This window comes from Gnatocerus cornutus, chromosome 1, assembly GCF_029298725.1.
Source record: "Gnatocerus cornutus isolate USDA-ARS CGAHR chromosome 1, icGnaCorn1.1, whole genome shotgun sequence".
NCBI classification, from domain to species: Eukaryota; Metazoa; Arthropoda; class Insecta; order Coleoptera; family Tenebrionidae; genus Gnatocerus; species Gnatocerus cornutus.
Genome location: NC_142233.1, coordinates 23590238 through 23723796, shown reverse-complemented (window position 1 = coordinate 23723796; position 133559 = coordinate 23590238). Strand labels below are relative to the sequence as shown.

The 133559-nt window shown below is 33.4% G+C and overlaps 4 protein-coding genes across 9 annotated transcripts; 1 reads left to right on the top strand and 3 right to left on the bottom strand.

The window, feature by feature from the left end:
* Positions 1–18424: 18424 nt before the first annotated feature.
* On the bottom strand, positions 18425–32437 carry conv (insulin like growth factor binding protein acid labile subunit convoluted). The gene is made up of 12 exons (XM_088042306.1): positions 32261–32437; positions 31906–32172; positions 31689–31858; positions 26637–26992; positions 26245–26491; positions 25329–26195; positions 23210–23393; positions 22931–23031; positions 22678–22873; positions 22359–22625; positions 19126–19372; positions 18425–18943 (listed from the first exon to the last, which is right to left on the bottom strand). Exons 2-12 carry the CDS (start codon positions 32165–32167, stop codon positions 18592–18594), a joined length of 3249 nt encoding a protein of 1082 aa, XP_087898432.1. The 5' UTR covers positions 32168–32172; positions 32261–32437; the 3' UTR covers positions 18425–18591.
* Positions 32438–57288: 24851 nt separating this feature from the next.
* Positions 57289–58634, bottom strand: LOC148180869 (cell division control protein 42 homolog). Of its 2 annotated transcripts, XM_088046593.1 has the most exons (5): positions 58552–58634; positions 58307–58452; positions 58133–58247; positions 57969–58086; positions 57289–57922 (listed from the first exon to the last, which is right to left on the bottom strand). In XM_088046593.1, the coding sequence occupies exons 2-5, from the start codon at positions 58414–58416 to the stop codon at positions 57729–57731; spliced, it is 537 nt and encodes a 178-aa protein (XP_087902719.1). In that variant the 5' UTR covers positions 58417–58452; positions 58552–58634; the 3' UTR covers positions 57289–57728. The 2 variants fall into 2 exon arrangements, with proteins under 2 accessions (XP_087902719.1, XP_087902728.1); XM_088046602.1 differs by lacking the exon at positions 58552–58634 and having other exon boundaries at positions 58307–58456.
* A 10681-nt stretch (positions 58635–69315) lies between these two features.
* On the top strand, positions 69316–103122 carry rhea (Talin_middle and talin-RS domain-containing protein rhea). Of its 5 annotated transcripts, none has more exons than XM_088049989.1 (24): positions 69316–69453; positions 79266–79313; positions 83440–83572; positions 87029–87181; positions 88239–88752; positions 88967–89393; positions 89441–89517; positions 89570–89661; positions 89730–89818; positions 90152–91702; positions 91759–92377; positions 92428–93149; positions 93197–93557; positions 93608–93863; positions 93915–94161; positions 94210–94368; positions 94419–95229; positions 95278–95468; positions 96442–96558; positions 96608–97123; positions 97346–97860; positions 97911–98063; positions 98251–98298; positions 101736–101825. In XM_088049989.1, the coding sequence occupies exons 3-23, from the start codon at positions 83440–83442 to the stop codon at positions 98270–98272; spliced, it is 7725 nt and encodes a 2574-aa protein (XP_087906115.1). In that variant the 5' UTR covers positions 69316–69453; positions 79266–79313; the 3' UTR covers positions 98273–98298; positions 101736–101825. The 5 variants fall into 5 exon arrangements, with proteins under 5 accessions (XP_087906115.1, XP_087906116.1, XP_087906117.1 ...); XM_088049987.1 differs by lacking the exon at positions 98251–98298 and adding an exon at positions 98625–98696 and having other exon boundaries at positions 69317–69453; positions 101736–103122; XM_088049990.1 differs by lacking the exon at positions 98251–98298 and having other exon boundaries at positions 97911–98074; positions 101736–101826.
* A 218-nt stretch (positions 103123–103340) lies between these two features.
* On the bottom strand, positions 103341–118592 carry LOC148180867 (angiotensin-converting enzyme-like). The gene is made up of 8 exons (XM_088037605.1): positions 118462–118592; positions 106329–106599; positions 105992–106272; positions 105750–105941; positions 105453–105705; positions 104115–104223; positions 103549–104066; positions 103341–103503 (listed from the first exon to the last, which is right to left on the bottom strand). The coding sequence occupies exons 1-8, from the start codon at positions 118538–118540 to the stop codon at positions 103341–103343; spliced, it is 1866 nt and encodes a 621-aa protein (XP_087893731.1). The 5' UTR covers positions 118541–118592.
* Between the last annotated feature and the right edge of the window lie 14967 nt (positions 118593–133559).

The following is a 133559-nucleotide window of genomic DNA, read 5'->3' as shown; positions in this document are numbered from 1 at the left end:
CGGTATTAATAAATGAAAATAACTGATTGTGCAAAAATAAACTTTAAACAGCAGAGTAACTTTTCAAAGTGTCGAAAGTTGCAGTGGAATTGTAAATAACTGTTAACTGTTGCTTTAGTTCTACCTATAGGATTCCCACGTATGTTATAGAAAGAGCGGATAAACTCAGTGGTTTGTTAAATTTTGCACTTAAAGAAACATGAAATGGCAATTTTCATTCTTTGAAGTCGTTTAGTTCTTATAGACGTGAAAGCAGGTAGAAATACAATGATATCAAAATCATATCTTCCAGAGTCCTCAAAATTTGAGCATTTATGGTTTGCATAGGAGCAATTAACATCTTGTCACAAAACTACATTTACGATTACATACTTTTTTAAAGCCGACTGTATAAACAAATTTTTGAAAATAATGAGCGCAGGCTCTCAAGATTTTACTACATTTTTAAAAGGTGGTATAAAATTTGTTCGATAAATGACCATAACTACGGTTTGCACTATTTGAATCATTATTTTGGGATTCTGTAAAATAATACGTACCTACCTAGACAATTTATAATACTGTGAATCACTAAATAAAAACTTTCAAAATGTCTTCAATTGAACATGGAGTTGTTAAGACGTGTTCAATGCAACCGCTACTGAAAATTCTCTATCAAGTTTCGATGTTGAGTGTCACCAGTTGGGTGTCGATTGTAACACTTGACATGATCTTCTAAAAAGTGTCCTGGTTTTATAACTAAAAAGTTATTAGCAGTTTAGACTTCAGAATTATGTCTATTACGTTTTTGAGCTTTCGACTGTAATGAATTCAAAATTTTAAGTAGTTAAATAAGCTCATTATAAGCAAATATTTAAATTTTGTTACAATTGACACCGGTCTCCCCTACTTATAAACACTTAAGCCGCGATTCCACTTGCTTGGTCTAGTTCAGACCAGACCAGACATCCAAGATTTTGAGAGACGTTTTTATAATTCTTCAGTCCCTTTCTGCGTAGTCAAAGGTGCAATTGCATTTTAATGTTTTATCTTATGTTTTAAACACAGAAAAGGGCTGAAGAATTATAAAAAAGTCACTCAAATATTGGATGTCTGGTCTGGTCTGGGCTAGAACAAGCAAGTGGAATCGCAGCTTTACTGCTAATAGAAAATCATTCAACAATTGAATCTTCTTATTAATTAAAATGGACTTTAAAACATCTTTTTTGCTTTCTTGTAAAAAGGTACTGATATAAACCTTTTCGGTTGTGATTAGGCAAATTAGACTTTTTCTTTGTCAAATTCCATAATTTTTTTTGCAGTTTCCATATTTTCCTCAACAAATAAATTATTTATTTTGGGGTGGAAAAGCACACCAATAACTGGCAAAATTGCACGTACTGTCACATTGAATAAAGATGTAACTGTCAGTGATAGTTGTTTTTAAATCTTAACAAAACTTTATTTCAAAAGAAAAATCAAAATCGGACACTTATTTCCAAACAGAGGGAATAGAAAATTAAATTATTGTTAAAGTTACCGTTGTTGAGTATTTAACTTTTCACCTACATATAAGCTGTAAAGATAGGCTGGCTCTAGTGTAAAACTAAGTTGTACAGATTTTCAAAACTAAAATAAAATTTTTGACACACCGTGTTTAGATTTTCATCTAGTCGCCTCTGCTTTTCCGTACAAATTAAAAAATGCCACTTTAGGATGATAATGATTGGAACGTTGATTGCATGACTTCAAGATACTTTTCAAAAATTATTAGCTAGACACTGATTTAGGACAACTGGTTCGCTGAAGAGATAAAACTCACTCAACTTCTACTTAATTTTTCTGTTGTTTCAATTCTTTCCCCATTGGCAATTTTAACGTTTTAGAAGTGACACTATTGACAGGTCTATAGTGGCAAGACTAGTTCAAAGACAGTACAATGCGAGCGGCACAAAAAGAATTAGCTTCCAAAGGCAACTAGATGAAAATCATTTTGAAACACGGTGTAGATTAAAAATGTAAATGTTGATGAGTTCCGGTCATTTCTAAATTTCGAAAATCTTTGAACAATTCTATGTATAAACAAAAATTAAACTAAATTAAAATTGAATCCTTCGTAACCACAAATACTAAAAAATACTGCAAAAAGTTCTAGAGTCTAGAAGAGTTTTTTAAGAAGAATTCAAAACTGAAAACAGAAAAAAATTATCACGTTTGGTATTAGTTCAGGGTGTCTCTCTTAATTGACTATAAGCTCATATTTCCGTTAATTTTTGGAGTAAAATTTTGAATTTTGGCACAATTATAGAAGGCCATATGGTGTATCTTTTGAGACTACTACGCTTACTGTAAGTTGCAAACTCAGCCTACTGCGATTTTTTGAATTAGTGTGAACTGAGTTAAAAACCTATTGAACACTAGTACCACAGCTATCAGGTTACATTCTGTGTTTGAAAGAAATCGTTAAGCGCTCTCAAAAAATGTATAGGTACTACCCAGTTTTACATGTCAAGCAAAGCTAGTTAAATAATTAGTTAGACTGCCACTTTTTAGTTAAATTCAGTGCAACCTGATTTTTCTCAAAAAAAGGTTCAAAAATCCTCAATAGATAGATACAGGGTGTCTCAAAACAAGCGTGCCAAATTATTATTATGTTGGTGGTGAAGGTTCTAAAAACCGGAGAAAAGTGTTAAAAGAATTCAATCTGTTGTAGTTTTTAAGATACAGGGTTCCAAAGAGACACATTTGAACACTTTTATTTTTATGTTTGAAATTATTATGAGTATTAGAGCTCCAGCATTGGGTTCTGTTATCACCTTTCAATGATATAAGATGCTTTTGAGCGTAATTTATTACATTGTTTCTTGTATTTTCAGAAGATTTAGGTGTCGATTTCACCTGAAAAATCATTTGACAACATTGCTTTTCCACCCCACGTCATAACCATAACAATCAAAATTTTCATTGTTAGTGGAAGTCAATGTTGTGTATGTCAAAAAGAGCTGTCAATGTTGTGTATTTCAAAAAGAGCTGTCAATGTTTTTCTTCTCTAAAATTTGCGCTATTTGCTGTTCTAAAATGGAAAAGGAAAGTCCATTGGCATGAGCGATTTGTGTCTGAATTTGGCAGAGGTAAAAGCGATAACATAAAGCCCTGACTGGTCTTATGTAGCCCTTCAAAATCTGGTTTTGTTCTGAGTGGTGGCAATCCTTGAGTTCATGGTGAAATGGCATCTAAATGAACATTTTACGGACATTTTGCTCTCATGAAAAAATAATCGCATGAAACTATTTCATCTTGGATCGGAACCTTTGGTGTTTTCCAGCGTTTTCTACTAAAATTTCAATATTTATTTATTCATCTTCTTTGGCATTATTATTATATCATTCCCGTCACTATTACTGTGCATTGTCTATTCGTCAGTGAATGTATTTCTTGTTTTACATTGATAATAAAAGTTTTCATTGCTGAAAATTGTTAAGCTTTCGAAACGAAGCGTAATAAAACCAGAAATACTTGTTGTTAGTCTTTGAGAATTACCTCTACCATTTTAAAAATAGTTTCTTTTGAGATTTATTAGGTAAAAATGCATTAAAACAAACATTCAATTTTAGAAGGTTTAAAGCAAATGTTCAAAATTCCGACCATTGGCTTGAAGACATCTATTCACCCTTCTAATTTTTTAAAACTGAACATCTTCTAACATCTCGGGCGTTACTGCATTAGCAACCATTGTGATTCTTTCTTCTCTCCTTTCTGGCACAGTGGCATAAACCATTTGTTTCGCATGTCCCCAAAAGAAAAATCCAATGGCCGGCCAATAAACCATTTTTGAGAAAAATTTGTATTTAGTCATTCACGCACTGGACCAGCATGGTGAGTTGGCGAATTTGGCGCAAAATATCTAGAGGCAAATCATCGAAAAAAAGTTATAATCGTCAGGTTCCATGTGTATAAGGGTGCAATCTCTCCGTCCTCAAGATTCTTCCTACTAAGCTAGAATTGACTTCTAGTTCTCGAGCAATTTGCCGAATGCTTTTATTTGAAAATTCTTTAACCTGATTAAGAACAACTTCTTCAAGTTGAGGGGTGCTTGTGGTTCTTGGTCTCCCACTATCATAATTTTCTCCCAAATCGATCTTTCCAGTCCCTCTTTCGCGTTGATCCAATCTTTGGAACGTAAGTAGACAGGGTTGTCGTCGATTAGGATAACGTTGCTGGTACATCCTTTGGGCTAACCTGAAATTGCCGTTAGCAGCACCAAGTATTTGGTACATGTCACAGTAATCCTAATACTACAATTCATTTTGAAATGCTTCAAAATTTGGCTTTTGACTTTTTAAATGACGAATTTTGCTCCTTCATTGTTCGTTCTAATTTCTATGGTTACAAAAGAAATGTGTAGGTAGGTACAATATTCCTATGTATCATGTTGCCAAATTTACTCATAAAAATTTACTCTTAGAAAACTCTGAATATGAAAATGATTTTTTTTTAAATATTTTTCTCGAGCCGCTGGGACCCTAATTGACAACGTACCGACACTTTGGCACGCCTGTTTTGGGACACCCTGTATGTAGGAGAGACCGGTGTCAATTGTAACAAAATTTAAATATTTGTTTATAATAAGCTTATTTAACTATTTGAAATTTTAAATTTATTACAGTCGAAAACTGACAAACTTAACAGACATAATTCTGAAGTCTAAACTTCCAATAACTTTTCAGTTATAAAACCAGGACACTATAAGACCACGTCAAGTGTTACAATCGACACCCAACTGGTGTCAATTGTGACAAGATTTGCATTGCATTGATTAGGATTTTACTACATCGTGACTAGTCTTACGTTATTATTTCATTGCTTTTGAGGGGTGTTTTTAAAGAAAACGCGGACCGAAGTCCTTCAGTTGACAATAACAACACACGTATATAATTTAATTTAAAAAAATATGTATATCTAGGTTCTTTAATCAATTCATATCACAATGAGGTTTGATTTGCATTCCAGTTTGGTTAGGCCACCATCTTATGTTTATAACTATTATTATTCTACTTTCTACAAATTTTAACTTGTTACTGTCAAACCAGACCATGTGATACAATTGACACCGAATAACTTATACAAACATTATTGGTTTTATTTAATGTGTTTGGCCATAGCCCAAACACAAATCAACAAGAAATCAAAGAAGAGACAATACAAAAAATGATCCTTATCTTGCAATATCTCCCTCTTGGTTATTTTCCCCAGTTAAGTGAAATAAATGTAACACTGTTTATTTACATTTTACTCGTTTTTTAGACATTTGGCTCTAACACACATGGTATGTACAGAGCATGCGTGCACACTGCATAGTAATAAGCTAGATAATGTATCTAAACTTTATTTCTGAACAATGTTTAAAATTTCAAAAAGATGCCGTTGTAATAGGCTTTATTACAATTGACACCGGTTTCCTCTACTTACAAAATTAATGTTAACTTCATGATTGTGAAAGGCAATATGAATTTTTGCTGAAAGGTGTGTTAGCCTCGCACAATACAGACACCTGAAGCCTATTGTGATGTTATAATAGTAGATTAGTGAAAGTGGTTTTAGCCGAATACACCGAAAATACCACCACGTAATGGCCCCGATTCGTGCTTGAACCAGCGCCATTAGCCAGCATTGTTTCACTCAACACACCGTTCCTCTAATTACTTAATTGTAAATTCTGCAGGCACCCAATCACAAAAAAACTTCCGCGTTTGATCTGTAATTAAGCTTGATGTATCCAACGCAACGCACCATTCATCTCTGGCAAAGAACTGACAGGTCAGACAAAAAAGCCGATTCAAAACTTGCCCTAACAATTATTTACGAGTGTAATTGATAAATTCTCCGATACCTAATACGTTTCTTTTGCAATTAAATGTTAACTGTAATGTAAATTATTTTGCAAACATCACGATTACACGACCTGCAAAATCAATGTATTAATCAATTAGCACCCATTGGGATGTTGACCTACACGTTACGCAGTCTAATTGGTCAACGTAACGGTACACTGACTAATTATTATTATTTGTAAGATGTCGATTTTTAAAATAAAATCGAATTCATGAATATTGAACCATTCGGTTTACGATAACGATGCAAATGAGAGCTTTTGTTCGAAACCCAGAGAAGATTAGCACGGTTACATTTTTACGAGACATTGATTATTTATTCGATTCACTGTGTTTACATAAACGGGTGGATTTGACCGTTTCCGCCGTAAATCTGAATATTATTCCACTTTGGAAGATGTACAACAATGGCTGAATTAAATAAAGCTCAATCGCTCCAGGCTTGAAAATCTGATACGAGGTTTGCACAATAATTTTAATTTTGTTAACTGTTCGATGCGGCGACGAGCTTCAAACGAGAAAGCTGAAATTTATTTAATATTTGCGTTTCACGATATTCGGAGCTACGATTGCCTCTCAGCTTAAAGCTTTATCAAGGAAAGGAAGGAAAATCAACAATAATTTTATTCTCTTCAGCGAAATTGTATTTAGGTATTTCCGCTTGCGATCGAGCTTTTGGAATGTTATAATTTATAGTGTACACGATTTAAAAATTAGAAATAATATTTATTCAAGGCACGAGGTAAAAGCTATTTAAGCTATTCAAAAGCTATTTATTTTTTCAAACGTCATAAAAGTGACACATTACGTAGCTCGATTGTCAGGGTATAAGTTTCAATTATACAGGTGTACCCGAATTAAGTGCAAGGATTTTAACCCCAATATCAGACAGCCCTGTAGATTATGATTTTGCCAAAAAAATCCGAAATTCGAATGGGGCAAAATCCCCTTGGATTACCTGTTATTCGACGCTTATTGGCACTGAATTTAACAACTGTTTCCCAAAGACTATAAAAACCGTTCGAACAAAAAACGCTTCTTATCATACTTGTTTAACTATCACTTAATTATTGGTTTTAAAAACATCATTTTCAAAATTTTTTAAAGCTATTAAAAAAAATTATCAAACGCTGTCCATTGGACAATCCCATTTAGTTTCATCCGTAAAGAAAACACTTTTTAAAACTTTAGCCTCAGCACAACACTTCTGAAGAAACTACTGGCAAAGAATAAAAAAAATCTAACTCAAAATAATCCAAATTTGAACAATTTGGCACTGTAAAATCTACATTTCTTTACCACGATCATTGTTCAACTGACGGGAACTCCAATAAAAACATTTTTTGTCACTGTTTATTAGCGTTTTTATTCCCAACTTGTCGATGGTCTGAACTGAACTTGTCATTGGATCCATATGCAATGGCGTCCTGCGTTTTCTGCATAAAACTTTAACCCTTTAACTGTTGTAAACGCATATGTACGTTTTGACATTTTTCTCAGAAAATGCAAATGATAAGAATTTGAAATTTTGGGGACAAAAGTAAGCGGATAAAACAAATCGAATAAATAAATTTATATTTACGTCACACTTCCGGTTATGCCGGAAGTGACAGTCAACTTGCTTATTTTAAATAAAACATCCTATATTTTATAGCATTTTTGAATTCTATATGCAAATTAAAGATCACTTTCTATACACCGTGCTAATACCTAAATTGCATCATTTCTGAAATATCTCGGTTTTTCAAAAAAAATAATTAAATTTACATTACAAAAAAAAATATTTCCACAAACATTTTTGAGATTTTTTTATTTATATTAAACTAGCAAATTTGTTTCTAAAAGATCCACATAAAATTGAATTGTCACCATTCCAAGGCATGCTTAAAAAAATTGGAAACAAAAGAGCAAAAACACTTTTTTCCGTATTTTTAGTGGGAAATAGGTGTCCAATACATATAGTTAATGCAAAATTTCATTGTACGTTTGTATTGTGCTTATTTTCTAATTAACGTGGCAATTTTGAAATAGATTATAGGGTACTTAACTCGGGAAAAGGAATCACTTCTGTTGTGCGATTTTTTTTACAAAAATCAAGATATCTCTGAAATGGTTCAATTTAAGTATGGCACATTATACATAAAGTCACCCTTAATTTGGATGTATAATCTGAAAATGCAATAATATATGGGATGTTCTATTTTAAATAAGCAAGTTGACTACTACTTCCGGCATAACCGGAAGTGTCACGATTATGTGAATATTGTCATTCGATTTGTTTTATTCGCTTATTTTTGCTCCCAAAACTTTAAATTCTCATATTTTGTAGTTTATGAGAAAAATGTTAAAACGTATACACAGTATGTCCCCGGATTGAGTTCACAAGAGGAAAAAAAACGTTATTTTTCATTTTACAAAAAATGACAAACAAATAATATTTGTTGCTTAATTTAAATTAAATAAATCTTTAATTAAAACTTTAATATTATCAATCAAGCTGTGTTCTTAAAATCGAAAAAAACAAAAAATAACGAAGAACTTTTTTATTTTTAATTTTGCAAAAACCAATTTCCACTATTTGATTGACCCATTACCTGTTTTAGCACATAGTTCAATTTTAACTCGTAATTCTTTAAGACTGTTTCGAGTTTTCTCAATTATTGTTAAGAATGCAATTGCATTTATTTTCCAATTTTTTAATGCTTACACATTATTGGGTAAATTTTTCTTTAATCTTTAACGTACTTTTTGATATTGTGAATCCACAGCCTGCTATTATTTAAATGTGATTACAAAATTTAATAAATAAAATAATGAATAAAATAATAAATAAATAAATGTAATGAATAAATATATATAAAAATAATAATAATATATATAAATAAAAATAATGAAAAAAATTATTTTAAGAGTACAAACTAATAATTTTGAAATTTTAATTGCAGATTTATCTATTTTGAAATAAGCAAAAAATGTTGTTCCTTTGTCATTTTTTTGTAAAATGGAAAATAAACTTTTTTTCCCTCTTGTGAACTCAATCCGGAGACATACTGTGCTCGTTGATAACAGTTACAGTTAATCATTTAATCAGCGTGAAATTTTGTCATCATATCAAACTGCGTGGTCTGATATTGGGGTTTAAAATCTTTGCACTTTATTCGGGTCTACCCTGTATGCTTAAGCAGAACACAGCACTTTATATGCTTGGGCTCTACCGTAACTATAGAAATGTTTTCATTGCACTATGATTCTGCATGAATTTAATGTTTTTAAAGTAAAATAGACTATAGTCAGAATTTTATAACTTTGGTTTAACTCCGTCTACCTTTTGGGCTAATTGAATTTTAGCTGGAAGTCTGATTTACTCTGCAACATTTTGATAGTTCGTTGATATTTCCCAGAAGCCGGGGTAGAAATGTCTATACATTAGAAGAAGAAACAATATCAAAATCGACGACGATTTCACAATTAATTAAATTCCCGTAAAACTACAAATCTTCTTGACATGTGTGACACTTAAGCCGTCAAATTTTTGATTATGTTGTGTAAAGGAGGCTAGCCATTCCTTGATTCGACAAATTCAAATTGTCATTTGTCCATGTTGGGCGGGGTTAAACCAAAGTTACAAAATTCCGACTATAATTTTCTATCGTTTGCAAAAAAAATCGTTATGTTATTCGGAGCAAAAATGGCTTTGAGTGCTTCGCCTACAAACTACATTTGGCAGACACACGAACAGGCTCAGGACACAAAGTTCCATTTTTACTCTTAATGACATAATGTACTATAATGTTCTATTTAGAAACAATATAAAGTTCAACGAATATTAAAACACGCTCAAAAAATTAGTTACGGTATTTAAACCATTTCTTTGTATTTAACACATTTCGATAATACATCATAATAATGACCCACAAGTAATAATGAGCATTATCAAATTTAAACTATCAATTTGCGGAGCGAATAAAATCGAAGTTGTTAATTGCTGTAAAATTTAAATATGCGTAGAGTAGGGTCATTTCAAAACTAGAAGATACAATATCTAGATTATAATCACCAGTACTATCAATAGATTTCGAATATCTACCAAGTTTGGTGTTTTTATTTTATTTTCTATTTATTGTTTAATTTTCCTGCTGTTCACCCAAAACGTTATTTTCGGACCAGTCGCAGTCCTCGCAAACTAATGATGCTACGCCTATCCGATGACGCAATAATTAATGATGTTATGCGTTATGATACAAAAACAAGCATTTATAGCGGATTTTGTCTTTTTTGCCATGATGTTTTTCATCAGGAATGTTTGTTGTGTCATTTGTTTGACCATAAATAACACAATACACTTTTATAGACCGTTAGATCCTGTCGTAGGTGGACGATATTGGTCATCAAATTTCCTCTCTGCACCAAAATCCACAATATCCAAGGACATGTACGTACGTAATTGTAATTTTAGAAGTTATTACAGATATGCAGAGCACGTGATAATCATAAAACCACTCATGTAGCTTTATTGAATTACAGAGTATAGTTACTAAGGTATTTGATACTCAAAGTCACACTTTATTAACTTTGAAATTGAAGCTCTGTAAGCCTTGGAGGATACCCATGTAAATCGTCAACATGCACATTTGAGGCTACTGCCATTGGGTAGTTAAACTACATTCTGTTATGAAACAATTTGATGTGTAGAAATATGGTTTCAGGAAAGATCCCAAGCAATTACGAATAAAAGTAATACGTATTCAGTAACAAGAGAATAGAAAAAGAGTTCATTGGTAATTATGACTAAAAGATCCCTTATCTGTAGCAGTACATAACCAGAAGCTCTAGGTGAATATTTATAATAATTACCGAACTGTGTCAACTGTTCTTCGAAGATTTGTTCACAAAATAATCCAGACATGTCAAGTTATCGACATTGTTAAGACCATCAGTGCAGGAAACTTTCAAGTGTTGTAGGAACAATGCCAAGAAGATTAATTGTCAGGCAAACATGCGAATGAACGAATCAATTACGCCAATTTGGAAACCGAGCAGACGCAACAAGAAACCTTTTGTACAATTATTTTATTGTTAAACTCATTCTAAATGGAAGTCGTAATGTGTCTATTACGATTTTAATTAAACCCTCGCATCCCCCATATCATCCAAGAATTCCTTCCAAGTAACACAAGACGTTATCTTACCCAAATTAAGATAATTATAAACACCAATCGCATTTCATTGTCTTTTCTTAAATAATGTCAAGTCATTAGAGGATTAATTATACCTTTCTTTTTAATACTAGGCGGTATCTTAGTAAAAATCTCAATAATTATGTGAGTGTATCGTGCGAGACACAAATTACACTTACAACTCATATCTCACTTATCTCGAAAAAAACAATAAAATTTTCGTTGCAAAGGGGCCGGAAACGATTTTAATGAACGATGGCGTGCTACCGTTGATCTAATTAAAGTAACTGAACTGTATTGTTATTAACTTATTATTCATAGTAAAATCGTTATACAATCCACATAAATAAAATTGTCTTCTACAGCTATGCTTCCATTCGAACCAAATACCTACTTTGTTGTAATTATGATAGATTGCTTGCAAACGAATAACGGTGTTGGGGCCTTTAACTGAATTTAATAAGTCGCGAATGCCCTGAGATAACGCTAACTGTGAACGGGTTAAATGTCAAAAAAATTTAATTTTTACGAAAAATTAACTCGTAATGAGTCCTCACTACTAGTCATAAAATTCTAGCACGCTCGTAAAGGATGACGGTGAAATAAAGTGCCTACTGGTACATCATTACGTTTGCTATAAATTATTATTATTATTCGACTTCGATAAAATAGTAACGGTGATTCTGTCCAAACTTGTTTTGGACAAATTCAGTGACGATTGATTTTTGTAGAAGCATAATTAAAATAACGTGTTTATCGATATTTTATTTTTATTTTATTGCCATAGATAAACTGGGAACATCGTCATTAGTCATGGTGGTTTATCTCACACTAATAAAAAGTAATTTTGGCTTTTATTTATGTAATAGTTAGTACGTAAAATTTTTGGGATTAAGCTCGCAAAATTATAAGCTCGTAACTTTTTAAATAAGTCTAATTTAGTACCATGACAAATATTCAGTCATAATATCACGAGAGCATATTAATGATTCACGTTCGGTAGAAGTAACTAAATTTAGTAACTTTTATTTTTGAGCTGTGTAAATAACTAAGGTTATAACTTTTCTAGTGTAATGTCTTGTAAAACAAATGTCATCCAAATGACAGTTTTTGGTTTGTCATTAAAGGTAAATATTTATTTTCCAAACGAAAAAGAAGAAAATCATCAGAGCTCCGAATCAGATTCAACTAGTTCATCGATTTCATCTTCTGAATCTGACTTTATTAGTGTTACAATGACTGGTGGAATATTGTCTACAGCTGCGTCTCCCGCAGTGTGAAACAAAGTTTTTCCAGTTGTTTGGGGTGCTTTGCGAAATAGATTTAAACCATAAATTTCTGACTTTCTTCCTTCCAATCCTGTTTTCTTCCTTTTGAAACTGCTTGTCTTGTAATAGTTTGTTGATTCCATCTCGTTGTATTGTCAAATTTATTTGATAGACAATGGTGTCAATATTTAATTTCAAGTTATTTCAGAAATTCAACGTAGCGACACAAAAGTATCTATTAGTTACTTCTACCTTCAACTTCTGTCTAGACAAAACACCCAACCAAAACGATTATATACCGTCGTCAAGTGTATGACCGATCAATAATACGTTGGTATCTAAAGAAATTAAAGAACCTGATTGGTTCTTGAATGATGTCTTATATCGTGTGATCATTATTGTTTGTAATCGAGTCACCCATGAAAATTAATCAGCATGTCTATCGACAATTTATACTGCCGAACTGACATTAAACTTTGACAACGGAACTGTGAAAATAGGTAAATCTAGCGGCAAAAGAGGATTAAAAGAAATTCTGGAAGGTGTTAGACACAGAATGGAAGAACATCTTCAATGATGATTCGCTATTTGCCCTTTTTTGGCATTGCAGTTGACAACCATTTGACACCTGTCAGTACGAATCTATCAAACAATATTGATCACAGGATATAATCACTTGATTATTAGGTAGGTTGTTTAAATTGCAAAATTAATTTCAATCCTCCAAAAATATCAAAAAAAAACGTATAAAAACGAATAAATAAATGTCTTGTAATTCTGTAAAAATATACCCATGGATCAAACAATTCAGTCGTTATAAATTGTGATGTGTGGAGAACAAGTTATTGATCTTACTATAAAAACAAAATTTATCAAAATAAAAGTTCCAACAATAGTACACTGACGTTTAAAAGTCTTGCACCCTCTATAACACTATTGAATTTTGTTAACCGCGGTGAAGAAATCTTATTTTTTACATACAGGGTGTCCCAGAACTCATGCCTAGCCGAAAAAGAGCGGATGCCGACAGCAATCAGGATGCCAAAAATGCAATTTGTTTTGTCCTGATGTTCATCAAAATTGAGAAATGGCTTAACGAAAATGACCAATCCCAGAAGCGAAAGCACAAATAATATTAATGTTGCTAGGTTTCATAATTTAATCTTAAACGGGATAAATTGATTTGGTCCACTACATTTTTTTAACTGACGTCTAATGTCAATTTGACAAATGAAAACCACACAATGGCAGTTCTAAAAAAAACCTTTTATTACAACAAGAAACAGAACAAGGCACATGGTGTAACAGTTACATCAAATACTTGAACAAACCACCATTATTTTGGACACACAGATGACCTCTTCTGACCAAACTTTAACAAGAATTTTCAATCATTTCATGCGTGATGCCATCCACAGCTCCCTAAATGCGTTGTCTGAGCTCCGCTTCAGTATTTAGCGGCACTACATAAATAACATATTTGAAGTGACCCCAGAAGAAGAAATCAGCGGCTTTCGTTGATAAGCCATACGCAAAAATCTCTTCTGACCGGATAATCCTAAAGGAGTAATGTTGAACTCTGGTACGGGCGCCTGCGATCAGTCGCGAGGATTCTTTGTACAGAAGATCTTCCGATGTCTAACTAGCGTTCCAGAGTTAGGATTCTTTGCGTGGGGTCTTCATCAACTGCTTCCAAAGCGGTTTCTTCATTTTCAGCAGTTCTGGCTTGACTTGGCGTTTCACCAACGGCGCGCCAATCTGGTAATATCTGACCAGTCTGTCTAGCCCAAAAAATAACACAAAGAATCGTTTTGTTGTCCGGACCTGGAAAACGTTTTCGATGCGTTCTTGCTACTGAAGCCGAATTTCTATCGCACTCTCTAAAAATAAGACACATTTCAAGGCATTCTGTCGCCGAGTACATCTTGAGCCTTGTTAAGATATTTGTTAATACCAAACACCAACTAGGAAACCAGCAAGTGAGGGAAACCGAAAGAAAAGCCCTTGACCCACTCCACTTGGCTTTCCACTGTGTCAATTCTCCTGCCGCCGTGTCACTTGTCATTCATCGCTCGTCAACCAGTGGTCTTCAACCCTCTAGTCAATGCCTAAAGTACGCTGAGCCGTTTCTGCACACTAAGTTCAAAGAGTTAACTGATTTATTGAAGTCCGTCATTTTAACGTCAATAAAGTTTACAGTAGACCTGATTATTTATACAAAATTCAAAGGAGAAAATTTAAACTGGTCTCTTAGCAACACGCGAGTGTATCCTCCAGACCATTCCCACCCGGCCTTGTGATTGGTCAACTTTGTCATGTCTTTTCTCAGTTTCGGTTGGAGTTGGAACTTTTTTTTCAGCAATTTACACATTCACAGCTTTTCCCAATATGCCCGGTTTTCGGCTAGGCATGAGTTCTAGGACACCCTGTATTTGTCTTCAAATCTGGGATTTGAAAATTTAGGGAATTAAAATAGAATGTTTGTTATTTCTGAAATAATAACACATCCAACGCTTTACCATTCTGTTATCATTTTTATAAAAATGAAAACCCATTTTGTTGAAAAATGAACTTAGCAACTTAACAACTTAAGGCGACGATATTAGCAAAACTCAACCAAATTACTAACATGACAAAAACGATTTTGTTTTTTAATAAAAAAAAATAACTCCATAGTCTACTGCTACCTGTTAATAAGCATTGGCTGATCTTTGCGTTCACAAAAAGTAAAGATTAACTACATCTTAGGCTAAGTTTTCCAACTCTCCGCGTTATTTGAGGGTTTGTAGCTACGTGTTATTGCCCTTCCTAAGTGATCCTATATGTGCTCTCATGGATTCCTGCTCGGAAAGTTTAAAGGCCACTCCGTTTTCTAAACACTATACCCCCTCTTCAAGTGCCGCCTACACCTTACATTGACGTCTTAGATTGTCTTCCATAAAAATTGTGTAATCAACATTTCCAACAACATCGTCTTCATAAATTTGTCTTGCACTGTTCTTTGACTGAACAATATTCCACCTAAAAATATTTCTGTATCTCCTTTATATACCTTTTGACTTAGAACACTGTTCTTTTTAGACGGTTTTGTCTTCCTGTTTCTTGACAATCACGCTGCCAAAATCATTAGAGGCATTCTTAAATGCTAAACTTTTGAACGTCAGTGTATATTTAAAACGTTTATTATTAAACAAAAAATTATGTTCATCCTAAAAGACCTCTAATAAGTAAGTACTTACCTAAAAGCCCAAACAAATTATAAGAAATAACCTTAAAACTCAAGCTTTGTTTTTTTCAAATTTGATATCAATACCGCAAGTTGAACGTGCGTTTTAAAGTGAACATTATAAATACACATTTACCCCTATAAGGAAATTCTTCGGCAGTAAGCTTATTGCGAACTAATTTAATAGAAGAGAACCTACTTATCTATGTTGGCCCTAAATGGCTTCCTTATTGAAGGAAATCAACCGTAGAGGTGTTCATTTTCACAGCATGAATGTTTACTAACGGTCATTATGGAAAATCAGAATTTTAAATACATAGACAGTGCGTATTAGTTGAGAGGATCGTGGGTTGAACTACGACCTGTATTACCTCTCATGGACTGTGTTTAACTGATAAATAACTAAATCGGAAACGAAACGATAAATGACCACATAAATTACAGCGGTTATGACGAAGTTCTGTTCTTGAAAGCTAAAAATGTGTACATAAATCGAGGTGTGTCCAAAGAATCCAAAGAATTAAAAGGGTAAGGAAAAGACCTGACCAGAATTGATCCCCAATAAATTACAGCTTTTTTGATGATTTAAACTAACTGGAATTAGGGAAAAAAAAATTGGAAATAAAATTGCAGGACATACAGACAAATATAGTAATGTTGATAATAATAAAGTTGACGAATGATATAAATTTAGATTATCTTAAAAGTGCCGTATGAAATTTTTCAAATTTCGCTTAAATTAAATAAAAATATTATTGTCAATTTTAACATGTCAATTCACTTGCTCTCATTGTTTTGTAACTTTTTTACTTACTAAATAGTAGAAACATAAGTTAATTACTAGTGAAAAAAATTAAGAAAATTTGAGTTTCTTAGGTCTCAAACAATGATAGAAAATGTATTTTTATGTCAAAGTTCGAAAAACAACATTTTATAGCTAGAGAAAAATAATTAAAAAGATTATACACCCGGTTTACAAAAACAAAATTAAATCCTTAATTTAGATCAAAAATTTTTACGAAACCAAATTACGTTATTGGGGTTTTTACATCTGGAAAACTATGTTTGAAAAACTAAAACTCGAAAAAATGTATAAATTATGGTTTAAAAAATATAAATGCTAGTTGGCCATAACTAAGTAGTATCCATGATGTGAATAGCTTATCAAAATCAAGAAATTGCGAACAGACGCATTTAACAACACTAGTATTGTTGCCAAATTGCACTTGGGTTGTTAAATGTGCCTTTATACAATCTACTGCTAAAGTGATACTGTTACTCTAACAATTTAGAATGAAATGAAATATATAACAGTATCTTAAAGTGACATGAGTAAGTTGCAAGTTTAATTTAATTTCAATTAAATTATTGCGTAAACCGGCCTATACTTAGTTATTTACTATTGATCAGAATTAAAAATCGATTGTTCTAAAATTTACTTTTTTAACAACAAAAGTTAATTGTACGAAGAAAAATGAACGTTAGAATAATCAATAATTTTAAGAAATAAATTAGAAATTAAATTAGATCTTTAATTAAAATTAATATTTAATTCCATCAAATGTCAGCAATCAAACTTAAATGCGAGATTAATTTAATTGCAATCAACTTATAGTGATTCAAAATTTGAAGTGAAAATTCAAACCATGTTGTTTAGTCGAATTTTTACGGTAACTATGCAAATAATATACTAAAGATTTTATGTTTATACAAACAACAAATCTAAACATCCATGAAAATTTAAAAAAATCCTAATAAATATTTAAAATTACATATTTTTAGACATGTACTTAGACAACCATAAAAAATCTAAGAGGAGCTAAAAATTAAAAAGAATCAGGAGCTATAAAAAGAATTAAATAATAATAAAAAAAACAAAGAATATAAACTACCCAAAAACAAAAAATCTAGATTTTGCAAGAATTCTGAATTATAAAAATATTCATTTAAACTTGTATTCGCTTTAGACTATTCCTCCAGTTATAATATCTTTTAACTGCAACTGCAAAATACTCTGAGACATCAATTTTCATCCACAACTCTAAAATAAAAACGTCTACATTAAAGCGTAGATATTAATTTTTGATAATACCGTTCAAAATGCTTAATAGAAATGTAGGAACATAAATACTTACTCCTTCTACATAATTTCCAACGCTTTCACACAAAAAAATAAGCAAAACAAATTTTAGAAAATGTAAAGCGAAACATTTCCGTATTGCTTGGATTCCTTATAATATAATTATTGTGAGCAGTAAATTGAGTAACTTTAAAAAAATCAAGTTATTAATTTGAACACACCAAAATTCAACTGTTTTTTTATGATCATTAAATGACAAAATTATCATCACCTACTGTATATAATAAATTATGAATAAACCAACTAAAAATAAAAAGTTTAAGATAAGTAATGCCCACCTGAAATGTTTAACTAGTAAACTTTTTCTCAATCTCCATTCTTTTAGTTTGTGAAACTTAAACCTGCAATGCACACTGCACCATTCGCTTTTTATTGCTGTTTAACGAACGAATGCTGCACAAGATAAGTTTTTATCAGTCGTGCGCAATCCTGCTAATAAAATAGCATTTTCTAAAGATTTTGATAAGTTAGCAATTTCTCCAAAGTTAACATGCTAAAACGATCCAAACTTTTACGATTCTTCTTATCCAACCGTCGTTGCCATCAAAATTAATGGCAAAATATTACGGAAGCCGTTCCTTACAAAGTAATTTATTACATGTAATGAACTACATTTAGTAATATACTGAACATTCCAAAAATTTTATTGTTCATTTTATCATTGCTTTACAGTCTGGTTTATGAAATTATTATTGCTCCTAAAGACCAATAATGGGTTTTTCGTCTAAAGAGAAATATGGAAGGTACGTGAATAGTTTTATTTCAATTTCTCCTACATTTTTAGACAGTCAAGAGTTACAACTTTTACAGTCGTGCTTCGTTGGTAACAGCCACATCAAACTCACTTCTTGTCAATTTATATGACCATGACTGTACGTAGAAACAACGGCGTTCTCCTCCTTCAACAACTTTATGACCAGTTTACTAAACTTATAAACAAAATAAATGTCGCAAGTATCACATGATTCGGAGTCCCAAGTGTTCCGGAACTTGTCGGGATGGTTCTGCATTGTTCTTTGTGAAAACCACGTATAAAAGTTTTACTGTCCCTCGCCAACAAACAAATTTGGTATTCAGTATCGTTTCCCTTTTGGCGTGTTAGGTTAGCACCGATGTCGATCTCCAAACTTCTTTTAAAATAAGGCAAAGTTACTTCATACGCGATGTTCCGGGGATTCTTTATATTCCTGACGACAACGTAAGGATCTGCTATATCGTCATTTCGCAACACTCTCCATTTTACTTTTAGCTTATTCTTCTTTCTGGAAGCATACAAAAGAAACGTTTTGTAAAAATGGCAAAGATGTGAAAATGGGGGAAAATATCAATTTTAGTAAGACCATAATTACGAAAATTAATGACAATTTTATTGCCAATAATCCTGTAAGTTCAGGAAAAAATAAAAACTCGGCATATGTTCCCCCACATCGTAAATTATCCTTACAAGCTGAGTTCCCTGAACCGCAAATCTGGCGTTATATCATATTCTCCCGGCTGCATCTCCATTATCCTTGAAGTATTAACATTAGTTGGGCAATTTAGTCTGTCATCGGGAAGTTCAAACAATGTTTGTCCTGACAGGTAAGGGGGTCCCGCACACTTTATAGACTTGTAAAACGGCGCCAAAAGTAACTGGACGTCAAAGTAACGTTTCAAAGGTCGCAGGAAGCAGTCGCAGTTCAACGGATTTCCTGAAACAGAATTAGCAGTGTCTGAATTATGAAATTGTTGTTGTGTTATTGTTTAGTGATGTAGAAACCCCAGGGTTGTTCCTTTTGTAACACCGTAAATATTTAAACCATGTCTCTCGAGACTATGAACATAGGGAGAGACAGGTTTAGGGTAGAGAAATTATCTTCCGGGATTAATTAATAAATAGCGAGAAAACCGCACTAGAAACCTTTGTTTCGGTGTGAATTTTGTTTGACTGGGATGTGTGTAACCTACAGGTTAGATTTTCAGAGTGGATCCGATTTTAGAGTTATAATATGGAAGATAAAAGAGGAGCTTTAAATTAAATTTATTCCAGTTCATTAGATTTGTTGATTTATAAAGCGATATGCATCAAAAATTAAAAAGCTGTCTAAAATGCATTAAGCTGATAGAAATTTAATTACTTTGATGACATCAGGTCATCAAGCTGTCAAAAGACTAAACCGAAATTTCATTTTAGGATTAATTTTAAAATTAGATTAGAGTGTAATTTATTAAGTTAATAAATATCAAATATTGACTCGCTGGAGCTTGTGTATTTACATTAGCAACGAGAAATTTTCGAAAGAGTATATTTTCGAATGATACCAAAAAACATTTTATTTGCGAAAGCTTGTTTATTTGGTAATTTCCTTTGGAGGTTATTACTTAAACCAATTTACACAAATTTGTGTGAAAACTGTGTTTCTAATCCGTCTTCAGCCCGCTTTTGAAACCTGCTTTATCGGCATCTACAGTCTGTCCCAGAAAACTCGCACTTCTCTTTAATGTGAAATTTTTCATCCAAATCGGACGGTTTTTGTATCGGACAAAGTTCAGACAGCTTGTAACTTGAATACTATAAATCCCTGGACATTGTGTAATACAAAAATCATTTCAGATTTTAATCGAGAATTAAAAAAACTGCCAAACGTTTTGAGGCGTCTCTACGTATACATTTTTTCATTAGTTCATTACATTACGATTTTAGGCTTAATGACGATTGATCGGATTGACAATCCTTTTCTGAGAATTGATTAATTTATCAATCAGAATGGCAATTCGATTGAACCCATTTTTATTTTGGAATCTACAAAACTATAATTTAAATGGGCAATATTTAATAAAGCAATACGCAGTAATTTAGTAAATTATTAACACACAGGTGTCCGAAAACTCGCGCACTACCGTGTCAGTATTATCGGGCAATGCCACAGGCATCAGGAAAAATGTTAAAAAAAACTGTCTTTTATTTGATAATAGATAAATTAAAGGGTAAAAATGTAATGGCAAAATTAAGAATTTTTGTGCAATAATTTCAAGTTTCGATTCATTTATAATGTTAAATACATTGCGTCAAAAGGTGGAGGGCGACTTTCCTGACCACCTGTAAAACATACAATCTGACATTCCAAGAAAGAATTTGAACAACTTGTGACTTAGAAAAATATATTATTTTGAACTCTAAACCATCAAATATTTAAATTAATAATTATTATTTGAGTATCGTGTGACAATCTGGAAATTGAAAATTCCACTGCATTGTGTCGCGACGCCAACTATCGGTGATAAGAAACAAATTTTTGCGTTCGATTTTAGAGCTTTATCAACTATACAGGGTCCGGCAACACTTGTGTCCACCCCCAAAATCGTCTTTAATTTTAAAGTTACAATTTTGAAAATTTGCATACACTCATAGTTGACAAAGCTCTAGAAGCTGACGCAAAAATTTGTTTTTTTATCACGGTTTGGTTGGCGTCGCGACGCCTAAGAAGTATAATTTTTAGCGATTTTTGAGTTTTTGCGAAAATATTCGCGAATTCAATTTTTTTTCAACATAACTGTGATACAAATATCTGAGTTTTTATTTTAAATCTAATGCAAATTGTGTTTAAAATTTGCGAAAAAAACGCTGTTTTATCAAGTTAGTTTTCAAAATTATGACAGCGCAGCGGCAAACTAAGTTTACACCAAAATTTCATAAGTCACTTTATTTACTCTTATAAAGGTTAATTTTGATTAACACGGGCATGTTGCACTTTATGGACCCCAGAAAACGTTAATTAACATCGACAAAGCGACAATTTCACCAAGTAAGACTTTTGTTACAATCTAAAGCGAACCAATGAATAGATGTCATTTGTGACACAAGATGTTGACAGATGGGTGTAAACGTAGTTCCCAATTTTGAAGTAATGAAATTGGAAACTAACTTGATAAAACTGCATTTTTTTCTCAAATTTTGAAGACAATTTGCATTGAATCTAAAATAACAACTAAGATATTTTTAACACATTTATATTGAAAAAAAATAAATTAGGGGTTGATATTACAAACCCTCACAATTAACTAAAAATTACATTTTTAAGGCGTCGCGACGCCAAAGCTATCAGTGATAAAAAACAAATTTTTCCGTCAGTTTCTAGAGCTTTGTCAGCTGTGAGCGTATGCAAATTTTCAAAATTTTATTTTTAAAATTAAAGACGGTTTTGGGGGTGGACACAAGTGTTGCCGGACCCTGTACAAGTGCGCAAAATTTTTAGTTTCTTATTATTATAACAAGGATTACACAAGTTAATGCTTTATCTAATAGAAGTAATGTGTAATATCTAGACTTCCAAATTATGACAAGCTAACAATTTACTATCTTTGAATCTACATAAAGTATAATATTCAATTGCAAAAGCAGTTAAAATACCAAAATTTAATGTTTGATACGTCAAGAAGTTATTTTTCATCTAAATAATTAATTAACTCTTAATACATAACTAAATTAAAGCGTACCTAATTTAGTAAACTGTTGATGCAGAGCCAATATTGATTTAATGAAGCTAATGTTATAATTAGCAAGATTTTGGTAGGTACTCGTCACTTTCAAATTAGGTTTAAAATTTTATCACCTATTACCTGATTATTGTTGTATTCAACGCATTTTACATAATGTAAATAATAAAATAATAATAAAAGTAATGATTAAATTATTACCTTCAAAATAAACCTTAATTCCTTTGGTAACAAACGCTGTAAGATTTGTCCCAAATCCTTCAAATAAATTATTGGTAATGTCCAAAACATTTAAATTAGTGACATTCTTAAGATGTTTCCAAGGTAACTCGTGCAAAACGTTATTACTTAATCTCACTTCAGTAACAGTTTTCGGAAGCCTGAAAAACTCAGAATCGCTGGAAAGGTCTTCAATTCTATTATACGACAAATCCAGAGAGACCAAACTCGTTAAATTCCCAATAACCCCTAAAATTCCCTCCCGATTAATTTGAAATAACACAATTAGTCTTTCGTTCACCTTTCCTCAAATCCGAAATTGAGTTGTGTGATAAGTTGAGTTTCTCTACTTTGGAAGTGCCGTAAACGAGGTCAAAAGTGACGACCGGCATCGAATTATACGACAGATCGATGTCCTTTAATTTGTACGGCACATAAGGATTGCTCGGAAAGGTTTTCCTCGTTATAAAGGTGATCTTATTGTGGCTCAGATTCAGCTGAAAAAGCAAAATCGCTTAGAGATGAAAAGTGGAACCAAATTAAATTTCACCTACTCGTTCAAGAGATAAGCAGTCATCGAATAAACCGTGTGTTTTGTTATCCAACTTCTCGATTTTATTGTGTGAGAGATCCAACGTTTGCAAGGCCACCAGTCCTGAAACAACAAATGATTCATCCTGTCGGAAAAACAAAAGGGGAGATAACATAATTCCAGGTTTCTCAAAGTGCAAAGGCCTCTTCCTGCTTATATTTTAATTAAAAGCATGAATAAGACAAAACCAGACTTTTTGTTGGAGAAGAAGGAAGTGAATTAATTTAGTTGGGAAACTCACCTTGTAATCCTCCGTTTGCAATGTGACTTATGTTGTTGTGAGTCATGTTCAACACAATCATTTGCAACAGTCCTTCGAAAGCTCGCTGGCTTACGTTCGATATCTGGTTATAAGCTAAATTCAGTTCGAAAACGACAGGCAATTTGCCGAAAGCGGCCCTGCTCAACTTAGTCAGATTATTTCCCTGAAACACAAAGTCAAACCAAATGTACACTTTCCTGTTACAAGCATGTGGTAGACACCACATTGTTTTGCAAGAGCTATCATTACAAATTAGTGGCAATGAAAATTTCTTAGCATAAACACCCAATTTAGTTTTAAGAAATTAATTACTCTATTTAGATATTTTTTTTTCTATTTTAAGACAAACTTTATTAAATGTCTATAGATTTTAGAGGCGGATCAAGAGATGATTTACAACTATACAAAATGAGGATAAAGAATAAAATGCAAACAGAAGTAAAAAGTAATAGCGAATCTAAAGATATTGTAGATAAAATTTTAAAAAAATCTAAATAAAATCTAACAAAAACTTAAGGATTCTAAGAACAATTAGAAATAATTTCATAAATAAAAAAAAATTTAGAGAATATACAGAAAATCTACAAAATAATAGAAAACCTAGATAATTTAATAAGATTAAATAAGATCTATGACAGAACTAAAGAATGACTTTAGGCAATCCAAGATAATATATAAAGTGAAATTAAAACAAATTAAACAAAAGGAATTCAGGAAATTATATAGAGAATCTAGAGAAATTAAGACTAAGAATAGTCTAAAGAGAATTTGAAAAGTATATATAGGATGTTTTTGAAATGCACTACCAAAAATTAAACACGGTCTTCGGCAGCCTTAAGGAATCGAATGGACGATTTTTTATTTTTTTAACGATAAAACAAACGTCTTTTACCAAACACCACTGATAAAAATATCCACCTAAAACAGCAAACCTTTGATTGTTGCTAAGCAATCAAGATTATATTCTTTAATCCAGTGGCTAATTCAAAATGTTGACTAAATATTAGATTAATTTTATCTTGAAAACGAGAAGAACTGAACCTACAAAATTTTTTGTCAGTTGATTCTACATGTCATCACCAATTACCATGTTTTGTTTAGTAGTGTATTTCAAAAACACCCTGTATAGAAAAAACAAAAAGAATCCATAAAGTTCTAACAAAATATAGAAACTATAAAGAAAAGCGCAGAGACAAACAAAATCGAGAGTACATATTTATAAAATTTGAGGACAATTTTAAACAAACTCATAAACATCTAAGAAAAAGAATTGTGCATTATTGGAAGAAAACCTAGAGAATTTAACCAAATCTGAAGGAAATCTAAATTAAAAGGAATTGAAAAAGAAGTATAGAGAAATAATCTGAAATAAGTATAACAAGCATGATTGGAAGATTGTGAAAAACGAATTAGAACCGAGGTAGTATTTGACGACAATTTGAAGAAATCAAGAAATCTAAATAGAATTCAAAAATAATTTTTCACGCAGACTAGAAATTTCAGTGAGAATCAAGAAATTAAATCCAAACTGGATAAGAAAAATGTAAAGAATATCTAAAGACTTTTAAGAAAAATTGAAAAATCTAAGAAGAATTTAAACTGAATGTAACGAATTCAAGAGATATTAAAAAATCCGAAAAAATATAAATTCTAAAAATTTAAAAAAATCATGAAGTAAGGAAGCATCTAGAGACTCAAAATCGGGTTACGAAGAATCTTAAAAGTATCAATTCTTATTTAAGGGCTTAATATTTTTTCCATTTTCTCATGCGTCCAGTGCCTCAACCGACCTTAATCCGCCTCTGATAAAGTCTCAGTAGTTGAGTAGAATAAAATTTGAAGACGCTACTGTGTTAAATTACAAATTACAATAAATGATATCAACCAACATACGCAAATACAAATCTTGGAGTTAAATTATTAGATTAATGATCTTCATTGCAAACACTGTGCTAAAGTAAAGCGGAAAAGCATAATTGAATTTTGGATTATAACCCTCCAAGAAATCTAAGTGACATTACGGAATTTTAATCCAAAAGCAACTAAAAACACCAGCATATTGATATGACATTTGACCCACAATCCCTCATCTACTTACCTCCATATACAGATATTGCAAAGAACTAAGATCGTTAATAGCAGTCCATGGTGGTTTCGAAATGCCATTATAATTAAGATTTAGCCTCTGCAATGTGAGTAAGTTGGTAAAACTACCCTCCACTAAACGATCCCCCAATCGGTTATAACTCAAATCAAGACTCAACAAGGAGTTCATACTGGGCCACAGCTTCGGTGGAATTTCTTCGAATTCATTATGTGACAAATCAAGGTGAGATACAGAAATCGGTAGTATAAATAACTTGCTGAGTTTATTGTGACGGAGAGTCAGTTTTCTAGTACTTGCAAGGCGAGTTAAACCACTTCTTGCAACATCTCTCATTTCGTTGTAACTCAAATCTAAATCGAGAAGCGTAGGGAGCGCTCCAAAAGTACTCGGTTTGATCGTTTCCAGCGAGTTATGACTTAAATCCAGAGTTCTCAAGGAGAACAGAGTCTGGAAGACTGAGTTAAAAATGTCGTTCACGATATTATAAGACAGATCGATCGTATGAAGCTCGTAAAGTTTGGGGAAACTTCTTTTTGGGATTTTTGTAATTGAGTTGTGCGAAACATTGAGAATCTTCAGTCCACTCATGTTTTGTATAGGCACTTGGTCGAAAACCTCTAGTAAATTGTGTGATAATTGCAGCTCAGTGGCGTATGTTGTCTCGTCGAATGCTTTTTTAGGAATAGACGCGATCGCATTAAACGATAAATCCAATTTCGTGATGTTGGCGCAGTTCTTGAAAGCTCCACTTTCAATTTTACTAATGTTGTTCTTGGATAAGTTAATATTGGTTAAGTAAATATCCTTGAAGGCGAGTTTTTGGATTTCCGTCACGTTGTTTTCGGAGACATCTATTGTCTAAAATGGGGCATTTTAATGAACGCAGAAAAGAAGGGTCGCTGCTTACGTCTATGAATTTCAATTCGAAGAACATTTGATAGTCGAGTTTTTTGAGGAGGTTTCGAGCCAAATCGATGGTTCCAATTTGAGCCAAAGAACCGAAAGTGCCTCTGCCAATGTCCGTGATTGCGTTGTCTGAGAGGTACAGCCGACGCAGGAAACGCATTCCTCGAAACGTATTTGAATCCAAACGTTTGATTTTATTTCCAGACATGTTAAGGACTCTTAGAATTGTGTTTCGTGCAAACGCACCCCTGGAATTTGATACAGGTAAATATTCACAAACTTTTGCTTTAATTATGTGTTGAGAAGAGTGGAAAATTAGAAAGTCAGCTTTTGTAAAAAATTCGAGAAAAAATTTCCACAGCTTATTCATCATCCTCAAATCCTCATTCCTACCTCGTCAACTCCGAGATATTATTATGTGACACGTTGAAAAACGACAATTTCGTCAAATCCGCGAGATGGCTCGAATCCACCTTTCTAATACCATTATAGCTCAAATCTACAATTTCCACATCGCGCAATCCCTTGAACTGGTTTCTTTTCAACTCGGCGATACGATTCCCGTGCAAATCCAGCATTTTCAGCTTTCGCAACGGTTGTAAACTTTCAATAGGTGGAGTTGTTAAATATCCATTAGATAAGAATAGACGCAAAAGTCGACCACTTATATGGCTTTCGGCAAAGGCATCCTTCGGAAGGGTGGTCAGGTTATGGCCATCTATTTTCAGAACTGTCAGATTACCCAATATCTGAAAAAGTTTATGAAAGTTTTTAATTAAAAAGCTTTGAAAGCACCAGTGGCGTGCGCTTGTAGTAGCAAGTTGATATATGTCAGAAACAAAAATAAAGTTTCAAAGCCAAAGTTACGCAGGAATTTGCTAGAAAAAATTCTGGCGGTGATTTAAGGTATTTGAAGATAGGACGTTTCAATGTAAAAGTTCGTACAAAATTGTACGAAAACAAAAAGAGCTATTTAGATGAAAGTGCACAAAAAATTGTAGTGACGCTACCCTATGAGATTTAGATCTTGGTTTTATAAACATTTTTTTTCGATTTTAGAAAATTATATTTTTCTTTATTAAAAATTGCCTTAGTAACAACGCTACACATTTTCAAAACAAACCGATTGGCGCAAGAAAAAAGTCAATTTATTAATTAGGACGGCTGTAGTTTTGGTTAAACTTTAGAAATTTTAGCGATTTCGGAATGGTGTCTGTCTTTTTCTTTCGCCTCAGGCAAAGACGACCCTCAGTGTAAAACCCTCAATAAAGGTTATTGCTACGTAATTATTTTCTTTTGTGTGGCGATTTGTTGATTTACAACATAATTATGGTCAACTAACTTTTAACTAACTTTATTAATGAATGCAGTTCGATTTCCGGGCGAAGGCGGGTGCATTATCAAATTGTTTTTGTTTTAGTAGTTTTTTTTGTTTTGTAGTTTTTTATTTTTTTGTGTTCTTTTTTGTTTTTTTTTTCATTATATTATTTGTTTTTATAAGTTTTATTAATATTTATTTATTATTATTATAAGAGACACATTTTTAAAACAAATGTTGTAGGTTTTGCTTACATAATAAGCAAAATTAGTTTCAAGTGTATGATCAAAGGAGAATTTGAAATAGTAATAAAACTTATAAAAACAAATAATATAATGAAAAAAAAATAAAAATATACAGAAAAAAACATGAAAAGTTTACAAAACCAAAAACCCAAAAATATGTGAAAAGCCGACTAAAGGCATGTCTTCACCATTACGGGTAACATACATGAACAAAAAGTCTTTTAGTTTGATTAACATTGCATTAAATTCTTCATCCTTGAAAATAATATCATATAAACATCCCTTTGGAGTCCAAACTATAAAAAAACTGTATTTTTTCCTCGTAACTAGCAATCGTCATTGGACTTGATACAAATACTGATGGTTTTTGTCTAGTGAAATCGGGTTTGCTCTAGTGATCAAACAAAATTTGATTTTTTTGCAACAATTGCCTTCTGCGGTGTCAAATTTTCAAGCTCATCGTCGTCTATCAGCCCATCTGGTGAGGCTGCCAAAAATGGATTGTTCTGACATATAAAGAGTCCATCAATACCCAAAGTGAATGTCCAGGTTCATATTTTTTAGTTGTTCTGGACAACATTCTTTCTCCTTTTCTTCTAATAACTTATACGCGCAAGCCACAGCTTTGGGTTCGTTTTCAATGCCATAAAACGTGTGTATTTGTTACCAGAAAATTTGATTTCTATTATTCATGCTGCCACCTCCGCTCTACTTGTACTGTCGCAGTTTACAAATTCTACCAAAATTACTAGCCGTCAGTCTTATTTCTTGTTCACAGTGCCACAAAACACTGTTTCTTTGATCCGTTGTGGCCAATGAAATATTTAAAACTTTTTCCAGTGTTTTCATGTTTTTTCATCAATTTCATCTTCTTTTTCTCAAAATTAAATCCTTTTAATACTCAAAAAGGTAGAATTAAAGTTTTCTATCCACGCCGACGCACAGTGGTCTGAAACTGTAGAATAGCGGTCAAAATTCACTAACTTTGGACAACAGTGCGCAACTCTTTCAAGTATTCAAAAATTTGTTATTTTCTGAATGGAAATCAGATGTAATTTTTATTATGCGTCAATCTAAAATTCATAGCTAACTCATTTCGTTAGTGATAGTAAGTTCTATTAAGACACACTTTAAGTAAATAAATCTACGATGAATTTTTTGAATAATATTTGTAAAGAAACTAACAAATACACATACTAAAAATTCAAAGTAAAAACACAAAAAGACAAAAAATATAAATAAGAAAAATAAATAATGTGCTAATTACAGAAAAATACATAAACTATGCCTACCTACTCTAATTTATTTCTATATCGAAATATTTAATTTCATAATCGACATTTCCGACAATGGCTGGAATTAAGTTCCTTTGCTTCCTTTGTCAATTCCAGAGGAACATTTGACCATTGAGGACATAGGCCGGAAATTAAGGGATCTGAAGATGTTAACAGGTTATTTATTATAACTTCATTAGTAGATGTTCGAGAACATTTTAGCCCAAATCTTTTGAAGTCCTTATAGGCTACCGGACACCAGAAAAATCGATGCATTTTATTATGTTTATGAGTTACGTATACGCATGAATCAATTACCAAACAGATTTTTTGTTCTCCAAAGGTCGGAATTATTAGCTAAATATTCGTTTGAAATCCAGCTTCGCGCTGTTAGTTTAAATAAGTCTTCAGTGACTACGTCATAACTCCTCTATGCATATGAATTGAGAAAACGCATACGTCAACAGAATGTTGCATTGGTGAGAGTGAGATAGAGTCACCGTTATAATTCCTAACTGGTTTCCGATTTATAGCACACTTGCGTCAACCAATCAGAAGTTTTGTTTTCATAAGTCAGCTCAGGAATCATCTGCACCGAATGTCATCTGTCTATTTTCGCTTTTCGATTACTGCAGCACTAAAGTAAGAAAGATACAAAAACTACAGCAAGTCACGTTCTGCACACACCTTTTATGCATTCATAACCTCAATTCAAACTCAACTTCATCGTTTTCACCAATGACCTCGGCATTACCTGTACAGCCAATAGGCGTCGACTAAGAAGTTGTTAGGTCACCAAGGCGCGTGTTTGAAACTATCCATTTTTTAAATAATTTTTTTTGGTATAAATAAAGTGCGCAAAAAAAATGGATACAGATTTTTAATGTTTTCAGACTGGACAGATTTAATTTTTGAAATAAAAAAAAAACAGTCCGGTAGCCTATTGCTAGCTTATTTTATTTATTTATTTTATTTATTTGGCTTTCTTCGTAAACATACATATCAAAACTTTGGCTTGAATAAATAAGGTATATTTGGATTTAGCATTAAAATATATATAAAAGAAACGTCAGTTATTGTGTGTAATTACATCCAGTAATACTGCACTCTAATGGGTACCTCGAGAGATGATGAATCAAAGATCAAAGACTGCAACTTACTATCAAGATCACATTCTTTTTGATACTTTATTGGACACATAGAATCCAAATTTGCCCAGTAGGAAAGAGGCGATAAAATTATACAGCAGTTTATATTCTCAAGGTCATGAGATAAATCAAATGGATTCAGGAAAGCATAAATTTCAAATAATCTCATTCATTTGTCTGTCAAAGAAGAAAAATTAATCGTGAAAGTATTCTATTTTATTATTTCGGGGCGCAATATTTGAAAGTTTCGATTATTAACGCACCACTTAAGATTTTTCACGGAGGTATTACGCAGAAAAGAACAATCGTAACATCTTGGTCCTTTGAATCTTAGTATAGTAGGTGTATTTTAATTTAAATATCGATATATTTATAATTTATGTAAACATTTTTTAAATGTATTTTTCACCGCTTTTCTATAGCTTCAGACCACTGTGCGACGGGTCGAAAACTGACCACTTTTGTTATCAAATTCGGAATCAAGAATAGATCAAAAGTGGCAATGATTTTCTTGATTTTTAATTTGATAATGCACCCGCCTTCGCCCGGAAATCGAACTGCATTCATTAATAAAGTTAGTTAAAAGTTAATTGACCATAATTATGCTGTAAATCAACAAATCGCCACACAAAAGAAAATAATTACGTAGCAATAACCTTTATTGAGGGTCGTCTTTGCCTGAGGCGAAAGAAAAAGACAGACACCATTCCGAAATCGCTAAAATTTCAAAAGTTTAACCAAAACTACAGCCGCCCTAATTAATAAATTGACTTTTTTCTTGCGCCAATGGGTTTGTTTTGAAAATGTGTAGCGTTGTTACTAAGTCAATTTTTAATAAAGAAAAATATAACTTTCTAAAATCGAAAAAAAATATTTATAAAACCAAGATCTAAATCTCATAGAGTAACGTCACTACAATTTTTTGTGCTCTTTCAAACACAAAAAACCGCATCTAAATAGCTCTTTTCGTTTTGGTACAATTTTGTACGAACTTTTACATTGAAACGTCCTATCTTCAAATACGGATAGTTCAACCCTTTCATTCCTTACAGAAAATATTACGTAAAATGCAAGATTTAGATTGTTTCTAACCGCGAATTCTACAGAAAACCTTTAAAATACAAGGTGAGCTACCTAAATTTTTTCAGTTCAATGTATTTGTTATTTATAAACGGATTTTAATAAAACCAAGATGACTGAAGCGGTGAGATTTTTTTAAATGGAAACAAAAATGCAGCCAATTTTTGGGAGATAAATGTAATTTTGTATACTCAACGTGATAGATAAATGTACCCATTATGTGGTAGCAAAAATTGCATTTTTAACGTTGAACTAGTTTAATTGATGTCAATTAAATGTGACGAATTCAATAATCTTTGTTTTAAATTTAATTAAAATCCGTTGACAAATACATAACAAAGACGAAATTTTTAGATGAACCACCTCGTATAAAATCGTACCTTGAAAGCCAAAGTAGGAAATTCCTTCAGACTTGAATTAATCAAGTGTAGTTCATTCAAAGTCTCATTTACACCCAGAAAAGTGTGTTCTTCTATTATCTCAATCGGTGTGTCCTGAATCAGTAATGTTCTCAAATTTAACTTGTAGAGGAGGCTCCCAAAGAGTCTACCTACAACATCTTGCTAATAAAAAGTGTTGATTGTCACCAAAATTTACCAATGTGGCTTTTGTATATTATCAATCTCTCGATGGGCAGTCTAAACGTGGCTAAATTATTAAGAGCCACGCTCATGCTGGCCAAATTTGTGTTATTGCAGCTCACGTAAATCCCTTGGTCAGATTCAATGTCACACGTGCAAGGATGTAAAAGCAAGTATTCCTTCGGGCACCTGTAGAGAGGTCCTGGTGGAATGTAACCGCCAATTGAGAATTCCCATAGTGTTAAACTTAGTAGGAAAGACAATATTATATTTGCCATGTTCGCTGCAATAAATTTCTAATGAGGTCCAACACAAACTTTCTTCAGATGTGTTCCACTTAAAGTATAACTTTAATAGGTAAATGTACTTACGATATTTATATCAACTCGCAATAAAACACATTTTAAACAATTTATTTATTAACGAACATATTTACAATATTTACAAACACTGCTGAAGAACTGTTAAACTACATTGCACTTCTTACTCATATCTTCAGATTTAACTTTTACTTTACCAAGGTAAGCAAGTGGAATGTAGTTTAGAGGTGACTCCACCAACTTCCTGCTAATGACAGAACTTTCTATTTATCAAAACTACGTTTTCTTAAGCGGATGCACACAGTAGGTGGGTTGAGATGACATCAATTATCTGAGACATCTACAAAAAAAATGCCTCATTATTGTAAAAAAAACCCAACCAACGAAAGAATGTTTTGCAGGAATTCGAAAAATTCAATAACCGCAAGAATTCCTGGCGCGGTCAACACTGCGCCATCTCTTACACGGTGGGACAACACACAGTTTCAAATGTCTTCGAACAGAGGGCAGAGTAGTTGTTAAATTTAGAGTTTGATAAGCAAACATCGATCTTATAGGTTATTAGATCAAGTGACTAATAAACTTTTGTAATTAATAATTTTCCGCTACAGTTGACTGAAAATGTTCTTGCAAGGTTGGGCATAACTTTGACTGTGTCTGGTGCTACTAAAGATGTTTTAACAGTGATATGAAGGGTGATTTGAACGATGGAGTGCGAAAATAGTACATTATTACACGTATTTCATAAGGCGAGTATTGTAGCACGAATGAGTTTTGACCACGACGAGCGCAGCGAGGAGTGGTCAAATAGAATGAGTGCTACAAGTCGTCTTATGAAATGAGTGTAATATACTATTTTTTCTACTTTGCATTGTAAATAAATTTAAAAATTGCATTTGAAAGAAATTATTTTCGATTAGGGATTTTTGACAAGTCAGGTTGGTGACAAAAGAGGTAATGACATTTGTCTAACAAAATTTCAATTCAAATAATTACTGACGTTTTCTGTTTAATTTTGCAAAATTAGGTATTACAACGTTTGCTTTTCTTCTGATTCATTATTCCTAAATTCACATTTTCGTGATCATGATCTGCAACCCAATTCCGCCAAAATTCAAATGAACCGCCAAACTCGAGAACCGCGAACTTTAAAATAAATAAAATGGCCGAAAATCGTGATCGTCTGAAACGGCTAGGACCTACGTTGTGTTGTGAAGGCGGATGTTCGTTGGATACAAAGCAGTGCATCGTCTTTTGGGAAGAGCGTACCAACACAAAGAAATAAAAATACACCAGACCAAATGAGGTTTAACTTGTTTTATTCAGACTTTAGAAGCTTGAATGATTTTGATTTAAATTTTACAGCTAATTGTTCAAGAATTACAAGCATTTGAACAGACGAACTGATCATGTTACAAAATTCTTAATAATCTTTAATGTCAAAAGAAGTCACTTTACAAAGAAACGTTTCGGTACAAAAATGCAATAAACAAATTAACGGAAAGTGAATTACATCAAAAGAACTACAAAAATCTCCCATTCCCTCTGTTGTGAGTGTGATCAAACTACAAAAATTATTTAAACAAAATAACAATGAAAAACAACACACAATTTACCAAGTAAACATATACACACAATTTATCAATAAACATTAATAAAAGATAATTATTTTCAAAGGCGACACACAGAAACAGGACGAGATTATGTTTTCGGAAGACCCGAAGACAATCTTTCCTATTCCGCAAGCATAGTACAGGCGGTGTCTTATCGAGAGTACTAACAAATTATGGCCAGATTAAGAGTAACCAACATCTCACCCGCGGAAGACCCGCTAGTTAGGTGAACGCTGACTACCCCGCGAGTCCCACGTAACGAGCTTCCAGCACTGGAGGGTTTTCGAAAGTCAAAATCAAAGTTTATTTTGAATTGATCACACTCAAAAAAAAAAGAACATACTAACATTAACGCGAGAGGATGTTTGTTATGTTGTGTCTTTTGTGACGAAGAAAATCTAGAAAGGAGAATTGGGTTCGGACAAGTACAGAGCAGCTAAGAAAACAAGGGACATACATAAAATACATAAACATATAAATTTTCAGTTTCAGTTTCAATAAAATACAATGGAAGAGAAAGTCGTGGACTTTAGGAAAAATGTACTCGTTTTTGCTCGCGAATGACACAGAGTGATTCAAAAAGACATTCCCAGTTAATTTGATGCATCTCACAATTTCTTTAAAATCCTATTCCATTTTTAATCCTTCGAACTCAACAGTATAAATTCCTTGAACTGAATCGAATAAAATTCAAGTTCCCAAAACTATCGGGTTTCCACGAATCTAAACTGCTTCTGCACGTGCCTTATCGGACGGCGGGCGAACACTGGTTGAATCCAGACGCTTACGTCATCGGAAAAAACGCGTTACTTCAGAATTGTACAAAAAAATAACTACTTTACATAATTCCGGAGTGACTTCCTTCTTAAAACAACAAATGACAAAAATTATTACATACCAAAAGGTGACAACACACAAGCGCTTCTACAAGAAGCCCTAAAATAGTCACTACACTCCCGCCAAAGTCAATGGGTTTAACAAAAGGAAAATTATTTACAAGATTTTGACAAACTACAAATTAACAAAACACTAAATGAAAAATTAAAACAAAATACGAATTAAAATTAACACTTGGGAAAAATTTGGCGAAACGCGCTCGATAACACAGCACCTTAGTAGTTCCGAAGTCGTACCAAGAATGATTGCCCCCGGCGTCGCCCGCCTCCTCCGCTGTGGCGGCGGTGAACTACCAAGTCTACCAACTTCTTAACGCAAAAATCCCTGCGGTCGTTGTGGCGCGAAAAGTTTGAAATTTGAATTTGAAGTGGGACACTACATCATCATTCAGGTTTTGATTCAACGTTTAAGTGTCGGCATAAAAACATAGCCAACATAACCAAAAAAAATTACTGTTTTGCGTGCTATAATAAAAACAATTGTTTTTATTGTGAAACGCGTTTGCGTTCCACAATGAAAGTATTGTTAACGCAAAGTAGAAAAAGGCTATTTATTTTACAAAGTACAATAGACAAATGTTTTTAAGAAATGTGCTCGTTCAAGTCCAGTTTTCTGTTGTAATTATTAGTATAAACTTAGTTGCAAGTTGATCGAGGAAACTAGAAAAGTATTCTCTTGGTAACTCAATTAAGTAGCGCAAGGTAAATTGAGCCTTTGTTACTTAATTTTTTCGAGATAATTTTATAACATTTTATTTGATTAAAATTTTTGTATAAACAAATCTAATTTTAAAAATACTGCCTTTTATGATGTTGGTATCGATCTAAGATTATATGCAAAATACGTATTTGTTTAGATTTGAAAAAATTAATAACCCATTACGAGCAAGTAAGACGTCAGCTAAAAATAGTGAGAGAAATGTGTAGGCTGTATCTACATGGGGTATGTTTACCTAACTACGTATGCCAATATTAAATTTATTTTAATAACAAAACGTTGAACATAGTTATTCATACAAACTTTAATATTTTTCACAGTAAAGTTACAAAAAGCAAAAGTAAACAAAGTGAATTATGTTAAGTTAAAGGTATAAAAATAGAAATAGACGTATACACAATAGTACGTTGCTCTAAAGAAACATCTTAAATTTTATAGATTAGTTTTATTTTTGTAGGTATTTGCTCGATATTAATTCTAGATATAGGTACCTATAAAATGGCTATCGTAAAACTGTTTACGACACAATTGCCCAATGTACCAGCAGCTTCTGCTGAATGATTCATTTTCACATCCCTAAAAGTATTTACTGTAGGTCCGGACTAATAAAGTTAGAAGATTTTATTTTATTGCTCAAATCGTAAATTGTTCCATAATTTAAGAAAAATTTATTTGTTTGCTGTCTCACAGTGTTTCAAGAACCAAATAAAGTTAGAATTTCAAAATGTAGTGCGGCAATATAAAGTTATTAATATCTTTAGTTTTAAAATGTAAGACTTGAGAAATAAAAGTTACAAACATGTGAAAAAAAATTGTATGCAATAAAATTTATGCTAATATTGCTAAATAATAGTGGTAATGAATTATAAGAGTCTACTGCTGCTACTGATGGAAACTCAGCGGTTTGACCCAGCAACTCTAAACACCGACCCCGAAAACTCCCGAAAATCTCTGGTTTTAGAGGTGAAAAAACTAGAATTGTCCAAGCCACGTTTAAACGTTGTGCGATGTCAAAAAGTGTCTAAAAGCGCGTTGTCAAATTTAACATGATCACGATATAACTAAAGGCTAGTTTTTCTACAGAATTTTTTTTATAGGCGCCAAATTTAAAATGCGGTTTTATGATTGATTGCTTAACAGAGGGAGTTATACAATGCTGATATTTTAAACTCCTGCAATTCCTATTTACTGTCACATTTCTCACAGTGATGTCACAGTGACAAACTTCAAAATGCTGTCATTTTTTTCCTAAGGCCTGCGCAAAACAAAAGTAACTGATGTACAGTAACACAAAAAAAGTATGGTCTTCAAATTAATCTACAAATGTATCTTATAAGCTTTAATGGAGCCGAAATAACCATTATCATTAACCCATTAACGCCCGCTACCAGAAATAAATTTCATAAATTTTACATATGAGGTTTAGTTTAGATATGTAAGTGATCTGATTATACATTAAAATTTTGAAAAACAATGTTTGTCTTCTATTTTTTCTAAGCTGTCCTATACAGGGTCCGGCAACACTTGTGTCCACCCCCAAAATCGTCTTTAATAATAAAGTTACAATTTTGAAAATTTGCATACACTCATAGTTGATAAAGCTCTAGAACCTGACGCAAAAATTTATTTTTTATCACGGTTTGGTTGGCGTCGCGACGCCTAAGAAGTATAATTTTTAGCGATTTTTGAGTTTTTGCGGAAATATTCGCGAATTCAATTTTTTTTCAACATAACTGAGATACAAATATCTAAGTTTTTATTTTAAATCTAATGCTTAAAATTTGCGAAAAAAACGCTGTTTTATCAAGTTAGTTTTCAAAATTATGACAACGCAACGGCAAACTACGTTTACAGCAAGATTTCACAAGTCACTTCATTCCTCTTATAAAGGTTAATTTTGATTAACACGGGCATGTTGCATTTTATAGACACCAGAAATCGTTAATTAACATCGACAAAGCGACAATTTCACCAAGTAAGACTTTTGTCACAATCTAAAGCGACCCAAAGGATAGATGTCATTTGTGACATAAGATGTTGACAGATGGGTGTAAACGTAGTTCCCAATTTTGACGTAATGAAGTTGGAAACTAACTTGATAAAACAGCATTTTTTTCTCAAATTTTAAAGACAATTTGCATTGAATCTAAAATAACAACTGAGATATGTTTAACACATTTATATTGAAAAAAAATAAATTAGGGGTTGGTATTACAAACCTTCTCAATTAACTAAAAATTACATTTTTTAGGCGTCGCGACGCCAAAACTATCAGTGATAAAAAACAAATTTTTCCATCAGCTTCTAGAGCTTTGTCAACTGTGAGCGTATGCAATATTTCAAAATTTTATCTTTAAAATTAAAGGCGATTTTGGGGGTGGACACAAGTGTTGCCGGACCCTGTATATAGGACACTGGGCGGATTCATGTAGAAACGTTCATTAAATAAATAGAAGTAATATATTATTACTGACCAATATAACATGACTCAAAACCTTCTATGCTGGTTGTATATGATATTTATAACAAAAAGGATTTTTTTTCATAAAATTTTCCCTCACCCCTTATGATAGATGCAACCCTTAAAGTCTGAATTTTTCGAAAATCAAAAGCGACGAAAATTTCGTGGGATAGATTATATAAAATTCGTGTATAGATGATCGTTATCATTATTGTGATAACCGCCCTGGACCAATTTTCATTTTCTAATTTGAATGGAATATTTATCTGGTAACCAGTCGTATTGTTAAATCCCTCTCATAAATGGTAAGAATTTTTTTAATACATGATTGGAAGTTTCCGGCTTTTTATTTTCTACTACCTCTAACCTTAAAGACTTATTTGGAAAAATTTGAGATTGAAAACTTGCTCATTCCATCAAATCGGTGATCATATGTACCTCTTTTTACACCTTATGGTTCTAAGTGTAATAAATTTTAAACTTTCGCGACATATAAAGTTTTTTAAAAAATGCTACAAGTTACATTAGACATTTGTAAGTCATTTTGATCGACCAGAGTTAATTTTTACTTTATTTATTTTTATATCCAAATCTTACCCATATGTGTCAATTTCTAGGTTTCCAAGTATATTATACAGGGTCCGGCAACACTTGTGTCCACCCCTAAAATTGTCTTTAATTTAATAGATAAAATTTTAAAACTTTGCATATGCTCATAGTTGACGAGGCTCTAGAAGCTGACGCAAAAATTTGTTTTTTATCACGGTTTGGTTGGCGTCGCGACGCCTAAGAAGTATAATTTTTAACGATTTTTGAGTTTTTGCGGAAAAGTTCGCGAATTCAATTTTTTTTCAACATAACAGTGATACAAAAATCTGAGTTTTTATTTTAAATCTAATGCAAATTGTATTTAAAAATTGCGAAAAAAACGCTGTTTTATCAAGTTAGTTTTCAAAATTATGACAGCGCAGTGGCAAACTACGTTTACACCAAAATTTCACAAGTCACTTCAATCACTCTTATAAAGTTTAATTTTGATTAACACGGGCATGTTGCACTTTATGGACACCAGAAATCATTAATTAACATCGACAAGACGACAATTTCACCAAGTAAGACTTTTGTTACAATCTAAAGCGAACCAAAGGATAGATGTCATTTGTGACACAAGATGTTGACAGATTGGGTGTAAACGTGGTTCCCAATTTTGACGTAATAAAATTGGAAACTAACTTGATAAAACAGCATTTTTTTCTCAAATTTTGAAGACAATTTGCATTGAATCTAAAATGACAACTGAGATATTTTTAACACATTTATATTAAAAAAAAAATAAATTAGGGATTAATATCACAAACCCTCACAATTAACTAAAAATTACATTTTTAAGGCGTCTCGACGCCAAAACTATTAGTGATAAAAAACAAATCTTTGCGTCAGCTTCTAGAGCTTTGCCAACTATAAACAAATGCAAATTTTCAAAATTTTATCTTTAAAATTAAAGACCATTTTGGGGGTGGACACAAGTGTTGCCGGACCCTGTATAATCATCCCCCATCCCCTATGAAGGCTATCCCCTTTATAGTCAAGAATAAAATTGTTTGCATTGGTAAAGCAATATGCAAAAATTCGACAAGAAAAATATGTGCAGACATACTTCTGTAAACTTAACGAATCCGCCCAGTGTCCTATATATAGGACACCATAATTTACGACCTATTATTACTACGTAAAAAGCAGAAAATATGTACAAAATATGTGGCTTTGTTAAGAATGAACCTTACATGTAATAATCCATAAGTCAAGTTGTATATTCAGTTTATCATTTTAGAGTAAAAAAATTAAATACGGTGTAGTAACAAATGCACTGAAAACCGAGGTTTTTCAATTTTTTTTGCTAAAAACTAAAACAACCATCTGTTTGAAAAAAAATGTTAATGGAAAGTCAAAACGCAGTAGTTTATGGTAAAAATTAAAACATACAAAAAAAACAATTTCAAAGTACTTTAAAAAAATTGTAAACTAGCTGTCCTATATATAGGACACTGGGGGGTAATGGGTTAACTAACCATTGCTAACTTTTGCTGTTAATTTATCAAATAAAAAACTCGAACATCGTTCTTAAAGTATTAATGAAAAAAAGAGCATACAATTGATGAACTTAAAGTGCATTTAAAGTTGAATAATCAGGAGTGCAGGTTTTCTGCACAAATGTTTTTAATGAGCTTTTATGCATTTTTATAACTTTTTTAGAGGTCGAGAACCTTTAATATTTCACATATTTGTCGTCTAATCTGAGATTTAAAAATTTAGAGAATAAAAATAAAATATTTCTCATTTCTGAAATAATAACACATCCAACGTTGTACCTTTTTGTTTTCTTTTTTATAAAAATGAAAACCCAATTTGTTCAAAAACAACTTTTTTTAGCAACTTAGTTGACGACATTAAATACAATTAAAACAAAATCCTACGTTGCCATATCGTCGGTTAAGAGTGTTAACCTGCTAACTCCACTTTTGGTAATTTTTAGAATGTTCATCTATTTTAAATTTAAATGATGTTGCGCATCGCTGCGAAAAACATTTTACTCAATATTTGACTCTAAAGAGTAAAATGTTATGATACGAATACCTGCTAACTCCAGACTTTGCAGTTGAGACCGAATTGCTTCGGTCTCCAGTAACACCAAATTTGTGTTCACGCGGATATTTTTGTGACTTTAAAAATTGTTCTTTGTAGTTTGCAAAATGGTTAATAATTAAATTTGTTTTTGAAAATTAGCTTAAAGATAAGTCCACTTTTTGTAATATAAAGATTTAACAGAGCATAAGGAGACATTGTTTTGCGTGTTTAAAAAATTAATTTCAGATGCTACAGCAGTTTGTTCTTATAATATTTATTTAAATAAGAATCACAATAGTTATTTGTTTCACTATTTTAAACACGAAATTTTGTGCGCCGACAATTATTAATAGTTATTTATTTTGACTTTTGGTTTAAATTCGAAACGTCATTCCCTCATTTAGGGAAATTTCATCAGCTAGGAAATAGGTTGGTAGCACCTTATTCAAATCAAACGATTGCAGATTAATTTAAATTCAAATGTGTTTCAGCAAATTTTTGTGGTATCTTTACTTAATTAATTTACCTTTATTATTTTCGAAGGTCATTGGTTTTCAAATCGGCACACAAATTGCCACAATTGACATTTATGCAGCGATGCCAACTTGCAAAATAAAACCAACTATTCAAAATGTCACGTTTGACTGCCTAGACATTCAAAAGGTGATTTTCTTGCCGCAAATGAGTATCACAAATCTCATGAAAAGTGACGGAGGCGCACAAAAATATTTTTTAGGCGACTTTAACTAAAAATGAAATTTTTAGGCCTTAAAAGCGGCCTAAAAGTGAGTCTTTTCTGGCCGCAAACATTTTCGGCCGATCTATGGTGGCGCCATCTATCCATAGTTTTGCATATTACATCAAGATACCGATATTATCCTCAATTTTATACTTATTTGGGTTAAATCAAATCGACAAACTGCTGTAAAGTGCAACATAGACGTGTTGAATTATTGGAAATGAACATGTCTAGCAGTGCTCCTGCAACAACATTAAAAAACACATTAAACCTAATTCATACAAATTGTGAAGCTACACGTGCCGAAACTGCAAATGTAAATAAAGAAAAAATAAACTTTTCTGAAGGATTCATAAATATTTACAATTATTCAGTTGTTATGAATGATTAAATCAATAAATCATCAATAAAAATTAATTAACTCGTAAATTTAATGATGTCGTCTAAAAAATCTTGTGTGCATCACGGCCAAAATGCGCCATTTTGTCCTCGCCTTCTTTCTGGCCTCGGCTATCGCCTCGGCCATTAAAAAAAGACTCGGCCAAAAAAGAGACACTTTTTTGCCTTGGTACACAAATAGCTATTATTACTGTCGAGGACTTCAACGTCTTAATATTGAATTTTTTGTAATATTTTTTTCGGTTAATAATAATTATTACAAGACATTCATTTTAAATTTTTAATTATTCTAACTTCTTTTATTAAATTTTCCCAATACAACTGATAAAACGTTGCTCAGTAAATATTTAATAGTTATTTATTATACAAATTTAACAAAAATTAAGGAAAGTTCGCCTGCTATCTCCAAGTATACAATGTTATAAAGTATTAATTTGGGAGTTATTTTTAAATTATTACTATGTATAATTCGTAGCCGAATAGTATTAACCCGTTCGTAATTTGGATTCTTTTATAAATCTCTTTTTAATAAAATTATGAAGTTTTTTTACCTCCTGTAAAATTTGCGTTACTGGAGTTACCAGGTTAACACTCTTAACCGACGATATAGTAATGAAGCTATTAAATACACTCGATAAGAAAATGGTCTATTAACGCATTCAAAACGAATACGGAAATAGTTCTGTTACTCGTTTTTTAATATACTATTACAGAAACAATTGAAAAATTTTATTTTAGTAACTCCGCCAAGAGTAGGAGAACATGGGAGTTCATTGTTACACGGGTATAGGTAATTACATTGTATATGCATAATAGTATATTACGCAACGTGTGGGGTAAGAGGCCAATTACCCACGAGGGGAAAAATTGTGCGCGAGGCGAAGCCAAGCGCAATAATTCCACGAGAGCGTAATTGGCCTTACCCCCGAGTTGCGTACTATACTTTTTCTACGACTTGCTTTCCCGCAGCCGTGAAATTTTTTTCGATTATTTTTGATAAATTACAACAAAAGTTGAATTTTACATGATTTTTATTAAGACATTGTTAATTCAAACATTATTATAAGGAACAACTCAACAAGAACAAAGAACCATTTTCACAAATTATGAACAATTTCACAATGTTTTTCAACTCCTGTTATAGTAAACTATGAATTACTTGAATCCATCCGATTGTCTCATCAAGTATCCCCGTAATTTTTCGTAATTTGCAATAGTAACCACGTGTTTGAAGGTTAACGTAGTCTCAACATTGAATAAAAAGCCCATAGGGACAAAGCAGGTTTGAAATCTTGTTTTTACTTGCCAAAATACGCTAGTAAAACACTCTTGGAGAAGGACTGCACTCCGCCGCCCGCACGTCAGGTCATGAACTTGCTATACACCGACTCAAACCGCTCTTTTGACATTTTCGACATAAGATCATCAGTTTCACTAACTGCTGGTGCCGCAATTTTGGGGGTGTAGCTTGCAGTTCACACTCGGAGTCACTGATCATGATGAAACACACCAATACAAATTGCAAATGTCAATTTTGACAAATTTTTATGACATCCACAGCAACTGCTATTCCTCTGCACTATTATGTAATATATATAAATATTACCCACTGGTCATTACATTGCAGTGTGTGTAACCATGGATTTACTTTGAAGGACAACCGTTTGTAATTTGTAGATTACTATAACAGGAGTAGAAAAAAATTATTACACAAGCTGTTCAAAAAATGGCGGACCAACTATTCACTGCGCAAATCTTCAGGGTAAAACTATCATCCGATTAAAAAGAACTCATCTACAGTTGAATTTGAAATTTCAAGTCATTTCTCTGATCGAAGAAATAGTTTTTGTAATTGACGAAACTGAAAATTTTACGAAAATTTTAATGAAAGATTTTCACAAGGCTGTCATGTACTATGGTGGACACTTTCCTCTCATTTGAATAAATCTCGATCTAATCCTAGTTTTATTGTCATTATGATTGACGTTAATACAAAAGTAAAACAAATTTTGAAAACGTTTTTCTGCGATATGCAACCAATAAGAATTGATGCGCCGCCACAAGGTAGCCAGAATTGGTTTTGCGCTACAACACTTGGTTATGGGCGAAGAGTTTTGGAGTCGAGTGGTTTTATTATTGCTAAAATGTCAAAATGACAATTGAATCCAAAATTAAAAGTTTGGTCATGAACAAATGTTCTCCGTAATGCCCGGTTTAGAAACTTTGACAATCAAATGACAATTCTGTCCAAGATTTAGTGTCCACCATAGTACATAGGTACTTTCGCTGTCGTTTTGTTTGCATTTCATTGCAATTTCCGTTTAATAACCCGCATACAACTTTTTTCATTTATAATGCATAATTTTTCCATTTTTCTAGGATTAGAAGGCACTCATAATATGTACTTATTTATGATATAAATGGGTTATTTTAGATATTGCCTATAAAAAGTATTTTTTTTTTACCTCGAGTAGGTAATATCTAATGATAACTTACATATGCCATACCACGGTTTATCCATGATGTCGCAATTTTCACCAAATAACAGTAATGCCGTAAAGCAGTAAAGCTCTATAGTCCGGTCAAATTAGACATTCGGGGCTACATAAATTCGCAACAAGCTGAATATTGGTACAATTGTTAAAAATACTAGTTATTTATGTATTAAGGGCATAATTAAAAGATTATGGCCCGCGGGAATGTTTAAAGCCCGACGAAGGAGGGCCATAATTAATTATGCGTTTTATTCTATTTTATAATTTCTAAAATATTCAAGAATCAGTAGTTTCTTGCAAGCGCTTGTGACGATGCAAATTTTAGTGCTGTGTTGATAGTTGGCTATTTTGATGTTGTTATGGACACTGCTGTAAACAATTTTTTCAAAATGGAAACTGTCGAAGCAAATAACGTTTACTCTGAAGAGATTTTAGACGAATTTGAAGCTGCTCAAGGAAAACTGATCCCCCAGAAATCAAAGGATTTGTATGTGAAAGAATATGACAAGTTTTGCGAGTGGCGGTGCACGAAAAACGCGGGCAGCAACTGTGATGAAAAACTGGTGATGGCATACTTGTCTCAAATGGTAATAAGTTGCATTTAAATAACTAATAATCAGCAAATTATTGTGCTTCCTTTGTAGTCAAAAATTTACAAACTTTCCTCCCTGTGATGCATCTATTCGAAGCTCAAGAAAATGATAAAAATTAAAGAAAACGTTGACATATCAAGGTTTCTGATGATTACTGAATATATGAAGAGTAACTCCGTAGGTGATGAAGGGAAGAAGTCTTGGGTACTTCAGCAAAAAGAAATACAGGAGTTCATGGTAAAGGCACCCGATCTTGTGTATTTGTTGGTCAAGGTAAAGGCTTTTCTTTACTTCTAATATACAAATTTAATAAATTGTGTATTTCAGGTTGTTACTGCTTTCGGGATATTCGGAGCCTGTCGTCGTCAAGAGCTGCACGACTTTACCATTCAAGATATGACAACTGAAGGATCAGTCTTACTAGTGAAAATTTGTAGGACCAAAACTTATACTTCTAGGCAATTTACAATAGTCCCAAACGATGGTCCCATGGATTATATAGCTTTGTACAACAAATACGTTGCTTTACGACTTAAATACGTGAAAACTAACAGTCTGTTTTTGTCGTATCACAATGGCAAGTGTACTTCGCAGCCGGTAGGAAAAAATACTTTCGGGAAAATGCCTTCAAGAATTGCTGAATTTCTGAAGTTACCAAATGCAAATAAATACACAGGACATTGTTTCCGCAGAAGTGCTGCAACCATTTTAGCTGAATCCGGCGGTGACACCAGATCTTTGAAGCAATTGGGTGGATGGCGATCTGACAAGGTAGCCGAATCTTAAGTAGAAAATTCTCTGCAGAACAAAATCAAAATTGTTCAGAACATCTGCGGGGGAGCTTCAAATAACATACCACAGACAAATGAAGGGTCTGTTAGTTTAGGTGTTGGTTCATGTAATCTTACAATTGCAAATCCTAGTAATTGTACTTTTAATTTCTATAAATAAATAACATGATTGTATGATTTTCTTTAACAATAAATGTTCGATTACAAAGCTTGTTTGAACACCATAAAAATCAAATTGCTTGGCGAATTTTGATTAATCTGTGCCATAAAGCTCAAATTATGCCCGCATTTCGGTGCTTATAAACAAGATTAGAACCTAAAATAGAATAAAATTATAAACAAACCCTGAAAGTTCCCCATCGTTCCCGTGTATGGAATTAATTGGAACCAGTTCCAACTTTGCTTTCACCTCTACTTTTTTTTATCAACATCGCTTTTTTTGCTAATATCCATTATTTACAATAGTTTCAATTAAACAGGATCGTTGCTGACTTGTGGAGTAGGCCTTGTGGGGAACAACTGTTACAACTTTTTGAATCGCTGTATCTCTGAAACGGTAGCTTGTAGGAAAAAAAGTGTTATTTTTTATAGATAATTTTATGATCTACAATTTTAGTTTGAAGTATTTTTATGATAAAACTTACCGTTTTGCTGAAAATCGCGAAAAACTCATTTTTATGATGTTTGACCGTGAATAAAAAACTTTCCAATCACGGGAATGATGGGGAACTTTCAGGGTTGTTTATAATTGACTTTTGAACAATTGTACCAATATTCAGCTTGTTGCGAATTTATGTAACTTCACCCTAACTTTTTGGTCTAATTTGACCGGACTACTACTCCTCTGTGTTTCTTAGAAATAAATTCAATGAAGAAGTCTAAGAAGCTAAGGTTTACATGAAGTTATAGAACGGCAAAGGAAACCCTAAATTATTGAATATACAGGGTGTTAGGTAACGTTACGGCCATAGACTAATGGGTAATTAAGGAAGGTAAACTGTCTCGGAATCCGCAATCAATTTTATTTTTTTCGTTTTAGTTAAAAAAGCTACAAGGCTTTAAAGTTGACCAATAGAATGGCTTCAAATTATTTTTCAATTTTACAGAAATCCAAGTAACCTTCGGACCAAACGAATAATTTGTCACTTTCCCGTCACATTTGAAGTTTTAAATCAGTGGCGTCAATAAAAGGGAAAAACAACGCAATTTTATTCAAAAAACAGACAATAAAGCAACACTACAATAGATGTTCAAAATGGCCACCATCTTGTTGAACACATAATTGTAAATGACGCAACAATGTTTCCTTTATTGTACCCAACACATTTTATTTTGACGAACTTGATTTGTGATGTCCACAAAAATGGAATAAGTACGCCACTGATAAAAAATAAGAACTGTTAGTTTGACATCAAACAAAAAATTTCCTTCAGTAACTCTGATTCAAATTTCAGCTCCAGCTTCACTTCCAGCTCTTAAACGGTTCAAGAAAACCCGAAAAAAACTTCGAAACATTACTTTTCACGGCTGCCTCCACCACCCCTTTTTCTATGGCCGTAACGTTACCTAACACCCTGTAGGTAGGCATCATTCATAGATTGATATTTATTTACAAATCATTTGTCTTTCATACAGCAAAATAATTCTAAAATATTTGTTAAAATCTAAATATGGAAAAACTTCTAAATTGGATAACTGTAACTTGGTACAAAAATAATGTTTTAATTTGCAACAATTTTAATAAATTTCCTACCAAAGATTACATTACATTAAAAACCAACAGAAAAATCTGTGAGAGACATAACATAACATATAAGTTATAAGATAAGATACAATGCTAGTTTTTATCATTTCTCCCATTTATCTATCCCACTATGACAGATTTGAGTGCCAATGTTTTGAAATTTCACCCTTATGCCCCACCGCATCCATAAATTCGTCGAGTCATATTAAAATGCGCAATGTTTATGTATGTATGTTGTCTATGATTCATAGGAATTTCAAGTAGCTATCCTAATCTCGAAGAAGCACTTTCATCGGTCAGATCATCCATCTACAAGTTATGACTTTGGAGGCAATGCAGTTTTTTAGTTTCCGCATTTGAAAGATACATTTCGGCGCCGTTTTCCCAGGCCAAGCGGCGTTGGCGCCGCCCCCTTCCAGGATCGGTGGCGGCGATGCGACCCCAACTATCCCCGACAGTAAAATAACAAATTGTTATAACCGAGCAAAAACAACCCCAACTTTTTTGGTTGTGTCACTGTGCAAACGAGGCGGCGAAACGGAGAATACGTTGCAAAAAAATTCTAAAAAGGGGAAAAGTGGAGTTTTGTGCGGAATTTGAGGTTTAATTCTTACAAAGGTGATTAAAAAGGTTTCTTTATTTTTAAAAATTGTAATTTGTCACATTTATTAATGAATATTTGACAGTAAGATGAGCTTTAAAAAAAATGTCTACTTATTCCCATTTCTTTAGTTTCATATTGTTCGGAGCTTTGATTCGTATTTCACACAAAACCCAGACATTTTCATTCTTGATCTTGCGACCTAAGTACTTCCAAAAACATTTCCTTTCGTGTTTTTTGATTTGTGGAGCTTTTCCGGAGAAAGTGCAGCCATGTTTTTGATTTTTACAAGGTATAGAAAGTTTGTCGTAAATTCTTTCAAGAATGAAACTTCGTCGGTTTATAAATTTTCCGGAACATTGGGGACACTGTGGTTTTGTCTTCTCGAAACAAGTAGGGCATAAACTGTGACCGTTCGTGCAAACTTGAATTGGTGGTGAAAGATAAGATGGGCAGATTAGACATACCAAAGTGTTCAATAACTCTTGATCGGACATGTGCCGTTTTAAATTTTAATGAAAATAATGACACTGACACTTAGTACTAAAATGACACGTAGTGTTGCTAATATAATACGATAAGTCAGATAGTTACTCGGATGACGTTTCAACTATTATACCCAGTCCCTCAAGTCCAATAACTCCTTTGAGGGTTCCATCATGTCATAACTCCACCAAGTAAATTATTTTAATTAAACAATATTTAACACCCTCTCCCAAATACAGAAATTTTCATAAGCGAATATTAAAGCTGTGAACTCTGGTCTTCATTTGATTTCAAAGCTGGAGAAATTTCTCATTTTCAAGGTAAATTCTAGTTAGAATTCTACACAGATGGTTTCGTTTCCACTGACGAAAAATATTAAGTGCATTTTCTCAACAACAACTCAAATCGATTTTAGACTAACTCATAAATATTCATCTCACAATCACCTTCTCTCCTAATTAAACACCTAATGTTCGCTGTTCGTGAGGTAATAAGTCTGTAATCCTAGTGATGGTAATGTTGTCGCCTATAATTACGCAGATGGTGTCATAAACTGGAAGAAATGGCATGAAAAGTACCACAAACGTTAATTAACATAATGAAGTGTTAAACGGTGATATTAGTTTATTGTAGCTTAAATAATTATTATACTTTTTGAGATTATTTATGGAGTTTTTTTCCCACACCAAAGCAATATTAAATAACTGTTGTGTTTCTACCGTGTGTTTTTTTAAATGCTCCTGAAACTCCCAGTGAGTTAATACTTGCTTTCGCAAAAGAAGCTAAAGAAAAAGAACATAGAGACACCTTTCTGTTGTGTTTCTATTGCTTGTTTCTTGAATGAAATTGTAATAATAGTTATTTGTGTACCAAAACGTGTTTCTTTTTTGGCCGAGCCTTTTTTAATGGCCGAAGCAATAGCCGAGGCCAGAAAGAAGGCGAGGGCAAAATTAACTTTAAATTTACAAGTTAATTAATTTGTATTTATGATTTATTGATTTAATCATTTAAAACAACTCAATAATTGTAAATATTTATGAAACCTTCAGAAAAGTTCTTTTTTTTTATTTACATTTGCAGTTTCGGCATGTGTAGCTTCACAATTTGTATGAATTCGGTTTGATGTGCTTTTTGAAGTTGTGGCAGCAGCACTGCTAGACATGTTCATTTTCAATAATTTAACACGTCTTTGTTGCACTTTACAGCAGTTTGTCGATTTTATTTTACCCAAATAATTATAAAATTGGGAGTAATGTCGGTATCTTGACGTAATATGCAAAACTATGGATAGATGGCGCTACCATAGATCGGCCAAAAATGTTTGCGGCCAGAAAAGACTTACTTTTTGGCCGCTTTTGAGGCCTAAAAATTCCATTTTCAGTTTAAGTCGCCTAAAATCTTACTTATTTTAGCAAAAGAATCAACCGCAGCAGTCAGCAATAAAAATCGACTTTATGTTGCTTTTACATGAACGTACCTTTACAGCATTCAGTTTTTTCCTTGTACTGAAAACTCCGCCTATCGGCAATTATAAAAAATTAAAAAAACGCGTTTTCAGACACACGTAACATTATAATCCACTACTTTTATTTTATTTCAACAATAGAATATACAGGATGTTTCACAAATAAATGGCAACCCATCAACTAGTAAGTCTTTGGACTTTCTAACGAGAGATTCTAATTTTTTTGCCTTAAAGCATTTTGTTTAGAAATTAATTAAATTTCCACAAGATCATTAATGGGATGCGTTAAAAATATATAAAAATACATATGTATTACATATCATTATGTTGTTAAACAAATAATCCAAATCTGAAGTAAAATTTGAAGGTTAATGTAATCTGTGGTAATGAGGGTACAGTCGTAAATCTACCCTCAAGACGTAAGTCGTAAATCATATTTCGATACGAGATTCAAAAACGTGTAATCGTTCTGGGAAGATAACTAAATCATTTTTTATGTAATTTAAGAATTTTTTTTTATCAATGTCATCACAAGTTTATTCTCTACAATTTGGTCGAAGAAAAAACTTGATATTTTGAACAAGTTCTATTTTATGGAATGGTCTGAAAACTCCGAATTATTAAACTATTATAACTTGCCGAATTTTTTTTTAATAATTTTTTTGTTTCGGTCAATCGTTACAGAATTGTATTACAAACAGATGAGTTTTTGCACGAAATTGATACCTATGAAACTAAGTCTGAAAACTTCCCAGAACTTTACATGGGATTCCCCATAAGAGAAAAACGTTGAACATGGCCTTAAGGCCGTGTTAAACGTTTCGCACAACTCAGTTTTCCGAGAGCGCCAAACATCTGTCACATTTGACATGATTAGTCGGTGGCGGCACAAATGTACTTGAAACTGAATATTTAATTCGAAAAATAAATTGTATACGAAATTGAAATTGTCCTTTGTTCCGATCTAAACCAAGATGTAAACGCCGCATCAAGGAATGATTTATTCTAATCTCAGGACCATTGCGAAGTTGTTCAGCACATGTTGGCAGATACCTGACAGCGTACGCCTATGTCACAAAATGTCTGGTATGACATTTTGTTCCATGAAATGCCTTGATTTCTTAAATTTTCCAAAATCCAAACTGTGTCGTGTTTGGTTACTTTTACGTCCTTCTATTGTTGTTCTCGTAACTGGCAAAAACATAAGTACTTAATAGTCAATGTTATAATTCTAAAAAAACATGAGGTACTACTTTAAAACAATTTTTTTTAGTGCAATTTGTGTTCATTCCGTTTTAGAAGCAATTACAATTTAAAGAAAGGTTGAAATTGCTCTAATTTAAAATCTATAGTAATTAGTACTTTTTTGGACATTTGCATGGAATTGGATAATTCGCGAATTCTGGGACATCTGTATACAGAACTTGTGTTCCAGAGAAAACAGGCACATGCAGACAGCTATACAAAACCAAAATTTAAAAACAAAAAATGTTTAAGACAAAAAATAATCGAGTTAAGATGATAATATACGGTAGCCAATCACAATCGTTGAACTGATTATTGTCAGAGGTTTCTTATGATTTCTAGGATACGCAAAATGGAGAGTAGGACTATTGTCTATTTGTCAGGCTGATATTACGGTCCTGTTACATATAGGAAATTAAAATAGGCTTTTAATTCACGGCCATTTTACCTATGCAAAAGTTTTTGGGATTGCCTTTCAGTTTTTCGTCGTTGTTCGAATACTGTTAAACTTGGGCAAATTTAATTTTGAATTCACAATCTGGATTGCTGTCGGCACCTTCTTCTCTGGGTCATGAGTTATGGCCTAGCCTGTATATTAGAAATATGTACACACACGGATTTGAGTGTAATATGGCTATTATACCCACATTAAATATTATGCTCTATCTACAACTCCGGTAACACTGCTGTGTGATATGAGAGTGATCATAACGAGTAATTAGTACTGTAATCTAGTCAGGTATAAAAAACAAACAATAACGATTATTTGATATTTCCACTTATTGGAATATGAATGTCATTATATTTGACAAAATATAGCACAGTCTTATTCCTAGTTTTATTCGAATTTTCTTTGCAAATTCAAATGTTTTGAAAAAACTTCACGCAGAAGCTCATTTGTAACCACCTGTATTAGTCAACCCCACAGCGTTGAAAAATAAATGCCCTTTGACTTCCTTCTTGTTTTAAGGCGTAAATTAAGCAAGACTAATGCCACTTTCCAATTAAGTATTAACTACGTACATATTTTCAGCACTCTTGCGAAAGCCCGAAAGCAGAAAACTTTCAACCCTCTGCCATAAGTCATCATAACCAGTTTAATTCCGACTCCTGATTAAATGTTGCAGTTGTTAGACAAACATCAGTAGCACTTCAACTATGAAGAATCCTGGCGTGCATGAATGGTGGTTTCTCTAATTTCAAATGATGTCTAAGCCTAACGACTCTATAATCATAATGAGTTGAGTTGCTAATGTAATAAACCGACCCCAGCAATATCGTTAAGTAGTAACCCTTATGTAAAACCTCCCCCGCATTCAGCGTTAGGAGAGACACCCCAACACCGAAGGGCCATTCGTTGTATTGTTATTCATAATTCTACGGTTACGAAACTTTTATAAAAAATTTATGAGCTGGAGATTCAACGAGGCTGTTACAAAACATCGCACTTTATTTATTGGGCGATTTTTGCCAAAATAAAAGTCGCCGCAAAGCAATCAATTTCAGTCATAAAAAACGCGCCTGCAAATTATGATTTTTATTCAATCACAATTAAGCTCTGCCACATAACCAAATCTTGAGTGACAATCTCAACTTTGGGGACTGTCTTAATAATTTTCGCCAACAATAACGGCTGTAGCCAGGCGAGAAAAGCAATAATTTCGTTATAGTAAAAGTTTTTCTCTGATGACTTCAGTGCAGTGCTTCCACTAGTAAACAAGTCTATAAAAGAAAATGCTGAATATTATTCTATTTTGAAAGAGGGGGCCGCACTTTTGCTATTTCTGCAGCATTTCCGCTGCTGACGCACTTCCGGATCGGTTTAGTGAACCATGACTGCCAACATGACGGAGAAATTCAACCAGATCTTATAGAGAACTAGTCATTGTCATTTAAAGTGGCTTCACACGAATGACTCAACCATAAAATCATTCAAGGAGAACTTTTAACAGCAGCTATTACAATAAATTTTGAAATTTTGACCCTGCAACTTAATGACGCGCCTTGAAATCTGTAAAAGCTCGTTTTTACTGATGTGTGCTTATAGCCAAGTTCCTTCTCTAAAAGCTTAAAAACACTGTTATTTTAAGTGATATCGCCATCACAACTGCACATAAGTTTCTTCTGTTTATCAAAGACTAACGTTGTCGCGTAAAAAAGCTTCCGGAAGCCATCTTGCAAAACAAAAGATCTTTCAAGATGTTTCCCACGCTTCACTCTCGCTTTGTTATTTTGACAAATGCCATTTTCGTTAGAGCAGTCGAAAACATCCATAAATAAAGTAAATAAAACTATTATCATGTGATGGGGATCGTCGAGAAAAAGAAAGATTCTGCAGGGGGTTGTTTGAATGCATTTGGTCCTATCCCGTTCTAAGAATCGGATGGATACACATTCGCGAATCGGGCGGGATACACCGAATGGTCGGAAGTTTGTTGGCGCCGAACTAAGGCGCCGCGGCGCCCTAGTTGGAACCGCTATGTTTTAAGAGCAGAAACGATACTGACAGGTATCGAAGTGCTAAGTTTTTTACAAAAATATACAAAAAGGTTAAAGAAGTGTGATTTATTTTCAGTGTCAATTCGGGAAAGTTTGTAATTTGTTTTTTACTTTGTTGCTTGGAACAAATGTGTCTCGGACAAAAATAAAAAGAAGTCAAGCTTTGCAATAATGAAAATTTTATGACGTTGAAAGTCCAAGTTTAAGAAATATCTTATATAGACTCTAACATGTGATATAATAGCTACAAGAAATACAGGAATTTTCTGAAGAAATCAATTTTAGGATCATGATTACTGGAAAATGTTAACCTGAACCAATCGTTTTTTAAGTATATCTTACCTCTATCTTACTTCAGATTGCGGTTGCCATTGTCATGTAAATTCAATTTTTTCAGTTGTTTACTCACTGGTTTTATTATTATCTGTAGATTCTTCGATTTCCTAAGATCTCAATTTTTTCTAAACTGTTAAGTTTTAATACACAGTTTCAATACATAGTGCGTGGCCGGATAGACGAAAGTCTACGGGTGTGTTCATAAAGTGAAACGTCTGTTGGAGCGTGTGACGTCAGAGTGATGTGATTAACACTCTGAGATTCGCCAGAGTGTTGTTGCGTTTATGAATGGTTTCCGTGGTTATTTAAATGTTCGACAAATAGGTACATCACCTACATACAAAACGCAATTTTCGCGAAAATTCATGACAAAAACTATACCAAACTTCTGATATCGACATCTCGCTTATTTTTTCGAGTAAACTTAAGTTACTATATATCAGTGTACGCAGAATTTTCCGCAGATTCCAAATCTGGGATTTAAATTCACATTCGATAACAAATAATTGAGGAGTGGCCGATCAAAGTTTCGGAAAGTTGATTTTCATTTTTCCTCATTTTTCGTAATTTTTAAAGTTAAATATCTCGGAAACTATTTGAGATATTGAGATGCAGTTTGCGCCATTCTTTTTCTCGGCTCATTTTACCTTAGAAAATGTTATTAAAAGCCCAAAATTTGATAGTAGACTTTTCGCGAAAAAAAATTTCGACTCAAACGATGAAAATTTTTCATTTTTTTCATTTTTGGCCATAGCTTGTAAACTATTTATCTGATCGATCTCAAATTTGGCCAGTAGATAGATTTCGAGTTCCTCTTTCGACTGATGTATAATCCAAAGCTATTAAACTTGGTTTTCATTTTGAAAACATTGATTGAAAATCACCCTAAAATGACGTTTTCAAAACAGTTTTTGGCCAATGCCTCGTTTATTTATTAAGCAAACTTAACAAATTTGGGTCTCATTTTACGCAGAATATCACGCTGAATACAAAAACATTTTTAATTTTCGTCAACAAATAACTGAGTTATGGTCGTTTAAATTTTTGGGTTGTCGCCAGAGGGCCAAATTTTTGAAGGATCGAAACAATTCGTGCTCGATATCTCGGAAACTATTTCAGATATTGAGATGCGGTTTACGCCATTGTTTTTCTCGCAATTTTTTACATAAGAAAAAGTTCTTTGATTTTTCTATAGTCGAAATTTTCACACTTTCGCAAAAATTCAGGACTAAAACTATGCCAAATTTCTGATATCGATATCTCGCTAATTTTTTAAAGTAAACTTAAGTTATTGTACATCAGTTTACGCCGAATTTTCCGTAGATTCCAAATCTGGGATTTAAATTCAGATTCGACAACAAATAACTGAGTTATGGCCGTCAAAATCTCGGAAAGTTGATTTTCAATTTTCCTCATTTTTCCTAATTTGTCCGATCGATCTCAAATTTGGCCAGTAGATAGATCTCGAGCTTCCTTTTCGATTTTGGAATTTGACCAAAATGATTGGTGCGGGAAAAGCTGGTTGATATTATAAAATGTACCGACATTTTTTTAATAAACAAAAAATTTTTAAAAAATGTATTTTTCTAAGCTAAAAAATTGAAGCACAATTTTCAACGGGGTGCGGAGAACTATTTCAGGTTCAAAGGGGTGCTTTGAAAGGGGAGGCTTACTTGAAAGGTTAAGAAACAATGATTTATGGCACCAAACGTTTGACGTGCATTTGAAATCCAAGACATTGCGCATGCGGAGCGTTTTTAATCGGGTTTCTGAGTCCGGCGATTTTCGTGTACTTTGTGCGTTCTTAGCGTGGTATTTATAAACGCTCAAAGTCGAGTGACAGAAAGCATTGCGCATCTTTATGAACGCTTTTGTGTCACATTTTACACAAACTTTACACAGAGTGTTTTTTATGAACACTTGCTGTTTTTTTTTTAAATCTAAGATAATAAACGACATCTATTGAACAATCATCAAAAATTTAACCGCCAAAACTCTGTTGAGAGAAGTTTTGTAATCTCAAAGTAATTATTTTTCATGTCAGAATGAAAAGAAATTTTGTGAATGTTGTGTATAGTTTTTGTCATCATTTTCTAAGATTAAGATAAGTATTAAATAAATATGATTTGCAAAAGCTGAAATTATTTAACTAAAACATATTAAAAGTGGTAACCTATAAAGAAACGCTTCTAATCTCACTACAAAAAAATAGTTTTAGAACAAAATAAACTATGAGCTCTCACCTAAGTTGTACCACCTTAAGTTTTTAAAAAAATGCACATTTGATCCCCTGAGTACAGGTATAAACATTACATGTTAATAATTCATAAGGTTCTGTAGTCAAAATCGTTTATTAAAGTTTTCACTAAATTTCCAGTTTGACAATGTCACATTACTTGACAGAAACAAAAGTCTAATTCTTCAATCAAAGATGTGACTTGAAATTTCAATGTTAATTGAGGATGAGTTTTTATTTGATCTCTCGATATAAGATAAAACAAGTATTATTTTACATTATATCAAATTTGCAGCACTTTAGCAATTTTCTTCGCATAGTTTATCAAAAATAATGCATTTCAACTACCTTCCGGTCCACTAAAGATACAGCAAATTGGAATTTATTGTTTTTATTTGTTGTACAGTTGAGAAAAATTTCGAAACTTTTGGAATTACATAAATACATTAGTCGATTTCACTGTGCTAATAGACTGCGCTAATTCACGAGCTCATTTTATTATTTCTTAATTGACTGGGATTATTAAGCTTTATCAACAAATTGTTTTAAACTAATTCGATATGACCTATTTTTTATTGATATGCTTAAGAGACATTCTTGTTACCAAGATTGTCCATAGTGTATGTTATCTATTGGTTGTTATTTAATTGGATAATAAACCATAAATTCAGCACTACATTTTTATTGTTTAAAATCTTCCACATTTCCACGAGATTCGTTATCTCTCTAATTCTTTAGAGATTACACTTTTATAATTCTACTAATATAGATTATTTGTGAAAATTGAAGGTCTATGATAATATATTAAATTTTACTTGTGTTTGTCTACCTTAAATTAAAACCATTTTTTCCTAGCCATAACAAGACGATAATTTTATCTGTTCACGCCTGACTGTTTTTTGTGTAACCAACGCATTTTACGTTCCAGAAACTACTTTGTCTTAGTTTATTTATAATTATTAACTATCGCTTAGACCACGGGCTTAGACAGCTTAGACAAAAAATGTGACAGCAATTTATTAATAATTAAATTTTAATAAGCAATCTTCAATTTCTTAAAAAACCGACATTGTTAATATTTGAAAACAGGTACTATCTAAACTTGAACAAAACATGACAATTTCAACAGTTTGAGAAAAATCAAGTTCAAAGTTGAATTGCAACAATTCCGGAGAATGAAGTTGTGCTAACTAAAATTATAAAAGAAATCCCTGTGTGAATCAAAATCAGATTGCAAGACCAGTTGAGATTAGTCTAGGCTTGGTGTTCAACATTAATTTTCAACAACAATTTTATCTATACTGTGTGACAAACCATTTAACAACACGTTTTTAGCGTCTAACTAAAGTTTTGTACATTTTTAAGACCAGTTATTCAATTCGTCATTTAACGTGTGATCGCTCATTTAGAAACAATTACTTATAGATATTTGCCTATAATATCTCTAATGTGTTGGCTAAACAACCATTTTCGGGTGTGAAGAGATAAAATGAACACACTGTATATAAAACTTGAGCCTTCCTTGTAGTAAAACTGGACACAAACCTTAATATGATTTTTACGGTTTGCACAAAAAATTACATCACAACGCAATCCTTTCCTTTTTTAGCCTCTTTGTTAATGTAACTTGTAATAGCTAGGCATATAGTATCATCGATATTACAGCCCAGTTTAGCTGAGTTTTCTATAAATCCCGCGGCTTTTATTTCGGTGGACAACATCTTTCCATAGTTAAAACTAACTCTCCGTTTTTCTACATCGCATTTTGTCCCTAAAAAATCTTTTAGTTAATCCATAAGAAAACTTGTTGAACATACCAGCTAGTATCAGTTTAGCTTTGGGACAACACTTCTTTAATTCTGGGGCCCATTTTTCTTTAACGTTCTGCCAAGAACTAAAATCATCCACTGAGTAGCACAGTATAAAAACGTCCGTCTAAAAATATTTAAAGTATTTTGTTTTATAATAAAATCATCATTACATCTTTGTAGACCAATTGACGCAATTTTTCGAAATCTTCCTGACCAGCTGTGTCTTGTAATATTACCGTGTAGGGTTCTTGTGCTACTGGAATTGTCATTGAATAAGAATCGAATCTAGGTATAAAAAGTATAGTCGTAACAATGTGTTAGATAAATTATTAAATTTGACTTACATGGTGGGAGTATAATTCGGATTGAATTTTCTGTCTTTGTACTTTATGAGCATGGAAGTTTTACCTGTATAACCATCTCCAACAACTGTTATACTAATCTTTTTATCCATTATAAAGTAAACAGGCTGAACAGATAAATACTGTACCTAAAAAAATAGTTCATTTTAATTATGTATGTATATGCATTTCTAATAATAATGGGGTAAATACTTAGATCATTTAAAGGTAAATTTTGAAATACTTACTGTAACAAATTTTGTGCGCACTACGACAGATTTACAAGATGAAATGTAATACCAGGACTTTATTACCGATAATCGCTTTTCATGTTTCTACTGTTATCAGCTTTGTAACACTTCACTTCAAAATGTGTGAATTTTGATTAGCTATCCGTCAATGAAAAATACTCTAATAGTGACAAAAACTGTTTATTATACAGGGTGGCTCAGAACTCATGACCCAGACAGCAAGGGAAGATGCCGACAGCAATACAGATTGCAAATTCAAAACCCATATCGCCTAAGTTTAATAGTACATATTCGTACAAAGACGAAAATCTGAAAGACAATGTCGAAAACTTTTGCATACGCAGAATGGCGGTGAAATAAAAGGCCGTTTCAATTTCAAAGATAGCAGGACAGTAATGTCAGCCTAAAAAATAGACAACAGTAAAATTAAAAAGTAAAAAATAAAAAATTAATTAATGCAAACATTTTATTTCTATACCTAGAATCCCTTAACTTTTTGATCTAGCATTTTGAGAATAAACCTGCAAAAAAATCTTAAATCCATTAGACTTTAAATTAGAACTATTTAAAAGTCAACTACATAATTATTACAAATATTTTATTAATTACTTTTCAAAAATACATTGTTAGTTACTTAGCAATATAGTTTTTATCTCAAGAAGAAACGTTTGTGATTGGTAAATTTTAAATTTTGACGTTTTTGATTGGTGAACTAATTCTCATTTTTCCTGCAGAGAATTGTTTGTAGGCGCTAAATTTAGAGCACGACTTTCTGAACAGTCGTTCAGCAGAACGAGTCACAAAATGCAGAATTTCAAAAAGTCCTACAATTTCTGCCAAATGCCAAACAAAAGCTGTCACATTTGTCAAATTGTCACCCAATTTGTAAGAGCATCAGCAACAAGCTTTTGTTATTTTCAGTGCAAATTAGCAGGTATTTTATGATTTTCATCACAATATTTTGCGATTAAAAATAGGATTTTATAGTTGAGTACCTAAGGGCAAAAATTGACTAACTCCAAAATTTATATTTCTAGAGACCGGCAAAAATTATAAATTTTTCAATATATTTGGCTACTACAGTTAAATGCAGAAAGTAATAAACACACTTTTTTAAAAATATAAATAACGAAAGGAAAGCTTTAATTACAAACAAAAATTTTAAAAATTGAACAACAGAGATATCATAAATGGCGTAAATGGAGTTAGTTTGTTTTTCTTCTAAACGATTGTGCCTTAGTTTGGAAATGCTAATGACTACATTCTCTTTTTCAATATTATTTTTATGTAACTTAACGTAAAGTAAATATAAAATATTTCACAATATAATTTGCTGATAGAAATGCTTACAGGTAATGCTTGAAATTGTTAGGTCGATACGCATATTTTATTTTGGAAAATTTTTATTATTAATTTAACAAATACGTAACAACAAAATACACAACACAACATTGAAAAATCAAATAATAACGAACCAATTAACAAAAAAACTTCAAAAATCTTCAGCTTCAGCGCTGTGAACAACGTTTTTAAAATCATACTCTTCTGAAATCTATTTTAGAAGCGATATACTTTGATTTAATAGTAGTGAGAATAGAGTTAATCACTTTTTCCTACGACCCCATATAAAAGTGACATTTTCCACACGGTTAAATGACTCCGAAAGTTGATGTTTTCGTACATCCATTTCCGAAAGTAAAAGTCACTAGTGTGATATGAATATATCCGCACAGACCTGTCAAAATTGACAGTTATTTTCAAATACAAATGTAACTCCTGAATTTTTGTCTCAAATATCTAGACGATTCACTCTAAAACAACATACATAATGGTAAAAATTAGTTGGTTAGGTCGATTTTGACAAATCAGTTTTGACAGGTCTGTGCGGATATATTCATATCACACTAGTGACTTTTACTTTCGGAAATGAATGTACAAAAACATGAACCATCTAAATATGTGGAATACGTCACTTTTTTATGAGGTTGTAGAAAAATGGCATTTAGAATAGATAAGAAGTGAACTATTGTCGAAACTTATGGTTTCTTCGTGATGATGAAAGGTCGTAGGAAAAATAGTGTACATAACTCGTCGGAAAGTGTTTTTCTTGCACTCGTGTAATATCTGCACTCGGCTGGCGCCTCATGCATCTACTTTCACACTCGTGCGAAATTGGTCACTTTCCGTACTTGTTATGTAAATATCTATATGCTTTCAATGTAGGATGGAGTTAATACATTTTCTAATTTGTTTTTTTCAGCTTTTTTTACGTATCATTGCAAACCCAATATTCTTAACATTCATAATCTGATATTAACTTATTTTACTTAAAAATTGAGTTAAGCCGTTTTCGTTCTTAGGTACAGAGTTGTGTGTGGAGGCATCTATTAAACAAAATTGAGTTGTATCCAGAATAGATATCTAACTTATTCTATTCTAAAATTTCTTCTTTGTAAATTGTTAAATTTGTTGCAGAAAAAATAACATATTAATAGACACCAAAAAACCGGTATAATTACATAAATTCTATTCATTATTTCGTAAAAAAGCACAATGTTATAAGAAGTAATGCACAATAACGTAATGCTTTCAAATTGATGCTTACACCCCGTTGATTCAATGTGCTTACAGAAGACCTCATTCAAACTGACACCCTGTAAACATCACCCTGTCCGAAAACACTTTCTCTGAACTCCAATATCTCACTTTTATCCTTGTGTGATATATGATATTGCTATAAAAAGATTGATTTTGTAGCCAAAAAATATTTCACTTGGGTTTGTTTTAATCTAGTTTGAGATAAGCAATTGATTCGAACCTCTTAAACTCCCCAACATCGACATAAAATCATTCATATCCATAACATTTGGGGAAGATATATAGTATTGTGTAGGCACGAATTGGATCGGGTACTTTACAGATTGATTGATACATGCATTCGACGATTGTAAGCCTTAATCGCACTTTATTTTAGCACCAAGTCGGGGTGCTTTTGATAAAAACTATCGCAATTTCAGATATTGCAATGCGGAATGTTCGAACGACAAATTTGGGTGGTGATAAGGATTATTTATGAGTATGACTTTGACAAATCTGATGCACTTTAATGAATTAGGGGCCATTTTTATGTTTGCACAATATTAGACTTCCGGAGCCGGATATGGTCGTCGACCAAGTGCCAGGACGAGTAATGGAGTGGAAGAATATAATAACAAAAATAAATAACAAGAATTCATCGCATGGAGATGTAATCTATGATTCCACACGTGTTACAAAACGATATAAAAAATATGATACAATTAATGCATAACAGACTGTACCTAATTGAAACAGTTAATCTCATGACTATGCGCAAATCTAAATAATACATGTTTTTTTTGGAAAAATGTTACAAATCAATACTGTCAGCAAAGCTTTGATTAAAGAAAAAGTAATAGCGAAGAAATGAAATAAAAAAATTTCACGTCACCTAATTTGTTAATAGTTATTTATATTATAAGTGAGAGAATTGCTACACTATAAGCGAGTGAGAATCATAAGCGCATTAGCGTGAGTGATACAAATCTCACTAGCATTCCGCTCACATATAATGTACGACGTTATATTTACGATTGCTTACGAATAAAAAATGCATAATATTCTTAGAACGTGTCAGGTTTGACAGGTGTACTATTTTTTTAACCAGTATGAAAAATGGGTGATGTAATCTAGCTCTATAACTAGTTGTATAGGGGAAAGTTGCCCTGATTGGACCAAGTACGACTTTTTCGCCAATAACTCTAAAACTACTAGTTCTACAAAATTGAAATTTTTCTCACGTATTTACCAGTCCTTTTGCTAACGTGTAGAATTTTTTCAAATTTGTTAGAAAATAATAAATGCAATTTAATTTAATTTTAATAAAGTGCAACAAATGGTCCATTTAAAGCAAACGGTATCCTAGATTGAACCACTGGTGTCTTAAATTGGACCTTTCAATTTGTATGAATATTATCGAGTGAAATGAAACAGTAAAATGCATTTTATATTTTATTTTGAACAAAAAAGAACATTAAACTCTAAAATGCGTAAAAATGAATAATAAAGAAGACTATTTATATGTGCATATTGTTAATTTTTGTTATTATCACATCTATCACAAACGTAGGTGTTATGGCCTTTTACAGCACCTGAACACGATTCGTGGACCCAAACTTTACAAGTGAAGCACTGAATCGAATATTATTTTTTTGTCTTTGGCGTGTTTATTGGAATTTGTGAGGTGCCTTTTTAAAGTGGCTTTAGGAATCCCAAACTGTCGAGCACATTCATTTAAACCTATACCACCCATTTTAAATCGGACAAGAGCGTTTGCTAAATCTTCTTCTCTCCATTTGTAATACTCTCCTTTTTTCGTCTGTACTTCCATCTTCAAAGGAAAAACAGTTTGATAGCATTGTTAAAAGAAATAAATTTATCGTTTTTCTTATAAATATTTGGACCTATATCGGTTTTCTATATTGGACCGGTCCAATATAGGAAACTGATCATAGGTCCAAATTAGGCTACTTGCTCTTAACTTTTTTAACCTTTATTTATTTTTACATTATGCTTCGAAAATGAAAGGTAATTAGTAAATTGAATAGCCAAAACTATGAACTTTACTGAATTCCTTAACTAATAAATTATATGTGGGAATAAGTATTAGTAAATTGCTTACGTTTGACCGTAGAAACTACAATTTAATGTGCACTTTTTGCTGATGTTGAATAGCGTCGCTCAACTTGTAGATATTGGCGCCAATTTTCGACAGTAAACTAATATGAGTGCTATCGTTCAAGTCACACTCAAAAGATGACGTTACAACGTCTACTTACTGAGAAAACCTAGTGGTTCAATCAAGGCGCCGGTCCAATATAGGCAACTCTCCCCTATACTTATTATGTATCTAAAGTGCAGCTCATTGCTATCAGTCCACTCTCTAGTGTAAATTTTCGAAAATTGTTGGGTGTAAATCAGGCTTTCAATTTCTTAGGAAGAAAATTAGAGGAAAATTGAATGTACCGATTTTTGAGGTTAACCCGTTGTCAAAGTTGAGTGTATTAATCAACAACTAATTAAAAATTTGTTGCAAAAGAATGATTTTAATTGAGATTTAACAAGTTTTGGCAATATTGTGAAAAACAATTAGCTTCTACGCATGTCAGCGTTTCGTCAAGGTCAAACACATTTGCTACCAATTGTTACCGATTAAAGTCATTAAGGGCTGCTGCCAACTTAACTTTTTAATTAGTGGACCGATAGTAATGAGCTCTGGTATATAGACGTATCGCATAAAATAAAGTTACTAGATTTACTATGAATCTAGTAACATTAGCATAAGACTTGCATCTGCGCCCTCACGCGGCGGCTCTGACATTTTTTTTAGAAAACATCTCATTAATTACCATCGCAATAATGTATATTATTCTGTTTTAAAAATGAAAAGGTACATTTCTTGTGCATATTTTTCATCCGGTACATCAAACAATACTTAACCGATACTCACTTGCTTCCATGAGGAGTAAAAGCGAGCAAACACTTAACTTTAATAAGTAAACTTGCGCTCATAAATTTACTAGTTTCATTACCAAAAACGAGACGGTTTTTTTTCATCATATCAATTATTGTGGTTCAGGAATCTATTTGTCACAACTGTAAAAAAGATAGAAAAAAGCCCTTATTCGTGCAATATGAACTTTTTGTTGTCATGCAAACCAGGAAACCAATAAAACCAATAGTGTCACTACCTGGAGTTCTTTTAAAAGTAACATTTTTGGATTTCGCAAATTACTTTAGTTTTTTAATAATATCTTTGAAATTACTGACCCCAGTTTGAGTTCTATACCACGTTGGAAAGCTTATTTAATAGGCTTACTAAACAGTATTGCACAATTCCATCTTTAAAAAGAAACTGAGTTAAGCAACGTAACTTAAAAAAGTATTTTTTCAATAATATCTCTAATAAGTCCGAACCTGATGGATCAAAACAGACTTAGAAGACAATGATTCAAAAATTCTACAGGACAATGCAATTTAAGGCCCCGAAAGTAACTTTTTCGTTGTTTTACTTCAATATATGCAATCACTTGGCGGTAGGCGGCGCTGAAGACAAATGTGCGATATCCCTATATCCTAACGCATTTTTTCATTATACAAGAAGTTTTCTAATAGAGCTCATTAGACAACGATACTGAGTCTTATAATTGTTTCTTAACAACTGGGTCGTACAAGTCATATGTATGATACATTAATATGTAGTTCATAAAATATTCTAAAACTAGGATTTTAATATTACGGTGTTTGGCAAAAAGTGACCGCCTATAAAATGTGACTATTAAAAAATTCAGAAACTTTATGAATTTCCGCGATGAATTTATTTATGAGCAAAAGTTCATGCACACGATACACGTTCTGAAAACACTTGACACATTCTCTCTCTCCACTTACTTGAGCATAAAATCCGCATAACGCCCCTTTCGAGCTCTCATTTCTTGGTCAAGTGCTTTTTTAGCATGCGTTAAAATTTGCCCGGACAAGTCTAGCGTCGCGCGTCGTATTTGCGGCAAAAATCTCGTGAAATTTATATCGTATTTTCCTAAAAGTTTTTCGGACGTCTATAAATTTCATTTAGAGACACAATTGAGTCTGCTATATCGATTAAAGAAGAGCAGGAGAATCGTTAGAGGGTCTGCTGCATAACGGCAATGCTAAATGCACATCGACGAACGAGCAATAAAGTACTATGTGTAGTGAATGCGCTACCATAAATAACCCATTAGGGATGTGCTGTTGCGACCCTTCACCATCTATGACAAACTGGAGCCCTTCGAGACCACTCATGCGGAAATGCTGCTGTTTCTGCCCTCGCGAAGTCTTCTTGTCAGCGAGGATCGTAAAAGAGATTCACATTACTGATAAATTGGAACGACGAATTGGATCGGATGACTAGATATTAAAATTTATTTATTGTTGGTGGCTGTAAAGTTTTTTGGCAGAGATAGCACCGAGTTTTTCTCTTGTAATTGGATAAATAAATGCTCCTATTTTTTTAAAATATGAATGAGTAACATCAAAATTTATTTTAATACTTGTTTTGGCCTTTGGAGTATTAAAATTTTAAAGTTCTGATATTTTTACAAAGAGAATCAAATGTTCCGCAACACATTATACACCAGATAGGTGTGTATAAAATGAAAACTGATGTACTGGGTGAACATAGGGAAATAACATATACAGGGTGATTTTGAAATAGGAGCGGAAAAAAAATCACGGCTTCATGGAAATAGGTAAAAGACGTTTTCTGTGATTTTTATCAATTTTGAGGTAAATGTTAAAATTCTAAAATCCCGACCTTATTCTGATATGCACAAAATAATTTTAACAACAACGCAGAGTATTTTGTTCATTAATAATGTATCTATGCCTTAATAACCATTGGCGTAGCATAAAAATTGAATCAATTTCTTTTATTTCTTTCTTGAGACTGAGACAGCAATTTAAAAAAAACCTGCCAAATTCAAAAGTAAGGTTAGTTCAGACAATGTGGAGATAACTCTGCAATTTTCAGTAACACCAACTTTGAAATTTGAAATGTTTTTTTAAAAATTGGACCCTAAAAATGGCTATCGAATTAAGAATTTTTTTCCGGCAATCATTTTTTTTTAGGAATTATTAATGCATGATTTGTCGGCTGAAATCATGCATTAAAGTGGGCTATTAATGAATGATTTAATGTGTTTATAATAGGCAACTAATTACACACGCAATTCAATAAATTCAATAATAATCTGAAGACGAGGTTCTGAAGGCTCTGGATCTGTTTGTTTACAAATACCAAATCAAAACGACGATTTTAGACTTCACATAGAGACTCCTAGTTCCATAGACATCGTTTGGAATTACACTCAAATTTGAGAACTGCGGACACATCGAGCACATCCATCATATACACAACCTCACTTTAGTTTTTGTATATTTGGTTGCATAACCACCTTTGTACCAATTTTGTTTTTTTGGTGAATTTTTCAATATTCGATCACCTGAAAACTTTTGTAACTATTTCTATGGTTAATGGGCGATTAATCGCTCCATTACTAATCGCTTTCATTAACTAACTTGTTTGTTAAATAGCTATTAAAGCACAATCCACAATTTCCCAAATTTTATTCCGAAGTTCGGGAGAGTAAAAAAAATTAAATCTAAATTTCCATGTTATTTATTTGTTTAGCAATCCGCCGAACACCTGGTACAGAAAGTCTATAGATGATTATTTCTCAAAGACAACGGTGCACTGTCAATTCAAAGATGCAAATGCAGTTCTATTAGTTTCTAAACACACGTTTTTATCATGATTTGAGTAAATGTGGCACAACTACAACTAAAATATCGACGTTTTTAATTTTCTAAAAATTCGGTGACTAGTGCAATTTGAATATTAAAAAAATATATGATACTGTTAATTAACTCATTTTCAACAAAAAATGAGGTTGGCTCTTTCTTGCAACTTACAATTAGTCTTAAATTGTTTTTGGTATCCACTAACTTTACATCACAAAGCCGAAACTTTTTGTATGTCAGAGTGCTCCAGTTTTGCAACTTTAATTAAAAAAAATGAATTGATTCAGGTAAAAACTTCAAAGTATCCTATAAGAAAGTTTTATGGGTTGCAGTACAAAATAATACAAGGTGTTTATAAATGTTTCTAGCATCAAGAGTGGCTATGAAATGTCAAAGAAATTCGCCGTTTAATATAAATGTAGGATTAGATTTTTCAACTGACATTTGTAGTTAACCTCAGTCATAGAGCAAAGTAAGTTTTGTGAAGAAAACTGTTCTAGTTGTGGTTTGAAACCTGAAAATCAAAAATTTGGACACAAAACCGTAACTGAAGCATCGTTGACGTAAGTAACATTATCAATAATTTTCAAGATAGTTATATTCACTATGAAAACAAAGCGGCAAAGTAGTGCTCGACAGGAATTCCAGAGCCACCCTTGATGCTAGAAACATTTATAAATACCTTGTATGATAGATTAAAGAATAAAAGTTTAATGCTAAAAGTAAAGATTTCTGAGCAGTCATTTGACATTAATATAAATTTGTTACTTAAAGGACATTTTGCGCAAAGGCATGGTGCAACAAAAATTGAAAAAACCTTGTGAAAATGGCTGGAAACTCTTAACACGATTTTTCGTTAACATGAAATCATAGTTACATTACTCGTTTATGAGCAAAACAACAGAAGCGTTACAATGGCTTTAAATACTGGAAATTTAAATTATTGGGGGAACAGTTCAACAATGTTGCGATTTTTCTAATTTTATTTTGGCCTTACTGCGAAAACAGAAAGCGCGGATTTTTTTTTAAACATTTTTTGGTACTCTGGGGGACCAATTACTTGCTCTCTTTCATGGTGGTGCGCCACTTTCCGGACACCTGTATTTTGTTTCCTAGGTAGACATGTCTCACATGCTTAAGAACCCCATAACAAGAAATGCCCAATAGATTAACATCAGGCATATAAAATTAAATCAGCAAATTGTATTCGTATCTACTAGTCGGTCGACTAAAGAATTTGGATTATTGTGAGCATGTATATACCATAAAAGGTAATCCAGAAGCATAAATAGGTACATATTTACAACAGCATCAATAAAAATTCTATTGTATTTGTTTTTCATATCTTTATGACAAACGTCAGCTTAACAAAGCAAATCAAAGTTTACTCGTTCCAAAAACAAAAAGACCAAAATATAAAAAATGCAACTTCAAATTACGGGCAAGCAAGAAGTAAATTTGGTTGTTACAATACGTCCAAATCCTTATCTTAAGCAGACAATATGCCCAGACCAACTTTAAACATGTAATTCTCCGAAATTGCTCAATTTTTATTCGTAAACACAAACAACACTTTATCAGGCTAATAAATGCACAAGAAATGTCACGCTTATGACGTCAGTGAAGGTTTCTCATAGTTGGATATTATCAGATAATGCATCCGGGATATTCGTGGCCACCACCACTGGCCACCGTAAATAGTTGGCATTTTTAGTCATGCCAATTTTTCTTAATTAGTAAAAAAAAAATTCATTGATTTTAAAATAAAACTATGTTAGTACCGTACCACCTGTGCAACTCCAGTTAAAAATACCATAGAATAGCATAAATAGCAGTTTTAAGTGTTTCGTAATTTTCTTAGTGGGATTAGTAATTTCAGAATGACGTTTTCCCACATCCCCGTATCATCTAATAGGTACACATGGCAAGTGGGTGTAATAAACCCAACTACCTTTATCGACCCACAGCAATCGAAAGTTGTTACAGACTTTACTAAACTTGCGTTGGCGCGGTAAAATAGGACACGATAATAACAGCACAAGTGCATTCTTTCCGAGTAGTAATTCGTACATTAAAATAATTAAATATGGCACACTTTCAAAGAAATAAACAAACCGTTTAAAATCGATGTCCTGCATTCATGAATTAAGCTATAAATTCCATGCTTCCATATTTGGAAATTTAAAAATCCAAATGGGAGAATGAATAATGGAGCCATTCATGACTGTTAATTACAAGAATTGTAACAGCTCGAGGAAGATTGAAATCACTTCCTTATTAACTGTTTATGACGCGATCAGTGATAAGAAGCACGTGCGGTAAAAAATCAGTTCATTGAACAATTTGTTTGAAGAAAGAATCGGTCTGACGTCCCATCAGGTGTTGCACCTAACTACGCCACTGGTAGAAGCAGCACCGTCAGGGGGCGCCACCTAATCCTCCATCAGTCGAAATCTATCCAAGTGAATTGGGCGTGTTTTGCAAAACGGTCTAAATTAATGTGTTTTTTATCGAAATGAAGTGACTGAATTTTCACCAAAAGTAAGTAATTTGATTTTATTTGATCCTGGCTGTATTGTACACAAGTTTGACGTTTGTAAGTCGTGCATCATCCGCGCTGTGACCCTTTAAAATTGCATCTGTTTTGGTCGGAGCCACTCGCGATAAAAATAATTCTTATCAGCAACCAATTGTTTACAAATCTATAGATATAATTGCATCTGACCCAATTTTTAAGCCACACATTCTGTTCTTTTTCACAATCACCTTGTATGGTAACGAATGTAAATAAAACTCAGTGGGCTTTGAGTTTTGACAGATGTATTCGACATTGATTTTCTCACAAATTCAATTTGTTAATTAAAATTCCAAAGTAAACACATCTAGATTTCGACAATTTTCGATCAAATTTCTTCCCTAATCAATAGTTCTGACGTTGGCTTTATTTATATTCTGTTACACTAAAGCCTGGAAAAGGGTGCCAGTGGCGTAGGTGTACTTTAAGGGTGCCTTCATCCCCCCACTCTTTGGAATTTTTGCGGTTATCATTACTTCCGCTTCACTAACATTTTAGAGGAAAACCAGCAAAATAGATAAGCTCAATGTAAATATCTGTCGATATAAAGCGCTGAGTAGAAAATAAAATATTAGCTGATCGAGTCGGGGCAAACAATTATTTAATCTAAATCCCGCCAAAAATCAATAGGCGGTTAGACTTAATAAAAGCGATTAAGGGACTCTGACAGCTTCGTCTCAGATAAAAACTTACTGGATAAAGGCCAGGAAAGGAGTTCATCTACATTTTTTTATTGATTTATGACTTGGCCTCTTCTTAGTAATTGACCAGAATAGAAAACTGACCCGATAGAAACAGCATTGACTTTTCCAAACTTTAAAAATAGATTAGAACATCAGGTTGTCATTGATTTCCCGTCAAGAAATTGACTAGCGGGAATGCTGTAATCGGGAGAATGTTTAGCTCCATTGGCACAATTAAATTTTAAGTACTGCTTAAAACAGAAATGCCGCCGTCCCATTGGTTGATTCCATATGTTTAGGATTTAAGTATATGTGATGCAATTTTAATGGGAATGTTTTTCATTTTTTGGAACATTTTAGCTTTAGTCTTGTTACTTTGCAGCTTCTGTCTCATGTTAAAAATAGTGCTCCTTTATGTATTTTCCTATAATAGTTAACTTCATATTAATAGAATAAATTAGTGAAAAATTATTTATTTTGAATCCGAAATCTTAAAGCATTTATTGTATGGTCATTTTCTATAGAGATCATTTTTAGGTGAGAAAAAAAAATCATTTTTCTATCTAAAATATCCACACAAATAGATGCACGAGAAGTTAAAAGCGCTCAAATAGTTCGGGGTGATTAAAGAAGAACCTTGAATAGTCTCGTTTTATTATAATTTAATAATTCCAACATGTTTATCCATTTTACCCTTACTGGAAATAAAAGCGTCTGTTTTTTATATAGGCTCACAATAATAAAAGGAATAGAATAATACAGCTTGACTAATAAAATGTCTTCTCAACCTTGGAAATGAAGTTTGCTCATCTACATTTACTATTGATTTACGGCTCCACCAAATTCGCTTGGCCTCTCCTTCGGTTGACCAGAATAGAAAACAAAAATTTCTACTCATTAAAAATAGCGGAACACAGGTTAATTTGTCATTGATTTTCCACCAAATCGAAAACGACAAGAATGGTGTAATCAATACACAATTCATCTCTTGAAATAGTGTAATAGTCTAATTGGACTATTTTTGAACATGAATCAGGGCCAATATACAAACACACGACTGCTGCCAAGCCATAAGAATTAAAGCGTCTCGGTTTCGCCAATTTTCATCAAATTTCCCATTGTCTACATTTTTTCATCTAACTGCCTCGAAATTGGTTCATTAAAAGTGAAGAAAGGAGTCAACACTCTCTAATTACATAATTGAAAATCATTCAGTTTTGTATGAGAGGAAAACGAGCGCAGGTCTGTTACAAACACAACGTCTTAATCGAATTTTAGAGCAGTTAACCTGGGAGTTAACACCAAAAATAAACACCAGAGCTTCCGGTGTGACAGATCCGTGTGTGGATGATACAAGGAAAACAACTGTGTTACATCAGAGTGAAACACCTCTCGCAATGTCAAAGACTATTGATTAACTGAATGAAAAATGAAAGGCCGACTTGCTCACCGCCCAAAATAGCGCTACTACCGAATTTTTTCATTACTGGTTTAGGAAAAATCAGTTTTAAAATTGGATTTGCGAGTGTCTTGAACAGGTGCCAATGTTTTAATGAATCGAAACGACTCAGGTAGTGAGGTAAACAAACTGTGACTCAGAAGGTTCTATTCTAAACTGGGAATGAAGGGGATGCTTGTTGATCGGTGACGACCCTACATGTTGTGCAAACAATAGGGCGCTAATTCCCGTTTTCTTCTAATCATTAATTCTTCAAGATTATGGTAGGGGCTGTCTTCGAACCACCCACCACTTTTTGAGTGATGCATTCATTAAGATGAAAAATTATCCAGATGCTGATGCGATGCAAATAATATGGATGTGCTAATATCCATCAGTCTTTTACAGAGCAACTTTGTAACAACAGAAATGCAAATGTTGCTGATTGATTGGGCGAGGAAGAGCTCGCCGGGACATGCACCAAAATAACCGCCATAAAAACATCCATTAAAAACTGCAAATTGATATCCACGTGGGACGATCAGTGGCGTAACAATATGTCCAGATTTATGCGAGAAAGCTGATTGCGAAATCAATTTGATTACAACCAAAACTAGTCTTTCCACTTGTATCTCATTATCTATATTTCATTAAATGCAACTGGTGGCTTTGTACGACACATGGTTTTAATTCCTTTTTTTAGTTGCATCGCCGACGTATGGTAATCCAGTACAAGTTCAATGTTATACAAAGTTCATGTAACAGGAAGAGTGAGTTTATGTCTCGCTTCAAAAAAGAGGTGCTATCTTAGGGCATTAAGCCATGAAGAGAGAAATTCCAATCCAGCGATTTCTTAATTGTATTTAATGTTCTGGTGAAGATTATTTACAATAAGGAAAGTGTGAAGACAGTTTACATACTTTTCTCTGCTTGGTTTGTTCTAAGTGAGATTAACACTGTTTATTTCAGAGAGTGCTAATTTATTGAAGCCAGTTTCTCGAAAAGACATGTTTTGTAGAGGTACAGACTGTAATTTTCTTTTTGTATAGAAAGGCGTAAAGTTAAAATAGTACTTAAAGTAATTGCTGCAACCGTGGTTATTCTTGCTGGTTGAGATTGGATTTTTTTTCTGTCACAAGCACCTCAATGTATTTATGGTTTACTTGGGAATAATTTAAGATTAAACAGCTGATACTCCATTTTTTATGTTTCCATATTCACTAAATTCAAATTATAGTTGGGTTTATGTCATTCAATTAGATTCAAAGCCAAAAAATGTGTATTAAACGTTAGACTTATTTTTTTATTTCGGTGTTTTAAGAGCTTTATTAAAGCACTGTTTTTCAAAAATTTCCTTAAAGCACTGTTTTGTGAGTTGATTAATGCTCCTGTCTTTGAGACTATGAGATTGATTCACCAATAAACGTTACTTGTTGACACTTGAATGTCGCTTCACGAACTTGACCGTTTTAGGAATATGCCGCTAAATGGAAAATTAAAAAAAAACATTAAAATAACACAAGTTTTTTGTGTACAATATATTGCTCTTATTTTTAATAAGATAGATACAGTTCAGACCACAAAATTTCGAACGACCAATTCATCATAAAGATCATAAAGGGTAGACCACCAGCATTTCTAACGACTTTAGTTACAAATCTGTCAATTGATCTCAATGAGTCTTTGAGATTATTAACAAAAAAAATGTAATAAGCAATGGACTGGTGTTTATGATAAATCGAGTTTGTTGATTTTTATATTTATTTGAGAATACTATTATCTGTGATAAAAATAAACGGAAATATTGCAACGCAGAGAATGTGAAAATTTCACATTTCAGTCCATGCGTCAAAGTGAATCTAAAATCACTAAACTTTACTTCGCTCTTGACATAAATTTCAATTTTCAACGCCCACTGAGGTCTCAAATATTCTGAAATGGACTGTACATTCGCGTTCTAGTTTTAATATTTTATTATCAAAATTACATCCGAAATTTTGTGAGTTTACCACTATAATTATTATGAACTGTTATTGCATGAGTAGAAATGGTTAATTTTCAAGAGTTTAACAGGAATATTTTGACTTACACAATTTTATTTGTATCAGGAACTTCTTCATGTTTTTCCTAATTTGCTGTTGTAGCGAGTTATTTCCGCATTGTTTTTGAATACGTTAATAGACCATTTCCACATCGGATGCGATAATAGTTTCGTTACCATAGCAACGCAGAATGTTTTTAATCGCATTTCAAATGTAAAGTAGGAAAAATAGCATAAAAACTCGTTTTAAAAAAACGTTTTTTTTAATACATACAGGGTGTTAGGTAATGTTACGGCCATAGACTAATGGGTAATTAAGGAAGGCAAACTGTCTTGGAATCCGCAATTAATTTTATTTTTTCGTTTTAGTTAAAAAGCTGCAAGGCTTTAAAGTTGACCAATAGAATAGCGTCAAATAATTTTTCAATTTTACAGAAATCCAAGTAGCTTTCGGACCAAACGAATAATTTGTCATTTTCCCGTCACATTTGAAGTTTTAAATCAGTGGCGTCAATAAAAGGGAAAAACAATAATGCAATTTTATTGAAAAAACAGACAATAAAGCAACACTACACTAGATGTTCAAAATGGCCACCATCTTGTTGAACACATAATTGTAAACGACGCAACAATGTTTCCTTTATTGTACCCAACACATTTTCGTTTTGACGAACTTGATTTGTGATGTCCACAAAAATGGAACAAGTACGCCACTGATAAAAAATAAGAACTGTTAGTTTGACATCAAACAAAAAATTTCCTTCAGTAACTCTGATTCAAATTTTTGTAACCTTATGCAAATTGTTCCCTGATTGGTCACATTCAAAGCCTTCCAGCTTTTAAACGGTTCAAGAAAACCCGAAAAAAACTTCAAAACATTACTTTTCACGGCTGCCTCCATCATCCCTTTTTCTATGGCCGTAACGTTACTTAACACCCTGTATATTATTTCGCTGTCTGAATTGGGATGCAAAGGTAACTTTGTACAACTTTATCATTTTAAAACTGTAATGACTTTGTAACTAAAAAGCAATAAAAAGAAGAGAGGAAGTGATGCATGTTCCTTACTCAGGAGATGATACAGCTTTGTCGAAAAGTGACGTCTCAACCTTGGCTAATTATTTTTCATCAAATTTAGACTCAACTGGGGAGTGCCTCGCCACATGTATTTGATACTATTAAACCTCAATTTATACTGTCATAAAAATGTTCTGCCCGCAAGGTTGCACAGCATTATCGACGACATACATATGAGAGTGTACCGGAATTTGCATCCGGTCATTGCATACCACGTAATGCATCATCAAAAGATATTTTAAAACTAAATAAACTGCATTAACCTTCATGGAGATTATTAGTTGAAAGGGTCCTAAATAGAATCATTAGACGCCGAGCTTCTACCAAATTTTCAAAAACTAACATTGTTATATCAAAATTATTAATGTTTTTTTTTTTATGTGGAAGCTCGCGATGTATGACATGACCGTGATTATTATGTTAGGGCACGCTTGGCTAGTTGGGTCTTATTCAAACGGACTTAATTAAGTTACTAATATCAGATTATGCGAGTAAGCTGCATATAAACGCAATTACTGATATCGATCATACTAATCTAACTCAACTTACATGAAGAAAAAGTGTAACATTACAATATAACTGCAAGATAACATCTTCAGTAAAATTGAAAACTGTGCCAGTAAAGCTACATTAACAATGACGAAATTAGTTTATTTGTGTGTATTGTGCGTTGTCCATTCTCACTTTTTTTTTCCTCTTAATTTGAAATTCTTTGGCTTTGAAAGACATACAAAGTATTAGTCAAATGAGTTTAAACTAGCTAAATAATAGTGTTTTCCAAGGTTTATGGTTTTGCGATAATTACCTATTGTGTTTGTCAACTTATGATTGATCACTAACAGTGACTGCATACTTATTAAATGCATATAAAAGCTTTATTAGTTTTCTTCAATTGCATCAAATTTCTCCAAATACAAAAATTTTGATCAAATTTTAGTTTGGCAACAGTGAAACTTTTTACTAAATTATAGTAGAGTAGAAGAACTATTCTTAAATTAAATGCTTTTTCAATGACTAAGAGACAAGTCATGTTATTAATAAGAGACTGGATAAGCGTTCTTGAAAGCGATGTTTCAACATCTAGCATCGTTCGTGAAAATGACGATTTGCTAATTGTACGTTAATAAAAAAAACTTCAGTAGGTCACTAACAACTCATTGTTAGAAAGCACCGAAAGAAAATCGAGTTTTCAAACGATACAAGGCGCATGAAGCCAAGAAAAGTTGACTTTTTGCCTAAAGTCAAGGAGACAGATCTCTTGGGTCTGCTTCAGTTAATTCTCCTGCTGAGATTGTGGTATTAACCAATTACAAACCGATTACATAGATAAAAAAACATTCCTCCACTTCTAATTTTTTTCTGGGCAAAAGACACAATAGGGGTACGATACAACGTTGTAACTACAGGTGAAATTATCAATAGATGATAATTTGTATTTTTTTATATTTATTTATCTATATTTCATAATTTTTTATCTTTGTTTATGTCTATTTTGTATCTTTGTATCTTTTCCCCAACTCCTTCTTTAATATTATCAACATTCAAACATTTGTGTTATCACAAATTTCGAGCGTTTGGAAAAACCCCAATATTTCTCTAACAACCAGGTGATAAATTATTACACTACCTCTGGTTTACCGCTCTAATCCGGAACAAATAACGTGGACGTGTGCTCTGCGATATCTTATTGATAACAGATATAAACTAGCACACCTACCCAGAGCAGGACCAGCACGAGCATCATCCAGGGATGTCGTAAAGGAGGACTGGGCGGCGACAGTGGAGGTTTGTTGGTTGGGTTGCAGGAGGGTTGTTATGTTCGGATGGAAGGGGTCGAAGCGTCCGGCGCCCGACTGGCGGCTTCCAAACCAGCCCGTCGTGCAGCTTCCCGGACTATTCTCAAGCTTTCATCCTGTTTTTACTTCTGCTGAAAGCCACCAACACGCCAACAGACTCCCGAATTTTCTTTCTTCACGGTAACATTGACTTCCTGGAAATGAACGAAAGTTACCGGCGCGGTTTCTTTCTAACCCGTTAGGAGAGCAAAATGAAAAAAAATAATTGAAGAGATTTATATCACGGCAAAGCAGGAAGGCGGAATAGGGTGGTGGTTACTGCTGCAGGAATAATTTAAATTATATAACAAGGCACTGCGTTAAGGCAGGGATAAATATTCTGCAGGAGATGGGTAATAAAATGTGTTTGTTAAATGAACTAGAAAAGTCTTCATGACTAATAAAAATACACGAACAGCACAGGAGTATTTTGATGTTGCAGAAATAATGCGGATAATTTTAATACAATCTTTTGAAGTTTGGCCATGACAATTTGTAAGATTTCCCAAAGACGACGCAGACATTTTGTCGCCATCTGCAAGTCAATTGACAGAATAGGAACAAAAGAATGAATAATAAAGATATCCGACATCATTATAATGTGAAAAATTTGTAAGGTGACTTGGGGTAAGTCCGAACATGGGGTAAGATCGAACGAGGCTAGTTGCAGCCACATGCAGGTTGTAACGGGGTGTCTATGTTTGAAATTGTCTTTGGCATGTACCCTCTTAACTGCTATTCTACTAGGAAGTTCTTTGCGTCAGAATTTATATTTTGTTGTTTTTCTGTTGCAAAAATAAATGCGAACTTGCCCCAGGTATCAATGTTAAGTCTCATGCATTTCCATTAAATTGGATTTATATAAATGGGTGCACCATATTAGTAACTTAAGTTACCTTTGTACATATCAAAGTTATAATTGCTTAAATTTAGTTAAAATTGATTTATAATTCTATTCAGTAGTGACTGAAAAATCTTAACTTATCTAAATTACGTTCGAACTTCCCCCAATTCACCTTACACTTTTTGAGATTCAGTTTTTGAACTTTTTTTTTTTAATTTTTAGATTACATGTTTTTGTTGTTGTTAAATTAAATAATCGAAGTCTTATTTTTATTTAAATTAATTTTTATTATTTTAATTAGCACATCTATTAAAAAACTAATTATATCCGACGTCAGGTCTTGGCTGATTCTGTCTGTCATGGATACTGCTAACTCAAAATGACATTGAATATTGTTCGCAATGCTAATGCTAATGCAAGTATTTTCACGTGTATGTGAGAACGGCAATGAGTTTTGAACAAGATTGGCTAATAACTTTCAATAGTCAAATCAAATTAAGTTCTGCAAATCAAAATTAAATTGAACAATGACAGGCGGTAACAAGTTCTCTCAAATTTATTGAAATTCCACGTATGTTTTCGGTCTGGAATTTTCAGCGTAGGCTACTTATTGTTTTTTAACAGGTTTTACAATATGATCAAATAAAGTTCACGTGGAAATAAGCTTCGCAATTTAAAATAAGTTAGTAGCTCTGTCGGGTAAGGAATTTCACATTTTTACACTATCAACATGATTTTAATTTGCTTAATTTGAACGCATCACTTACTTCTTGAAGGCCATAAGACATAGCAGGCTAAGAAGGAAAATAAATTAACACCGAAACGAAACGTGAAAATTAAGATTCATTACCAACTCCTCATATCACATTTGATACCGACAAGGCCAATTTATTTTAATTAAGAATACATTTATCTGTTTAAAAGATTTAATAAAAACGAAATTATGCGGTCTACGATCCAGAAGTTGTCTAAGCCATTCAAACGCAGGAAAATTTGACTACAATTCTAAATTGTCATCCATTTAAAATCGGCCTCCCTTTCGCAATTCCAGTCATTTTTTCCCTACATTTATGTGAAGACGATGCCATCAAAAAGCTGAATTATAGAAATTGGGCTCTATCTGAGCCAATCAGAATGTCAACTTTTACAGATTCTTTCTAGTTTATGATGTTCCGTTTTATGAAGAGAATCGAGCGCTCACCAATAACAATACATGAGGTGCTTGAAGCTCGAAGATTCAATTCCCGTGGTTCTAAAAGAGTTTGTAATTTGAAAGAAATCTGTCAATGCTATGGTGACATGTTTCAGAAGCAGTTAATTTAAAGAATGTCCAAGGTATTTCTGTTTCGCGATTTTCTTTAAATCAGCGCAACGAACTGCAGACGACACCCACAAGTTTTATTGATGATTCTATTATTAGTAATTGTGCTAGGAACAATGAGTTAATGGTTAACACGGATGTTGAAAGACAAATGTAAGCAAGTTTGCAGACTTTGTACACAGAAGTTGTGATGGGTAAACCACCTCTGTAAATTTGGTTGCATAAGTTTACAACACCGTTTTTCGAAGATATAAAATGTGAAAAGCGGGGAAATGTTGACTTTGTTCCCTGTTTTTCAATATCCTAAATGTGGAAAAGACGTGGAAATTGAAATGAATCTTGAATTTTGCGTCACTGGGGAAAGTTAAATAGGGATAATAAACACCCAAGTTCTAAAAGTGCACATCATTGTTCCACATCTTGGAATTATTTCGTGGCACCATTTAATAACGTCCAGTAGACGAAAATCCATTATTCTTGTTTTTATTGTATCTTTTATTACACCAAAAGCATTCTTTTAATTTTCTTTCTTGTTCCAGGAACCGGAAAGCGCCAGATTTTGCAGAAACTAAAACCCAACAGTAAAGGTAAATACCTCAAAATCACAAAAAATGTTATCGATTTGTTCGTTTTTTTTTCCGTTTTTTGAATAATCCAAAGATACTCTTTCGCTTCTGTAAATCAAATTAAACCCATCCTAGTTTGTAATGGATAGTTTGAGGAACATTTAACTGACGCGACAGTTTGGCGCCGATTTTCCTCTTTTCCCGTTGGCAGAAACACTCTAATCCCAACCCCCTCGTTTACCCCCGCTACTCGCCGCCACCAATGGAAAAGCCCGTGATATTTTGCGACATGTTAGGGGTTGCGAATGTACAGATATTCTTGTGTTACATCTGAGTTGCATCATTCTAGCGGTGAAACTCGGGCTGTTCGGTTTGTTCGAATCTTCAAAGAACTCTTCAGAATAGTTGATAATAAAGTTGATTTTTTTTGGTGTTGACGCGAACTGAAAATGGGCACTAACATGTAAGTTATCTTCTAGTTTCCAAAGTTATTCGGTTCTTTCTTTAGTTGGTAAATAAGTTTGAAAATTTGAATGATACCACGGTGTGTGTACGCGAAAAAGGTCAAAGTTAACGCGCTTGCTCGACCTACATATCTCACCCCATTAGTACCCATTGAGAACTTTGCTGCCAGATGTTTTAGCTTTTTTCTGGGGGTGAAAATGAAAGCAGGAGGGCGATATTTTGTTAACTTTGTGAAGTCAAGCGCGTTTGTAGTTATTTTAAAGTTTGCGGTGCAAAGTTTGAGGAGTTGTGCCTGTCATTTCTTGTAGATTGGCGACAGTGGCAGATGACAATAACTTGAGCAGGAGCACTTCTGAAAATGGTTAGCTTTAGAATTTGTAACCTAAAACGATAAGTAAATACCTAGTAAAAAAACGACATTAAATTCGCTCCAACTAATTTTTGGGATAACATATGTCGAAAATGAATTAACAGAGGTGTCGAAATAAGATAAGTTGCTTTTTTTTCAAATAATTTTAGATCTGTATAATTCCTTTTTCTAAATCAAAATCTGTAACTTACAGTATATGCGCATAATTCCTTGCAATCAGCTGATTTTGACAGTTGTATGTAGTAGCATATCAAATGAAGTCGTGTAGAACGCAACGTAAAACTGATGTGATCAATAATTTTTAATCGACTCGTTTAGTTATGACGTCATAAAGGAGTGGGGTACGAAATCTTTTCCAAATACACAAATTGAAAATGATGACGGACGCCCCAATGTTGATTCACGTGATTTTGACAGTTGGCTATCAAGTTCATAAGGGGAGTAACATGTTAGCATAGATCTTAGACAAATAAATCAGTAAACAAAACAAAATTTTAATTGAAACTATATTTTTGCTGCTCTATTGTGAGCAGAAATTATTTAATTATATCAACCTTTGTTGATTTAAGACACAAACGCTAAAATTAAATGAACCCAAATGTAATAGGAGTAATAAATTAGGCTAGTCAATAGTAACGCATTCACGAATTAATAAATCAAGTCAAATTATTAGGAAAACTGTTTATCGAAATAATCAATAAAAAGTACTTAAATTCTGTTTTTTGTCTTTTTGTACGTACGTTGTAGTCACTTCACAATTGTGAATTGTTTTCAATAAAACAGGTAAGATAATTAAAATATGGTATTGCATTTGCAATTTCTAGTTAATATGCAATAATGTTATTATTAAAAGTTTACAATTCTATAATGACATAACTACCAACTTGTACTAAACGAAGAACCCTTTAAACGCTGCTTGTTAAATTATTGTTCAATTAATAAAAAATCAACATTGCATATCAAAGATGTAGAGTAAATGAGCAGGAATTAAGTGATTTTTATAATGACCCTTTATTATTTATTTATTACTATTTACGAATGTTATTGATACAATTAAATAGAACATCAATTAATTTGACAAGGCTTTATCACAAAAATATAAAGTCCGTTTTTTTTTTTTAAAACATTAACACCCCACTCTCCCACCACTTTACAACCGGCAACGTCGTCGATGGCGACTTTTTGGTGATAAAATCAAATAGGTTAGTTTCCTAATTGACAATTTGATTACACAAAACGGCCTTTCAGGCTGTGCCGAGTCTTTTCACTTTTAAATCCTTTGATTTGCAATCCAACAGGCTGTAAAAGAAACGTTTTTTACGGAAACACTGCCTAATTTTCAGAAATGTCAAAAAGTTTCCCAACTATTTTCTCACCAAAAATCTCCCTAGGCAACGTTGCCGGTTGTAATGCAGGGGAAGATTGCGGTGTTGGTGGTTAAAAAAAAAACGGATTTTAGTTTTAATCGCTTTTAGCTAATTAAGATAATCTTTCGATTATTTTGATTTTTAAACAAAATTGAATAGAATTGAGTACTACTGATAACAATTTTCTCCAAAATATAAAATCTAATCATAACGGATGACAATTTGTTATCAAGACGACTATGAATTTTGCTGCGTATGTCATGTTATTAAACCATATTGACAAATATGAGTGACAATTCAAAACCAAAACTTATGTTTTAAAGAAATGTTATGTTTATAAATAATCTCTACTTTATTGCAGGCACAAATCTTTATCTCACTCCATTTAATATCATTTTTTTACTATTAGGTTGAGAACATGTCATTATGTGTTCCGAACTGTGAAATTAAATTTTTCTCCTGTAAGTAGATAAAGAAAAACGTATTTTGGGTTGCCTATAATATTATTAGCCACATATTTAGTGAGGATGAAAACAAGCGCGATGCATACCTACGTCAAAAATAAAGGTTTTTTATTGGTTTTAGGTTAGTTTCTTTGATGCTTCTCTACTTCACCTCAACTTTTTATTCAAAATACTTGAGCAGAATATTTTCACTCACATGAAATCTATACTAATAGTGAAAAAGTGTGGTTAGATATCTTCTAGACATCAAAAATGAGATATAAACCTGTTTTTGTGGACGTAAATTTGTTTGTAGGGAAAAGAATAAATATTTAAACCAAGGAAAGAAGGGTTTTCTGGCTCCCGCTTTCTAATTTTTCTCGATCTTTCGGATTTCGGAAAATAATAACGCTCGGGCCAGAAAAGTGTCTTCTTTCCTTTACCATACAATTACCATTTTTGACAACTTCTCAGTCATATATGAATCAACAGCCGAACAAAATTCATAATCGTCTTGATGACAAATTAGTTTGTTTGATATAAAAAATAATCAATTTTGATGCGGTTAGGACATTTAAGGGCCATCGTAATAATCGTAAGAGTTATGATCCGTAATATCAATACCATTAAACTCGAGGTCCATAATCTTTTCAGACTGTACACTTCAATGTCGTTAAGTTCTCTTAAGTTTTTCGGTTAAAAAATGGGCGATTGTTGCTTCTAAACGTTGTATCGTCCATAAAGCTCGCAGGCCTGTAAAAAAATAACTCCATCAAAGTATTCATCTGACTGAGTTTTCCCTTGCGTTGATCATTTATTGTGAAGAAAATCTCTTCCGTCGGCAACATTTAAGCTCTTTGTCCCATCAATCGCAACAACACGCTAATAATTTTTTTTATGACTTGTATTGGTGTCCGCCGCCGGCATCGCCCTATCATCCTTTTGTTTTTCGTCACACAGCGAGCCACGCGAGACCTAATTTCGCTGTTTTTGAGCACGTGTTCGCGGCCTATCGATTGACGTCGTCGGTGTGGAGCGACGCCGAAGAGACGCCGGCTAGTCGGACGCTACGGTCGCCTAGCAACCCAGCATCCCCCACTTCTTGTAAGAGAAGCAAGCACCCCCGTTCTCTCGCCGTTGTGTCGTGCATGATTCAATTATGTGACATGTTCTACTTCTCTCCACCAGTTTATTGACTTATTTCTTAAGTTGTGTATGGATTGATTGGGGTTTCACGCGTGCCGGTGTGGGCCCCAGTCTATAAACGACACCATCATGGGGGCTTCGAAATGTTCGACTGTTTGGTTAGATTGGGTGATTTGCGACACGACCGAGAGATGGGGGAGAGGGTCGCTTTTTATGGCTTTCATTAAATTGTGGAGGTCGTTATGCTCGGATGGACCTCTTAATAAAATGCAAATTTTTTAATCGTAGGTGGTGTTAAATTTTAGTTCGAAATATTTTGGTGTGGAATTTTTATTTCTATGTGTCTTGTTTTTCAGATGTCCCTGTCTCTCAAAATCTTCATTGTTGAGCACAGTGTTACGAAGACCATCGTGTTTGACCCTTCGACCACGGTCTATGATGCCTGCAGGATTATCCGGGATAAATGCACAGAGGAAACTCTGGGAAATCGTAAGTGCTTTCTTTTGCTTGGGTTAGCTGAATAGATTTCTACAAAATGAGGTTTTAAATTAGAAGCCAAGCCATTTAAAATATTCATCAGCAATATGAATCTATAAAATTTAATGTTTTGTCAATTAGGAAATGAACAAATTATTTTGTGAAATACAGCTAGATCATATGAACTTCTCCGGATCTCTTTTAATTATCTGCAATACTCTTTCTGTTAAAAATGTAGCCAAATTTTTATAATTTTGATATGACTTTCGTAAAATCTTTACAAAAAAAATGAAAATCCGTCTATCTGCCTTTAAAAGAATTGATTGTTTTTTCTCGTTTCAAATGGCAGCTTATCCGATTAATCGTATGTTTAATTCTAATCAAACAGATGTGTTAAAGCAAGTATTATTATTTATATTTATTAAGTGATACCTTGATCACTTTTTTGAAAACAAAATCATTTTCATTACACATTTTGTACGCAAATGTGGGGATAGGTTCATCGCACGATAAACTTTTATTTTTATTTACCACGCCTTCTGTAAATGAACATAAATAACATAAGCGAAAACCACGTAATTTAACATGATAAAGAGTCTTATAAATATCGCAATGCAAATTTTAAATGAACTTCTGTTACATTAAAAACTACCTAAAAGCAGTTATCTTGTTAGAATTAAAAAATTGAATAGAGGATTTTTGGAAATTAAATAGTAGATTTTGTTATACCGCAGAAAAGTGGTACTTTTTGTCGAGCAATTAAATTTATGCAAAATTGCGAGAGCGCAAAGCCACTTTTCGGCCAAATAACAAATACTACTTTTTCTCCAAACGTTAAATTCAGTTCCACGACCGACAATGTGTGAACGCAAATTGAACTAAAAAGATGGATGGTTATGCATATAGTTGTCATTGATGACATTTACTGTGAAAAATATTGGTTTCAAAGAGTTTCAAAGTTAAGATCATGCAAGTGCCATACAAAATGTAAGTCTCAATAGTAACCGTCACAAAATAGTTATTTACAGTCGCGTGTGGTAACTTACATTTTACAGCGCGAAATCAGTTTGAAGCACGACGGCGTAGCCGGAGTGCTTTAATGATTGAGCGCTGTAAAATGGTTAACGCACAAGAGTTGTATTAAACTTTTTGGCCGAAAAATTTCAATTTAAATAATTGAATTTTTCAAAATTTATGAGAACTGTCACATCTGACATTTGTAAATTTCATCATCTGTCAATTCTGTCAATTTTGTAGTTGGTGCACAAAAAGTACACAAGATGGCGCTGTATAAAAACGTTTTAATATTACTTTAAAAATAGAAATATTGTCTTAATTGAGATAATAATTTAGGTAGATTCCACTTTGGTGATCAATCTTCATTATGGTAAAGTGATTTTAATTTATAAACGCATGTGAAGAGCAGACGATTTGGGCAATTTTTACAGCACGGCGTGTGTAAACGTCCAGGGCGCTTGTAAATCTAGTGTTTCCGAAGATGTCAACTCAATGTTAATTTGACGTTTACAATTCATGAGGCCAAAATAGTTATTTACAGTCGCGTGTGGTAACTTACATTTTACAGCGCTAAATCAGTTTGAAGTACGACGGCGTAGCCGGAGTGCTTTAATGATTGAGCGCTGTAAAATGGTTAACGCACAAGAGTTGTATTCAACTTTTTGGCCGAAAAATACACTAGATTTACTAAAAAAAAACACTAGATTTACAAGCGCCCTGGACGTTTACACACGCCGTGCAGTAAAAATTGCCCAAATCGTCTGCTCTTCAGATGCGTTTATAAATTAAAATCACTTTACCATAATGAAGATTGATCACCAAAGTGGAATCTACCTAAATTATTATCTCAATTAAGACAATATTTCTATTTTTAAAGTAATATTAAAACGTTTTTTATACAGCGCCATCTTGTGTACTTTTTGTGCACCAACTGCAAAATTGACAGAATTGACAGATGATGAAATTTACAAATGTCAGATGTGACAGTTCTCATGAATTTTGAAAAACCCAATTTAAATTAAAATTTTTCGGCCAAAAAGTTGAATACAACTCTTGTGCGTTAACCATTTTACAGCGCTCAATCATTAAAGCACTCCGGCTACGCCGTCGTGCTTCAAACTGATTTAGCGCTGTAAAATGTAAGTTACCACACGCGACTGTAAATAACTATTTTCTGCTTAGGCAGACAAAGTGTCTCCATGTCAACGAGCGCGTTTCATTACTTATGACAAAATTGCCTACTTTACTGTCTAAAAACGACTAAAAAATAGTGACTTTTGTAACGTTTGGAGAAAAAATTATTTTTTTCTATTTCGCGTTCATAATGAAGATATTTCGATACGAGTTTGAGCGTAAAGTTCAGCTCATTACTATCAATCCAGTCTTCTGTGTAAATTTTCGAAAATTTATGGGTGTAAATCAGGCTTTCAAATTTTTAGGGAGAAAATTTGGGGAAATGAATGTAGCGACTTTTGAGGTTAACACGTTGTCAAGTTTGAGTGTATTAATAAATAACTAATTAAACATTTGTTGCAACAGGAAGTTTTTAATAGAGATTTAACAAGTTTTGGCAATGTTGAGGTCAAACGCTCTTACTGCCAATTGTTACTGATAAAAATGGCTAGGGGTTGCTGCCAACTTAACTTTTTAATGAGTGGACCGATAGTAATGAGCTCTGGTATATTTCGGTATCGTAATGGACCAATCCCGTGCCAATATTTCCAGGAGTATATATTTTTCTTAGGTTTGCAGCAGACAAACCGTCAACCTGCCGTCAACGTTGACAATTTAGATTTTGGTTTTGATAAACCATGATAATCGATCAATACACTATTATTTCTTGTTGTACTTGGCTTAATAATTCATCGTAGAAAATCGTTTTGGATGCAAGAGAACCATTATGATCATGATCAACATCTTCGCTCTCTTGGCTCCTTTGCGTTCCGGTAACCTGTGAAACTAACTGAAATTGGATTTGGCTACTTTGAATTTTTTTCCCGAACATTTTGCAAATGCCAACTACCCTAAAATTCCCTAGATTTTGAAATCAACTTTTTTCGTTTGAAACTATGCGAAATAGAAAAAATAGCGTATGATACTTGTTCATAATGCATTTTGCCGCACTTACTACTTTATTAAAAACGTGCGTGCGGCAAAATGTTTATTATGAAACGCGTTTCATAATAAACTATTATGACATAACATCTGTTAATATTTTGTACTGTTATTTAGTTCATTAATTTCACTTTTCTTCGTCTGAAAACAGAACAAAACATGTCTTATTTTTGCCTCTTTTCTAAGTTTTGTTTCTATTCTTAGCACAATGTTGGCAAAAAGTTCCATTTGTTGAAATATTAATTAATTTCTGGAATCTTTTGGTTCAGAACAGAAAGTGAAATCTCAATCTCAGCTTTTCTACTCATCATGTGACTATTGATTTTGTCTTTTCAGCCAAAGACTATGGCCTCTTTCTCACGGACGACGACAGCAGAACCGGAGTGTGGCTGGAACCGGCGAGGCACTTAGAATATTACATTTTGAGAAACGGTGATACTGTGGAATACAGGAAGAAATTGCGAACATTGAGGGTGAAGATGCTTGACGGTAAGAAGCAGTCAACTCGTTGTATTTTTAGCTGCGCGACGGTCAAGATTTCACAGTTTCGAAATGTTTTTAAAAAAGAAAACATGATGAAGTTACATCGTTATCCTCTTACGTAAAGCATCCCTGACACTATTTATTATACGAAGTTGCACGTCTGCACTCATCCTGCTTAAGTCGAATGCAAATAATTGCAATTTATAACACTACAGCGTCTTAAATAGGAGTCATCTATCAACGACAAAAGTTTGTTTTTATTTAGGCAAATTATTCCGCTCCAAGTCATCGCTGTTCGGTTTGGTTCTTGAGTTCGGAATTAATTGAGCGCTAGAAATTCGCAAATGGTTTTATGTGCGTTAATTAAATATGCCTGTTACGGGGTTTTTGTCTCAGTTCAAGGGCTCACTCTGGATTGAAATTTAAAAAGCCATTCGAATACGTTTTACGCGTACACTTCTTTGATAGCGGTCGTGTTTACGAGGGTTTTCATTTTGTCGTGGATGTGTTAGGACGAGTTCACCTCGTAAACGAAAGAATGCCCGTGTTCAGTGGCGTAACGTTACTAGAATTGAGCAATAAATTTTAGGGTAGAAAGCAAAGTTTAACGACAGTAAGAAACAATCCGCAGTTTAGGCGAACAATGCTTGAAATTGGCAACGTCCAGTTGACCGTTCTAAACTAAGGCAATAAAGTTTTCTAAGTTGATTCCAGCTATTAACTTATATCGCCGGCTAAAAAGTAATGTTCATCACAAGATAACATCAGCGGTCATGTATTATGTGTTGCATAACTTCGTTCACTTCGAAGAACTACTCTTTTCATTATGTTTAAAATGCTAAGTCCAGTTTAATTTTCATCTCATCTTTATCTACATTTTTTAAATTAAAAAACTTTGCCGCTTCAAGCAGGTTTCTCTTCGTCGCGCCACTGTCCACTCGGTCCGTGAAATTCCATCGTTATCACTTTTTCTCTCCCCGCTTTAACCGCCGCCGTAAAAAATTCGCCATTAATATAATTTTATGGACCGTTCCGAGTCTTGATGCCGACATTATTTTTAAAGGTTCGGTGAAGACGATGTTAGTCGACGATTCTCAAGTCGTCGCTAATCTGATGGTTGTAATTTGTACGAAACTTGGAATAACAAATCACGACGAATACTCTTTGGTCCTTGAGGATTTAGAGAACCAGGAGAACATCGATAACCGAAACTATGGGACCCTAACACTGAAACGAAGACGAGAAGAGAAAGAGCGCGATGCGAAAATGGATCAACTGAGAAAAAAGTTGCATACGGATGACGAAGTTAACTGGTTGGATCCCTCGAAAACATTGCGAGAACAAGGTATCGACGAAAACGAAACGGTTTTGTTGAGAAGGAAGTTTTTCTTTTCGGACCAGAACATCGATTCTCACGACCCTGTACAACTCAATCTGCTTTATGTCCAAGCTAGAGACGCCATCATCAATGGCACTCATCCAATTACTCAAGAGAAGGCGTGCGAATTTGCAGGAATACAGTGTCAGATTCAATTTGGGGATCACGTGGAGACTAAACACAAACCGGGATTCTTGGAGTAAGTTTATTTAGGAGAATGAAGTTACAGCACCATTAATCGATTAAAAAAAAACCTTCCAATTCTCTTGTTTAACGTGAGGTTCTTCCTTCAGCAATGAAGTAAATTAAATTCACTCTGATAACGTCACTTTAGATTAAAGTACACTGCTTTCTAAAATAAAAACGATTTTAAGATAACACTGGAATTAATCATGAACTTCTTTTAAATTCAGTCTGAAGGAGTTTCTGCCCCAATCGTACATCAAAGTAAAAGGCATTGAAAAGAAAATCTTCGCGGAGCACAAGAAACACTTGGGCAAGAACGAACTGGAGGCTAAAGTGACCTACACTAAGAACGCCCGAGCTCTCAAAACCTACGGTGTCACCTTCTTCTTGGTCAAAGAAAAAATGAAGGGCAAGAACAAATTGGTCCCACGTCTATTGGGTGTCACTAAAGATTCGGTGCTTCGCTTGGATGAAAAGACGAAGGAAATATTGCAGACTTGGCCTTTGACAACGGTGCGAAGATGGGGCGCGAGTCCCAACACCTTCACTCTTGATTTTGGAGACTATTCCGATCAATACTACTCCGTGCAGACTACTGAAGCTGAACAGATCCAACAAATCATCGCTGGGTATATTGACATCATTTTGAAAAAAGTGAGTTTTGGTTTAACGAGAATACACAATTTAACTGTTTGTTTTAGAAACAAGCGAAAGATCACTACGGAATCGAAGGTGATGAGGGTTCGACCATGTTTGAAGAAAGCGTCGCTCCGCACAAGTACGTGTTTCTATTTAAATCGGGTTTAAAGTAATGAAATGTTTTGTTTTAGAGCGACTATTCTTCAGCACGAGTTGAGTAAAGTGGGAAAACTTAACACCGAGTCGTTGGCTAAACCAGCCGTCATGCGAGCTGGAACTGATGGTGAGTTTTAGTTTCCGCTTTACATTTTTTTACATTTTCTTTTATGTTCTTTTCGTTTCGTTGGTTAGGTGAGAAATCATTTAGTACTGGCATGATGGGTGGTGCTCAACACACTATTGTAAGTGGACAAGTGAGCGTGGGTCATGCACCTCCTACGGTAAGAACGCGTTACTTGCACACTTATTACTATTACTAACAATATAAACGCTTTTGAATGCTAGGAATCCGCCTTTAGCTAATGGTATTGATTAAAGTTGTTGTTTCATGCTGATCTTTGGAACTAGAGGGCAGAGTAGGTACATAGAAGTTTGTACATAAAAACTAGAGATAGCTGTATGGTGTCGTTTATGTTCTTGCTAATAGCTAACACTAAATCCATTGTTTTTTTATATATAGTTTTCTTACTGTTTACCCTTAACCCGGCATTTTGCACTAACTTTATGTTTCCCTTCTAGCACTCTCCAGAGATCTCACAAAGTTCTTTTTATAGGTACAACAAACCAAGGTGACGTCCGTTCTTACCGAGCCTCAGAGGGCCTTACTTTCCACTATATCCGCCACTCAGACGAAAATAAAACAGTCGGAAATAGAACTAGAGGGAACTCCGCGTTTCCCGGAACTAGGAAGCGACCAGAGCTCCAGAAAATGGAAGCAAGTTACTTTAGACACCCGCAAACAAAACGTCGGTTCGCAGATAGCTGCAATGAACGCCGCTACCGCCCAAGTTGTCACTCTAACTTCTGGGCCCCAGGATGAAGTTGATCATAACGCAGTAGGAGCTGCTATAACAACCATCGGAACTAACCTTCCTGAAATGACGAAAGACGTCAAGATGATCGCAGCTCTCATGGATGATTCTAACATGGGAGAGAAATTGCTAGATGCCACTAGAAAGTTGTGCAGTGCTTTTAGTGACTTGTTGAGAGCCGCAGAACCGGAGTCTAAAGAACCGAGACAGAATCTCCTCAATGCCGCTTCCAGAGTTGGCGAGGCTAGCACTAGCGTGTTGGCAACGATTGGTGAAGATACAGCCGAGAATAAAGAACTCCAAGACATGCTACTCGCTTTGGCTAAAGCTGTAGCAAACACCACTGCGGCTTTAGTTTTGAGAGCTAAGAACATCGCGTCAACTTGCGAGGACCAGCAGACGCAGAACAGGGTCATTGGAGCTGCTACACAGTGCGCTTTGGCGACCTCACAACTTGTCGCGTGTGCTAAAGTAATAGCACCAACTCTATCGTCACCAGCTTGTCAAGAGCAATTAACTGCAGCCGTAAGAGAAGTGGCGAAAGCTGTAGAAAACCTCGTTGCTGTTTGTAACGAGTCTTCAAGTAACGACGACTTAATGAATCAGTTGAAAGCAGCAGCTGGTGAAGTTACCAGAACTCTGAATGATCTTCTCAACCACATCAAATTGGCATCCCGCGAACGCGCCCAGGAAACCGTTCAAGAACACAGTGTTGAAGAAATTTACACAGCGACTGATCGATTATCGGCTGCATCAGGAGATCCGAACGAAATGGTGAAGCAAGCTCGTCTTTTGGGACAAGCCACAGCGCAACTGATTCAAAGTATTAAAGGCGAAGCTGAGAAAACTCCAGATTCAGATATTCAGAAGCGGTTATTAGCTGCAGCAAAGACTTTAGCTGATGCTACTGCGCGAATGGTGGAAGCAGCAAGACAATGTGCTTCGCATCCTCATGAGATACAATATCAGAGCTTGTTGCGTAGAACTGCTGAAGAATTACGAGATGTTACCACAGTAGCTGCTACAACTCCAGCATTGAGAGCGAAATTGGTCGATAGAGTCAAGGTGTGTGCCAGAAAAGCCGTATCTTCGGCTACTCAGTGTATCACTGCCGCGCAAGCAAGTCATCCTTACAATTCCAACCCTATGACCAGAGAAGCACTTCTTACTGAAACTCAGGAACTGGCGAAACAGATCCCACCTCTTGTCGGTTCCATCAAAGCTAGTTCAGCCAATCCAGAGGACACCAAGAGTCAAGTCGATTTAATTTACGTCGCTGATGTTTTCCTTCATGTAAGTTAACCAATCTATTGTTTGTAGATCATGATTTACGATATGTTTACTTCTAGCCTGCTACTCATTTTGTGCAAACTTCACAATCTGTTTTACCGACAATCCACGAACAAGCAATTACTGAACAGCTTTCCGTAACGAGTCAGAAATTGAACACTGATTTGAGCGATTTGCGTGGTGCTCTCAGCAGAGCCAAACCCGTCTGTCAAGGTCTCGGATTGGGAGCAGCAGCACAACTCATCGCTGATTTGCAAGACGAACTTAATGAGTTTGAACGTGCTGTGAAAGCACACAGTCTTCGACCTCTACCTGAAGATACCGCAGAACGTGCCAGTGAAGACTTATCATATAGCAGCAAAGCTATCAACCAGAGCGTCGCTCAATTATTAAGTGCTGCGGCTCAAGGCAACGAAATTTATACAGATAAGGCCGCCAGAGATACGGCACAAAGCTTGAAGTCTTTGGCTGGAGCGGTGAGAGCTGTAGCGTCCACCACCACTGATAAAGACGTTCAACTGAAGCTGATCGGTTCTGGACAAGAGGTGCTTATGCATTCCGCTAAACTTGTGGAGGAAGCACAAAAAACACTGCATTCTGTAGAAGTAACGCCTGGATTACAACATGCGGCGAAGAATATTACCAACGCGCTGAACCAAGCCATCAACTGTCTACCAGGTAAACAAAGAATTGTTTTGCGGTAAATTTGTTGTAACTAACTTTTATAGGTCAACGAGATGTCGACACTGCCATCACCAATATTATTGAATGGACAGCCACAATCAACTCCGGTCACTTCCCTCACACCAACAAAACTTACGGGGAACTTCAACAAGAGCTGAACACCGCAGCTGCGAATTTGAATGAAGCTAGTTCGGTAGTAGTCAGTTCTGTTCGCAGTCCAATTCAACTTTCGTCATCATCAAAAGACTTTTCCGCTGCTTTCCACGATTTACTGGGAGTGTCTATGGAAATGGCTGGTCAAACTCAAGACACTGAGATTAGAGGCCAAATGGTGCATTCTTTGAAAAATGTATCGACTAGTTCGAGCACGCTTTTAACCACTGCCAAATCTCTTTCTGCCGATCCGTATTTACCAAACGGAAAGAATCAACTGGCAGCGGCCGCGAGAGCTGTCACTGATAGTATAAATCACTTGGTGAATGTATGCACTTCTGCTGCACCTGGCCAGACAGAATGCGACAACGCTATTAGAAAGATCCAAGCAATGAAACACTTACTCGAAAGTCCGACCGAGCCCATTAACGACTGGAGTTACTATGAAGCTTTGGATTCGGTCATTGACAAGAGTAAAGTTTTGGGAGATTGCATGACTGGAATAACAAACAGCGCCAAACAATCACAACACGAGAAGTTTGCAGAACATATCAATACGTTTAGTAACTCCATTTGTAGTTTCATTGAAGCATCGGCTCAAGCTGCTTACTTGGTGAGTTATGTAATTACCAAATGTTTGTGGTTGTAACGTTTATTTAGGTTGGCGTCTCTGATCCTTCGAGTATCGCTGGACGTCCGGGATTGGTGGATCAGTCGCAATTTGCTCGAGCTTCTCAAGCCATTTATCAAGGCTGTACCACTCTGTCTTCGCCATCCAGTCCTCAAAAGAAAATCCTTGAAGCCGCTACATTAATTGCGAAACATACAAGCGCTTTGTGCAACTCCTGTAGAGTGGCTAGTTCGAAAACCACAAATCCTGTAGCCAAAAAACAATTTGTGCAAAGCGCCAAAGCTGTAGCCAACTCTACAGCAGCACTGGTCAAAGAAATTAAAGCTCTCGATCTTGATTACTCTGACGAGAATCGACAGAGGTGCGCTCAGGCTACAGTTCCACTTTTGGGTGAGTCGCTACATGTCACACTGGATTATAGAACTAATGCGTTTTTGTAGACGCCGTTGAAAACCTTTGTGTCTACGCCAATTCAAGCGAGTTCGTTTCGATCCCAGCGAAAATCCCTCCTCAAGCTCGACGAGCTCAACAACCAATCATTGATTCCGGCAGCCGTCTGATTGACAGTTCTTGCACTGTGGTGAAATCAGCCCGAAATCTCGTCGTCATGAATAAAGATCCGTCGACTTGGCAACATTTTGCGAGCTCCTCGAAAGATGTCTCCGAATCTATTAAACTGTTGGTGGTTAATATTCGGTAAGTGTGACTATTAAGCGTTTTATAAGCTCTTATGGTGTGGTGTTTTAGCAATGGGGCTCCTGGTAAAAACGAGTGCGAAAGTGCTGCCACTATTCTTACGAACCACTTAAGGACCTTAGACACAGCATCCATGGATGCAGTGTCCCAGTCTTTGGTGCCTAGGAAAGGAGCCACCTTACCAGTGTACAGCCAACAAGTAGAACGAGCCGCTGCTGGTTTGTTCGACACCATTGAACCTCTCAGACACGCTGCCAAGTGTGAAGCTGAAAATATCGGCCATGCTGTCAGCCAAATGGTGAGATTTTATGTAGTGATCGGTGTTGTGCTAATTTCATCGTTTTAGATTCAATACTTTGATCCGTTGGTACAGAATACTATTGGTGCGGTGTCGAACATGACGAATTCTAAACAACAAGAGCAACTTCTTGATCAAGCGAAATCGGTGACTGAGTCAGCTCTTCAACTCGTCTATTCGGCGAAGGACTGCGGTGGCAACCCCAAGGTCACTTCTATTGATTTTTTGATCCCCTAACTAACTAGGTGTTGTTACAGGCCGTTAACATTCATCCGGACATTGACGAGTGTGCTAACTCAACCCGCGACACATTGCAAGAATTAGTTACGAGCTTAGAAACCATATCAACACAAAGCGGAATCGTCTCAGGCGTTGTGGACAATCTGACAAGAGCCATGACACGCTTATCTGATCATAGAGCTTCTTTAATCATATCAGACAGCGACAGTTATGTGGATTATCAAACCCGCATGGTAGAGTACGCCAAGGAAATTGCAAAGATAGCCGGTGAAATGGCGACCAAAGCTTCGAGCGACACTCAAAGACTCGCTTCTCTCTCTGCTGATCTTTCGCACAGGTACACCCAATTGGCTAACGATAGCATTGGCGCAGCAGCTGCTGCAACCAACGGTGAAGTATCAATGAGACTCAAAGAAGTCGTTCAACAATTAGGCGGTGCTTGCGTTGAGCTCGTCCAAGCTGGAGGCCAATGTCTCATCAGAAAAGACGACATTATTTTGCGAGAAATCGGAGATTGCTCACGAAATGTAACAGAAAAAGTGTCGCGTGTTTTGGCTACTTTGCAGTCAGGTTCACGGGGTACTCAAGCTTGCATCAATGCTGCGTCGACGGTCTCGGGTATCATCGGTGATCTCGAAACCACAATTATGTTTGCGACGGCTGGAAATCTGAATCCTGAAAATGATAACGAGTCGTTCGCTGACCATCGTGAGAACATTTTGAAAACGGCCAAAGCTTTGGTGGAGGATACTAAGACTTTGGTTGCTGGAGCGGCTTCCTCCCAAGAACAGTTGGCAGTGGCTGCGCAGAATTCCGTTTCAACGATTGGTAAGTTTTTGGAAGAAGTGGAGGGGTACTATTTTGGGTATTTTACAGTTCAATTAGCCGAGGTGGTGAAGTTTGGTGCCGCCAGTTTGGGCTCTGATAACCCAGACTCGCAAGTCATGTTGATTAATGCAGTCAAAGATGTGGCTAGTGCTCTCGGCGATTTGATTCACGCTACGAAAGCTGCCAGTGGTAAGCCCATCAACGATCCGGCTATGGCTCATCTAAAGGAAAGTGCTAAGGTACGATTTATCAAAGTGCTTTAGTGTGTGTTTTGTGTTTATTGTTTTCGTTGTGTTTGCTTTCTTTTGTTTTGTTATTTTATCACATCATTTAGACCATTTGTATTTGGTGACACTTATATTTTTTATTATATTTTTAAGAGTTGTAGGTTTTCACTGTATTGCTTGTTTTTGCATGACGTGTGATGTACTAAAATCCTTATTGTATTAATTTGGGGTGGACTTTAAAACGATTAATGTGGTTGATAAAAAAGTACATAACACACATGCTAAAACTCGATAATCAAATTGAAAATAACATTGTAAAATCGATTAACATGAACGGAAAGAAAATCAAAACATGTGAATTGTTTAAAGTCCACCTGCCAGTTGTCGTAAATAACCGAAGGAGTTTTCATTAACCGAAGCTTTTATCAAAAAGGTGGCGGGTTTTAACACATGTTTTGATCACGACAGGTTCCTGATTCTGATACTGATTGGTGGGTTTCCGATCAAGAAGAGGAGTTAATTCGATTATTAAGCGACAGCAAAGAGAATATAGCTACAGAAGCGTTGCAATCAGACATAATCCCTTGCCTCCTCATTACATAAAAATCCCCTTGTGCCAATGTCTCTAGTCTCAGTAGTGTGTGTTCATTATATTGTATCCATCTTTGTTTCTCAAAGCTATTTTTGATGTAAGATTATTATATGCAATTTTATTTTTTATCTTTATATTTATCGAAATTATTTTCCTATTTATTTAGCCAATAAATGGTGTGGTAATACAATTTATTTCTGTTATTAAAACACGACCTTTGTTGCGTTAAGGTTAGTACTTTTAATTTGTGTTGGTTTGGGTGGTCGCTCTTCCCTTATCTTTTCTTAGTTATTTTTTTTTTATTTTTTAACCTATTTCAGCTTACGTGGATTTAACGCATGTTGCTTTAATGTAGCCGTTTATACATACAAATGTTAATTTATTTGGTCGCAGGTCATGGTTACCAACGTGACATCGCTCCTCAAGACCGTTAAAGCCGTCGAAGATGAACACACAAGAGGTACCAGAGCTCTGGAATCGACAATCGAAGCCATCGGACAAGAAATGAGAGTAAGATCATCTCATTTCAGTCCAACATTTTCTACTTGTAAACTTACAGGCTTTGTACTCCAGCGATGGTTGCAAGCAAGGTGTCACCGTCGAAGACCTCGTCCGTTGCACGAAGGCCATCACCAAAGCCACAGGAAAATCAGTGGCTGCAGGAATTAGTAACAAGCAAGACGACATTATCGCAGCAGCCAATCTCGCTCGCAAATCAATTTCCGACATGCTGGTTATCTGTAAGAGTGCTGCATACAACTTGGCAGAAACTACAGAACTCAGACAGAGAACTTTGAATGGAGGTCACGAATGTGCGCAACAATTCCGCGAACTTTTAGTAACTATGTTGCAAGGCAACCCAGCTGATGCTAAACACACTTTAACAACAATTTCGCGAAGAATCGCGCAAGCAGCAACTGAGTTGGTGAGCGTCGCTGCGTTGCTTAAAGGTTCGGATTGGGTGGATCCAGAAGACCCTACTGTTATCGCCGAAAATGAATTATTGGGGGCTGCTGCGTCCATCGATGCTGCGGCGAAGAAGTTGGCTAGTTTAAGACCGAGAAAGACTATAAAAGTGAGTATTTTTTATGCTCGAACTTGTGCTTTTATGTTGCGTAAAGTGGTTCTTTTTGGGTCGCTATAAGATATGTTTGATATTCTTGGTTGTATTTTAAATTCACCCAGGAGTCAAACATATTATTATAGAGGCGCCATCTCTCATCGGAGCCACTGCAGGTGAGCCTTAGTTCTTAGCAAACGCATGCATGCAACACTCAAATTCAACTTTTGTTAATAGACGCAAGATTTGGATGAATCCCTCAATTTCGACGAGATGATTTTGGAAGCGGCGAAGTCAATCACGTCAGCTACTTCTGCCTTGGTTAAAGCCGCTAGTGCCGCCCAACGAGAACTGATAGACAGTGGGAAAGTTTCCAGAATGCCCACGTCTTCGTCCGACGACGGACAGTGGTCAGAAGGGTTGATTTCAGCGGCAAGACTTGTTGCTGCTGCCACCCATAGTCTGGTGGAGAGCGCCAATGCTCTTGTCCAAGGCATGGGTAGTGAAGACAAACTAATCTCTTCGGCTAAACAAGTAGCGAGCTCCACTGCTCAGTTGTTGGTCGCATGTAAAGTGAAAGCTGAAGGTGACACTCATGCCACCAGAAGACTACAGGAAGCTGGAACGGCCGTTATTCGATCCACTGATAATTTGGTGAGAGCCGCACAACAAGCGAAGAATGTTGAAGAAGAGAGGTGTCTGGTACTTAATAAACGAATGGTCGGTGGAATCGCACAAGAAATCGATGCTAGGTTGGTATTTTATCGATCGCAATCATTATGAAACTGATGGTTTGATTTAGATCGGAGGTGTTCAGGATAGAACGCGAGTTAGAAGAAGCTCGCAGCAGATTGACCGCAATTCGCCAAGCCAAGTACAAACTTCGAGGATACGATACATCAGGCGATGATACCGACGGGTATATAAGTTCAGCGCAAGATGGCGAGACTTCGCGGTGAGTTCCAGGTGTGTGTCTAACCCTACTAATCTCTTATGCTTGTTTTTGTAAGCTTCGGTTATCGGTGCTGGAGTGGAGTTTTCGTTGCTTTGCACTGTTCGATCGCATTCCTCTGTAGTGGCGTTCACGAGACATTTTAAATTTCATATAGAACTAACAGAGGATGTTTTATTTGCATGTGCAGCGTGAAGGTAATATTTGCATAATCACAATCGTGGTGATCGCATTGTAGGTAAGAGCACGCGAAATCATTTTTTAACAGCATTAATATTTGCTTTGAGTAGTACTTCATTCATCGGTCATCTCATTGACCCTAAATGCTCGTAGAAGTGCTCAAGGCAATTTCTTGGGACTTTTTCATATGTCAACCTGTCGGTGGTACGACAACGATTTTTAATTTTAAAGAGACATTCCAAAGACCTTTCACGATGAACAGAATGTGGTTTTAAATGGATTGTGGGTTGTCTTGTTTGTTTTGTCGGACAAGTTTTCATTTTTATGTTTTGTCTGTCTATCACAAGTGTGTTATATGAAATGGCAATATAAATTTAAATACAGTTTCAGACAAGCAACAGGGCGAAATATTCTTATTGAGAGCAGAGCTATTTCTAACAGCGAGCAGTTGCTAAGGTATTGAATATGGTTTTGTGTTGTGTTTGTCATGGCGCATAATGTCCTTGGGATTAATTAGATGTTGAATTGATTTTTAGAAAGATTGAGTCTAGCGCCTTCAGTTTTTGTCCGATTTAGATGATTTAAAAACTTCTTTATTTGCGTGAAAAGTACCACCAAATAAGTGTGATCAAAACATTTTTGACTTTTGTTATTCAAATGGCACGATATACAGGTGTCCCAGAGAAAAAATGCTTATGAAGGCAAGAATTCTGAACCAAAATTTTCTAGCTCAAAAAACAATCAAGTTAAGACAAAAAAACGGTAGCCAATCAGGAAGCTGAACAGAATTTGAAAATCGATAACTATGGACACATACTATCGTCCGTTGGTCAGGTGAACATTACACTCTCGTTGCCTAGGAAATTTTACTCCATCTCTAGAATAACCTTCCGGGATTGGTTGTTTAATTTTTATCCTTTTTCGAATACTATTAAACTTAAGCAATTTTTGTTTTAAAATTTACCATCTGTATTGCTCCCTTTCTCTCTGGGTCATGAGTTCTAGGACATCCTGTATAGTCAGAATTTTATAACTTTGACTTAACTCCGCCTACCTTTTGGGAAAATTTAATTTTAGCTGGAAGTCTGATTTACTCTGCAACATTTTGATAGTTGATATTTGCCAGAAGCCTGGGTAGAAATGCCTACACATTAGAAGACGAAACAAGATCAAAATCGATGATGGTTTCACGATTAATTAAATTCCCGCAAAACTGCAAATCTTCTTGACAAGTGAGTCACTAGAGTTGTCAAATTTTTGATTATGTTGTGTAAAGGAGGCTAGCCATTCCGTGATTCGACAAATTCAAATCGTCATTTGTCCATGTGGGCGGGGTTACACCAAAGTTACAAAATTCCGACTATAGTTTTTATAACATTTTCGTCTAATTTTTATTAAATGAATGTACTAACTTGGTTAGGGGAGAGGGGGGCATAGTGGGGAACTTAACAATCAATTAGCCACGCATCCTAAAATAATAGAAATTAACAAAAATTTTTTACTAAATATCATAGACTAATGTATTGGGGATGATTTTTGTTGTACTTTTTTTGATTACAATAAAAAACTTACGACATGTGAGCATTATTTTGAAAAATGGGATTTGCCCCGCATATAGGGGTAAAGTGGGGTACCCTATGGGGCAATCAAATTTTTGAATAATGTACCTACTTAGAAAAAGTAACATTTTAAAATTACTTAGGCATCAATGCATATTGCACACAAATGCGCAGGTTCATCATATTTAGCCACTACATTCGTATGACTAGATTTGAAAAAAATTTGCTCTCTAACTTCGCGAATTTTTTAACGAAAACACTGGATTTCACATTTTGTTTTATAAAACACACATGGTCAACTGTCAACTGACAACCAATCAAAATACGCTATTCGACTTTTTTCACGGCGTTTGATTTGAGCAGCAGGAGTGTTGCCCCGCTATGCCCCCCTCTCCCCTACTTATTAAAATCAAAATCATTTAACTATCAAAAACAAACAGTTTGTCATTATCATTAGTTTTTGTTGTTTCACAATGAAATTAAATTAACAAAGAGATACGATACAAAAAATTCGTTCAAAAATTCGTTTTTATTTAATTGAAAGTCTCATTTACGCGTCCTATTTTACTTCAAAAAAAAATAAAACACATTAAAATTACCTAAGATGGATAAAATGAACCGTTTCCACACACAAAGGTGTACTCAAAAATGAACGCATATTCTTGATTTTTGAAACAACTGATTTCCTTAAATTTCACTATTGCAAAATTTCATGTGAGAATTCTTCAGCCATGTAAAACAATTACATGACACCTTAACTTGTCATCAACTTGTAAAATATATTATTTTTTCTCCAACAGATTTCAGTTTTTCATCTAGCAAAAATATTTTACTTCATAAACTTTTTTTTTATACAAATCTGAGCTATGAACTATTGTTCATGCACGCGATGCATTGTTAAATTTAAAAAAAAAGAACTACAGAAAAGTGATCACGCCATTTGAATAAACAAAATTGAATAAGATTTCAATTGAGTACAACGTTGAAAAAAATCGGACAAATAATGGAGGAGGTTGCCGAACTAATCTACAAAAGCTGAAAAAAATAGTAGATTTTGTTATACGGCAGAAAAGTGGTACTTTTTGTCGATTAAATTGATTAAATTAAATTGCAGTAGCGAGGCGAAGCGTAGCGTAGCCGAGCGTATGCAAAATTGCGAGACAGCAAAGCCACTTTTCGGCCAAATAACAAATAGTACTTTATCTCCAAACGTTAAATTCAATTCTATTTTTTTTATACAACCGACAATAAGTGAACGCAAATTGAACTAAAAACATAGATGGCTATGTGTAGTTGTCATTGATGACATTTACTGTGAAAAATATTGGTTTCAAAGAGTTTCAAACTTAAGTTCGTGCAAGTGCCATTCAAAATGTAAGTCTTAAATAGTAGCCTAGGCAGCAAAAGTGTTTCCATGTCAACGAGCGCTTTTCATTTTTGTTATAAGTAACAAAATTGCCTACTGTACTGTTTAAAAACCACTAAAAATAGTGACTTTTTGTGACGTTTGGAAAAAAATAAAATTGTTCTGTAGAAGTAGAACCTTTTTCAAAGTAAAATTGATTTCTGTTCTAAATCCGAAGCTCGTTTTGACCATAAGCTCTCGATTCTACGCTATATTAAAGCAGATGTAATATGTATTTTCGTCACTTCAAATTTTTAAGCAGAAAAGATGTTTCTTTTTTTGTCTGAATTTTAACTTCATGGAGCAAAACGTATAGACCACATTAGACCACATTCCATTTACTCTGTTCGACAGAATTTGACTTGCCAGCTGAATAATTATTGGATTTTGTGTTAGAAAACGAAAAGCTGATTTCACCTGATATGTATTATTAAACGAACATTGACATAAGAAAAAATCACAAGTTTGTGCAATTTTCCTAACCTTGAAGAGACTTAAAACTAACTTTTGTTCTTCTCATTCCAATTATAGATACGGCCACTATCCGTACGACAGTTCCCACTCGAATTACTCACCCACTGTACAAAACACACTATATAACGACACCTACAGCCAACTAGAAAGCCCAGAAAAAGTTAGTTCGTTAGAACGCAGGAAAAACTTCTTACAATCCCAAGTGAACGCTTTAGACACGGCTGTCTACGGCGGCACAAATAGCTACGGTCAAAATAACCAGGACCATCAAATTAATTACAACTCTTTTGGTAAAAATGCACCGAAATTTTCGCAGCCGCCACCTAGGCCACCCATGTACAGTCCAAAGGAATATCAAGATAGTAAACCCTACAGTCCAACCAGCCCACAAAGTCCATATAAACTCCTCCAAACGAATGTTTCTTCACCAAAACAACCTTCTGGAACTTCGTCTTTTGACTTTTCCAGCACGAAACCCACTGGTCCAGTCAGTTTTGAGAAATACGATTCTACGAACAAACCACTAGGATTTGGGGATTACAAGCGACCAGGAGGAGATGGTTATTCAACTTCGGAATACACAACAAATACGTACAAAATTCCGGGTGGCTACAAAACGGATAGTTTCAAATACGAATCGTACAAATCTTCATCGCAACCGACGTATTCCTCCGCTTCGGAGAAATACTTCACAAGCACGCCTAATGCAAAGTTGGCGATCAGTCCTTTTGATAAAAAGAATTTTGAATCATTCAGTAACGGATCAGACAATCAATATCAATCATCTTATTCAACGAACGTAGAATATATCAACGAACCTCCTGTATTGAAAGATAACGACAGTTTGGAGCAGAAAATGCTGAAGAAGTCAGTAACACAACAAATCATAGAGAAGAAAACTGTACAAATGACGAAATCGAGTAAGCAAGAATCGTCCACTAGGAGCTTCAAGTTTGAATAGATTTGGCGGGTTATTTTAACTAACATTTAGGTTTCAGTGATTTCTAATCTAAGTGTCTCTATTTATTGATTTGATGGTGCTAATTTTATGCTTCTTTTATTAACCAAATATTTTATCTACATGTTTGTTAATCGTGCCAATTAATTTAAGCTTTTAGATTAAGTCAAATTTTATATATTGTTTTGTTTGTATCTTAAGACAGTGCCAAAATTCATTTACTAAAAGCCACAGTTACTTAAGTGCCTCTTCAAGTGTTACTTATTTTAAGCTTTAATACGTAAGTCCTAAACGCAGTGCCTGATTTTACTGAAAAACTTATTGTAATAACTGTCGCTTTTTAATGTATTTTACGTGAATTTGGAGGATTGTTCAGGTATTATACAAAAACTGTAATTACTTCTTTTGTCTTGGACCGCTGGAATTTTTCCAGAGATCCAGAATAACGATAAAGCACATTGTATAAATAAACTAATTGAAAAGTTACTTAATTGTATTGTCTTGTCCTAAATTTCCGGATAATTAGTAAGATCAGAAGCATCCCCGAACATTTTCTCATTCAATTAAGATAAGAGGAGCAATTTATTCTCGTCGAAATCAAATTGTAATTACGGAAGTGCAGAGATGAAGATGAATTCGAGGAAGTTGACAAGAAAAACTTGAATTCTGAGGGACGTAAAAATATTGCGTTTGCTTTATTTTATTTACCATCCAACGTATACATTATTGGTTTCGATATATTTTTTCAACCACCGATAAATTGGGCTGTAGTATTCCAAAAATGGCTTTGTTGAAATTTGAGGGGTGCCGCTTATTATCTGGAGGGCGTCAGACCAGTGGATGCTCGCTCCTTTTTCCATCATTGCTCTAAAAGGGTTAGTCTGAGGTCACGTTAGAAATGGATCTACTTACAATAATTTTTTTCCCGCGCTTTTGGATCCGTAAATATCGCACTTATTCAGTGGTAAACTGTCGTCTTCGTTTCGTCCATCCGACGTTTGTCCATAAATTGTCAATTCACATAGACTTCGGAATATCTGCATTTGTAATATACTGCTCAAAAAATACCGAATATATGGAGTGTTATCAGGAATATGGAACTTCGCCCCTGCGTCAAAATACATCTCACTTCTTTCTTCTGGTGGGACAATTCCTCGGTACTTCTTATTGAGCTGCCAGTAGTGTTTATTCCAATCATTGTAAGAAACTTCACCGCTAAAGATGTCCCAACGGTACTTATCCACGATCAAAGAGAACGGAATTTCGGGAATTTTTGACAGAGCTTGGTAGAACAAAAGAAAGAGTTCTGTGGTATTATCGAGTAACTGATTGTCGGTAAGAAGATTCAAACGGTGGAGATGTTGAGGCGTCATGACGCCATGCATGATGGCGTCGCCTATGCTTTCATGGAAGGCCGTAGTAGTTCCGTCCTAAAAAATCTGTTCGTCAAGGTAATTCGAACAAGACAAATTTTTTACCTGAAACATCGCTGGTTGTTCTTGGTAAGCCATGTAATACTCAATGTGTCCCATTTCGTGATGGATAATATAAAAGTCATCCATGCTCACGCGCCCACACATCAACATCCTAAATGAAAGAATGTGTAAAATTATTTCTCTGACGACCACTCGAACTCACACGACTCCAGACAAACGGGCGCGCAGACATCGATTCATTTTTAATCAAAAGAGGGCAAATATTAATTAACTATTGAATTTTGAAGTTGTGATAGTTGATTTAAGTTTTTTTTTTAATACGTTTGTCGAGTTTATTAACAATCTGCATGTTTTTTATTTGTATAACACGTGCTTATTCACACTACAGTGACTAACACACATTCGTGTGAAATATCCTTTTTTCAGCACTAGTTATACAGGATGTCCCAGAACTCGCGCCCCAGAGAGAAAGGGCTTATGAGGGCAACAATTCTGAACCAAAATTTTGAAACCATAATTTTTTAACTCAAAAAATAACCGAGATAAGACTAAAAAACTGGAGCCAATCCCGAAGCTGAACAGAATTTGAAAAATGGTAACTATGGACACATACTATCATCCATTGGTCAGTTAAACATTAGACTTTCGTTGCCTAGGAAATTGGGATGGCCATTTACTCCACTTCTCGAATAAGCTACCGGGATTGGTTGTTAACTTTTTATCAGTTCTCGAATACTATTAAACTTAGTTCATTTTTGTTTTGAAATTTACCATCTGTATTGCTGCCGGCACCCTCCCTTGCTCTCTGGGGCGCGAGTTCTGGGACACCTGTATGTAGATACAATATACTATATGCGTCGGCTTATGTCGTTAAGTTGCTAAGTTCGTTTTTGGATAAAATGTGTTTTCAATTTTGTAAAAACAAAAACCAAAAGCTTTAGCGTTGGATTCTTTTATGTGCTATTATTTTAAAATTAAAAAACATTCCATTTTCAGTCTCCGAAAACAGCAGAAATCTGCACGAAATCATCAAAATTCTTAGAGAAATCCGCTTATTTCGATGTAAAACGACGATTTCTCGCTGATTTTCGCCGTTTTCTGACTTAAATTCGCAAAGAAGAGCTCGAAATCTACAAAAACACTAATTTTTATCAAGATTCAACGGCTGAATTGCAAGAAAACAGCAGAAATCTGCACGAAATCATCAAAATTCTTAGAGAAATCCGCTTATTCCGAGTTTTTTATTTCCCCAAGTTTTCAAATCTCAGATTTGACGATAAATGAAAAAATTAAGATTTCCTGATTTCCGTTAAAAAAATTCAAAATGGACTTAGTAACTTAACGACTAAAGCCGACCATGTATTATTTCAACATTACGACCTGAAATCGTCTTTGCTATACAAGTTCGCAGCGGTTCCATGACACAAAGTCGTATTGTCTCCTTCTTCAAATACTGAATATTTCCAAAACTTATCCGTCATTTTTGGGAGACTGAGCGAAATGTAAAAATCTTCAGCATCGAGAACCATTTTTTTGACACTAAGATTTTTAAAACGCAACCGCTCGTCAAGATTAATGTTGGAAAGATTGAAAAGATCTAACAGAGACGACCAATCTTGTCCCCACATGTTTCCTAAAATTTCAAGTTATAATTCTGTCGGGGAAAAGAGTCAGCACCTAATAAATGAATTGGAATTGGTCCTTTCGGGTCTATTTGAGATGATCCATACTTTTGGTAGAGTTTGTGCCGAACCACAGCGTGGAACATTGAATAAAGAGGCTCTACTTCTTCGTATAAACCAAAAACGAATTTTTCCAAATCTGGAGTTTCTAGCTCTTCGCGCCAAGCTTCCCCGATGTTGTTGTAACCTTCAAAGAAAGAAAACATTTTTTGGGATAGACACCACACCTCTACCGACCATTTAAGTTTGCTGCGAGATTCTGGGCCTCCACCGCTTTTTTAAACGGCCCCTTCACTCTAGGTCCAACTGAATCATGCCAATTCAGCCAAATCCATTTCAGTTGCTCGGGATCCAAATCAGTTCTTTTTATAATTCTCTCCAAGTCCGGTTCTCCATATAAGCAAACCCCCTTCGTAGGAAAATTCAACGCACTCTGGTTAACTTTATCCGGGCTTCCTCTTAAACACACCTCTGAGTTGTACTCTTCCGCTAATTTTCCCAGAACCTCCAAATACTGTCTGGAATAAATAGAAAAAGTAATTGAAACCATCTTAATATCTGAAATAAAACTCACAAGACCATCTTGTCAGTGAACTTCGGCCCTCTACACATCAAATATATTTTCCTTCTCTGCTCCGATGTCATCCACTCGTGTTTGAGCGTTGATTCGCACACCTTGTTTTTCCATCTGTTCCTCGCTTTTCCGAGTTGCCGTGCTTGTTGTGAAGTTTTTTCGTCCGGAGATGTTGAAAGCTTCCAAGTTAAATGGGCTGCCAATGAATTGAATTGAGATAAATCAGAATCGACGTTATTGAGCCATTTCTCAACGTGGTACTGGTAGTCGACTGAAATAATTACGTTTTGATGAAGAGCTTTAATGTAATTAGACATGAAGCAGCTGTTTGGGTGTTTAAGAAATACTTATAATCGTTATTTTGCGCCTAAAACGTTTTAGGTAGTAAAAGATTTTTGATGCCGTCGGACCACGAAAACAAATTTGCTTTTGAAATTGTGGTAGTCGCAGGAAATTTGTGTTTGTTAGCAGCAATTCCATATGTCACGGGTGTGACCAAATGACAACAATTTTTTGATTTATTTACGACTAAGAGCTTTTTCAAGCAGAAGTATACTGTTATCAGGTAGGTTAAAGTGCTGCAAATTATCTAAATAAAATTTGTTAAGTTACGATTGCAGATCATAGAGCAACAAATTAATTTGTTATGTCACGGGTGTGACGCGTACAAATTAAATTTATTATTTTTAATAACATTTTTCTATATTTCTGCGAATAACAAAACTCTGATTCCTCCTCCTTTAGTACACAAATATATGAACTATAGGCAGACATTTTAAGCCTCTTTGCAATTAGAATAACCAATTCAATTGTGCACTGAATATTTTAAAAAACTGTAACGGGTGTGACATACATTTGTAACGGGCGTGAAAAAGCAAAACTTGTTAAATAAACGTTGCTAAAAAATGAAAATAATATAGCAGAAAGACTAATTTTATTAATGCTTTTTTACTGTTGTTATAATTTTTGTTTCTGTAACATGTTCTATCTGCTTTTTGAATTAAATATAACAATAAAGCACATAACAATAAAAAAGAAAAGTATGTATCTAATACTAGAGTTGGTTTTTTAATTTTTTTAGCATTTTTAGATTTTATGTGTGTACGTGACTTTCTTTTTGCCCTCGCAGATTATTCTTGAGTCGTATTTAATTTTTTTACCTTGATATATGTGCGTTAAAGAATATATCGTCGGCTTAAGTCGTTAAGTTGCATTTCGAATTGTTTTAACCGAAGCCGAGAAATCTTATTTTTTTTTTAGGGGAATGAAAATAGATTGTTTCTTAATTCTGAAATCATAACACATCAAAACATCCAATGCTGTACTATTCTGTTATTCTTTTTATAAAATTAAAAACGTATTTTGTTCAAAAATGACTTAGCAACTTAACAACTTAAGCCGACGGTATGTGGCAATAATGCTTTACAGCTTACAGCTTCTTTACAGCAGTCAATAATTTACGGTGTACAATACAATATTTTGTTACAAAAATTATTAACAATCATACGTCGTACGAAAATGAGGCCAAAATGCATTTTCTAACTTGACAGTTTGCAAAATACAATGAGTACGTTTAAATGACCAATCGTTCTAAACTCTATTGTGTCTATTACTTTATTACGCGTTGATAAAAAATGTAAGGTGGCGTTTGATCAGACACCGACATCAAAAAGTGCCGAGTGTCTTGGCTTGAAACTGCAAATAATTTTGAAAAATATTTTAAATCTCTAAACTAAAATAAAAATATTGTTAAATCTACTACAATTAATAAAATAAAAAAAAATTAAAAGAATTTCCTAAGGAAATTATTGCTACATATATTCTTCAACGCACATACAGGGTGTTCAAAAAATAGCGGACCACCTGATAAGAACGTCAAACTCTAAGACGCTGTGAATTGGAAATGCTGTTTAAAATTTTTATTTGAAGCTTTGTAAGGGAGCAAAATAACTTTATATATTGCGAAAAACGGCAACAGTGTTCAATTCTTTCGGTAATTATTAGGAGTATAATTTTGAGACCAGAGCAACACTTTGGTAATTACAATTATTAATAAATCATGTAATTGGTTACTATGGTTTGCAATTAATTTTGATAACACCTGACCAGTAAAAGTCACAAAGCAGATCAAGAACCATTTGTTCTCTTCTTGGTGTGCGAATAGTCCTGGGTCCTCCATGATCCTAATAAATTTGGTTCCAATCGGCCCGTCTCACGTACCTGTTGATAAACTCGTTGAAAAGAATTCTTGGAGGGAAATTGCCAGTTAGGAAATTCACAAGCCTTACTGCCCCTTACTGCTTCTCGACTGTTTCCTTCACGTGTCGGTATATTCAGCAAAATTATACATCATTAGAGAAATAAACTCCTCTAGTTTGTGACACCTAAAAAATGTTTGACTTTTCTAAAAAAATGGTCATTGTCAGGCACTAGGCAACAATTAATTACTGAATTCTTAAAGTGAAATGTTGCCAGATTAATTTTGCGCTTTTGAGCTTAATTTTAAAAGTGCAAAATAACGTTTTGCATCAACATTTAAGGCATTTAAAGACTGTAAGTAGGTAAATGTCACCCAAAACATGAACTCTAGTAGAATTTTGTAAACCTTGAGTTCATTATAAGGAAAAATTTGTGCCATAATTAGCGCCCCTTTAAGTGGATGTAGATTTCCAACGAAGCACTCAATAATTGAAAAAACTTAATTGAGCTACTAGTTATTATCTGGAGATTCACGTAGTGAATAGTTGGTCCGCCATTTTTTGAACACCCTGTATATGAGGGTTAAAAAATTAAATACGAGTCAAGAAGAATCCGCGGGGGCAAAAAGAAAGTCACGTACACACATTAAATCTAAAAATCAAAAAAATTATAACCTAATATTTTACCAAAAATATTTAGTCTTAGGCCCGCTGAAATTTTTGGTTCAAATACTAAATAAACTTTTGTTTGATGAATACATTAATTAACAGAAACATTTTTAATTTAAGGTCTTGGTCCACTTTTTCTCTGAACCCCACAATTATAATGTTTTGTGTATTTCTCTGTGTATTCTAGTTTTAGGTCTTATATTTATATCTTGTATAATCTAATAATTCATGGGTACCAACACTAGTATTAGATAAATACATACTTTTCTTTTCTATTATTATGTATTTTTTTGTTATTTTTAATTCAAAAACAGATAGAACATGTTACAGAAACAAAAACTATAACAACAGTAAAAAAACTCGGAATAATATTTCTGCTAAATTATAGCTAAGAAATGGTTAAAAATGTATTTCCCCAAAGTGAAAGGAATTGCAGTATAATTTTCTGATATGATAATAAAAGTTTAAACATTATTTCTGAGAAAATTTAATTGAAATAATCGTAAAATGTTCATGCAAGCGCTCTCTACAGGGCGACTGTGACGTCATCATTCTGTTCGGCTAGAGAGATGCGGCCACCGTATATACTCGATTCACCGTGAGACATACCTACATCCACCCTAAACTAACTTCTTTATTTGGACAAAATATGAGATATTGTTGGATATTTGGTATTGATTGCTTGAATATTTTTACTTAGTTGATTCAGATATTTTGACTTTGAATTCATCTATATACAAAATATTGATATTATTAATTGATTTATTTTCTACTTTCAAGAAGAAATCTTTTGCAGAATTGTTGACTGCCTTTCTGTGAACGACACGTTTATTTGTGCCTCCCATACCATCCACAGTTTCTTTACCATGGTATAATGAAATCTAAGGTATGATATTGCGCATCTATGGAGTGGGGAGTGACGTCACTCGGAGAGTAGACTGACTCGTTAGTTTACATGGAAGGCACGTGTTTGTCTTATTGGAATCTGTATTTATCCTGTTGCCAGCTTTTAACGATTTTCAAATTTTCGTTCAATATCTTTAAGTTAATTTGTTAATAAAATAATAATACGAATAAATACTAAAATGCGTTGTTTTATATTTGGTTGCAATAGTGACAATCATAGAAACTATGCTGAAAAGAACATCAAATTTTTTAGATTTCCCAAAGACAGTGTGACGACAATTGTGGGTGATTTTGTGTTGTCGGTCTGTTTCTTTTAATCTCAGAATATGTTCAAAATATTTCTGTGCATAGGACTATGAAAGAAACTTAAAATACGAACTGTTAAATTATTTACCAAAGAAGGGAAGAAAATTAAAAGCTGTTCCTTCTTCCTAAAGGAAATTTTTCTTTTTTTCTTCCTAAAGGAAAATCAGGCAAACCTTCAACAGCACGGGAATAAAGAGCGTGCAAAAGAGATCAAGCCAAATTTGTGAAAAACATAATTGAAACCGAGTAAGTTGGTAACTCATCGCTAATAATTTTTTTACATTACTTTAATTTCTTTTTATTCATGCAAAATATGAGGCCATTATTTGTTGAAAAGTAGTAATTAATCAAACAATTCTTCATTGGTAGTATTCTTTATTGTTTTTTCTGTTTACTTTAATCAAATTTTTATAGGGAACTTAAGATCCACAATAACACGACGGCAACGTTTGTTGACAATGTGCCTTCAACTTCAAAATCTATCAGGTAAATTAACATTTTCATCTAATAAGGAAAATCAGTTTTTTTCAGAAATCATTTTTCTGTTTGCATGTTTTTGCATGTTGTCAAATAATCAAATAACTTTACTTTTTGTTTCGATAGCGTAAACACAGACCTCGAAAATGACTTGACAGCAAAAGTATATTTACTTAAAAGCGAAAATGAAAAACTTAAGAAAAAATTTTAAAAGAAAGAAGAGATAAGATAAAATGGAAGAGGAAATTTGTGAAAATTATTAATTAATTTTGAATTAAGTTTGTTTTTGTAGCTTCTGATTTCTTTTTTCTTACATGATAAAACTTTTTTTCAAATTTAATTTATTGATTTTTTATGATCTTTGAAATGAGGGTAAAGAAGTACAGCATGGCTTACCAATTTCTGCAAAGGAGTATAAGTTATGTTGACAAACTTACTTAAAAAAATACGTAATTTGAATTTTTTTCGCATTATGTTTTCGAGAAGATGCAAAAAATACCATAATTATTTCAAAACCAAAACATTTTATTTTTACACACTGAAAAAAATCACACCCTTGATTAGTCATTTCATTATTCTGAACTGACAAATCTACGTTCGTATCCTTAATGAAGTATTACCTCATTTCAACAAAATATTTACAAGCGACAATTATTTGACCTGTCCTGATCCGTAAATCTACAAACCTGCACTTGTTTTAACTGCCTTCATTCAGCATTAAAATGGAAAACGAATTCTCAATTGTTTCTTAATTAAATAGATATTGCGTAAAACAAACATTGTTTTTAATAATATTATTTAATAACATGAATATAACACTTTTATTCCTGCTTTTAAGCACCGTACAATGGCAATTCTTACAACTGCTACTCTCCGTGTGACGTCACTGCGCGAGCTGGACGCGTTCGGGTTGCCTGAGTATCATATCTTAGAAATCTTTATATCATGTTCATTACCATGTGAGCATTATAATAGAAGTTGTTAAAACCAACTGTGTGTACATGTTTAGGCCTTAAATCCTCAAATTTAAAAAGTCCGATCTAACAATTGTCACACCCGTGACATTTATTTTCAGTATTTCACTGATATATCTTTTAACTTTAATTAGTGCAAAAACTTCAATTTGTTACTTTGTATACAGATTATCAATTTTTAACTCCACAGATTTCAACCAGTTTTGCCAACTTTTGTTGAAATATTGTCACGGGTGTGACAAATTTTCTTATCAAAAGTTTTAATTCAAAAACAAATTATGAAATTACTTTTTTATGTATTCAGTATCTGATGTGTTAAGTAAATAGTTGAAACTGATTTGTCCACTAATTTTAAATTCTTGGAGTTTATATTTTGAGTGAAAAAAAAAGTGAAGTGAAGAAGAGTAGTTAAAAGAAGGTGGTTATTTAAAGTATCAAGTAGCAAACAATTCAACCATTTATGGTTTTGGTTAATTTAAGATTTAAATATTCGATTTTTAACAAAATTATGTTTCTGCAAGATGTTTTAGTTTGTAATGTGTCAGGTTCGTGTGGAACTGCTGTTAGATTAATTGTTATTCTTTAAACACCAGTAACCTGTCTAATTAAGTCACGAAATGGAGACGTTCAAAGTAATTAAAATTCCACGTCGCCAACAGAAATGTATGTATGTATACAAGGTTCTTTTTTCGTAAAACCAAAGAACGAAGCAAAATTCTATATGCGTTTTATTAAATTTTAATGAGGTTTAAATTGAATTTTACAGAATTTCCTTTGCTCTCCTGTTGGTTTTATACCCTTTTTAATGCAAAAAGAATTACGTAGGTACGTAACAACGAACATATTAATTTGCAATAATGTTTGCTTTAAAAAACAAATTTGTTTTATTTTAGTGATTATTAAGATAATGATAATTACCCATTTACCACTTACAAAGTTACGGTTGCAATATACCTCAAATATTCATTCTTTAGTATATTTTTTTGAAAGCATAATAATTTTAGAATAGGTGTGCACGAATATTGATTAGTAAATAAATCTTGCTACTGAGAGGGATCTTTTGTCTAATCCATGTAGTAAAATGTTTACAGCTCAAATTAAAAGCTTTTTCACGAAAATCAGCCTAGCGTGTAATTTCATTTCATTTTATTGTAAGTTTCTTGTAACAATTTCCGATTAGTTTAAAAACTGAAAGCTCCTTTTCTTAATTTGTCAATCTCATGTATTAATTTTAATTTTAATTTTGAGTTTAAGTCCAATATTGCAGAAGAACTCATAAAAGAGAAATTACAGGATAATTACAGTTTAAGGATTTACATTCAATTTTTTTGGATGTCCTGTTAATGTTTCAATTTAAAAGGATTTGAAAATATTGAATCATTATTCTCCATTTCTGGCTGGTCTCTTTATTTTTTCAAGACTCAGTTCTTTGGAGCTGTAATTCTTAAAGCTATAGGCTGCTCTTGATCATACCTAAATCAATATGTCCTTCAGATCCTTGTAGGGATTCTTGAAATTTTTTGGTTATTTTGGACGCCTCAGATTCTTTAGATGCTTTCGAGGTTTGTTTTGAGTTTTCAAATTTATCTACACTGCCGCCCACTAGTTTCAATAAACCTTAGTTTTTTTAACTTAAATGTGTGTTTTACCTAATATTATACATACTCCTAAAAAATATTGGATATAACGTAAAGAAATGCTGATAGTAATAGCCTTTAGTCAAAATTTCATAAAATTTCCCGGATAATCGAGAGTCTACTGTATTCTGATTTGATGAAATTGATGGAATTTTATATACAGGTGTCCCAGAACTCGCGCCCTAGAGAAAAACAATTCTGAACCAAAATTTTGAAACCATAATTCCAGCTTCCGGATTGGCTACCGTTTTTTTTGTCTTAACTCGATTATTTTTTGAGCTAGAAAATTTTTGTTTTCAAATTTTGGTTCAGAATTGTTGCCTCCATAAGCCTTTTTTCTTTGGGTCACGAGTTCTAGGACACCCTGTATAAAAGAGCGTTGTTATAATTTGAATCATACTGTATTGTTAAATGATGATTTATTTTAAAGAAAATGCAAAATAAAATACAAATAAACTCAATTTCTTAAAAAATGGAGGATTTTTCTAGATTTTCGCCGATGTCTAGAAGGAGTTTCGCGCGTTAGATTCCATACCCCGGTTTTTCTTCAAAGTTTGCAATGCCTCTTGGTTTTTCGACAGTTCAATGTCTAGCCGATTTTAACTGACTACTGTAAAAAATGACAATTAGAAGTGCGCCTATGATTTAAAGAGAAAATTACGCTAGACAATTTTGCCGTATACATTTCGTTGTCATCAATAGCAGCTGTTAAAACTTGAATAACTTTAATTAAAATTCCATAGATCCAACTTAAAGAAATAAACATTATTAATGTGCAAGTAATAATTTTAAAATTAGAGCAAAAATTAATAATAAGATACTTCCTTTGTCTAAAAATTATGGGTACATTTTATATAACTAAACTAAAAAATTAAAAATTGTGAATGAAATTTTTATTTTTTATTTAAAAATATCGAAATTGTTCTTAAAAAGCAACATGCTTATGGCCACAAATTTAATTGTGAACAGATGCTTGGCGAATTATCAAATTTTATGCAACAAGAACATGTAGCATCAATGTCGTAAATTTCCCGCTGTGATTAAATAATGGAAGAAAATGATCTAACTAATGAAGACTCGACCAGAAGATTATCGACGACTTAAGACTTTACAAACACAGAAGTAAACACAACTCTTACAATTTTGATAAGAAAAAGATTAAAAACCAGAAATAATTCTGCTCGAATATTGTATATTTTCGGAAGATGATGTCAAAAATTACATTTTTCTTCTAATTCTGATTTTTTTTGGGTTCTGTACAAAGAGAAAACAACATTCCAGGCAAGCGTGTATATTATTATATACAGTATGCCCCCGGGCCCGAATTTATAGTCGTTGTTTAAGCAATTGCTTTATCAAGTCGATCTTATTTGCGTGCTTAAGACGACGTTATTGATTCATAATCGCCAAACAAGTAGTTCATATTTGAAAAAACTTAATGAAGTAAATCTTATTTGGAGAGAAATTTATTATGTTTCATAGTCGTGTCTTAAGTTTCCAAGCACATACGGTTTCATCGTCACAACTTGGTGGACTTAAGAATTTCTTATTCTTTTTGTAAAAGCAGAATGTATCAAAAATGGCACATCAACAGTGTACCATCAACTCTGAATACCAGAAAAATATTTTAAAAATTCTTTTCTTTTTAATTTTTGGTCTATTGTTCTTCGAAATTGATTAACTTAAAACTTTTCAGTCGATTGTATTTATAGTTGCTGAATCGTGCACATTATCGCAAGTTGTATTATATTTCTAAATGCGGACCACAAATCTTGCATGCACTTACAATTTTGAAATTTTTTGTAAATTTACAACGGCTACATTAAAGTACAAGTAATTCTTTTGGTTATAATGTCTTATAAAATTATGAAAATTAAAAACTCAAACATGTATCAGTCCTGAACATTTTTGATTTCGTATTCTAGAGCATTTTGATGCTATAGTACCATCCACTCTCGATAATTCGAATTTTCCGATTATTCGAAATAAACGCTTGGCGACTTCTATAATTCGAACCAACCATGTGAATTTATTACTCGTTAAAACGATTTTTTTATGGAAACGAGAAGAGTTGATTGATAATTGGAGCAGATACTTTTACTTCTTTCTTTATAACTCGAATTTTTCCAAAAGGTTTAAAAAAATTCTTGTTGTTTTTTGTCATGATTATTCAGCAAAACATTGTAATTATTGTTTTATGTTTATATTTCAATCTTATTTTTCTTATTCGACCAAAATTTTGTAGAAAAATGATTTCAAAAGAAACAAAACTTGCTAAATCAAACTCAGTAATTCGAATTATCGACAGTCGACTGTAATTATTGCAGGCAAAAATGTATACCAAAGTAGTCAGAAGATTATATTGTATGTTATACATTGTATAAATTATTTTTTCTATTTCGCGTTCATAATGAAGATATTTCGATATGCGTTTGAGCGTATTTCGGTATCGTAATGGACCAATCACGTGCCAATATTTCCAGGAACTTATATTTTTCTTAGGTTTGCAGCAGACAAACCGTCAACCTGCCGTCAACGTTGACAAATTAGATTTTGGTTTTGAAAAACCATGATAAATCGATCAATACACTATTATTTCTTGTTGTACTTGGCTTAATAATTCATCGGCGAAAAACTCTTTGGATGCAAGAGAACCAGCATGATCATGATCAACATCTTCGCTCTCTTGGCACTCTTGCGTTCCGGTAACCTCAAAACGTCACACCTGTCAAACTGACTGAAATTAGATTTGGCTACTTCGATTTTTTTTCCTGAACATTTTGCAAATGCCAACTACCCTAAAATTCCCTAGATTTCGAAATCAAGTTTTTTCGTTTAAAATAAGGCGAAATAGAAAAAATAGCGTATGATACTTGTTCATAATGCATTTTGCCGCACTTACTACTTTATGACACTCCTCGCTGCGCTTGTCGTGTCCTAAAAACCTGCGTGCGGCAAAATGTTCATTATGAAACGCGTTTCATAATATACTAATTTACCATTTTATTAGCGTTAGAGATCCCAAAAAACAGTGTTTTACAAAATGCATTGAGAAGTATTTTGCAAATATCATAATGATTACATTTTCAAGTTCTCTGGTTCAGGGATAAGTTTATTAACTACTCCTAATATTTTGTAAAATGGCATTTCTTTTTTTGGGTAGAACTGAAGAAAATGAATATTAACGGAGTACCTATACTCGAATTTCTGAAAGGACAACGCAAAATAGGCTTAGATTTCAATATAACAAGGCGATTTCCCTTCAGGAATCACTGCACAATTCTCCGGTTAATCTTTATAAACCAGTCTTTTTATATTCGACAAATTATTTCACGTCAATATACAAAACATCTTCTTATATCGCGACTTATTCAAGAAAAACTTATTTCAAACAAGAAATAAGAAACAAGCAATTCTTAATCAAGTCATACTTATATTGCAACTATGGAACAGTACTCCAAAAAAGACTTATTCAATAAATTCGACTCAAGCAATGACTTGAGAGCTGACTATGAATTCGGGCCCCGGATTGAGTTCACAAGAGGAAAAAAAACGTTATTTTTGATTTTATAAAAAAATGACAAAGAAATAATATTTTTTGCATAGTTTAAAATAAATAAATCTTTAATTAAAACTTTAATATTATCAAGCCGTGTTCTTAAAATCGGAAAAAACAAATAATAACGAAGAACTTTTTTATTTTTATATATTATATATATAATAATATATGTATATATTTTAGCACATAGTTCAATTCTAACTCGTAATTCTTTAAGACTGTTTCGAATTTTCTCAATTATTGTTAAGGATACAATTGCATTTCTTTTCCAATTTTTTAATACTTACACATTATTAGGTAAATTTTCCTTTAATCTTTAACGCACTATTTGATATTGTGAATCCACAGCCTGCTTTTATTTAAACACGATGAAAACAAATAATAAAAACATTAATTTTAAGAGTACAAACTAATAATTTTGAAATTTTAATTGCAGATTTAACTGTTTTGAAATAAACAAAAAATGTTATTTCTTTGTCATTTTTTTGTAAAATTGAAAATAAACTTTTTTTTCCTCTTGTGAACTCAATCCGGGGGGCATTTAAATTTAAAAAAGAGTACTGAGTATTTCCGGACAGACGAAGTACACTTTTGTTACTAGCGAATATCAACCATTTGTAGTTTTATCTGGAATAACAACAGGTATATTGTTTTTCAAAAGGGTGATAATAAAAATACTTCAGTTTGTAATAACAGCTTTTATGATTTAAACTCGTATGTAATTTTAATCCTAGCGGATCCAACATTTAATGCTATAATTTTATTTAAAAAAAATTAAATGAGTTCTCGTCAACGCCGACGCCTAATATAAAAATAGATTAATTTTAAAATATATGCAGCGTAGGCTAGACGACTCAGGATCCCACATATTATCCTGTTTCAAATCGTTCGTAGATTTAGTCAGTATGGATTACTGTATTCAGTCATACTTAAAAGCTTATTAGAATTAGAATTTTGTTCAAATGTATGAATTGCTATATGTATTCAAGTATTATATTCTTCTTACACATGCTAACAGACCGGTTAAAAGGCAACAGAAATATATCAGTGGTTGTTTTAATTTTAATACAATGTAGGAACAATAAACAACTTTCAAAAAATTTGTAAAAACGGAGTAATTTCCCAAATAATTTATTTTAATATCGCAAGTAATATTCCAATGTGTACATACATATATAAGCGTAGGATTGTTATTACAACGAGCAATATAAATTTTCCCTATTTTCTCAATTTGACCGATTCCGTGTATGAAAATATCGCGTCTAAATTTTTAAATAAAAATTTGTTTTGTTATAAATAACGAGGTTTGCTTCAAAAATGTTGTATGCATGATTACCACATTTTTGCTCTAAATTAATTTAAGGAAATTAACAAAAACATTTTATTAAACAAAAATGGTTTGTTTACCTTTTTTGAAGTTTCTGGGTGTTTGTTGAAAACTCCCACCGGCACAAAGCACATTCAATAAACAAAATATTTTCCACATCTCAAAACGGTTTCATTCTGTGCTGAGAAATTAACCGTCTGTAGGTATTACACTAACTAAAAGAATTTTTATAATTTTCTTCCTTATACACGTGAATTCTAAGCATGCGCCTGGATATGACCAAATTTCAACAAATGAAAACTCGTTTGACATTCTAGCTTGTATTATTGCTATCATTAATTTTTCAAACCATTCTCTTCAGCCCTTCTCACCAACTGGGATTAATTATTAACTTGCCGCAAGAAGTTTGTAAAGAGATTGGAAGGCTTAATCCGTGGAAGTCTAGCGCTTACGTAATTTTTCTATTCCACAAAACTAATTTCCAATTTGATGAGCATTTCGTTTGAAGAAGGATTACGATTATCAATTTGAAACATATGTTTATGTTATTATAATGTCAGATTGTTTGGGATGATCCATTAGGCGAAAGAATTAATCAGTTGTTCAAACAAATTACGTAAATTTCATCGACAGGATGTGTCATTTGATTAGGTCTTCATTTTGTCATGAGATTGAAGCAGGAGAGATAATAAATTGAATGCAACCAAACTGGTAATTCGAGAGTGGCTGATATTCTAAACCTACGTCGTTTTCAGAGCACGATTAAATTGGTTGTGATTTGAACGAAGTACGAGAGAACTGTTTGCTTAATTTTATTTCTTGAAGATAAAAAATTAGATCACTCACATCGTATTACTGAAAATAATAATTTAAATTCGTCTGACATTACGTTTTAAATTGCTAGATAAATGATTCCAATCCATTTGGCAATTGAGTAGAGCTGATATTTTAATATCAGTTTTAATTATTGATGTTATGTCTTAAGACTAAATGTTTTTCACAAAACTTAGCTGACTTCTCTATTATAATTTTTTTCCAAAAAAATGGCATCAAGTTAAGGTAATTTAACGCCTTCATTAACCAGCTTGTTCGATAAATAACACTATATGTGCGGATTCAAACTGTACGTTAAAGTAGCTATTAAGGTATTCGTCCGATAAAATGGCATTTTGCCGAGCATTTTGCTGATTCAAACGAATCCGCTAAAGTACCATTTTACAGACTGAGTACTGAAAAATTTATTAAGTTCATCAGATCATTATCATCAAATTTGGCAGCAACTCCAAATGTATATTTTGTTCATGTTGTTTTGCTGTTAACTAACATGATTTTTTTCTTTGATAATAACCAAGACTATGCTAAAATAGTTTTATGTCATTGTAGTGAAAAAATTCGTCCTTTCTAGAAGAAAGATGTAAGAAAGAATAAATAGTCTACTGACGAACTGGTATCAGGGTCAGTTTCAACCTTTTTGTGACATTCTGACCGGTTCACTTACTAATCCTGGATTACCACGTGTCTTTCAGGATCCACCAAAACAAACTTTGGCGTGAACCGGTAAACCTCAAATAAGCAGTGTGCATTTTTATTTTTTGCTCTAGGAATTCATAAGTTATTCGTGATTCCACATGAATTTCCAGTAAGGAGAATGTCGGGTTTATTCTTAATCGCCTCTAAATTTCGAGAAATAAAGAGATACGTAATATCTAATATTAATCATAGAGAACAAATGAAGATTTTTATAGAGAAAACTGAAAAGTAAAATGGTGGATGCGCCGGGCAAAATTCAGGTATCATTTTCATATACAGGGACAAAAAATCACGGCTTTACGAAAATATGTAGAAGACGTTTTCGGTGATTTTTGTTAATTTTAAGGTAAAAGTAAAAATTCCAAAATTCCAAAACTGACCTGACCTACACAAAATAACCTTAACAACAACGCAGAGCATTTTGTTCGTTAATAATGTACCTATGCATAGTAACCTTAGTAACCGTAGTAATCATTGGCGTAGCATGAAAATTGGATTCAATTTCATTTTCATTTTTCTTAAAACTGAGAGCAATTTAAAAAACGAAACTTGTCAACTTCCTTTATTTACAGTAAGCTGTAGTGGATTTTTTTTTCGCCTCTATTTCAAAATCACCCTGTATGTACGTGCTTATGAAATCCATTGCGTTTTAGTAATATTTACATAATATTCATTTCCTGTTCAATTTCTGTTATTAGACCCTCCGGATATTGCAAATTGATATATTCCTCTAATATATCTCGTCTCTCTTATTATACACATGTATGTATTTATTTCTACCTCTGTAAATGTGAAAAGAAAATAAAAATAATCTAATTATTCGTTTTGCGACGAAATGCTTACTGTTTCTGTGTTATTCGCGTACTAAAGAAAAAATTTTATGAATACCTTTTCATATTACACTTTTTCTCTTGTTGACTTGAAGTTGTATTACCAAAATTCAATTAAACCAAATTCATTATTTACATTTTTCCTGGAGGATTGATCCGGTTTAAACAAACTTATTCATGAGGGACAAAAAAGCTAAGCAGTATTAAAAATTTATCTTGTTTATTTTTTGTTTGTTTGTTTTTTCCTTTAATTATTTACCTTCGATTTAAAGCGTATCCAAGTAAATCAACCTCCATGCAAATGGAAACCACTCCAATATAGAAATAGTAAACCAAGATTTTTTTGTTTGTTCGGCAAACTGAAATTCGACTCGTCGTTTGTGTTTTTCATTAATTAATTCAAGCAGGAAAAACAACAGTTGCTGCTTTGGTCTAAACATGTAAAACTACACTTTTTTATTGTGTCATTGCTTTGTTCAAACAAATCACAGAAATAAATATTTTGTTGACAAATAGAATATTCATTAAGCAGCAACTTTGTGTTAAATGAATTAAAGCTTTTTATATCTGAAGTTTATTCAGAGCGCAAAGAAACAAACAATTTTATTAAGAGCTCAAAGCTCTTTGTTTTCATTAGCGGTGATCTTGTACTGATCTCACCAAGACAGAAAACACAAGCGAGTAAAAGTTAATTTGTTTGATCTTCGTGAAGAGCACCTGAGCCGGTGACAAATGATTTCCTTTAAACCTACACTCTGGGTGCCTTTGCGACTTCCAATATTGAGTTTCCTTGATCTCGAGACAAAGAAATCTTACGTGGAAGCGAAATAATTAGTCATATCTTTTTCATCTCTAAATAGATTACATGAACCAATTTTGCGAGAAAATTAAAATGTTACGTAAGAAGTGTAACTTTTCCAATGCTTAGCGCGTTTTAAAATTTGTAATTTGGGTTAAATAAAAATTAATAAAATTCTTTTGAGAGCTTGAAAAGAACCATACAACCTGTCTTTTTCATGTTCTTATCAACCTTTTTTGATAAAGGATTTAGAATTTAAAATGTGATCTAAAAATAATCACTTATTACACGGAAAGAAGCTTACTTCAGAAGAGCTATATTTGACTCAAGTATTTTAACGAAGCAATTTGTCTTATAAGTTATAACATATAAATGAACGTAAATTGGTACAATATTAATGTTACATAATAAAGTGTTATCTAAATTTATATTGATGATAGTGATCATACCGATGCATGAGAAATGAACATTTATTTATTTATTATAAAAAAGTGGGATACTGATTCATAAAAAAATTGTAATATTTTATAAGAATTGAAATTAAATTAAAGTTGTACAAAGTCACATATTATACATAAATATGTAATCACATATTGACATAATTGTGAATGAGAAATATCTTTGGATTCTACTAAATGTAGTGACTCCATCTATTATTGGAAAACAACAGCGAAGCTCCGCCGAAATTTATTGATTTACAGGATTTTTCACACAACCGAATCTGTAGTCCGCCAGACTGGCAATGGAGGCCCCAAATCCTGAGCTTCGAAAACCATTTGACATAGAGAATTGAAATTTTGAATATATAGTGTCCTTACAATTCTCTACAGATTATCCATAGGATTTTTTGATATGCGTCCTCTAACATTAATTACACCGTACCAATTTTGGGTAAAAACTGTAACTTCTGTTTACGTTGTTGTATCTAAATTGTATCAGGATTGATTGTAGAGTAAATTGTTCTGAATACAATCGTCCAAAGTTTAAAAAAATATTCTAATAATAATTAAAGAAGTAATTGTCAAAAAACGTTTTAGATTTTAAATCTACGCTGAAATTTTATAATTTACGACTGCAGGCAACCGCAGAAATTAGTACTTGTCCACAAATACAAAATTTATGGTGGGGTCAGGTAGTTTGACGAAACCAAAAGGTGCAGCTATTTGTAAAGTAACAGCTTTTCCTTGGAAATAACAATAAGAAAATAACTGAACTGTATTTTCATCTTTGCACTGCATTATTGGTCTATGCCATGGACCACAGGAAAAATGTTATTCCAACTAATTTTGGATTTACTTTTTTTTTATTGAAAAAATATAAATTAGGCAATTTTGTGCTCGCATGTTATTTCAATCAGTTAGTCACGGTTTTGATCACTTTTTCCATTATTATTATTAAATATACATATAATATACCTAGAATATATGACGCACCTCCATTTCCGCGATGTAAAAACGAGAAAAAAATGCATCTTATTGTATAAAAAAATCTAGTATTTTTAAATGCTAAAGAAACAAATAAGAAAGTACATCTCTAGGTTCTACAAATTGTTTTGAAAAATTTATTATGTTAAGCTGATTGTTCTATGGCGGTTATTAGACCCAAGCACTGGCCTGGTCGTTTTTTTTATTTGCTAAATCTCTACTGCCGTCATCTTGAATATGCATTCTGTTCATGTTAGAAAAGGTGCCTTTTGAGGCATGCCTGTATACATGCAAGAGAAGGATAAAACGTTGAATCCTTTCGTATTATTTCGGTTCTTCTTGGTATTTATAGTAACCTTAGTTGACATATACCTAGTAAACATTTTATGGCTTAAGGCGGCGGTTTACCTCCAGAAAAATGTGTGTTTTAAGGCTTCACAAAATTCGATATTACTCTGTTGTTTGTGAAAAAAATCGGTTCAAATTTTGTGAAACTGCAGTTAAGATAGTAATTAATGTCGGGACGTTGAGTTTTTTTGAAAACAAGTAATGACAGTATGATAAAAAAATTATTAAAAATCGTTAAATTTGACCAAGTTTACAACTAAATATCTCAGGAAATAACATGCCTTTTGTAAAAAACTCTTCGTCCCGACACAGAACCATCCTTTAACAAAAAAAATATAATGTTCGTTCTACTGTTAATCTTTTTATAATCATGTAGGATCTAATTTACATGAAGCCTGCATCGTCCAAATTGTAGATAAATTGCGTACATCTTAGGTTGAAACCAACCCTCGGTGACCATCATGGTGGTGACAAAAATAACATGTGTCCGGGTGGTGAGATGAACGAAACTGTACGATAATAAACGACTAACTTTCTTTCTTTTGCCGATTTGGTCTCAGGCATTCGGAATCGACTTGATGTGGATTTAAATTTTACTATTTAAAATTTTATAATTTTAAATATTTATTGTAAAGCTGCTTGCATTTTTACAAAACTGACACTTTTAAAGCCATGAAACCTTTAACATATAGTTTAAAAAAATGCAAATATTAGATATGTAATTAGAATTTACAATTACAATTTCCTTTTTTTGTTTAGTAGTCATTAGTTTTACCCCGAATATAAGATAAACCCATTGTTTTGAAATTCGAAGTAGAAATTAATAAAATAAAAATTGTTAGCATTTAAATGTTTCTGATATTTAAATGTTTGAATGTATGTGTGTAATTTATTAGCTTTATTGATATTTAGGACAACATTGTTTTCGTTTCTCAAAGATGTCGATTTCCAGAAGTAACAATTTTTTGTCCCATTTAAAGCGTTAAAAACCCAGCAATACCTAACGGCGAAAAGGGATATTTTTAACAATGATATATTTTTATACCAATAAAAACTAATTCAGGGAACACCATCCTGTGTTTCCAAGTCTCCTAAATACTATAATAGGGTTATCGTAAATCATGCTCCAGAATACTGAATGAAAATAACTGAACTTTTCGGGTCAGTTTTCATGGAATCAGCTAAAGTGGTTAAAAATATGTCTATTTTTCCCAATCATTTGTCATTTGTACTTCAACTTTAGTTGGGTTAAAGTGGTGGTTTAGTTTGTTGGCTGACGTGTGTTAGTGATAGTTTAATTTTTGAAAATTCATTTACTGTGTTCTTATTTGACTTTAAAATGGACAAAAAAGAATCAAATAGCGGAGGTAAACAACGATTACCTGTTTCAAAGTGGAGAAAAAGTCTTAGAAATCGTTGTAAGAATGCAATTATTAGGTAAGTAAAAAAATATATAAAACTGTATACTTACCAAAAAATAGAATGTGATAGTAAAAAATTTATATTACGCATTATTGTAGTAAAAACGTGAGTAAAAAGGAGAAAGTGGAAACAACTTCAACAAACTGTGCTATTCAAAAGAACTTATCACAAATGTGAGTGTTAAAAAGAATTATTGATTTAATTGTTCAATTGAACGGTGTGAATGACGGTAAAAAAAAATAGAAGTACCTAAGCGAGTGTAATGGACTTATTTTAAATGATTTATCAAACTTTTCATTTATAATTGAACACAAAGTACAACATAACATTTTTAAAAATCGTTCAATTTTACAATATCAAGAAATACGAGCATATAATAACTATACAAATAATTAATAAAATTTTAGGGCTATAAACTTAGAGATGAGAGAAGACAAAAATACATTTGTATAGTAGCCAGCTTTTACCATGGCGTACCTGACTTTTAGAGTCGAATATTATCTTATTGCACTCATAATGTGGAGGGTGTAAACAGGCTATTGTGTCCGAAAATTAAAATTTACGACATCTTCAAGTAGGTAGAAAAAGGTGGACCCGTGCCTCTTCCAGGTATTAGCTCGAGATTGTTATTATTGATCCCTTCAATGTTTTCTTTTAAAAACGTTATTAGTTTTAATTTTTGTTTATTAATTTAAAAAACCCGAGAGACATAAATTTTTCAAACTTCTTCATTAGATTGATCTAACCAAGGTTGCCAAAGTGAACAAAATTCGCCAAACAGATAACATGAAAATGATTTTTCATACTTACCGGTCGTCTTTATACATATTACCACTCCAAATAGATTGTTTAAAAAAACCTTTTAGTTTAACGACATTTTAATGTTCGACTTAAAGTCCCCACTTTTTCTAAAAATGAAAGAATTAAGAACAAATACATAGTTAAACAGACTTCCTACAAAAGATTCTGGAAACTACCTATTTGTGGATTAATTAAACAGCAAAATTGGATTGCGATAGAAATCTAATTTTGCGTATGTCAAATACGAGTGCAAATGGTACGGTTCTGGGAAAAAACAATGAGAAGGAAACGAATGTTTATAATTTATTTCACAAATTCAGAGACATCTTGTTGATATTAAATTTTGAATTACTATCGCAAAATTAAAATTTCCCACATCAAATTGATTGATGTTTAAAAATTGTAAACTGTCCTTTGTCTTTATAACCTTAAAATTTATAAACGGCACAGCAAGTGTCAGAAATTTACTTTGTATGTCAGTCAGTCAGTCACAATGACAATAAAGGTTGCTTTACATTGCCATGTCAAAAAGTGATTAAAAAATTCTTTATTATTATGTAAAATACACGTTCCAACATTAAAATGATGCTAATTTTTTCGATCTCATTGTAAAATTTTGAAAACTTGATAGCCCTCGATTTTTTTAACTTGTTTAAAATTTAAATTAATAAACAAAAATTAAAAGCATATCAACGTCATTAAAAAAAACACGGTGAAGGGATCAACAATCATCTTGAGTCCCCGCGCTAATACCTGGAAGCGCCACGGGTCCACATTTTTCTACCTACTTGAAGATGTCGTAAATTTTAATTTTCGGACACACTAGCCTGTTTACACCCTCCACATTATGAGAGCAATAAGATAATATTCGACTCTAAAAGTCAGGTACGCCATGGTAAAAGCTGGCTACTATACCTACAAGTCCAATAGCAAACCACCCATAGAAATAAAACTGGGTGTTGTAAACTGCAGCCGACAAAGTTCTAGGTAGAGAGTTGAGCGATGGTTGAATAGGCCCGCACTCATTTCGTGCTCATTTATGGTCTCCAATCGCAAGGATTAGTACTGCCCGGCCCTCTCATAATGTGGCCATAAAATTTACTAGATATATGTCAACTGGGTTTACTATAATATAGTAGGAGCAGGCAGTGATATCCGCGCTTTTACATTTTTTCTTATTTACGAATTTAAACATTGTTTTCACTAATTTTTGTTTTTAGTTCGCTTAATTATTATTAATAAGCTTTAATTAGTGCACATAAAAAATCCACTTAATATTAAAATAAATTTTGTTCTTGTGGAATTTTTATATAGTGTTTTTTAAATGATTTTATTATTTTGTCCACTGTTATAATATGTGCATTTATTAAGTTTAGGTTTGTTATTTCCTGAAAATAATTAATTTTTGGTTTTCTCCCTTTTGAAAGATACTCCTAATTTGTGTTTGAAGTAGGGGAGAGGGGGGCATAGTGGGGTACTTAACAATCAATTAGCCACGCATGTTAAAATAATAGAAATTAACAATTTTTTTTTACTAAATATTATAGACTAATGTATTGCGGATGATTTTTGTTGTACTTTTTTTGATTACCATAAAAAACTTACGACATGTGAGCATTATTTTAAAAAATGGGATTTGCCCCGCTTTGCCCCGCACATAGGGGTAAAGTGGGGTACCCTATGGGAAAATCAAATTTTTGAACAACTGTGTACCTATTTAGAAAAAGTAACATTTTAAAATTACTTAGGCATCAATGCATATTGCACATAAATGAGCAGGTTCATCATATTTAGCCACTACATTTGTATGACTAGATTTGAAAAAAACTTGCTCCCTAACTTCGCGAATTTTTTAACAAAAACACTGAATTTCACATTTTGTTTTATAAAACATATAGTTTTTCACATTTTGTTTTATAAAACACACATGGTTAACTGTCAACTAACAACCAATTAAAACACGCTATTCGACTTTTTTTACGGCGTTTGATTTGAGCAGCAGGAGTGTTACCCCGCTATGCCCCGGTACCCCACTATGCCCCCCTCTCCCCTACATAAATATGTATATAAATATTTGTTGCCTCATCATTTCAAAAATCCACGAAATTTGTGAAATTAGGCACTTTAAGTCATTTTCCCTCGAACGCCTAATGATTACTGTTCACCATTCGCCGCATTTTAAAATTTTTCTTTAAAGCAACCTACCAGTTTTAGTGGAGGATTTTAATGAGTTATTTAGTTAGCTATTCAAAACAAAAGTTGTTTTTTTTCCGAAAATTCTTGAAGTTGCAGTATCTGATTTAAAAATTGACAGCACCATTGCCTTCGAGATATTAAGATAAAACTTGACACGTTCAATAACTAAACTATGCGTTTTCTTTTGATTTGACCAGAAATTAATTTTATTCTTAAGTGTAAAAAATAGACGATTTTAATTTGTAGGATTTACAAATGACCAGCACTTGAACCCTCTGTAAATTTTTAGTGTGATGAATTCAGTTTTATATTATCATTTTTTGTTTTAACCTCTACAAAAGTTGAATGCGGCCCTGCAAAAATGGTGCACTTTTGACAACTGAAATTAAATTTAAGATATGCATTTTATTCAGACATACAGCGTGTCCCAGAACTCGCGCCCCAGAGAAAAAGGGCTTATGGAGGCAAAAATTCTGAACCAAAATTTTTTAACTCAAAAAATAATCGAGATAAGACAAAAAAACTGTAGCCAATCACGAAGCTGAACAGAATTTAAAAATTGTTAACTATGGACACATACTATATCATCCATTGGTCAGTTAAACATTAGACTCTTGTTGCCTACGAAATTAGGATGGCCATTTACTCCACTTCTCGAATAAGCTTTTGGGATTGGTTGTTAACTTTTTATCAGTTCTCGAATACTATTAAACTTAGTCAATTTTTGTTTCGAAATTTACCATCTGTATTGCTGTCGGCACGCTCCCTTACTCTCTGGGCCGCGAGTTCTGGAACAGCCTGTATACATTCTTCATTTCAAAAATATAAAATTCATAGTTATTTATAAAAGCGTCACAAAAGGATTACGCAAGCTTGACTCACCCTGTATATTGTTTATTATTTATAAAAAGACTCTCTGACAAGCTTTTCAAAAATTTTCATAAACGTTTCTAGCATCAAGGGTGGCTCTGAAATTCCTGTCGTGCACTATTTTGCCGCTTTGTTTCCATAGTGAGTATAACTTCTTGAAAATTATTTATAATGTTACGTCAACGACGTTTCAGTTATGGTTTTGTATTCAAGTTTTCGATTTTCACGTTTCAAACCAGAACTAGAACAGTTTTTTTCTCAAAACTTGCTTTGCTCTACGATTGAGGGTAACTACAAATGTCAATTGATAAATCTAGACCCGCATTTATAATGAGCGGCAACTTTCTCTGACATTTCATAGCCACCCTTGATGCTAGAAACATTTATAAACACCTTGTAGAATAACAATTGAAATCAAAATTTGATCATAATCAGTAAATTGGTTTGATTAGGGGAAAGTCTTATATAGCACCGGACAGTGTAGATTTCTACTAGAAGAAATTATAGAAAAAATGTAATAACTATGAAGTTAGAAATCGTTTATCAATAAACCATAGATGGTGTTCTATCAAACAGCGATCGTCAGTAGTTTCCTCAAAAATGTAAGAACTGTATTTTTGTTGGTGTTTTAACTAGTGACACAGTTAACTTTTTTTTGTAAAATTTTCCACCAAACGTAAGTGTTTTTATAATCAAAATTTATTTCTGTCAAGTACTATTTTAGTATGAGTTTTGTGTAGGTTTCGTCTGATTCTATAAATCTAATCTTACTAAAAACATTTAAAAAAAAATTGACAGTCGTCTAATACCAAATAGATTTTTAAAGAAACGACTAAAAGAGATAAAACCAAACTAAAACCAAAGACAAATTTCAACAAAACAATTAGAAGTTAAATAGTTAAATTCGATAAAAACGAAGAAAAAACAAAGTGTATGTTTTGTTATCAAACAGACTGGGTTTGGTGCCAAATTTGTGACAAAAGGAATCATTATGTGTAAGATTTCTGTCAAAACACTTAGTTTTGCATTAAAATTTTTGGAGTCAACAAAAATCACTATCACTTTATATGGCAAAAATTTGTTCAGTTTTAACTTTAGTATTAAATTTAATTTATTTTTTAGTTCTAAACATTGATTTATCGTTATTAAATGATTCTACAAAAAAAAGATGAAAATGGTATTTTTCGTACCTCAAATTTTGAAAATACCTTAAGCGTCCGGCGCTATAAGACTTTCCCCTAAATATTATATTTATATTATTATTATTTAAATTCAAGAATTCAAATGTTTAAGCCCATTCGCCCTCCTTTTTTTAAATAAGTGGGACACACAACATACATAAAAAGTATACCGACAAAAAATAGAAACATATCAAAACATCAAAACATAAATCTGGAGCTATTTTTTTTTTATTTTTTTTTGTAATCCTGTCAGAATGTCAACGTTAAAATTATAAATACTCTAAATTTTCCACTGTAACAAAGGTTTTTGAATTAATAAAATCATTGAGTAGTTTTCACTTATTAACTCTGATTTGATTAAAAAATTTTCTTTGATACTGAAACTGAAATTGGTATTAAAAATCTCGTGAACAGAAAATGTAGTAAGCACTTCCCATTGTTTGTCCATCATAGTACCTCTTGGATTATGAATAATTTTAGTTACTTACCTTAATTTACGTTTCTGTCTTTTTTTTTCATAAACATACTTATACCATTTGCAAAACGTTTGTACCCACTAAAATTTGACTGGTGATTATGGGATGATTACACGGGGGTTGAAGATGGGAAAACAAGTAATTGTTCACTGATTTACAGCTCGAGGTTGAGTTTTCATTTGTGATTAAATAAGTAAACAATTTGCAATATGTTCGCTAATTTCAATTAACTGAATTTCAGAAGTCGATCCATAAAATTGATATTAATGTAACTAACAATAAGTAAAGAGCACAATTTGCACAAAATCACTTCTACCAAAACACTGGAGAAGAAAAAGTGAGGAAGCAAACAGCTTTTATGAGATAAAATATTTTGAGTCAAAGTGGGGTTTCTAGGAAATAATCTAAGCAATTTAAGAAATCATTTACTCCTTCATTCAGTCTTTAAGAATTAAATTTGTCTAATCGGGTTCACTTCGACGAACCGATCTTTAGGTTTGAAAAAAAATATTGGACCACCCCTACTGGACTGACCATTACCACCCCTCATTATGCTAATTCCATGGGTGTCTATAATCCCTTGCCAGATTCTACCCATCTGAAAATCCTCAATATTTTGACCGCTGCTGGGAGGAATGGAACACGTCGAGTAAAGAAATCCGTCTCTGTACCCATGATAAATTATCTTCAGAAATGGTTGCGGTTAAGTCGCTATACCGACCGTCTTGTAAAATGAGTTCATAAAATTTTATGAGGTACAAACGTTTTGAAAGTACTATACCTACCAACATATTGATTTTATGGATTCTTATGGACGTTCTTAAGTAACCACAATATCTTATAGTCTAACAAATCTTACTTGCCATTACATGGTTTGTTTGTTCAGGAGTACAGGCGTTTAAGTCTCCTCACTACGGTACTTCACGCTCCGTCTTTGAAAAACAGAACAAAAAACACCTAAATTTAGAAAAGGGTAAATGAAGTTGAAAATAAGATTAACTTGAATTAATTTTTTTTTCTGGCTCTCATTACTCATTACGGATATAGGAACAGTAAATAAAACAAACAAGTGTAATAAAGTCTTTATTAAAATGACCTGTTGAAAGTTTATATTTTTACATGTGTATGTATTAAAAATTTATCAAAATTACTATTTTACAATTTCTAAAAACATAACACAATACTAGGTTACACATTATACAAAACAAAGTGAGAAATAAAAATTTGGTCCAATATATGTATGTAATTTATTTGAAAATAATTTTGGCCCTCCCACCTCCACTTCCAAATAACAATTTTTAATCCTATTGATATTTTTTTTTATCTAATACGCTGATTTGATTTGCCTATTACTATACATATTTATTGATTTATTATGTCAATTTTATTGAATTCAGTGTCAGTTAACGCATTAAAACATCAAAGAAATCCAAGTCCTATTGATTATATTTAATATTGACATAAAATGCAAACTTGTATATGTTTTTTGTTTGGCCCTCCCACCTCCACTTCCATCTTTAAAATCTAAGCAAGTCTGTATATAATATGTTCATGTTTAATTGTAGTTTTTTGCCCTCCCACCTCCACTTCCATTTATTTTTTCAACAATTCTATATAAAAATGTATTTAACACAAATGCAAAAAAGTGACTTGTGTAAGATATATGAAAAATTTTGGAAGATACGACCCACAAAGTCTATGGAACAAAAACTTAATCTACCCGACCGGACCTAAGCTAGAACCGTCATAAACGTTCTATCTAAGTTCTTGTATTGAAACATTTACTACTTATGTGATATTAAGTTTTATTCATTCTGATTGTTTCTTCTTCTTTGGTTATGATTGTATTATTACGGTGGTCCCAAAACCTGTTGATCGGATCTAATTAAAAAGAATCGAAGTACCAAAAGAGTCACTTTTTTGCATTTCGCTAAATTTTATTCTGTTTTTATTAGATCGAATTTCACAAATTATAGATTTTTGTATTAGTAATTTACACACAAATTTCGATTAGATATGAGTTGACATGAAACATATTTTTTCTTAAATAAAGTCAGTGTCAATTTGTATAGGACCTTAAGTTACAAACGTTTAACAAAATTTTATCATACATTATGTATAATTTTGACCTGCAGTAATAGAAGCTTAATAAAAGCTAAAAAAAATAATAAATACCTACGTATTTTAGGCAGTACCACCATTAAATAATAAAATTTGGCCCACCCACCTCCACTTCCAAATTTTTTTTTTAATCGTATTAGAATTAATCCTGTTGCAATGTTCATGTGTCTGTCAAGGACTGTTGCCCACTACATTTAAAGACCGTATTGGTCAATTGGTTACCAAGGCTTAAGACTACTATAGTCTATATTTGGTCGTAAAACCTTGTCGGCATGATATGTTATCGTGGATATTTTTGTTGTCAAGCGGTAGTACCGCCATACATGAACATTTGGATATTTTTATATATTTATATATTTTATATTTTTGAATTTCACACACCTGTGGGAAAAAGGGGGAAATAGATACGCAGATAACCCTTATGTGAACCTACAACGTAGGTATTTACCCTATTAACTTTAACATAATATTTTAAATACCATAATTTGACCACATACATAACATATGATTTTTAAATACCATTTAGTTTCATTTCAATTCATTCGTCATACATTTTTAAATCTTATAATAAGTATATAACCATTTGAACACAATGCCTAATTTGGGCAATCTTATGAAAGTCTTAATACGTTGCGCTATTGCAGCAAACATTTCGAATTATTTTTGCAGTTATTTACAGAAAACTTCAGTACTGTTCACTTTTGCATATTGTCATGTAAAGTTATTTACGTTGCACCCAACTAACCCATTTGTTCATTTGGAGAATACCAAGCCCTTCTAAAACTGGGAATTCTTCTAAAGTTTCCAGAAACACTGTCTATGAGTTATTTGCATTCAAACTTTACAGTTTGGCCAGCCATCCTCCACTTTCTAACACAATACTATGTTAACATTGCATTGTATAACATCCACATAAAAATCGCCCGTTATCATACATTTTTACAAGAACTTCAGTTCTTAAAATAGTACAACCACTATGCTACCAATGTCTAAATACAAAAACCAATCGGCAATTCCAAAACTCATTCTATGTTTGTATTTAGCCAAGTAAAGCGTAAATTACAAAACATGAACACATTGCAAACAAAGAATTCAGTCCATAGCGGAACACCATACAAAAATTTGTGGAACAACGACGATATTGCTATCAAAATAGTAAGCCTCTACACTCAGGCAAAAG

Bases quoted from the DNA above. Each gene is read 5' to 3' on its own strand.
- conv (XM_088042306.1), bottom strand. From the start codon at position 32,167: ATGGCAAATATAATATTGTCTTTCCTACTAAGTTTAACACTATGGGAA. The intron at 22,874-22,930 runs GTAGGTGAAATT...TTGCTTTTTCAG, and splicing joins ACTGCTTATCTCTTGAACGA to CTGAATCTGAGCCACAATAA. The intron at 19,373-22,358 runs GTAATAATTTAA...ATTCTGTTTCAG, and splicing joins AATTAAGGTTTATTTTGAAG to GAAATCCGTTGAACTGCGAC.
- LOC148180869 (XM_088046593.1), bottom strand. From the start codon at position 58,416: ATGGATAAAAAGATTAGTATAACAGTTGTTGGAGATGGTTATACAGGT. The intron at 58,087-58,132 runs GTAATGATGATT...AAATATTTTTAG, and splicing joins GTCAATTGGTCTACAAAGAT to ACGGACGTTTTTATACTGTG. The intron at 57,923-57,968 runs GTATGTTCAACA...AAGATTTTTTAG, and splicing joins AGCTAAACTGATACTAGCTG to GGACAAAATGCGATGTAGAA.
- rhea (XM_088049987.1), top strand. From the start codon at position 83,440: ATGTCCCTGTCTCTCAAAATCTTCATTGTTGAGCACAGTGTTACGAAG. The intron at 89,819-90,151 runs GTAAGAACGCGT...TTCTTTTTATAG, and splicing joins TGGGTCATGCACCTCCTACG to GTACAACAAACCAAGGTGAC. The intron at 97,861-97,910 runs GTTGGTATTTTA...GGTTTGATTTAG, and splicing joins GCACAAGAAATCGATGCTAG to ATCGGAGGTGTTCAGGATAG.
- LOC148180867 (XM_088037605.1), bottom strand. From the start codon at position 118,540: ATGTGGAAAATATTTTGTTTATTGAATGTGCTTTGTGCCGGTGGGAGT. The intron at 104,067-104,114 runs GTAAAAAATTTG...CAGATTTTTTAG, and splicing joins AACAACCAGCGATGTTTCAG to GACGGAACTACTACGGCCTT. The intron at 103,504-103,548 runs GTAAGTAGATCC...TAACCCTTTTAG, and splicing joins AGCGCGGGAAAAAAATTATT to AGCAATGATGGAAAAAGGAG.